The sequence below is a fragment of the Musa acuminata genome, chromosome BXJ3-2 (genome assembly GCF_036884655.1).
Source record: "Musa acuminata AAA Group cultivar baxijiao chromosome BXJ3-2, Cavendish_Baxijiao_AAA, whole genome shotgun sequence".
Lineage (NCBI taxonomy): Eukaryota > Viridiplantae > Streptophyta > Magnoliopsida > Zingiberales > Musaceae > Musa > Musa acuminata.
Window position 1 is genome coordinate 22,078,021 of NC_088350.1, and position 144,179 is coordinate 22,222,199.

At 37.5% G+C, this 144,179-nt stretch overlaps 8 protein-coding genes across 10 annotated transcripts; 3 read left to right on the plus strand and 5 right to left on the minus strand.

Annotated features, from left to right (window-relative positions):
• The first annotated feature begins 27,195 nt into the window (after positions 1–27,195).
• On the plus strand, positions 27,196–30,444 carry LOC135631090 (aquaporin SIP1-2-like). The gene is made up of 3 exons (XM_065138493.1): positions 27,196–27,700; positions 27,784–28,056; positions 30,188–30,444. Exons 1-3 carry the CDS (start codon positions 27,407–27,409, stop codon positions 30,335–30,337), a joined length of 717 nt encoding a protein of 238 aa, XP_064994565.1. The 5' UTR covers positions 27,196–27,406; the 3' UTR covers positions 30,338–30,444.
• A 2,361-nt stretch (positions 30,445–32,805) lies between these two features.
• LOC103969546 (DEAD-box ATP-dependent RNA helicase 3, chloroplastic) lies at positions 32,806–41,236 on the plus strand. Its single transcript, XM_009383111.3, has 10 exons — positions 32,806–33,366; positions 34,254–34,390; positions 34,478–34,892; positions 35,853–35,951; positions 36,571–36,795; positions 37,025–37,402; positions 37,720–37,863; positions 38,949–39,044; positions 39,517–39,794; positions 40,588–41,236. Exons 1-10 carry the CDS (start codon positions 32,944–32,946, stop codon positions 40,655–40,657), a joined length of 2,265 nt encoding a protein of 754 aa, XP_009381386.2. The 5' UTR covers positions 32,806–32,943; the 3' UTR covers positions 40,658–41,236.
• Positions 41,237–42,145: 909 nt separating this feature from the next.
• On the minus strand, positions 42,146–58,125 carry LOC135631818 (protein translocase subunit SECA1, chloroplastic-like). Its single transcript, XM_065139775.1, has 20 exons — positions 57,597–58,125; positions 56,807–56,879; positions 55,205–55,411; positions 54,476–54,579; positions 54,135–54,314; positions 53,770–53,988; positions 52,837–52,950; positions 52,575–52,688; positions 48,951–49,118; positions 48,024–48,199; positions 47,465–47,531; positions 47,244–47,390; positions 46,507–46,602; positions 46,353–46,421; positions 45,598–45,699; positions 43,677–43,928; positions 43,427–43,494; positions 43,220–43,337; positions 42,600–42,839; positions 42,146–42,511 (listed from the first exon to the last, which is right to left on the minus strand). The coding sequence occupies exons 1-20, from the start codon at positions 57,972–57,974 to the stop codon at positions 42,392–42,394; spliced, it is 3,012 nt and encodes a 1,003-aa protein (XP_064995847.1). The 5' UTR covers positions 57,975–58,125; the 3' UTR covers positions 42,146–42,391.
• A 1,014-nt stretch (positions 58,126–59,139) lies between these two features.
• Positions 59,140–62,225, minus strand: LOC135631192 (uncharacterized). Of its 3 annotated transcripts, XM_065138662.1 has the most exons (5): positions 61,944–62,224; positions 61,513–61,628; positions 59,968–61,419; positions 59,674–59,704; positions 59,140–59,559 (listed from the first exon to the last, which is right to left on the minus strand). In XM_065138662.1, exons 3-5 carry the CDS (start codon positions 61,340–61,342, stop codon positions 59,346–59,348), a joined length of 1,620 nt encoding a protein of 539 aa, XP_064994734.1. In that variant the 5' UTR covers positions 61,343–61,419; positions 61,513–61,628; positions 61,944–62,224; the 3' UTR covers positions 59,140–59,345. The 3 variants fall into 3 exon arrangements, with proteins under 3 accessions (XP_064994734.1, XP_064994733.1, XP_064994732.1); XM_065138661.1 differs by lacking the exon at positions 61,513–61,628 and having other exon boundaries at positions 59,140–59,541; positions 61,944–62,225; XM_065138660.1 differs by lacking the exon at positions 61,513–61,628 and having other exon boundaries at positions 61,944–62,223.
• Positions 62,226–67,895: 5,670 nt separating this feature from the next.
• On the plus strand, positions 67,896–74,954 carry LOC103969582 (CRS2-associated factor 2, chloroplastic). The gene is made up of 6 exons (XM_009383164.3): positions 67,896–68,678; positions 69,199–69,326; positions 72,025–72,250; positions 73,029–73,156; positions 73,311–73,464; positions 74,220–74,954. Exons 1-6 carry the CDS (start codon positions 67,994–67,996, stop codon positions 74,657–74,659), a joined length of 1,761 nt encoding a protein of 586 aa, XP_009381439.2. The 5' UTR covers positions 67,896–67,993; the 3' UTR covers positions 74,660–74,954.
• Positions 74,955–76,371: 1,417 nt separating this feature from the next.
• Positions 76,372–80,462, minus strand: LOC135631316 (uncharacterized). Its single transcript, XM_065138875.1, has 8 exons — positions 80,118–80,462; positions 78,945–78,978; positions 78,466–78,693; positions 78,122–78,211; positions 77,302–77,367; positions 77,122–77,213; positions 76,839–76,886; positions 76,372–76,767 (listed from the first exon to the last, which is right to left on the minus strand). The coding sequence occupies exons 1-8, from the start codon at positions 80,399–80,401 to the stop codon at positions 76,653–76,655; spliced, it is 957 nt and encodes a 318-aa protein (XP_064994947.1). The 5' UTR covers positions 80,402–80,462; the 3' UTR covers positions 76,372–76,652.
• An 851-nt stretch (positions 80,463–81,313) lies between these two features.
• Positions 81,314–86,314, minus strand: LOC135631993 (dihydrolipoyl dehydrogenase, mitochondrial-like). The gene is made up of 2 exons (XM_065140212.1): positions 85,953–86,314; positions 81,314–82,832 (listed from the first exon to the last, which is right to left on the minus strand). The coding sequence occupies exons 1-2, from the start codon at positions 86,205–86,207 to the stop codon at positions 81,582–81,584; spliced, it is 1,506 nt and encodes a 501-aa protein (XP_064996284.1). The 5' UTR covers positions 86,208–86,314; the 3' UTR covers positions 81,314–81,581.
• A 36,124-nt stretch (positions 86,315–122,438) lies between these two features.
• LOC135630986 (uncharacterized) lies at positions 122,439–127,871 on the minus strand. The gene is made up of 5 exons (XM_065138336.1): positions 127,542–127,871; positions 126,319–126,498; positions 124,281–124,407; positions 123,993–124,106; positions 122,439–122,709 (listed from the first exon to the last, which is right to left on the minus strand). Exons 1-5 carry the CDS (start codon positions 127,689–127,691, stop codon positions 122,594–122,596), a joined length of 687 nt encoding a protein of 228 aa, XP_064994408.1. The 5' UTR covers positions 127,692–127,871; the 3' UTR covers positions 122,439–122,593.
• Positions 127,872–144,179: the final 16,308 nt, after the last annotated feature.

Below are 144,179 nucleotides of genomic sequence, written 5' to 3' on the forward strand. Positions count from 1 at the left end.
TGGATTCCCCTGTATCGTCTGGGGACTACGGCGTAGTGGCCTAGTACGTCCGTAGTCGATGAGTCGAGTGAATTATTACAGAGATAATAATTCACTGAGTTAGAAGGAGTTCTGACAGGTATGACTCACGACCAGCTCGATATTGGGCCTAGAGGGTCACACACATATGGTAGGCATTGCGATGAGTAGAGGTTCGGATATGAGATATCCGACGGAGCCCTTGTCTTATTGGATGCAGATCCAATACCCACTAGGGAAGGACCCATTAGGGTTTGACACGAGATCTCTATAAATAGGAGGGATTCACAGCCTCATAGGCTAGAGTCTTTGCTTGCCTTTCCTATTCTCCTCTCCCTCTCCACCTCAGAGTAGGCCTGGAGTTTTGAGGAGCGTCGTCGCAACCCTACTGTGTGGATCACCACTAGAGAGGAGGACGCTTGACCTCCTTCACCCTCTCCTAAGGATCTGCAAGGAAACAGGGATATACGATCTCCCTAGGTAACACAATCTCTATACGCAGTTTTATGTTTCGCGGATTTTTCGCACCAATCTTCGCACGACGACGAACATCTTTTTGGGAATCGGGGATTTTGTTTTCTTGTTCTTCCGCTGCGCATGTGATGTCGCCCCCATTGATTTCCCAACAGTGGTATCAGAGCCAGGTTGTTCGTGCGAATGATTGGTTTTGAACTGCGTGTGTTGTGTTTAGGAAGAATTTTGACGTCAAAATCGTTGACGCAAAAGCGAGGAAGGGCAGCAACTGTTGCTGCCCTCGATCTGCATGCCTGCAGCCACCTGCAGCGGCAGCCGCAGCCATAGCAGCAGCCAGGCAGCACAGCGCCGGCGCATGCGCAAGTGCTGTGCCTGCAGCAGCCGGCCGGCGGTCTGCTTGCAGCAGGCGCCTGCGGCCACTAAGCCCGCGGGCAGAGGCGCCGCGGGGTAGCAGCGCGGGCTGAGGCACCGCAGGGCAGCGGTGCTTGTGGCCGTTGCTCCCACGGGCAAAAACGCCTGCGGGGGCGCCCACCTGCAGGGGCAACGCCGCCAGTGGGCGTGCCGCCCGCAGGCGAGGGCAGCGCCCCGCCCCTCGCCGCACAGGCCGCCGCCGGCAGGGTGGCGGCGGCGACAGCAACGAAAGGGAGAGAGGACATTAGGGTTTTCTGGGCAAAAGATAGTTTTGCCCCTCGGAATTTGAGAAATTCCAGTTTTTGTCTTTTGTCCAAATTATGAAAATACCCTTAGGAATTGAGAAATTCCCTACATGTCCCTGATTTCAGAAAAATATTAATTAATTAAAAGGTTTAGTTGATTATTATTTTTATTATTATCTAGTAGTCTTACATGATGATGATTATTTATACATGTGATGTATGATGTGTGGACGGATGATCATGGACCGTGTGATGTGTGTACTTGTGATTATTATTATTGAGGTCTGCGAACCTCCATTATATTTCTCGTTGGTTGTCGGGCCTGAGTGCCTATGATTAAGTTGTAATCACATGAGGAGGCGCAGCGGGAGTGTGGATGCGATAGTGGGACCCACGAGACGGACGATCGTGATGCATGGAGATGCATCAAGATGTCGACGGAACCGACGAGGACGAGATGGACGATCACAGGGCATGGAGATGCACCGTTACACACATAGATCTTGATGTGAGTGATTAGGCCTACTGGCTCGGGCCTAATCATATTAGGTTGTGGTCCATGATCATCTGATGTGATTGCTTATACACATATGTATATATATTTGCATGCGATGTCGATATATATTAAATATGTATATGTGTGACATGTCATATTAGGAGACCAAATTATAGAAACATCTCTCGATAATATTAAGTCGGTAAACGTGAGGCAATTAGATTGACTCACGTGGCCTTCCATCGTTATGAGTAGGAACTGATTCCCGGTGTAGGTTGAGTTGGTCGAGTCCCTCGAGACTCACCTATATCGCGATTCGCTATCTTGCTTACGACATAGAGATGTCACCGGTGACCTGAGGGCATGGTATGCTTGGTCGAGTCCCTCGAGGGTATATCATCAAATCAGACTCATCTTGTAACGAAGGTGTTGACTTAACTGAGCATCATGGTTGGTCGAGTCCCTCGAGGCCATGGTGATTCGGAGGCCGAACAGGACGGGAATCACAAGGAGTTGTGATTGGCAAGAGTTGCCTACCTTTTAGGCTTAGTGTGATTGGTCGAGTCCCTCGAGGTTACACTAAGACGCTGATTGGATCCTGATCCCTACTAGAAGTCTGTCGGAGACTTCCGTTTTACGTGCTGAGGGTGTCGCGTGACTCGATAGTAAAATAGTGGGAGCATATTAAGATAGAAGTCCATATCTTGATAGTTTATTTCTTGCAAAATCTGCATGTTATTCATTTCTGCTACATCTTTATTTTCAGAAAATGTCGCTTTCAAATCCCTTACGTGGCATACTTGATGTCAACCGCCTCACTTGTAACACCCCTCATTTCCGAATGTTCGTATAAATTTCTGGTGATAACGTAAGCATCTATTTTAATTGACAAAAGAAATAGAGTATGAATCAGAGGTAACTTATTTGTAAGATTTGGGAGATCTGTTCAAAAAAAAAAGAGAAAAGAAAGAATATGAGGACCTATATGTAAACCCTAAGGACCTAATCGTGAATATGATAAAAACAAGGACTAAACTGCAAAATGCACCAAATGACAAATTCCACCGCTTAAGCCTCTCTGCCTTCGTTCTTAAGGAAGCAGAGGAGGCAGCTCGTGGGTGATCAGGAAAAGAAAGAAAGAAAGAAGAAGAAGAAGAAGAAGAAGAAGAAGAAGAAGAAGAAGAGAAAGAAAATTGGGGCTTTTAGGGTTCTTGCTTTAATCTTGTCATTTCGGGTCAAAATTTCCAAAGGCAAGTGTTCTAACCCCATCCTACAGCAGTATTAGACTCTGTTTTTATGTTGATTCAAAATAAATTGGAAGATTTCTATTTAGAAACTGATATGTCTCTCCTTGGACATAAAACCATGGATTCTGAAAGTTTGTTTTTTCGGTAAACTGACCCCTAAGCACTGTTTCAGCTATAAGTTTTAGTACAGAATGAGGATTCAGGCAGGAACTATTTTTGTTTGAAATTAGACTCGTATATATTTCTTTTGACACCGATTTTGTAGATTTTGGACACCGAATACTTACCCAAAAATTTGTTTCAAAAGAGCCTATAGACGCTGTAAAACAGAGTTCAAGATTTCTGACCTTTCGATACTAAAACGCCTATAACTCCCTGTTGAAAATTCTGGTTTGTACCAAACTGATTTTATTTGAAACTAGACTTGAAATTCTCTCTTTTGACATATAGTTTGAAAATTTTGGAGCTCAATTGCCCACCCTATCGTCTGTTGAATCTGACCTTATAAATTCTGCAAAACAGTGATTGTGATTTTGACCTTGTGTTACCAAATCAGAGGTAACTCTGTGTTGGGAGCCCTGTTTCATATGAAATCTGTTCCATCCGAATATAGATTGATATATGGTTCGACCATAGCCTTCTTATGGGTATTGGAGCATAATTGTTATTCTGAAATATTTGTTTGATGTGCACTTGGAATTCTGTCCGAAATCGAGCTTTGGTCGATTTCGCTTATTCTGTTCCATTTCCTTTGGATACTTAAATTCGCCTAATCTTCTTATTGGAATTGAGCTGATTATGATTGTTTGGAATCCCTGTACACTCTTGCTTTTATTTCTTTCCTAAAATGAATACTTTTGTGAGAGATTTGTTCCTTGCATCACATTGCTTTTGAAAAGGCACATGTACGTTTGGTTGTTCCGCGTGTGCTTCCGTTATATGCTACTTATTGTTGAAACTGCCTTCTTGTACTCTGGTGTGTGGGATTGTCTGGACCTTTGCCAGAAATGGTAAAGGGTATGCGCTGATTTGCCCGCTTTGTGGGGTCCCGCTTTGTGGGATATTCTGGTATGCGCCTATTTGCCCACTTTGTGGGGTCCCGCTTTGTGGGATATTGCTTAGAGCCTGCAATGCTCTGCCGGCCCCCTTTGACTTCACCTAGACATGGGTGGATGGAGCTCCCAGACGTGGGAGACTTTTGTCAGGTGGTCATTCAGAAATGGATGAATCACATTCTGACTGAGATCCCACTACACCCTCTATATGTTTGATATGACATCCAGAGTTTTGGTGAGTTATTTCTATTCGTGCTCTGGATAGTTATGATATGATTGCAACGTCAAGGACGACGTTTGAGCTTCTGTACGACATATGAGTTTGATATGCTCTGAAATGCTTCATTCACTGCTGATTTTGCTTCGTAATGTTCCCTATGTCGTTGATGTGATTTGGAACATTTTATATGCCATTGATAAGCTCCGATATGTTTCCTTTGTTTCTGATATGCTCCAATTACTCTATGCCCCATCTGTCAGGAACCAAATATGTATGATTAAAAAGGACAATTATGATTCTGCTCCTAATGATATTATGTATACGAAATCGTATATTCTGCTTTATGTTTGAAACTGCATCTCTTTGGAAATTGTATTATTTTGATATGGATATGTTAGTCACTTGCTGAGCTCTTTATGCTCACCCCATTTGTTGATAAATTTTTCAGGATAGCGTATCGCTTGCTTAAATGTTAAGAATGGGCTGAGGCAGTGGAAAGTTTAGAAGACGTTGGGCAGAACTTTTGTTAGCATATATGTAGTTGTGTATAAGCTACGTTGCATCTAATGAAATGTGACTATGAATCTAAACCTGTGGATTTTGTGTAAGTTAAAGGATCCCTCATGTATAGGGTTTTGGAATGTTAAATTAAATTCGTATAATGATATGAACTTATGGTAAATCGATGATTGTGGTGACTGCATAGATTTCCCCACTTGTGGATTTATATTGTGGTTTTTATTTTGATAAGTTGAGTTCAGATTGTATAAATTATCGAGTGATGTGTGCTATGTTTATGAATTGCACAGGGTTATGAATTGATAGATTATAGAAGTGAAATTTTTGATCTGAATGTTTTCTTAGTGACCTCAAATGTGTGTTTGGATCCTGGGTTAGTTGTGGCGAAAAAAAAAAATTTAAATATCATGGATATTTTTAGGGGCGTGACAGATGTGGTATCAGAGCATGATTTGAGAATCACTAAGAATATTATCTTTATTTGAGGTTTATTGACTACCATTTAGAGATTGATCAAAGAAAATGTTCTTTTGATGTTTTAGGAAGCGAGGATGACGAGATCATCTGGTTCTCCTGTTGCATCTACTGCTGATCAATTGAGCGGTATTATGCGGACTTTGGAGACTATGGCACAAGTGATGCAACAACAACAACAACCTGTCCAACAAGGAAATAATGATGGGACAGAGACATCAAACCAGACGGGGTTGGGAATTGGACAGTTTAAGAAGCTTAGTCCTCCCAGTTTCAGTGGTGAGTCTGATCCAATGGTGGCGGAACGGTGGATGATGCAGATAGAGAAAATATTTGATGCCTTAAATTACTCTGATGAACGAAAGGTTTTTCTTGCCACCTTTATGCTGGAGGGAGAAGCTGAACACTGGTGGAGAATGATTAAGAGGATGTCTGAAATCAAACATGAGCCAATGACATGGAAGTTATTCCAAGAAAAGTTTAACGATAAATATTTTTCAGAATGTATGAGAGAGCAAAAAGAATTGGAGTTCTTGAATCTTATCCAGGGAAGTATGACGGTTACAAAGTATGAATCTAAATTTACTGAGCTCTCCAGGTTTGCCACACATATGACTGATGATGAATCTAGAAAGGCAAGAAGGTTCGAAAGGGGATTACGGCCGGCAATAAGAAGCCGAATGTCAGCTTTAAAATTACAAACATATGCTGATACGGTAGAAAGAGCTTTGAAAATTGAAAGAGACATGGAGGAAATTCAAGAAATCATTGGCAAGAACCAAAGGGACAAATTTACTAGCAAAAGCAGGAGAGTAAATGAATACGAAGATAGTAACAAGAGGTTTAAGACATCTGGATTTGAGAAAAGGAAACCATGGGGGAGGACTCAGTTATGTGAGAAATGCGGGTTAAATCATGAGACAAGTCGGTGTTTTCGGGTGACTGGAGCATGTTTCAATTGTGGAAAGCTAGGTCATCAAATAAAAGATTGCCTACTGAACAGGAAAAGAGAGCCATTGTCTCCTAGACCCTCAGCCCATGCTAGAGTATACGCTATCACTGAACAAGATTCTAGAGCTTCTAAATCAGTGGTGGAAGGTATTCTTCATGTTTCTAAAAGAAATGCAAAAGTTTTGTTTGATCCCGGCTCCATCTTATCGTTTGTTTCAAAATACTTTGCTTGTCACTTGGATATTCTACCTAAACCCCTAGATTATATGTTATATGTAACAACTGCTGTTGGAGATTCATTGGCAACAAAATTGGTCTACCCATCTTGTTTGATCTCTATTGGAGACCACGAACTCCTTGCTGATTTGATTCTCCTAGAGATCCAGGGTTTTGATATTATACTTGGCATGGATTGTTTATCTTCTCATCACGCCAGTATTGATTGTTACAAGAAAATAATTACTTTCTGCATACCAGATCAGCCTATATTTTTCTTTAAGGGCATTAAGCATGATTTGCCTCCTTGCTTGATATCAGCACTTCAAGCTTATCGTCTTATGCAGAAAGGTTGTTTTTGTTATATGGTGTGTGTAAAGGAGCATTCAAACCAGGAAACCCACCTAGATGAAATTTCAGTGGTCAAAGAATTCCCTGATGTATTTCCAAACGACTTGCCTGGTTTACCTCTAGATAGAGAGGGTGAATTTGCTATTGATCTAGTCCCCAGTACCACCCCAATATCTAAGCCTCCCTACAGAATGGCACCACTTGAGCTAGAAGAATTAAAGAAGCAAATACAAGAATTATTAGATAAGGGTTTCATACGACCCAGTGTGTCCCCATGGGGTGCTCCGGTACTATTAGTGAAGAAGAAGGATGGAACATTGAGGCTTTGTATTGATTATAGACAGTTGAATCAGGTGACCATCAAAAACAAATATCCCATACCTAGAATTGATGATTTGTTTGATCAACTGCAGGGTGCACAAGTATTCTCTAAGATTGACCTGAGGTCAGGTTACTATCAGCTAAAGATCAAGGAGGAGGATATTTCAAAAACAGCTTTCAGAACTCGATATGGTCATTATGAATTCTTGGTGATGCCGTTTGGTTTGACAAATGCCCCTGCAGCTTTTATGGAACTAATGAATAGGATATTTCAACCGCTCTTGGATATCTGTGTAATTGTATTTATTGATGACATATTGGTGTATTCAAAGAGTAACCAGGAGCATGAGGAACACTTGAGTGATGTGTTGTCCATACTAAGAGAAAAGAAGTTGTATGCGAAGTTCAGCAAATGTGAATTTTGGTTGAATGAAGTTGCTTTCTTAGGCCATGTGATTTTAGGGAAGGGTATATCTGTTGATCCAAGGAAAATAGAAGCTGTAGTTGAATGGGAAGTACCAACAAATGTAACAGAGGTTAGAAGTTTCTTGGGCATGGCAGGTTATTATAGGAGATTTGTGGAGGGATTTTCTCGAATTGCTCAACCTCTCACCAAACTCACTAAGAAGAATATGAAATTTGTATGGGGCGATGATTGTGAGCAAAGCTTTCAAGAGTTAAAAAGAAGATTGACTAGTGCCCCTATTCTCACTATTCCAAGTGGTAGTGAGGGATTTGTAGTTTATACTGATGCTTCAAGAAAGGGCTTGGGATGTGTTTTGATGCAGGAAGGGAGAGTAATTGCTTATGCTTCTAGGCAACTTAAGGGTTATGAATTGAATTATCCAACTCATGATTTGGAATTAGCAGCAATCATTTTTGCTCTAAAGATTTGGAGACATTATTTGTATGGTCGACAGTTTGAAATCTTCACTGATCACAAGAGTTTAAAATATATTTTCACTCAGAAAGAGTTAAACATGAGGCAGCGAAGATGGATAGAACTTCTGAAGGATTATGATTGTGCCATCCGTTATCACCCGGGCAAGGCCAATGTTGTAGCTGATGCACTTAGTAGGAAATCTACAAGTTTTATGGCTAGTCTGGTCGTGAAGCAATGGAAGCTAATAGAAGAAAATTTTGATTTGAGAGCTTTGAGGAAAGAGCAAGACTCGATGATTTTGATGGCCTCCATTCAAGTGCAGTCTGATCTTATGCAACAAATTAAGGAGGGACAATTACGAGATCCACACTTAATCTACTTGAGGAGTGAAGTATAAAAGGAATTGAAGCCACAATTTCAAGTTTCAAAGGATGGCCTATTGAGATTTGGGGAGAGAGTATGTGTACCAAATGAACTAGATATCAAGAATCAAATCCTAAATGAAAGTCATACTTCAAAGTACGCCCTACACCCTGGGAGCACTAAGATGTATAGAGATCTTCAAAGTCATTATTGGTGGGAAGGTATGAAGAAGGAAATTGCAATGTATGTTTCAAAATGTTTGACTTGTCAGCAAATCAAAGTAGAACACCAAAGACCTGGAGGGTTGCTGCAACCTTTAGTTATACCTGAATGGAAATGGGAATGTATTACTATGGATTTTGTTTCAGGACTACCCAGAACCTCGAGGAAGCATGATGCTATTTGGGTTATCATTGATAGGTTAACAAAATCTGCACATTTCCTTCCGATTAATATGACTTATTCGCTTGATAGACTTGCAGATTTATATGTTAATGAAATAGTAAGACTTCATGGTATTCCAAAGGAGATCATCTCTGATAGAGACTCCAGATTTCTCTCTAGATTCTGGAGAAGATTACAGGAATCTATGGGCACTAAAGTTAAGTTTAGCACTGCATATCATCCTCAGACCGATGGTCAGTCAGAAAGAACAATTCAAACACTTGAGGATTTGCTTAGAGCCTATGTTATGGATTGGAAAGGTGAATGGGATAAGAATATTTCACTTATTGAGTTCACGTATAACAATAGTTATCATTCAAGTATTCAGATGGCTATTTATGAAGCTTTATATGGGCGAAAGTGCATAACACCTATATGTTGGGAGGAAGTTGGGGACAGAAAGTTGTTAGCACCGGACCAGGTACAAGAAACTACCGAGAAAATTCAAGTTATAAGGAAAAGGTTAAAAGCTGCTCAAAGTCGTCAAAAGAGTTGTGCCGATAATAGGAGACAAGATATTGAGTTTGAAATCGGAGATTTTGTATTCTTAAAAGTCTCCCCTTCCAAAGGCATTATAAGGTTTGGGAAGAAAGGAAAGTTAAGCCCAAGATTTATTAGACCTTTTGAGGTTCTTGAGAGGGTTGGTTCTGTCGCTTACAGGATTGCCTTACCACCAGCATTGAGCCATGTCCATGATATATTTCATGTCTCGATGATTAGAAAGTATATGTATGACCCTTCTCACATCATTAAGTATGAGCTGGTGGAGTTCGATAAAGATTTATCCTATGTGGAAGAGCCTATTCAGATTATTGATAAGAAAGAAAAAGTCCTAAGGAATCGGGTCATCCCACTGGTTCAAGTAAATTGGAGACATCATTCTGGAGAAGAGACAACTTGGGAGCTAGAAGAGGAAATGAAAAAGGTGTATCCTCGTCTTTTCATCGAATAGAGGTACGATAAATTTAGAGGACTAAAATTTTCTTTTAAGGGGGGGAGAGTGTAACACCCCTCATTTCCGAATGTTCGTATAAATTTCTGGTGATAACGTAAGCATCTATTTTAATTGACAAAAGAAATAGAGTATGAATCAGAGGTAACTTATTTGTAAGATTTGGGAGATCTGTTCAAAAAAAAAAGAGAAAAGAAAGAATCTGAGGACCTATATGTAAACCCTAAGGACCTAATCGTGAATATGATAAAAACAAGGACTAAACTGCAAAATGCACCAAATGACAAATTCCACCGCTTAAGCCTCTCTGCCTTCGTTCTTAAGGAAGCAGAGGAGGCAGCTCGTGGGTGATCAGGGAAAGAAAGAAAGAAAGAAGAAGAAGAAGAAGAAGAAGAAGAAGAGAAAGAAAATTGGGGCTTTTAGGGTTCTTGCTTTAATCTTGTCATTTCGGGTCAAAATTTCCAAAGGCAAGTGTTCTAACCCCATCCTACAGCAGTATTAGACTCTGTTTTTATGTTGATTCAAAATAAATTGGAAGATTTCTATTTAGAAACTGATATGTCTCTCCTTGGACATAAAACCATGGATTCTGAAAGTTTTTTTTTTCGGTAAACTGACCCCTAAGCACTTTTTCAGCTATAAGTTTTAGTACAGAATGAGGATTCAGGCAGGAACTATTTTTGTTTGAAATTAGACTCGTATATATTTCTTTTGACACTGATTTTGTAGATTTTGGACACCGAATACTTACCCAAAAATTTGTTTCAAAAGAGCCTATAGACGCTGTAAAACAGAGTTCAAGATTTCTGACCTTTCGATACTAAAACGCCTATAACTCCCTGTTGAAAATTCTGGTTTGTACCAAACTGATTTTATTTGAAACTAGACTTGAAATTCTCTCTTTTGACATATAGTTTGAAAATTTTGGAGTTCAATTGCCCACCCTATCGTCTGTTGAATCCGACCTTATAAATTCTGCAAAACAGTGATTGTGATTTTGACCTTGTGTTACCAAATCAGAGGTAACTCTGTGTTGGGAGCCCTGTTTCATATGAAATCTGTTCCATCCGAATATAGATTGATATATGGTTCGACCATAGCCTTCTTATGGGTATTGGAGCATAATTGTTATTCTAAAATATTTGTTTGATGTGCCATTGGAATTCTGTCCGAAATCGAGCTTTGGTCGATTTCGCGTATTCTGTTCCATTTCCTTTGGATACTTAAATTCGCCTAATCTTCTTATTGGAATTGAGCTGATTATGATTGTTTGGAATCCCTGTACACTCTTGCTTTCATTTCTTTCCTAAAATGAATACTTTTGTGAGAGATTTGTTCCTTGCATCACATTGCTTTTGAAAAGGCACATGTACGTTTGGTTGTTCCGCGTGTGCTTCCGTTATATGCTACTTATTGTTGAAACTGCCTTCTTGTACTCTGGTGTGTGGGATTGTCTGGACCTTTGCCAGAAATGGTAAAGGGTATGCGCTGATTTGCCCGCTTTGTGGGGTCCCGCTTTGTGGGAAATTCTGGTATGCGCCTATTTGCCCGCTTTGTGGGGTCCCGCTTTGTGGGATATTCTGGTATGCGCCTATTTGCCCGCTTTGTGGGGTCCCGCTTTGTGGGATATTGCTTAGAGCCTGCGATGCTCTGCCGGCCCCCTTTGACTTCACCTAGACGTGGGTGGATGGAGCTCCCAGACGTGGGAGACTTTTGTCAGGTGGTCATTCAGAAATGGATGAATCACATTCTGACTGAGATCCCACTACACCCTCTATATGTTTGATATGACATCCAGAGTTTTGGTGAGTTATTTCTGTTCGTGCTCTGGATAGTTATGATATGATTGCAACGTCAAGGACGACGTTTGAGCTTCTGTACGACATATGAGTTTGATATGCTCTGAAATGCTTCATTCACTGCTGATTTTGCTTCGTAATGTTCCCTATGTCGTTGATGTAATTTGGAATATTTTATATGCCATTGATAAGCTCCGATATGTTTCCTTTGTTTCTGATATGCTCCAATTACTCTATGCCCCATCTGTCAGGAACCAAATATGTATGATTAAAAAGGACAATTATGATTCTGCTCCTAATGATATTATCTATACGAAATCGTATATTCTGCTTTGTGTTTGAAACTGCATCTCTTTGGAAATTGTATTATTTTGATATGGATATGTTAGTCACTTGCTGAGCTCTTTATGCTCACCCCATTTGTTGATAAATTTTTCAGGATAGCGTATCGCTTGCTTAAATGTTAAGAATGGGCTGAGGCAGTGGAAAGTTTAGAAGACGTTGGGCAGAACTTTTGTTAGCATATATGTAGTTGTGTATAAGCTACGTTGCATCTAATGAAATGTGACTATGAATCTAAACCTGTGGATTTTGTGTAAGTTAAAGGATCCCTCATGTATAGGGTTTTGGAATGTTAAATTAAATTCGTGTAATGATATGAACTTATGGTAAATCGATGATTGTGGTGACTGCATAGATTTCCCCACTTGTGGATTTATATTGTGGTTTTTATTTTGATGAGTTGAGTTCAGATTGTATAAATTATCGAGTGATGTGTGCTATGTTTATGAATTGCACAGGGTTATGAATTGATAGATTATAGAAGTGAAATTTTTGATCTGAATGTTTTCTTAGTGACCTCAAATGTGTGTTTGGATCCTGGGTTAGTTGTGGCGAAAAAAAAAAATTTAAATATCATGGATATTTTTAGGGGCGTGACATCACTGGTCCAAATTATACGGATTGGCTCCGTAACTTGAGAATTGTTCTCACAGCGGAGAAAATCGTGTACGTCCTTGATACAGTGATGCCTACGCCCGAAGAAGAGGCAAACGAGGATGAGATCGCTCGCTACATGAAGTACATTGATGACTCCACTCTTGCTCAGTGCTATATGTTGGGCTCTATGACTCCTGAGTTACAGAGACAACATAAAAAGATGGATGCCAGATCCATTCTCCTACATGTTCGCAAATTGTTTGAGGAACAGGGAAGGACTCAACGATATGAGATATCCAAGAGCTTTTTCCGCGCTAGGATGACTGAGGGGACACCGGTTCAGAACCATGTCCTAAAGATGATTGAGTGGATAGAGAAACTCACAGGTCTAGGAATGGTCCTAGAGGATAACTTGTGTGTGGACATTGTGCTTCAGTCCCTACCAGATTCCTTTTCACAGTTCATAATGAATTTTAATATGAACAAGCTTGAGGTGACTCTCCCAGAGCTCCTCAATATGTTGAGGGAGGCAGAGAGTACTATTAAGAAAGAGAAGCCAGTTCTCTATACTGGTGAGACCAGAAAGAAAAGGAAAGCAGAAAGGTCCCTTAAGAAGGGAAAGGGCAAGGGCAGACCAGGTAAAGCAAAAGTTGCTGAGAAAGACCCAGTAAAGGACAAAGGCCAATGCTTCCACTGTGGTAAAGATGGGCACTAGAAGAGGAACTGCAAAGAGTACCTTGCAGAAAGGGCGAAACAAGAAGCTTGGTGAAGCTTCAGGTACATTCATGATCAATCTCCAATTGTTAGATTTTTGTGATAGTGCATTGGTATTGGATACCAATATTGCTTATCACATCTACAATTTATTGTAAATTCTAGCAAAGTTAAGGGGAGATTGACGAGAGGAATATTGCATAAAGGTTTGTTTATGCAAGACACTACTCCACATATCATGAATGTAAATGTGTCTAAGAGGAAACGAGATGAAGTGAACAGTGCATACCTGTGGCATTATAGACTAGGTCACATCCATGAAAGAAGGATTCAAAAGTTACTAAATGATGGATATCTAGATCCATTCGACTACGTGTCATATGCAACTTGTGAACCTTACATTCGTGAAAAATTGACCAACTCTCCATTTAGTGGAATTGGAGAGAGAGCCACTAAGTTGTTGGAACTCATATATAGTGATGTATGTGGACCCATGTCAACTCATGTCATTGGAGGTTACTCCTACTTCATTACATTTACTAATGATTTCTCAAAGTATGGATATATGTACTTAATGAAGTACAAGTCCGAGGCCTTTGAGAAATTCAGAGAGTATAAGAATGAGGTGAAGAACCAGACTGGAAAGAGTATCAAAACTCTTCGATCAGATCGAGGAGGTGAGTACTTAAGTACAGAGTTTACTCAGTTCCTCAAGGACCATGGGATATTATCCCAATGGACACCTCCTTATACACCTCAGCTCAATGGTGTCTCTGAAAGGAGAAATCGTACATTATTAGATATGGTACGGTCCATGATGAGTTTCGCTGACCTACCCATCTCATTCTGGGGATATGCCCTAGAAATCGTAGCTTACCTTCTGAACAGAGTTCCAACTAAGTCGGTAGTGTCTACACCATATGAGATATGGAAAGGGAAGAAGCCTGATCTTAAGGTTGTTAAGATTTGGGGCTGCCCAGCCCACGTTAAAAGACACAACCCCGATAAGTTAGAATCAAGGACAGAGCGATGCAAATTTGTGGGATACCCCAAGGAAACTTGTGGGTATTATTTCTATCATCTCGAGGACCAAAAGGTCTTTGTAGCTAAGAGAGCAGTGTTCCTTGAGAAGGAACACATTCTTGGCGGAGACAGTGGGAGAATGATAGAGTTGAGCGAGGTTGGAGAACCAAGCTCAAGCACCACTCTACAGCCCGAGTCTGTTCAGGTACCTAATACACAAGTATCAACTTTACGCAGGTCTGATAGAGTATCCCATCCTCCTGAGAGATATGTGGGACATATTAGAGGAGAGGATGTAGAGGATATTGATCCTCAGACCTACGAGGAGGCTATTATGAGTATAGACTCCGGGAAGTGGCAAGAAGCCATGAATTCTGAGATGGATTCTATGTACTCCAATAAGGTTTGGAACCTAGTTCATGCGCCCGAAGGTATTGTACCCATCGGTTGCAAGTGGATCTTTAAGAAAAAGATCGGAGTAGCTGGAAAGGTAGAGACCTATAAAGCAAGGCTAGTGGCTAAGGGGTATCGTCAAAGGCAAGGTGTTGACTACGACGAAACCTTCTCACCCGTAGCAATGCTAAAATCCATCAGAATTCTATTGGCTATTGCAGCACACTATGATTATGAGATCTGGCAGATGGATGTGAAAACCACATTCCTCAATGGGAACCTCGAGGAGGAGGTGTATATGATGCAACCTGAGGGATTCGTGTCCAAGAACTGCCCAGATAAGGTGTGTAGGTTGCTTAGATCTATTTATGGACTAAAGCAAGCTTCCCGAAGTTAGAACATAAGATTTGATGAGGCAATCAGATCTTATGACTTCGTTAAGAACGAAGATGAGCATTGTGTATACAGAAAGGTAAGTGGGAGCGCTATCACCTTTTTGGTGTTATATGTGGATGACATCCTCATCATTGGGAATGATGTAAGAATGCTATCCACAGTAAATGCTTGGTTATCTAGACACTTCTCCATGAAGGACTTAGGGGAATCATCCTATATCTTGGGGATTAGAATCTATAGAGATAGATCCAAAAGGATGCTTGGCTTGTCTCAGTCCCGGTACATAAAAACCATTGTCAAAAGGTTTGGCATGGAAAATTCCAAGAGAGGTCTCATACCGATGAGACATGGGATATCGTTTTCTACGAGTATGTCCCCAAAGACTCCAGAAGAAAGGGCAAACATGAATATGATACCTTATGCATCAACAATAGGGTATATCATGTATGCCATGCTATGTACTAGGCCTGATATAGCGCATGCTCTGAGTGTCACGAGCAGGTATCAGGCGGATCCAGGCTTGGAGCACTGGAAAGCAGTAAAGTGTATCCTTAAGTACTTGAGAAGGACTAAGGATCTTTTACTAGTATATGGAGGTAATAGCCTTAAGATTGAAGGCTACACTAACTCAAGTTTTCAGTCTGATGTCGATGATAGCAAGTCAAATTCAGGGTATGTGTACACCTTGAATGGAGGAGCAGTGTGCTAGAAGAGTTCCAAGCAAGATACCACTGCTGACTCGACCATAGAGGCGGAGTACATTGCTGCATCAGATGCAGCAAAGGAGGGAGTCTGGTTGAAGAAGTTCATTACAGATTTGGGAGTCGTGCCGGGTAGCGAGGAGCCGATCTCCCTATATTGCGACAACAACGGGGCGATCGCTCAAGCAAAGGAACCTAGGTCTCATCAGAAATCTAAGCATGTTCTGAGGAGGTTCCACCTTATCAGAGAGATCATAGCCCGAGGAGATGTAGCAGTGGAAAGAGTTCCATCCGAAGATAACATTGCAGATCCATTGACAAAGCCGTTGTCTCAGATTGTCTTTGAGCGTCACAGGGGTCTGATGGGGATCAGACACATAGGTGATTGACTTTAGGTCAAGTGGGAGATTGCTAGTCATAGGTGCCCAGCAAGCCAATCACGTGAGTGATGGCACGTGTGACTTGATACAGAATCTTTTTGCTTATTATATTTTGGCATATATCACTTTATGACTATTGCATAAATGCATACATATATTGTGATGTCCTTGGATTTGTGTAATGGGAATCGGATCGTGATGAGATCACGATAATGAGATCGATTCACCTTTAAACACATATCCTAAATAATCCCGGTCATAGGTTACTCGAGAGGGACATCGTGATAACCGGATAGATTGGTGTGTTGTATACCCGTTCATATGATCGATGCAGCTGCTCTCATAGCTGCTCGTGTAGGGACACTAGGGATACAGTACAGGTGCTCATTGGAGAATGAGTTCACTGATTGATCCGCTTACGGAATGCTGGATGGTTGATGATGCCTTATTGTCAGACAGTGATTCCGTAGTCCTAGTGGTGTATCTGGTCCTTAGACTTGAGACACCAAGGATGTCCTGTATGAGTGCTCCACTCTTTGATACCAGACTTATAGGTTTGGCTGTCCCTAGATCTAGTACAGCTGGTCATTGGGAGTGGTAGTCGACCTTACGAGGGCTATTGAGTATCGATAGAGGATCATCCACTCTCGGCGTCATGAGAGGAATATCCTATGTGTTCTTGCTCAGACAAATCTCTGGCCAGGGTCATTCGGGTTGAGAGAGAAAGAGTTCTCCGGGAGAATCCAATTAGAGCGAGACTCGAGTAGAAACCGTATGGGTCTGACAGCACCATGCTCGATATACGGTCTCTGGGATATTAGATGGATGAGGGACTATAGGTACATGGTAACTGAGGACAGACAGATCCAATGGATTGGATTCCCCTGTATCGTTTGGGGACTACGGCGTAGTGGCCTAGTACGTCCGTAGTCGATGAGTCAAGTGAATTATTACAGAGATAATAATTCACTGAGTTAGAAGGAGTTCTAACAGGTATGACTCACGACCAGCTCGATATTGGGCCTAGAGGGTCACACACATATGGTAGGCATTGCGATGAGTAGAGGTTCGGATATGAGATATCCGACGGAGCCCTTGTCTTATTGGATGCAGATCCAATACCCACTAGGGAAGGACCCATTAGGGTTTGACACGGGATCTCTATAAATAGGAGGGATTCACAGCCTCATAGGCTAGAGTCTTTGCTTGCCTTTCCTATTCTCCTCTCCCTCTCCACCTCAGAGTAGGCCTGGAGTTTTGGGGAGCGTCGTCGCAACCCTACTGTGTGGATCACCGCTAGAGAGGAGGACGCTTGACCTCCTTCACCCTCTCCTAAGGATCTGTAAGGAAACAAGGATATATGATCTCCCTAGGTAACACAATCTCTATACGCAGTTTTATGTTTCGCAGATTTTTCGCACCAATCTTCGCACGACGACGAACATCTTTTTGGGAATCGGGGATTTTGTTTTCTTGTTCTTCCGCTGCGCATGTGATGTCGCCCCCATTGATTTCCCAACATAGATAACCAAGCTTTTACTATGGATAATATCCCTACATCATTCCCAATAATTAGGATGTCATACACATATAACACTAAGAAGGTGATAGCGCTCTCACTTACCTTCATGTACATACAAGATTCATCTTCGTTCTTAACAAAGTCATAATATTTGATTGCCTCATCAAATCTTATGTTCCAACTTTAAGAAACTTGCTTCTGTCCATAAATGGATCTAAGCAAACTACACATCCTATATGGGTAGTCCTTAAACACGAATCCCTCAGGTTGTATCATATACACCTTTTCCTTGATGTTGTCATTGAGGAACGTGGTTTTCATATCCATATGTCAGATCTCATAATTATAGTGTGCTACAATAGCCAATAGAATTCAGATAAATTTTAGCATGACTACAAGTAAGAAGGTTTCGTTATAGTCAACACCTTGCCTTTGATGATACCCTTAGCCACTAGCCTTACTTTATAAGTCAATACCTTTCCATCTACTTCGATCTTTTTCTTGAAGATCCACCTACAACTGATGGTTACAATACCCTCGGATGTATCAACTAGGTTCTAAACCTTGTTAGAGTACATGAAATATATCTAAGAATTCATGACTTCTTTCCACTTCCTAGAGTCTATACTCGTAATTGCCTCATTGTAGGTTTGAGGATCAATATCTCTTAGGAGGATGAGATACTCTGTCGGACCTACGTAAAGTCGAAACTTGTGTGTTATGTACTTGAACAGACTCGGGCTATGGAGTGATGCTTAAGCTATGTTTTCTAACCTTGCTCAATTATATCATGCTCCCACTGTCTCCCGCAAGAATTGTAGGGGATTCTAGGGTGACATCACATGCGTAGCGGAAGAATAAAAAATAAAAATCCCTAAATATTTTAATATTATGTTCGTCGTTGTGTGAAGATTGATGTGCAAAATCCGCAAAACCAAAAACTACATATATGAAATAGATTGTGTTTTACCTAAGGAGATCGTATATCCCTGAATCTCTATAGATCTGTAGGAGAGGATGAAGGAAGTCAAGCACCCTCCTCTCAAGCGGTGATTCACACAGTATGACTACGATGATGCTTCTTATATCTCCAAGCCTGCTATCTGAGGAGGAGAAGGGAAGAGGAGAATAGGAGGTGACAACTAAAAACCTATAGCTTATAAGCCTTTGGTTCCCTCATTTATAGAAGTCTCATATTAACTTAACCATAATAGATCCTGCCCTATTGGGTATTGGATCTCCATCCAACTACCCAAGTTTCTTAGATTAATGGATCTCTATCTAATAATATCTTATTGGCTCTTATTAAATCTCATTCATAGGATCCAATAATTTAAGGGCTTATTGGATATCTAATAAGATATGGGCTCCGACGGATATCTCATATTCGAACCTCTACTCGTCGCAATGCCTACCATATGTGAGTGACCCTCTAGACCCAATATCAAGCTGGCCGTGAGTCATACTTGTCAGAACTTATTTTGGCTCAATAAATTATTATCTCTATAATAATTCACTCGACTCATCAATTGCGGACGTACTTGGCTACTACGCCATAGTCCTTAGAAGATATAAGAGAATCCAATCCATTGGATATGTTTGTTCTTAATTATCGTATATCTATAATATCTCATCCATCTAATATTCCGGAGACTATATATGGGGTATGGTGCTGTCAGACCCATACGGTTTCTACTCAAGTCTCGCTTTAATCGGATTCTCCTAGAGAACTCTTTCTCTCTTAATCCGAATGACTTTGGCTAGGGATTTGTCTAAGTAAGAACACATGAGATATTCCTCTCATAACACTAAGAGCGGATGATCCTCTATTGATACTCAATAGCATTCGTAAGGTTGACTATCACTCTTAATGATTGACTATTCTAGATCTAAAACTTTTAGGCCTATAAGTCTGGTATCAAAGAATGAAGCACTCATACAAGACATCCTCGGTGTCTTAAGTCTAAAAACCAAGTACACTACTAGGATAATGGAATTGTTATCTGATAATGAGATATCATTAATCATCCAGCATTCCGCGAGCAAATCAATTAGTGAACTCATTCTCCAATGAGCACCTGCACAGTAGCCCTAGTGTCCCTACATGAGTAGCTATGAGATCAACCACCTCCATCATATGTATGAGTATATAGTACACCAGTTTATCCGGTTATCTCAATAATCCTCTCAAGTAACCAATGATCGGGATTATTTATGATTTATGTTTAAAGGTGAATCAGTTTCGTTATCGTGATCTCATCACGATCCAATTCTCATTACACAAATCCATGAACATCATAATATATTCATGCAACATGCAATATAAAGTGATAAAATATAACATATAATAAGTAAAAAAATTATGTATCATGTCACACATGCCATCACTCATGTGATTTGCTTGCAGGACACCTATGACTAGCAAGAATGTGTTCCTTCTCAAGGAACACTGCTCTCTTAGCTACAAAGACCTTTTGGTCCTGGAGATGATAGAAATAATACCCACAAGTTTTCTTGGGGTATCCCACGAACTTGCACCGCTTCGTCCTCGATTCCAACTTATCGAGATTGTCTTTAACATGGGCAGGGCAACCCCAAATCTTAACAACCTTAAGATCGGACTTCTTCCCTTTCCATTTCTCATATAGTGTAGATATACCAACTTAGTTGGAACTCTGTTCCGAAGGTAAGTTGCAGTCTCTAGGACGTATCTCCAGAATGAGATAGGTAGGTCGGTGAAGCTCATCATAGACCGTACCATGTCTAATAGTGTATGTTTCCTTCTTTTAGATATACCATTAAGTTGAGGTGTATAAGGAGGTATCCATTGGGATAGAATCTCATGATCTTTAAGGAACTGAGTGAACTCTGTGCTCAAGTACTCACCTCCTCGATTTGATTGAAGAGTCTTGATACTCTTTCAAGTTTAGTTCTCCACTTTATTCTTATACTCTTAAAATTTCTTAAAGGCCTTGGACTTGTACTTCATCAAGTACATATATCCATATCTTGAGAAATCATCAGTAAAGTAATAAAGTAGGAGCAACCACTTATGACATGAGTTGACAAGGGTCCACATACATTATCATGTATGAGTTCCAACAACTCAGTGACTCTTTCTCCGGTTCCACTAAAAGGAGAGTTAATCAATTTTCACTAAAGTAAGACTCGCAAGTTGCATATGACTCAAATGAATCTAGATATATATCCTTTAATGACTTTTGAATCATTCCCTCATGAATTTGACCTAGCCTACAATGTCACAGGTATGCATTGTTCACCACATCTTGTTTCCTCTTGGACACACATACATTCATGATATGTGAAGTAGTGTCTAGCATAAATAAATCATTATGCAATGTTCCTCTCATGATGATCTCATCATATAATAATATTAATAATTATTATTCTAAAAAACTAATTTATATCTACTAACTATCAAACATGAAATGAAAATAATATTTTTAATAATAGAAGGAACAAAATAGCATGCATCTAATGCAATAATAGCTCTACTAAGTAGATGTAGGGTGACCTCGCTAATAGTTATTATGGTAACTTTTGCCCCATTACTCATCTTGAGGTCTATCTCGCCTCTCGCCAATCTCTTAGGTCTTGCCAGAACCTACAATGAATTACAAATATGATAAGCACTACCGATATCTAATACCCATGTGTTATCATAAGAGTCTAGCAAATAAATAGGGACTGATCATGAATGTGCCTAAAGTTTCTCCAAGTTTTTTTTTCGCCCTCTCTGCAAGGTACCCTTTGTAGTTCCTCTTCCAGTGCTCATCTTTGTTATAATGGAAGCATTGACCTTTATCTTTTGTCTGGTCCCTTTTAGCAACCTTTGCTTTACCCGATCTGCCCTTGCCCTTGCCCTTGCTCTTCTTAAGGGACTTGTCTGCCTTCGTTTTCTTTCTAGTCTCACCAATATAGAGAATTAGCTTCTCTTTTTTTATAGTGCTCTCTACCTCCCTCAGCATATTGAGGAGCTCGGGGAGAGTTACCTCAAGCTTATTTATATTAAAATTTATTATGAACTATAAAAAGGAATCTGGTAGAGACTGAAGCATAAGATCCACACACAGGTTATCCTCTAAGACTATTCCTAGACCTGTGATTTTCTTTATCTACTTAATCATCTTTAGGATATGGTTCTAAACCGATGTCCCTTAGTTATCCTAATATGGAAGAGGCTCTTGGATATCTCATATCACTAAGTCCTTTTCTATTCCTCAAATAGTTTGTGGACATGTAGGAGAATGAATATAACATCATCTTTTCATGTTGTCTCTATAACTCTTGAGTCATGGAGCCAACATATAACATTGAGCAAGTGTGGAGTCATTTTTGTACTACACATAGTTAGCGATTTTATCCGTGCTTATCCCTTACTCGGGCGTAAGCATCACTATATCAATGACATACATGATTTTCTCCGTTATGAGAATAATTCTCAGGTTGCGGACCCAATCCATATAATTCAAACCAATGAGGCGGTTGACATAAGTATGCCATGTAAAGGATTTGAAAATAATATTTTCTGAAAATAAAGATGTGATAAAAAAAATTAAAATGCAGATTTCGTAAAAAAATAAACAAATAAGATATGGACTTTTATCTTAATCTACTCAGACTATTTTTCTAGCGAGTCATGTGACACTCTCAACATGTGAAACGGAAGTCTCTAACTGACATTCGATTAATATCTTAGTATAACCTCAAGTGACTCGACCAATCAAACTAAGCCCAAAAAGTATGCAACTGTTGCCGATCATAACTCATTGTGATTCTTGTCCTATTCGACCTCCGAACCACCATGGTCTCAAGAGACTCGACTAATCATGATGTTCGGTTAAGTCAATATCATTGTTATAAGATGAATATGATTTGATGATATACCCTCGAGGGACTCGACCAAGCATATCATGTCCTTAGGTCATCGATGATATCTCTATGTCGTAAGCAAGATAACAAATCGTGATATCGGTTTGCCTCGAGAGACTCGACCAACTTAGCCTATGTCAAAAATCAGTCCCTACCTATAACGATGGAAGGCCACGTGGGTCAATCTAATTGTCTTATATTTACCGACTTAATATTATCGAGAAAGGAGATTTTCATTTGATCTTCTAATATGACATGTCACACACATACATATTTAATATATATCTACATTATATATATATATATATATATATATATATATATATATATATATATATATATATATATATATATATATATATATATAAGCAATCACATGAGTAATCACACCAGATGATCATGAATCACAACCTAATATGATCAGGCTCAAGCTAGTGGGTCTAATCACTCACATTAAGATATATATGTGCAACGGTACATCTCCATACCATGTGATTGTTTATCTCATCCTTGTCGGTTCCGTCGGTATCTCAATGCATCTTCATGTATTGTGATCGTCCATCTCGACCTCGTGGGTCCTACCAAAGCTTTCATGCTCCCGCTACACCTCCTCATATGATTATAACTTAATTATAGGTACACAGGCCCAACAATAAATGAGAATAAAATTAAAAACTCATAGGCCCCAATAATAATAATAATAATCACATGTACACATATATTACATAATCCATGATCATTCGACCACATCATATATCATATATAAATATCATTATATAGGACTACTAGATAATAATAATAGTTAATTAAATATTTTAATTAACTAATATTTTTTTGAAATTATGGCCATGAGAATTTTTTCAATTATGAAGGGTATTTTGATAATTTGAATAAAAAGATAAAATCTAAAATTTCTCAAAATTTGAGGGACAAAACTATCATGTTGCCCAAAAAAACACTAACCCTCCCCTTTGCTATGTTGCAACCGCCTCCACCCTGTTGACAACAACCATTACGGGGGAGCGGGGATGTCGCCCCTACGGTCGGGAGCCGCTATAGGCGGGCGCCCCTATAGGCAAGTCACCCGCATACAAGCATTAACCCCCGACAAGCGGCTCACCCACAAGCGGCGCCCCTTTTTCGGGCGAGCGCCATTGCAAGCGCGCCCATTGGAGCCACTCGCCCTTGTGGGCAAGTCGCCCACAAGTGCTGCTTGCCCTCGTGGGCATCACTGTAGGTCGTTGGCAGCCAACTGCTTATACACAATTCAAAATCAATCTTTCACACAAACAACCTAGATCTGATAACACTGTAGGGAAGTCTAGAGGCAACATCACATACACAGTGGAAGAATAGAAAATAAAGTTCCTAGATTTTCCAGAAAGGTATTTGTCATCGTACGAAGATTGATACGCAAAATTTGTGAAACTAAAAACCACACGTGAGTTAGTTGTGTTACCTAAGTAGATCATATATTTTTGAATCCTTGCACATCTGTAGGAAAGGATGAAGGAGGTCAAACGTCCTCCTCTTTAGTGGTGATTCACATGGTAGGGCTGTAATGACGCTCCTCCAATCGTTACCCAAAACCCCACACCTACTATTTGAGGAGAAGAATGAGAGGTGGCAACCAAGAAACCTCTTAGCCTATGAGCCTTTGGTTCTCTCCTATTTATAGAGATCTCATATCAACTTAACCCTAATGGATCCTACCATATTGGGTATTGAATCTCCATCCAACTATCCAAGCCTTTGGATCTCTATCCAATAATCTCTCATTAGCTCGTATTAGATCTCATCCATAGGATCTAATAATTCATGGGTTTATTGGATATCCAATAAGATAGAGGCTTCGACGGATATCTCATATTCGAATCTCTACTCGTCATAATACCTGCCATATTTAAATGACCCTTGAGGCCTAATATCGAGCTAGCTATGAGTCATACATATCAGAACTCCTTCTAGCATAGTGAATTATTATCTTCATAATAATTCACTCGACTCATCGACTATGGACGTACTATATCACAATACCGTAGCTCCCAAACGATACAAGGGAATCCAATCCTTTAGACCTATTTATTATTAGTTACCATATACCTATAGTCTCTCATCCATCTAATATTCTAGAGATCGTATACCGATCATGGTACTATCAAACCCATATAGTTTCTCCATGAGTCTCGCTCTAATCAGATTCTCCTAAAGAACTCTTTCTCTCTCAATCCAAATGACCTTGGCTAGGGGTTTGTCTAAGCAAGAACACGAGATATTCCTCTCATGACACTAAGAGTGGATGATTCTTTATCGACACTCAATAACTCTTGTAAGGTTGGCTATTACTCTCGATGACTAATTGTGCTAGATTTGAAACTTTCAAACCTGTAAGTCTGGTATCAAAGAGTTGAGTACTTATATAAGATATCCTTGGTGTCTTAAGTCTACGGACTAAGTACATCACTAGGACAACTAAATCACTGTTTAATTAATTATTCAACATTCTGTGAGTGGATCAATCAGTGAACTCATTCTCCAATGAGCACTTGCACTGTAGTCATAGTGTCCTCACACGAGTACCTATGAGACTAGTTGTCTCAATCATATGGACGGATATACAACACACTAGCCTATCCGGTTATCTCGATATCCCTTTCGAGTAACCAATGACCAAGATTATTTAGGATCTATGTTTAAAGGTAAATCAGTCTCATTATCGTGATCTCATTAGGATCCGATTCCCATTACATAGATCCATGAACATCAATATATATATGTATATATATATACATATATATATATATATATGTATATATGTATATATATATATATATGTATATATGTATATATATGTATATACATATATACATATATATATGTATATATATATATATATATGTATATATATATACATATATATATATATATATTTATTTATTTAAAATATACATCGAGAGGATCCAAAGCATATCTTAAATGTGAATTGATATTTGATAAATTTTTTAATAATTACATTTGACCTAAATGTTACATTAATATTAGGATAGTATTAATATTTTAATATTTATGAGATGCTAATATATTTTTTAAAAATTTTCATAGTACCATATGATATTATCTAAAATGATAAGGTTGTCATTATATATATAAAAACTCTAACCCTCATTTTCTCGTCCCTTCTCTCACAAGTCTTATTTTTTTATTTATTAAAATATATATATATATATATTTATAGAAATATATTTTTATTTATTATATATTTGGGCCATACAATTTTTTTTGTAAGATTACATATTGATTAAATAAAAAATATATATTTATTTTTAAAATAAATATTAAAAATATTATAAGGATAAGTTTATCTTCTAATATTCAATGAACTTTTGAAATATAATTTTATATATTATTTATAAAATACTCGAGACATTTCATGAGGATTCATTCATTCAAACTCCTTTCCTAAAATACATATTACAATACAAATATATTTATATCCGTAGCAGATTAGAAATACAAATGTAGTTTCACGCATATCCTTACAGGAGGTTCATATACCACATATTCTACTATCAAATCAATTTCGATTATTTGATTATGAATGAAAATTACATATATATGAAATATAAGAGCAGTTGAGTGAGTTTAAAATAAATATTAAAATAAAAAATCTCCTTTTGGATGATTTGAATAATACACCATATCTTCTTAAATGTACTTAATGACTAGTTGTCAAATAAACATTCCTAAATTTCAGGTTAATTATAGATTATTTATATAATTAGTTATATTTATCATCTCGATTTTTATATTTTCATAATATTTTCGTCAATACGAGAAGAAACCAGATTAAATATTTAAATATTTCACTTTTATAAATACAAGGATCTTAATATAACTTTTAAAAAGTATAAGGATCAAAATGATAAAGATAGTTAATTACAAGAATAATCTATAATTAAGCTCCAAATTTTTAACTTTTTATCTAAAACAAAAATTAATAAAAAAAGAGAGAGTATTGTAATATTAGCTCAACATATTTAAGTTGGATCGGTGAGTAAGAACTACTTTAACGCTTTTCTAATCTCCAATTTGCTGAACTAATCCAATCAACAGAAAAACTATTATTATTTTATTAGAATTTAATATTTTATGAAATAGTTAGACTATGAAGACTAGTATCCAACTCTTCAAAGGAACTAAGAAGCTCAAATAAAAAAGTTTGATATTATATGATTATTTTTTATTATCAATATGATATTATAAGGAAAATGAATAAAAGTGAAAAAATAACTTTGATTGATATCTTAACAAATAGGTTAACCATGAATGTGTTTGTTAAAGATTGGCCCATCCACATTATCTTCTTAAATATGTTTAATGATATTAGTTGCCAAACAAACATTTTGGAATTCCCAACTTTTTGTTAAAAAATAAAAATATTAAAAATGATTTCTTTGTCACAAATTCGGAGTTAATCCCTATGCTTTGTTATTCCAAATGTTAGTATGATTTGGGTGACCCCCACACCCTTTATATATATAAATATAATGCAATTTTATTTTGATTAAAGAAAAAGTATGCAAGTTTTCTTCATGAGAGAAAGGCTAAGATTGCATCAAATCAGCAAGTGCTTCCAGCGCTAATCTCAAAGCGGCGTGGAAAGAGATAAGGAGAATAGTAAAAGATCTTTTGCTGTTAAATTAGGGACGTCGGATGCGGCGTGATCGTTTCATCTCATCGTCTACCCATTTAAATGGCCGGTCGGTGGAAACAGATGGCTCCCCGACCTTCCCCCTTCTCAGCCAACCCGATTCACCAAACCCTATAAACTCTCCTCCTATTCTTCCTCTTCCCGGAGGATCGGAGCAGGAGAAGGAGACGGTAAGACGTCGACCGAAGCCTCGTTGTGTACGGTCTCGGTCTTCGTTGCACCGCGGAAGAAGAAGGAGAAGACGAAGAAGAAGAAGAAGAAGAAGAACAAGAAGAAGAGGGAGTGGGAGGAGGCGATGGGCGCGATAAAGGCCGCCGCCGGGGACGCCCTGATCACGTTCCTGTGGATGTTCTGCGTCTCCACCGTGGGAGTCGCCACCTCGCTCATTACTTCCGCTCTTCAGATCCAGGGCGTCGCCTTCTCGGTCTTCGTCACCACCACCCTCATCTTCGCCCTCGTGTTCGTCTTCGACATCGCCTGCAACGCCATTGGCGGCGCAAGCTTCAACGCCGCTGGAACCGCCGGGTTCTACGCCGCAGGATTGGGCTCCGACAACCTCATCTCCCTGGCCGTCCGCTTCCCCGCCCAGGTAACGTTGATCTGTGGATCCGATCTTTCTTAGAAAACGATCGATCGGTCGTGGATTGTTGGCTGTATTGTTCCTCGTCGCAGGCGGCTGGGGCGGTGGGTGGTGTCTTGGCCATCATGGAAGTGATGCCTCTACAGTACAAGCACATGCTGGCTGGGCCTTCGTTGAAGGTGGATCTGCACACGGGGGCCATCGCGGAGGGGGTTCTGACCTTCGTCATCAACGTGGCCGTGCTCTGGATCATCGTCCGGGGTCCTCGCAGCCCGATCGTGAAGACATGGCTGGTCGCCTTCTGCACTGTCTCCTTAATTATGGTAGGCACTGCTTACACCGGACCGTCCATGAATCCTGCAAATGTGAGTTATCCCCGTCTTCCTTTCTTTTACAATTCTATTTCCTCTCGACGTCCTCATTACCAAATGCTGCCTTCTCTTCTCTCATCGAACCCGCTCTAGATTATTGCTTGGGGATAGTGAAATCTACTTGAAACACAAGTTTTGATGGTATTGGAAGAATATCCTTTTCCAAGTAGTTTGGATATACATCACCATGATTTGAACATCAAGCCGCCTCAAGAAGAAGAGGGATCTCCTACAGAATCTCTTGTAGATTTCCCAAATTTTATTGAGAATGCGTTGAAGTAGTTTTGATAATGAAAATTTAGTTGCTCGAAAATACCCTACCACAGTACAAAGGAGAGAGCCTCTCTTTTGTAAAGTAGCCTCTTTGGATCATTTTGGTAAAGTCAACCTTTTCTGGCGAAGAATGATTCCTATACTTAAAAAGTTAGGTAAACATACAATTAATGCGATATTTATTTATACGTTTTAAATTTAAGCTTCTATTCTATTTCTTCGCACCTTATAATTGACTTTTTATTTTATACCCGATATGTCTCATTAATCTTCTTGTCCCTTGTGTCTTGTTACCTTGGGTAATTAAATCATGATGATTTTGATTGACTACATGTCTGAGGTCAAAGAGTTGTTTGGTGCTTGCGAACCTGTATTTGTCACCAAATCGTAATGATTTTATTTATAATTTAGAAGTTCCAACCAAAATAATCATGGCCACATAATTGGTTGCAACAAAAGGAAGTGGATGCATCTTTGGTTCAGCTTAGGCCTATGGTTTATTTCTTTTTTATCATTATTATCTTGAAATTCTGAGAAATAGATCTAGAGTCCTAGTTTGAGTAATATAGATTGGATATGGAGTCATATATGAATATATATTTGTGATCTTATGAAATAAAAAGTTTTCATGTCATTTTTTATCTGCATAGTCTGAGTCCAGTCTCGGTTAGGATTAAAGTCTTGATAAGGTCCATTAATTAATGGAGTATCAGTTGAAGATGAGAGAAATGAATGAAGTTTTTTGTAAAGTCCTTTTTCCTCTTTTTAAGTCTTTTTCATGAAATGTTGTTCCTTGTCTTTTCCCTTTCTTCTTTATGCTTTCTTTCATCTTTAGACTTCTTTTTCTTCTTCACCTCTTTTCCAACCTCCTATATATCACACCACTCCAAAACAAGAGCCCTCAGGCTGAAACCATTGTCGGACACTTCCTACAGTCTTTGCAAACAGAGAGATTTTAACCTTAGCACTGATAACAGAAAGGAAGCCACCTTAAGATGCCACCAAAACTTACCTTTAACATTATGTATACGTCACACTTGTGTTCTTGTTAGTTTTATATTTAAGTTCTTGCTACTTTATTGTTTTGTGTTTATAATAAACAACCTGCTGCTTACAGATCAGTAGGAAAACTGATCTAAATATGGAGCCAAGTCTTGTTACATCCTCCCAGATCATCTTTGGGGATGATAAGAATATAGGAGAGAGAACCAATCCACATTCAAGCTTATGCAATCTCACACCCTTAGAGTTCAACACATGTTGTTTCTATTGATACTAGGCAAAGGTTATTGATGAATAAGTGGAGAGCAAAGAAAATGGGCTTAGATGCTAAATGAAATGTCAGCCAAGACGGTCAACAGCTGTTGCTGCTGGATGTCGTATTGATGTTACAAACTTTTATGAGTATCATTTAACCACATTAGCTTCGCTATTATGATTTCAGTAAATGACATTTTTGTTCCATGATGTTCTTCACTTGCTGATGTAGGCAATCATGCATATAATAGATACTGGGTTCACAGGTTTTTCTCTAATGTCAAACTATCTATGATTCTTTCTTCCTCTCTGTTGTGGTTATAAATATAGTCTATTTCATGTTAAATTTAAGGTGGTTAACACTTTTGTGTAAACATTTTGAAACTTTATAGAATTTTGGTTAGCATACTGACTCAAAAACCATAAACTAGTAGTCGGGTGTTTGGTGTCATGTATGAGAATTATTGTGTCATAAAAAGTTTACTTAATACTGCTTCGTGGCTTACCATTTATCAGCTGTCTATCCATCATCTGTTTTGACATTACATTATTATAATTGAGGAGGTTTGGTGACTCATGAACTCCTAATTTACAGGCATTTGGCTGGGCATATATCAGCAATCGCCATAATACATGGGAGCAATTTTATGTCTACTGGATAGCCCCTTTCATTGGTGCTATTTTTGCTGGTTGGTTTTTCAAGATTATCTTCCCTCGACGTGCAGAAAAGCCTAAAAAAGCATGAGGTTATCAGGTTCAGTTTGAAAATTTTTATCTTGAGATGCTTCAGAATGTAATAAGTTTGTAAAACAATACATTTGCTGGCAAAACTCAAGTAACCATTTGTCTCTATCCAGTATCTCTGCCTTGCTGCTTTAGAAGGATACATAGGCTGGTAAAACTGTAGGCATGCAAGTTTTATTTTCTCTTTTGCTTCTGGGCCTTATTTGCAGCGAAGAAGTATTTACTAGTTATGACTGCTTGATGGTGGGGTTGAAACTTGGAGCATGCTACTTGGGTAATAGGTATTGCAGCTGCTGAGAACCAGTTTCTGTTGGCCAAGCATGCCTTAAGCTAACTTAACTACTTGCTAAATTCTAATTTTTCATCAGGAAATTGTATGCATCATTTGGCATGGGATGTCTTCTGTATTGAATTATAGGTGATGCCACAGTACAAGCTTAATTTATTGCTTGCCAAATTATGTTAGGCATATGAAAAGTATTTCTTGGCTACATATTTAGATCATCTACTAAAGTTTCTGTACCAATTATTGAAATATGGAGATTCTACTGTTGACAAATAGGAAAACTTATCCTACTTACCTTAACTTGAGAGCTTAAAAGTTAGAGCTGGAAAGTACTTTGTTTTGATGGCATATGGATTGGATTAGTGTTACCTAATTCACGCTGTTGTTGCTAGTTAGTGCAAATGAATTCATCCATAGTTATTAGAAACAAATCAGAAAGCATGTTTAATGAAAAAGTATTTTAAATTATATGATAATTTTAAATTATGTGTAGTAAAAAAATTAAAATATTAAAATTAATAACCATATGCAAATGAAAATAAACCATTGTTAGCATAGAATATGATAAAAATATTAACACAGCAATAACAAAATTGTAACATCTCAATTATTTGAGGGTAACTATCTGAATTTTTTATAGTAATAAGTTAATATAATAAACACAACTTTTATTCATATTGAATAATACATGACAATATCTAAAAAATAATTATATTAATTCAATCCAAAATGAATTGTTCATCGATATAAAAAAAAAGTTTATTATGTTATAATAGGAGATGCATATGAATATTTGGGAGACAAAAATGGATACATTTTAAGTCATTAAAATGCTAGTCTTCTACCTTAAGGAATAATTTCTGCATCGCATTTTGAATTTACAAAATTGCGTTTATTTTGGTGACCATATGGAGAGAATGATTTACTTCAAATTGGGAAAACTCTTAGGACCTCAGTCCAATGATTTAGCTTCCTGCAGGACTGGAAGAGTCAATTGAAACCAAAAAAAAGAAAGAAAACAGGCAGGCATTTAATTGATATGAAGGTTTTCTCTTACATTATTACTAATTTTAAGATTGACATAAATATTATCTTAAGCAAATAATAAAAAGATTTCAATTAAAGGTGTTTAAGTAATCGGACAAAATTGATTCATTCTAGTTTCTTTTTTTACATAATCAATATCATAAGTGAATCTAATCAATCAATAGTCTGATTTATTTTTTTGATTCGATCACTCGGTTAAATTTGGTTTTGATAATTATTTATCACACATGCAATGTGGTTATGTTAGAGAAGCAATAACACTAAATTTCTCTACCTGTGACAACTACTCATACTCTCATTATAGATTTGATTGAATCAATATACAGTCTTATTCTTGCAAGAGAGAGATTAATTATGTGATCACTCAGATATCAAAGAATCAATCTTATCCTTGTATAAAGATTTACACTCTATAATTCTCTCTCACATATCTTCGGTGCTTAAGTTTAATCAATGTTTAAGGTGTAAAATATATCACAGAAATATATTATGATGTTTCACTTTAAAGATTTGTTATAAATTCTCTTCAAAGTTGTTAACTTTTTATCATGAAATACAAAAAAAAAGGATCATAAGTTGTAATAATCATACTGCAAATGCATGCTAAAGATTATTTTCTCTATTACTTAGCTAGTCCAATTTAGCTATTGAATTGAAAATATTAGAATTTTAAATCGATCTAACTTTACCATTAATCAAAATTTACTCTTTGATCCATTTGCAATAATCATTGGCCCAGATTATTTTTGTCTAAAGATTGACATAAAAAAGCACCTCTAAATCTTAGCCGTTTCAAGTTTCAAGTAGCTATCTAAAATATCAACAAGTCCTTTAAAGACTAACAAAAAAAAAAGCTACTCCTTACGTTCAATTTTTTTCTATACTATTATACATTATTATTATTGTTTACATCTTACAAGTTCTCTAATTATTAACAAAAATCTAAAATCAAGTTTTTCTAAATCATTATAATAATTTTTATATTCTTATATATATATTATATTTATTTATTTATTGAAAAATCTGATTCGGCTCAACGCTGGGCCGAGGCACCGACCGGTCCGGTCTGACTCCGGTCTAATTCCAATCCGCTCTTCTCTCTATAAATGGAAGGAGGAGGAACGCGAGGTGGAGGTCGATGAGGCCATACGTTGTGTGAGGCGGCCTTATCGACTCACTCTCCCCTTCCCTTCTTATCTCCTCTCCCTCCTCCTTGCGGAGCCGCGCTTCGCTTCTCACCCTAAGCGACTTCGAGGCGAACGAAGCCGTCGACCATGGCCGCCGCCGCTACCACCACCATCGGCGTGTCTTCTCTGGTCCGGACTCCCTCCTTGGATATCTCCACCAGGAGGGTCCTCCTCTACGGCTTCGACAAGCCCCGCTCCTCCAGCAGCCTGCTCAAGGTCTGCGGTGCCGCTCGCAGGCTGTTCGTCCCCTCCGCTGTCGCGTCCCCCAATTCCGTCCTGAGTGAGGAGGCGTTCAAGGGGTTCCGTGGCCTCTCCAAGTCGCCTCTCGAGGAAGGCGAAGAAGAGGAGTACGGCTCGGATGCGTATAACTCCGAGGAGGAGGAAGAGGGGTCCTCCTCCGCCGCTGCCGGCCAGGACAAGGATGAGCTCGCCATCACCAACTTGGACTTGCCGCAGCAGCTCGTCAGTTCCCTCGAGAAGCGAGGGATTACTCACCTTTTCCCGATTCAGGTGCGGCCAAAGTTGACGTCTTGCTTTCTTCCATAAGCTCTTAACTCATTATCTCTAGACGGGTGGTTTTGATTGCATAATGTTATAGCTCTTTGTCATCCTTAAGCTCCTACTTGATGGGCTAATCTTCCTCTTCTCTTGATGGATAATTTCGGTAGCTTAATAATTGCGAGCAGTGTTTCCCGGTGAGTCAGGCATTGCCTGACTTTGTGCTCTCTCAAAACAGCTTGGCTACGGTCATATCTTGGCAGCTCATAGCTGTATATTGTTCGTTTGTCCACCTTTCGACCCTTTCAACCTTCAAGTTTCTGCAAGTAGTAGTTCAAGTTTTGGTTTTAGATCTAATTTTCCATCTCGCTTTCTCATTGTCAGTTGCCTTCGTTGATGCTTCAGAGTTTCATTCATAAATAAAATTAGGTTGATAGGTTCTCGGTCGCCCAACTGTTCAATAGAAGACAAATGATTCCACTTGACAATGTTCTTATATTCCTAATCAAATAGCTTAAACTCCTGCTAAGTTTGATTGCTTTTGTTTTCGTAGAACTGTATGTTTGTCTCTCAACTTTCCAGTAGATGACAAATGATTCTACTCGACAATCTTGGTGTATTCCTAATGCAATACCTTAACCTCCTGCTAAGTTCAATTGCTTTTGCTTTCATAAAGTTGTATGCTTTACAACTGAGAAATGGCACACAGTTTTGCTTTTTTGATGCCTGCTTCTTTTAGCTGCAGCAATTGTTTTTTTTTTGGCAGTTCTCTAATCAAGTTAACTGCTTTTTTGTCTTCCTCTCTTTGCGTTAACTGCTTTCATAGCTTGGTTAGTCGATCCTGCATTATTTGTAAATCAGACAGTTTTTTGACATGCATAATTGTTGTCTTTCGCCAGAGGGCCGTGTTACTTCCTGCTCTTGAAGGCCGAGACATTATTGCACGGGCTAAGACGGGTACTGGAAAGACATTGGCATTTGGAATTCCCATTATCAAACGGCTTAGCGAGGGTGATGAGGGGCGGAGGAAGTCAAGGTTCTCAAAATTTTACTATCATCTGTCTTTGTATGTTTGAGTCACTTTCACTATGTATTTACTGTTCCTTTGCACTGCTTCGTGTAGGCAGTTAGGCCGTCTTCCTCGGGCCCTGGTTCTTGCACCTACCAGGGAGTTGGCAAGGCAAGTGGAGAAGGAAATTAAAGAGTCTGCACCTTATCTTAGCACGGTCTGTGTCTACGGAGGAGTTTCTTATAACATTCAAAAAAATGCACTTTCTCGTGGTGTTGATGTGGTTGTGGGAACTCCTGGTCGAATAATTGACCTCGTTAATGATAATAGCCTTCGGCTTGGAGAGGTTCAGTTTTTGATTCTTGACGAAGCTGATCAGATGCTTGCTGTTGGATTTGAAGAAGATGTGGAAGTAATACTGGAAAAGCTACCGTCAGAACGCCAAAATATGTTGTTTTCTGCAACAATGCCTGGTTGGGTTAAGAAATTGGCCAGGAGAAACTTAAATGACCCTCTGACAATTGACTTGGTATGTCAATTGCTAATTTTTATTCAACTTGGTTCCTTTATGAATGAAATTGGTAATTTCTGATTTTCTTGAATCCTCACATGCATAAAGAAAAAGATGGACATAATCAAATTAAATATACTTGAGAATATTTATAATTAATTTTGAATTGTTTCATAAATTTGATAGATTTCCTTTTCATTTCAAAGGCCAACATGAAGTTGATGACAATGACCATGGTATTTGTGCGATAATAGTTAATTGAAGATGATTGTAATACTTTTCTTACTTGGCAATTGATTTGGATACAAGAAACTACATCAATTCTGAAAAGAGATTGACCTTGGTGGCTTTGTTTGTACTTAACTATTCTTGACCCTTCGCATTGTTGTTCGAAACATCATTTGGCCGAGTTATTCATTCAACTATATGCTTCTAAAAGCAAGCTTGCAAATTATGTTAGTGGCCTACTTGGCGATAAGTGAAATCAGGGATTTGGTGTCACTGGCATGTCTTGTGCTGGCATTGTTGGCATGTTTCAGCATGGGCTTAGCGCTGATCGATGCAAGCCATGTGGTTGTATGTGCCATGTATCATGGAATGGAATGGCCAATATGTGAATTCCTTGAGTGAAATTGTGCTTTGACATAGTCTAGACATAATTGTAATTATCTGCTGATAGCATAAGATTAGACTACTGAAGCTTTTTAAAGGTTGTTTGTTTCACATTTATTGATGTTAAACCATCAATCAATGAAGAATTAATAGCCATAAATCAATGTAAAATTAATTATCCCATCATCTTTATCATTGCCATATGTGCACTGCTTTTATCTTTACGTTCCCTTCAATGCACTGCTGTAGTTAGATTGAAGTTCTTGATTTATGCATGCGCAGACTAGTTATGTATGTTTCTGATGTGATGTTGCACTATGATTATGCTTCATGCTATTGATGTTATAATGTTTGTTTTTGATCTAGGTTGGTGACCAAGATGAGAAGCTAGCCGAAGGAATTAAACTATATGCAATACCAACTACTGCAACTTCAAAGCGAACAATCCTTAGTGACCTAGTTACGGTATGGCTGAAATCTTTGCTTTGGAGAGATTGGTTATTTGCCACTCAGTTCTTCCATTCTTCTTCTTGGTTCCAAAGGTGCTTGTTTTGTACATCGCTGGTTGCTACCTTGATACTCAAAATGTTTACCACAGTACAAACTTTGGGGACATCTTCAGTATATTCTTTGATACATAGTTCACTCTGATGCTGATTGCCTACATTGTATTCATTTGCATTATATGCTGATTGTGGAATAATATTTTCATTAACACATCTCCTTCTATCTGAAAATGAGCTAAGTGATGCTCGTTCTGCATGTGTATTCATCAAAAACATAAATTGCAAATTACGATTGAAGTCCCTTTCACAAATGCAATATATAAATAGTGGAATTAATTACCAATACTATATCCTACAAGTACCTGTATACTGCTGATGTGGGGATGTACACATGTGACTTAAGTTGACTCCGGTCTAGTCTGTTTATTTTTTGATAAATTGTTCAAAATTTGGTCTACTTCTGCCAGCTATTTTGGCTGAAGTCTTGTTTTGATATTTATCTGCCAAAAAAATGCACTTCCTTTTTGTTCTGATACCCTTGTGTTTGTTTTAAGTGTATGAACATTTTTTTCCCACAGGTATATGCAAAGGGTGGGAAGGCCATTGTTTTCACTCAGACAAAGCGGGATGCTGATGAAGTATCAATGGCCTTAACTAACAGTATAGCATCTGAGGCACTACATGGGGATATATCTCAACATCAGCGAGAAAGAACTTTAAATGGCTTTCGTCAAGGGAAATTCACTGTGCTTGTTGCAACTGACGTTGCTGCTCGTGGACTTGACATACCAAATGTTGATCTGGTAGAGTTGTTATAATTTCTCCTAATTTAGATCACTTTTGGCTATTATTAACGTATGATGATAATGTTGTCTTTCAAAGCTAATCTCCTTATTTATGTTCTTGCAAAATCCATGATGTCAGCTTAGCTCTTTTAGAATGTCCTTAGCATTCTTCAGCAAGTTTTGTCAGCTTAGCTCTTTTAGAATGTCGTCACATGCTTTACATATTTTTGGCTCCCTTTTTTGGTAGATTATCCATTATGAACTGCCAAATGATCCAGAGACATTTGTTCATCGTTCTGGTCGTACTGGGCGTGCTGGAAAAGAAGGCACTGCTATCTTGATGTTTACTAGCAGCCAGAGGAGAACAGTTAAATCCCTTGAACGGGACGTAGGATGCAGGTTTGAGTTTATAAGCCCGCCGCAGATGCAAGAGATACTGGAATCATCAGCGGAGCAAGTTGTTGCGACTCTGCAGGGTGTTCATCCAGAGTCCATAGAGTACTTCCTTCCAACTGCTCAAAGATTGACTGATGAACAAGGAACACAAGCTCTTGCTGCTGCTTTGGCACATTTAAGTGGATTTTCTCGACCGCCTTCATCTCGTTCTCTCATCAATCATGAACAGGTCAAAAATGTGGATTCTCATTTTATACATTCAGATTGCAGTTTCTGTATGTTAATCAAATGTTACAGAATATATGACTCTTAGTCATAGTCAAAGAGAGCCATATCAAACTTCTAGCTTTTTTTTCTGTTTTTGAACTCCTAAATATAATTAAGATTTAAGCCTTATGACTGCTCTACTTTCATTTTCCAGTTGATTAAACAATTCTGGGCAAATGTTGTCTTATATAAGTTGAACTGGCCAGCGTAATTGCATATAAGTTTCTGTTAGCATGCTTCTTGAACATATTTTGATTTTCAGTTTTCTGCCATGTGTAGGGATGGGTGACATTGCAATTGACACGTGAACCAGGATACTCAAGAGGGTTCTTTTCTGCTAGATCTGTTACTGGGTTTCTTTCCGATGTTGTTCCTGCTGCTGCTGATGAAGTGGGCAAAATATATTTGATCGCAGATGAAAGGGTTCGTATTCTATGAGGCCATTTGCATGGCTTAATATTTCTAATCTATTTCTGATTGTTGCCGGTCCTTTGTCTTTAGTGTTTCTGACTCAAAATTGCTCAAGCAGTAATTGAAACCTCGACAGAATTCATTCTATCATTTGAGATTTCTTTTCCACATGGACTTTGTGTTATGCATTCTGTTTGCTCTTTAAACCATTTGTATGTTGTTTCTTGGTCATATATAATATATTTCGTGTTAAAAACAAGTTTTTGGTCAAAGTTTCTTCCTAACAGTAGGCTCTTATCTCTCTGTTACACTTTTTGAGTGTTGATGAGGTTTAAGACGTTGAAATTCAATCTTGAACTATATTTTAGTGCCACTTCTTTTTTTTCCTTTTCAAGCTACATGGGTTTCAAACTATTGGTGCGAATGACTTCTTTCTTGTATAATTTCAAATGGAATCATGTGCTGCAGAAGGGATAATTGGGAGTACAGAACTTCCTGGACTGTATGTATATTAGAGATATTTTTTTCATAAATTTGGTTATAACGTGCCCTTTAGGTTCTGCTTGCAATTAATTTAAAATTGACACCTGGAACTTAATGGCATCAGATTATGTTTCAATAAGAATGACAAAAGCTGGGATTGTTAAATACATCAATTATATCATTGAAGGGACTCATTGGGAATGGTTGTGTTAAATATAGGTAATTGCTTGACATCAAATTGAATAAAAATACGTGTTTAGAAGATAACCACATTAGAGAATGAGAAAATATATGTGAAGAAGTGAAGGGAATTGTTGTGTTAAAGATAGGTAATTGCTTGACATCAAATTAAATAAAAATACATGTTTAGAAGATAACCACATTAGAGAATGAGAAAATATATGTGAAGAAGTGAACTTTCAATTAGTGTATGACAATCTTGAAACTAATTTATGTCTCTTTTTACTCAAGGTCTGTAATTCATTGGTTGTACTAGTATGCATTAAGATTCTTTGAGATTGTATACTGTTAAACAGACCAGTTCTAAGATGTTTCAGGTACTATATTTTTTATTCCAACATCTGCATAATCACTGATATTGCTGATGATTTCAGATTCAAGGTGCTGTCTTTGATTTGCCTGAAGACATTGCAAAAGAATTACTAAATAAGCAATTACCACCAGGAAATTCTATATCCAAGATCACCAAGGTGGTTCTCTAGCTCATTCTTTCAATTGCTTTTCTATACTTCATATTCAACTTCTAGTTATCCATGTAGATAAAACATTTTAGTCAGTATAGAATCTGCTTTTACATGCATGCCAAGTTTTCAGAATTTTAATGTTCTAAAACAACTAAATGGCCTATGAATATTTGGATATTGGATTACCCTTGGTTTCATATGGATTATATATCTGCTTGATGGCTTGGTTTCATATGGATTCTGGTTACTGTATTTATGAATATTGAGAAATGTGATATGTTCCTAATTTTTTGCCAATACGAACTGGTAAATATTTGATTTTTATATTCTTTTTATTTCAAGGGTAAAAAACCTAGTCAGTGATATATCTAATATGCTCTTGGCATTTCAGGTTGTAGAGATTAATGATTTAATTAACACATTTTATTAAGATGAACATGTAACTATTTTGCCTGTTTTTGCTGTTGTACTTTTTTAGCTTCCTACGCTACAAGATGATGGTCCTTCTACCGATAATTATGGCCGGTTTTCAAACCGAGAGCGGGGATACAGAGGTGGTTCTTCTCGGGATCGAAATCAGAGGGGTTTTAGAAGTTGGGGTGCACGGGACTCTAACAGTGATGATGGCTTCCGACGTGGAGGCCGGGTCTCTAGAACTGACAACAGCTGGTCTAGATCACCAAGAGGGAGTGAGGATGACTGGCTAATCGGTGGTAGAAGATCAAGTCGTTCATCCTCGTATGGCAATCGGGACAGGTACTGTTGATGCATTGTAGAGAACTGCAAAATTTGTTAACAGAGTGTGATGTTCTTTTTTGACAATATTGTTCATAATTTGGTCTGAGCCAGTTCATTCAGTTTTCTGACATATACACTGTAGATTGCTTTGCCTAACTGTTTTCTTCAAATTTAATTCTTCTCATGTCAGTGCCTTCAAGTTAAACATTTGTACATGCTAAATTTCCTTGACTGATATATACTAACTTCTTGTTACAAATGTTGGTAAACATTCACTAGACATGTACTTTCAGTGTCATACCAAACTAGGTGGATTATTCTTCTTCATAGGATTTCTGCAATTGTTATGAATTCTCCTTTCAATTGTTATGAAATCTCACCCTTGTTGAACCTGTAGAACTATTATAACTGGTTTTCAACAAGCAACAATAATTGAGTATCATGTTAAGTTACTGGAACTATATTTTTATTTATTTTTACCAGTGAACTGTTTTCTACAATTTTTCATAAAGTTTCTCTGGAAAAATCATCGAGCAACCATATACAAGTCACATAATATTCACTTTGGACTTGGCAAATATCAACCTAGAATTGTATCATTGAACCACCAGAATAGTGTTTGCTTAGTACACTTGGACTCATAAACTGAAACATGTAGATCTGGTAAGACGACGCAAGATGGTTCATGCTTTCGGAGTTGCCTCTGCCTTTTGGATGCCAAAAGCATATAGAGACATTCTATGAATTTACTCCCTTTCATGGTCACTGTTATTTGTGTAATCTTCTAAAGTTCATTTTATGATGTCGACAGAGGCTTTGGAGGCATGTGCTTTAATTGTGGCAGGTCTGGCCATCGTGCATCAGAATGCCCAAACAAATAATCACTTGGACGACAGACATTCCTGCTTGGATTCATGGATATGCTCCAATTCTGATGTGATAAAGAGTGAATGATGACAGCATGGAAGTGAATCAGCTTGCACCATTGCTCCATCACATTTGCAGTCTGCACCATGCAAAGATGTGGGGATGATGGTGAACCAGTGATTTATAGGAGGTTTCACTGGGTTACTACTAATGTGAAGTTCCTGAAGAGGATTTATCCAGGGAGCTTTGCAAGCTTAGATCAGTTTCATAGTCTTTTTCCTCCCCAAAGCATGATTTGAGGAGCTTCAAGATATGATTTCCTTGTGTTCTCAGCTGAAGGTATTAATCACTTGAAACAATTGTGTTAGCGCCAAGGAGTGTGCGCACCGTGATACATGCTCTGGTTAATGAATCTATATATTTCGTAACTACATTATTGTAAGAGATGAATAGGTCTTCCTAGCTTTGTTTGCACTCATAGCTTAATCACTTGTTGAGATGCACTTGGATTGAAACAAGTTTTCACAGGTTTGTTCCCAAATCTGAGTGTTTATTATTGCTGATTCATATTGGATTATAGCTGATTTTAACGATATTCGATTCCATGACTTTCTATCAACAGTTATTATTGCTGATTAATATTCAACAGTTATGATGTTTACAGTTAAGATTCCTAATCTGTGTCATTCATATTGGATTATATCTGATTGCATCATAAATGGTGAAAAGGAGATTCCATTCCATGATATCTATCAATAGTTTACTGGTTGATTTCCTCGTATTATGCTGTTGTAAATGGAGGTCGATAGATGATGTGGAACTAATTAGATTAAAATATTAGACATATTATAACAATAGGTTTAATGATTCCCTGTGATATATATCGGATTTAATGATGATCGCTTGTGCCAATGAAGCATAAATATTTAAATCTTAATTGTTAATAATAAAAGTTTTAATAATATTTTTATCTATTTTTATATGAAATAAAATTGGTATTTTACCTAAAACAGTTCTTATTATTATTTTTCATTACTTTGAAAAAAATATTCTTTTGCCACCACCTTCATCGTCAATGTCGCATGCCCTTCCGATCCCTTCGAGAAAGAGAGGAGGGGAGGGAGACGATAGGCAAGGACGAAAGTGACAATGAGGCACCATCGAGTACAAGCCATATAATAATTTTTTTTTTAGGTAAAATATCTAAATAAATTTTAAAGTTCAAACTAACAAGTGGTATGTGATGGTCAGTGTAAATTAGAGTTACACACTCTCTCTCTCTGATTCTGATTTGAGTACTGCATTTGGTTGTTTTGTTTGCCAACAGCAGCAGCAAAATGATAGATAGCCACATCAAATGTAGTGTAGGATAAGTTTAGGGATGACAACTAAAGAAGTAAAAAGTTCTCACACGATAGAAGAAACGAATTCAAATATTGAATACCCTTTGAACCAAAAAATATGTCAAGGAGCAAAGATTTTGAAACTTTGACATAGACATCTTTCATCCAATCTCAATATTGACTGTAAATTCCCCAAGCGGTCAAAACCGAGACAATATATTCAAGTATGGATTTTACATAATACACCTTTTTTTTTTTCTAACATCCTTACAGTAAATACTTTCCCCTAATTTGGACAATTTATGATACAACAAAGAGAATCCCCCCACCCCTCCTACTGGATTTAAGGTCACAGCTTTTATTGTCGCTTCGAAGAACAGTGTACCTTCTGAATCACCAACCAATCTATGATGCTGCCTGTGCTGCACCGATGGGGTTGGCATCATTATCGGCCCCCTTCCTTCTTGAATCCATCCTCGTTGAACCATCACCTTGTTGTTGACTCTTCGACAACACCGGTTGAAACTGCAACAGCATAGCATTAAGCATAAATCAACAACCGCAAAGTAACAACAAGAAAAAAATCATCACAGAGCTTGTCGTCAAAGAGAACCTGGTAAATAGAATAGATCACATTTCTGCGGATTTGGGCCATCATTTCTAGGAAGAGATTGTATCCTTCTAGTTTGTACTCGATGAGAGGATCTCGCTGTGCGTATCCCCTCAAGCCAACAGCTTGTTGGACAAATTTGATTGCTTGAAGATGCTCTTTCCATAGTCTGTCGATATTGGTTAAGATCAGGAACCTCTCGGCTTCTTTCATCAACCCTGGTGCCTGTTTCTCCACTATTTCCTGAAAGTAGGATTAATTGAAACATTATGAGCATTTGAAGCAGCAAAAATATACAATCAGGTAAATAATAGATCTGCTACACAATAGTCAAATAGGCCAAAATAACAACACAAGCCATTTCAAACAGAGTTCTTATGTTTCTTTTAATCTTTTTTGAAGAAAAGTTTGACAGCTCGGCATTTAGGCCTCATAAACAAAAAATGAAAAATAAAAACATGTTCCAACAAGGCTTAAATCAATCCATGTTGGGCAAGTTCTTTTCTTGGTGCACATATTTGAACTTAACTAATGTATGACGTATCATAATATCTTAGACTGCTCTAGATAAAGATGCATGACTTCCCATATATGAAATTTTGGGATGCAACTAAGATACCAACCATCTTTTGGAAGTATGCTTCACGCCCTCGATACCGAAGATACTCCCGCAAATCCTCGTAGCTTGGACATTTACTTCCTACCAACTCCGGTGTAAAATCATTCAAAAGGTAGCAGTATCTGCCAATTGGATATTTTGTACGTCAGGTGTAGGTAAAGAAAAATTCACATAAACATAAAAGACACCATGTCCATATATAGGAACGTACTGTTGAACTTTTGCAATCAGCTTCTCAAGATCCCAGTTCTCCTTGGGGGTGTCAGGACTGATATTTGCCTAAGCATTTAAGAAAAGATAAAAATTAGAATAACTATAAAAAATAAAAAAGATATAATTGAACAACTATAATGAAAGCAATACATTCATGTATCCTATTGGAATGACATTAAAAGTTTCACATCTTCAACCACCATTAATATAGAATGGGTCAAAATTATGTCTTGATTCAAAATTATTACCTCCAAGATGTCATCCATCGTCAATTCAGCATATTCTATAATAAGTGACTGTAGGTTATCAGATATAAGGGCCCTTCTTCTTTCTGCATAAACACGATCTCTCTGACTATTTAGCACCTCATCATACTCGAATAACTGCTTTCTGATATCAAAGAAGTAATTCTCAACCTTCCTTTGAGCCTCATCGAGTGCCTTTGTTAGCATTGTTGATTCAATTGGCAGATCCTCAACCCTGAAAGCTCGCATCAAACCCTACATTGTCCATGTAACCAAAGTTTAAACCCTTAACATGCATTCTAAATGAAACCATTATTTACATGGAGTGCAAAGTTATATTAGCTTGGAAAAAGAGAAAAAAACATAAAATATATTAAAAAGGAGAAGTAAGAATGACCTATATAACGACATACGTTTAGTTGTCAAATTGTCTTCTCCATTAGGTTGACAATCAAAACTCAGCACTGACTTTATCATGAAACAATAAGTTTACAGTAGTATACTATAATAATTCTATCAGAAACACAGGAAAAATGCATACTAGGTCCATTCAAATATACATAGACAGCTTATCGAAGACACGGCTGACTTGCTTGATGTGCATTATGCATTTATATGATTCAAAAGTCAGAAAAACAAATAAGTGAATTATGTATAGGGTGTTACGTTTGCCATGCTCTTCTATACAGATTAACTTCCAGAGTTCCCCTTAGCTTCTGTAATTCACTCTTTATGTGCACATCAGCTAAGTCCAATCATATACAGGGTGTGAGAAGTGACAGAAGACATTGTTGTCGCGGCCCTAATCATGGACTTTATCTAGAGCCTAAACGAGTAGGCTAGGATCATGCATGATATTTGGAATTTCATGAGTTTGAAATGTGGTTCTGCTATATACTGCTACAACGAATCAACTGAATGATAATGCAACAATAGACAATGACAGTATGAGTACCTAATGCTTATTAGCAGCTTTTGAAAGAACCTTCCTCTATGAAGCCTTAATCAATTTCTTCTCTTGGTATACTCTATAAAAGATATGCAAAAAGATATTACAGACTGCAAGACCTCAAACTGTGACCAACAGAACCTCAACGGTGATTCTCTCTCTTCCCCCAGAGTTGTGCTTGTTTGGAACTTCAGGGGAGAGGATTTGGCCGAAACCGAGAAACTGTTTTTAACATTGGTTGAATCTGCCATGAACCTTATCAACTCAAAGGCTTCTGATTTATGCTGACCAATTTTTATGGAAAACTAAAGCATGATTAGATATTATGGTAAATATGCTAATGACTCCAAGAGATTACCCAACTAGGATGACAAGTACAAGACACCCTGCTAGAATATAATAAAGGGAGATTCTAGTGCTCTTCAGTGGATGATAGATAATGGGAAAATTTTAATGATAATATATGATAAGAATGACAACAACTCCAAGGATTCGGCATCAGCAATGTACCAAACCACGATCAGACAAGAAGAAATACTACAACATATTCTATTTTTGAGGAAAATCTAATGGTTTTAGCTTTACGAAGAACAGCACCGAAGTATTATTTCATTGTGATTACGGTAATTAACCATCACTAAATAGTAAAAGCAATCTGTATTTAGCTTATTTGCAGAATGATGAGGAGAATTCTGGAAAGGTTAGTAAAGAAGTCATCAAGTACATAGCTCAGTAATAAATCTATTCTCCTCTACCATTGGTGTCTCATAACTAACAGCCACCACTAGTTATCTGTTAACCAAAGTTACCTGTAGCAAAGCATATTAACTGAAAATTATGTTCAAGTACAATTGCAGCGTAGAAGTTCTGGTCATTCACATGTCAGTTAAAACACCATGTTTTCTAAAGCTAGGGATAACCATTCAAGTATATAAGGTCTAGGACATTAGACAGTAAACAAGAAGAAGATGGTACCTGTATCCTGTCTCCACCAAAGACCCGGAATAAATTATCTTCAAGGCTAAGAAAAAACCGAGAGCCGCCAGGATCACCTTGTCGTCCACTTCGACCACGAAGCTATGGAAATGCAGTGAGTGAATCAGAAAGGATTAATAGCACCAGAAATGCAACATTTGTGATGTGTCTTATACATTACATGGACTAGACAACAGACAAAGGAATCTTCTATGCTTTTATTCAGCTGATACTGAACTAGTATGTGAATAGCTACAACTAAACAACAGATATAACCTCCCAAGTTCCATATTTGGCTCATGTCTCATGCCATAACATCACAGGTACAATTCCTGAAGATGTTCATGGATTTTAAAATAGTTCAATAAAAAACCATAGAATTGAAGACTAAAGCATGTTTACTAAATCCACTCTGGATTCATAGCACAAGACTAAGACATGAAAGCTTAGGCTGAACATGGAAAAAATAATATGTAACTGCACTGCAAGTGTATTATTACCATTACATAATAACAGCATTATATGAAGTTCAATTATTGATGGAAGCCTGAATGTGTGTCCATAAACATCAATATCATTTTACACTCTGTAACCAATCATACATGTCAACCCCACCACGACTCTGGACAATATACTCCAGGCAACATGCAAGAGAAAAGCAAGTTGTATATGAAATAGTAGAAAATAATACAATAGAAAATTTATACCAATGCCATGTCTATTCTTTGTTTTACATATATCTTCTTTAGCTTTACCTGATTGTCAATTCTCCGTGATTCATGGCGCTCTGTCCCTACCACATGAAGCCCACCAGCAGCCACAGCCTGATGATTTGTTGGTAACATCTATTAGCCAGTAAAATTTATGTAAATTTAAAATTTCATCATCAGTAAATTATAACAACTATACCTTTTTTCTTTCCTCATCTGTATAAACCTTGTATTCTTGAACAATCTTAATAAACGCATCCCTTAACCTTGCAACAACTTCATCTCTTGTGGGTCCCTGCAATGGTTGCAAGAACATTATATGTCTCTTTCCAAAAGCATTGTATCTAATAGATGTTACCAACAAATCATCAGGTTATTCTATAATATTGTAAACAGCAATTAATGGTTAAAGAAAAAAGAAAAGTTATCTAGTACTGTAAACAGCAACCTCATTTAGTACTGTAAACAGCAACCTCATTTAGTTAGGAATATTCATGTGACAGCAAACAAGTGGATTCAATTTATTGTATCTACTATCTAGTACTGTAAACAGCAACCTCATTTAGTTAGGGATATTCATATGACAGCAAACAAGTGGGTTCAATTTATTCTATAATATTAATTAATGGTTAAAGAAAAAAGAAAAGTTATAATAAATCTTGCTAGATGTAATTTTACTCAGAAAGTTACAATAAAGAATTCTGTTGGACTAACAAATCCTCAGATATCTTTTTGCTCAAAAACTGCATATTGCTAGGATTTACAAATGGACTGCAGTAATATTCTGTGTTGTAAACCTAGATCAGCTTTTACTTATTACTGTTAAAATCAAGGTTTGACACATATTTCTAAATTAAATTCAACTGAAGTTTAAATCAGCACTCAAAATCATTTCAAATTCAATGTCATTAGTGCCATTGTTCACATGAAATACACCTTTTCACATGAGTAAGAGAGCCTCTCTTCTGCTTCAAGCTCAGTTAATGATCTCTGCCCCCAGGATTTGACAGCTAATTCCACTGCATCATTGGCCAATGATATTGTCTCTTTAGAGAGATCACAAGGGAACAATTTCTCGTTCACCTAAGAACATCACTGAGATGAGATTCAGAAATTTCATCAGATCCCAACACTAATGGTTCAATTCATAAATGTACCTTCCAAGTCTTTCTTGGTGGAAGTTTCTTCACAGATACAAAGACACCCTCAATTGGCTTGACAACACTGTCAAATTGCATTAGATTAAAAGCAATGTCAATGACATTAGAGTTACTTAAAAATGTATAGTAGCACCTAAATCTCTTTGCAGTTTGAATGAAAGAGAGTTGAAAAAAACTACAGCCTTACAAACTAATAAAAACTAAGTTACTAAGATGTGAATATGCATACAAGAGAACCCAGCAAGTTAACAAGTTATATACTAGTATAACAAAGATGTTACCTGGCTAATGCACAGGACAAATATAAAAATAGAATACACTTTTTCATTCTCGAGTATCAAAACAATGTTTACAAGAACCAGAACCATAGATACATGAAAAGAAAAAAACATAATTATCTGCTGACATAAAGAAAAAAAAGCATATTATAAAATATTTAGAGGAAATTACAATCCTCTGATATAAGATGGACTACTATAACAAGCATGCTTTATCTCAAAGTTTTTTATTAAGTTGGCAACTACACTAAACAAACCAGAAATATATTTATAAGTACCTTGGCATAAGTATCTCACGAAGCTTTAACCTTGCCATGAATTCAGCATTACCTCCAAGTATAATATCTGTTCCACGACCTGCCATATTAGTGGCAATTGTCACTGCACCAAGACGTCCACTCTGTGCTACTATTTCTGCTTCCCTCTCAACATTTTCTGGCTTTGCGTTGAGGACCTTCAAATGAATAGCAGTTCAGAAGAAGAATTGAAATGCTGAGACAAGCATAAAGTTGATTCATTTTTATTAATAGAATAAAAGTAGTAAACTTTTTTTCGTTTCCGTTTTGTAGCAATCAAATTAAAAAAAAAAGATCAAGTAAATGATAAAACACTAAAGAGCGAATGAGTCATAACAAAAAGTAATCAAGTTTCGGATATCATGTTACTCAAAATTTATAATATGGAAAGAGAAGCACACTCCAGGAACATGTTTTGACTTTCAAGATACATTCAAGAATTCATCAATTTATAAATCTGCATGTAAATTATTTTGTACACAATCTTTCTGATATTTCATCCAGCCAATAGGATATACTGCTTATGCCATGTCTCAAACTAATTTTTCTCATACCAAAGAGTTCTAATTGATGTTATTGACAAGACATTCTAACTATATCAGAAACATTAAGCAGGATAAACAATGAATGTTTAGTCTTCTATATTTAGATTAAATTTAAATGCATCTTCTCCTTAGATATTGTATCCTTCTGCATTGACAAATGCGTACATTGTCATAGACCATCCAAAAGCCAACCAAGGTATGCTACCACTGTCCTTAATGTCATGTTACTTTGTAAGCAATCTTTCAAGGAAGACATTTTTTTTTCAAATCTTGATAAATTGAGCCTTAAATGCACAAGTGTTATATAAATCTAAACAATAAAAGTAAAAAAAAAAAAAACTTGACAGTGCAATGAGTACCTCACCTCATGAGGAATTCCATCTTCATGCAATTGTTCTGATAGCGCATCACTTTGCTCCACGCTCGTTGTACCAACAAGCACAGGCCGACCAGTCTTGTGCATTCGGGATATCTCAACCACAACAGCACGCCATTTTCCTGTAGTTGCCCTAAAGACAACATCTGACTCATCCTGAAAAGATCAAGAAAAAGTTTTCAGGTCAGGAAAGAAAAGCGTCAGTACCTGTAGAGATGCAAATGTGTTGGGCCTAACTATTGGACCAACAAGCCAAACAATACATGGATCATTATCTGTGACACATTGGATTGGGTTGGGTCATAATAAAATTATGGAATGTTATTTATTATACGCGTATTAAAACGCAAGAAAACAGGACATATCAAAATGAATATACTTTATGTCCTATCAAATCTCATAAATTTTGTGGTAAAGATTATACTTAATTTGTTTCCTAATGTAAAACTTAATCACCTGCCAGTCTCTCTACCTGTGACATTAAGCAACCTCATCATCTACCCAAAAGCCACATGCATGTTTCATTTGCTCTCAATTTTTGGTGAGAAAATGCTGTTGTCCAACTCTACTTCTCCTACTTAGTCCAACTCTAAATTTTGGACTTGAAACTTTGGCATTTGACAAAGTTCGGGGTTCTCTCCAAGGATTGTAATTTTAGTCTGTATTGATGTACCGAGCCCTGCTTAGTACGATACATACCAAGGCATATTGATAGTATACCAAGGCATCCCGACGATACACCTCATCAAAAAACAACCTCCAAAAATACTTGAAAAATAAAAATAAATATATTATAATTTTTAAATTAGAAATTAATATAAATTTAGTATAATTTTAGCAAAAATAATGTAAATTGACATAATATCGATCAAATTTCCATTAAATCATCATTAAAACCACTAATCACAATACTAAAAAATTTAATTAAAACCTAATAAACCTATTATACCATCACAAGCATATGTTCCAATCTTTAATATGTATGAAACATAAATATTTGACTTATTAAGTGTCTAATTTTAAAAAAAATCAATATTAAACATACTAATCACAACATTAAAGATCTTAATTACTTCTTAATTAATACTATTCTACCATAAAAATCATATCAAACAACATATTAGACATTAAGTCATACACCACATAGAATAGGCTTAATCATCTCATAAATCAATAAATATCTAGAAAGATAATACATACCTCTTGATTAGAGTGTTCTTCCTTTTAATCCTCCTAAATTAGTCTCCTAAAATTTATCCAATCCATAAATTGTATCTTTGTTGAGTTTAGAAAAGTGAAAATGTGAGAATAAGAAAGAGTTGTAAGTGAAAAAGAGTTTGGGAAAGTTTAATAGACTAAAAGAGTGAAATGAATTGAAAGAGGGGAGAGAAAAGGATTTAAAAACTTTTTTCTAAGTTTTAAACGGTCAAAAAAGAGTTTGAGAGAGTTTAAGAGACTGAGAGAGTGAAATGAGTTGAAAGAGGGGAGAGACAAGGATTTAAAAACATTTTTCTAAGCCTCAAACAGTCAATTTGACCGTTTGAAATAGGACAATCTCAGCCCTTAATCGATAACGATCGAAAATCCGACTGTTACAGCCCGATACAAACCCTGTATCGCTCGATACGGGGTCAAGTGACCGGTACCGCCCGATAGAGGGCGGTTCACATATTGGAATCCTGTCAGACTGGTACATACTGCCTATATCGGGCGATACGCATCGGTACAACAAACCTTGGTTCTCTCTCTCTCTCTCTCTCTCTCTCTCTCTCTCTCCTCGCTTTAATGTGCATATTTGAGATCCACATCAACTAAGGAAGGATGCAAGCATCTACAATTCATCTAGTGTCTTCCAACATGTCATCTAATGTTAGGTCAGGTCTGGTCTACCCTATATTAAGATTTAAGGGTTGGGCTCAGGTCAAAATATTATAATAAACTATGAAGCATTGGATTGGGTAGGGTCTGGGCTTCCTCATATGATTCTTTGGTTGGATCCAGAGTGACCTGGGACTCCTCTAGATCTCGGTCCATTGACATCATTAAATACCTGAGAGCTGAGTCAGCAAATATAAAGATCATATTTTTCTTGAAAAGAATTAGAAAAAGGTGACTTCCACATTAATCAGCATTCAGCAATAAGAATGAGTTTTTTGTCCTAAGTTGCTCTAATGATACAAGGTGTTGCTTTAAAAATCTATATGACATTTTACAAACCTTTCCTGATTTGCAGCTTATATATTTCTTGAGGTTACAGAGAGACATAAAGATACAACAAGCAAGCTAAACAACATAAGTACAAAACTGTACCATTATATCTCAGGAACTTCTATCCAGGGTGCTGCGTGTGCGACATAGAATTATAATTTTTTTCTATTTTTACACTCCTCGCTACCAAATTTGGAAAATTAATCTATATGTCCTAGTTATGGGGAGCATCTCAATGTGAACATAACTGCAATGTTTAACTTGTGAAGATAATTCTACATGACCTTTTTTCCTAGTGAAATTGCCACTCAGGACAATTCTACAAATCAATAGAATGTTGTGCTCAACTGCTCATTCTGAAAATGGATCACCATTCCTGTCTCTTGCACACTTTATAATGATTTTGAGAAGGCTTATACTTGTGAATCTTTAGAAATCAAGCATACTGATGCAATTTAAACATGTTTTACATGCATCAGATGTCAAATAATTTACATAATGCAAACAATTAATTTATAAAGCTCAACTTTCAAAGTCAAACAGAGATGTTCTTGTAGTTACAAGTTGACTTGATTTAACGAAACAACCAACATGCCTAATACTTGCATGTTGCATAGAGCTAGAAAAGCTCAAGAAAGCAAAGAACAGTGATGCTAGCCAAGGTTTAAAATTTTGGCCCAGTGCTGATACCAGTCCCTGACCGGACCAGTGAGAAGCTGATATAGATTGATGTAGTAATGCCTAGTACGGGTAGTTATTGCCCAAACCATAGATTGAGGGAGTAGAGAAGATGAGGAGGAGGAGAAGAAGAGAGAAGGCAGATGAGGAGAGCCAGCGGAGGAGGCAGAGTATGAGAAGGAGGTGGAGGAAGAGGAAGATGCAGCGGATGCAGTGGCAGTACAGCAGTGCAAAGGAGATGACAATTATAGGCGGGGAGGAGGAGGCGAAAGTGACGAGGAGAGTGAGCATACATGAAAGAAAGAAAGAAAAGAAAAAAAAAGGACAGCTGTGGCAACAGTTAAAAAATCATATGGTATAACCACCAGTCTGCTTCCTACCCATTAAACCCAGTATGATGAGCTTATCAGGTGGTACAGGCTATGCTGGACAAACCAAGCAAATATTGCCTAGTCCATATAAACCTTGGTGCTAGCTACTCATTGCTGGACTTGTCAATTGTCATAATGAAAGAAGTAAGAAACCAACACAACCTGTATACCAACTCATACATACATATTGAATACTGTTGCCAGTAGCCCAACTTCTACACAATCAGGTTTCTGACTAAAATGGTGGACTAACATATTTGCAGCTTCAAGCAATAGACAACTACTTTGAAGAGGAGAAAGTAACAATTACAGTATGATGGTTACATGCAAAAACAAAGTGCAAGTGAATCAGTACCTTTCTTATCATTGGCTTGTTTGTTGGAACAATTGAAACCTTCAGCTTGTATATGCTCTCAAACTCTGCACTCTCAGTTGCTGCAGTGCCAGTCATGCCACAGAGTTTGGGAAACTAAAAATTATATAAAACCAATGTTAGCCCATTTGATGCAGTAACTAAAACCAACATTCTTGACTACATAAGAGCTTCTCCAGTTAGCATGTCTTATCAGAAAATTTTCTTCATAAGAAATGACCTAGAGCACGAATATCAGTTTCACCTGAAGAAAGAAGTTCTGATAGCTAATTGATGCGAGTGTAATGGTCTCATTCTGGATTGGTAAACCTTCTTTTGCTTCAACTGCCTGATGAAGACCATCACTCCACCGTCTGCCCTGCCAAAAACACGAGAGGAATTAAATCTAAAGACTATGCATCCATGAATGCATTTAAAAATGAGTGTTTCTAGAATAAGTAGAAGATACGAAAAATAAAGAAAGAGAACTATATTTCAGAAGTGAACTGAAATCAGTGTTTGAGAACAAGTAAATCAGAAGGAAAGAACCATATTCAGAAGTGATACAACTGAATTACATTAAACATTCTATATTTACAAAGAACCCCATCAGTTCAGAATATAATGTTCATGGTGAAAGATCCATTTTGTTAACTGCATCATATATTGAATAACAAACTGCAATAATATTGCAGTTTGACCACATTAATTTAAGAAGCCAACAGAAATAACGATACAACAGGCTTGCTTGATTACATACACCATGCAACAAAAGAAAGATAGTTATGATTAATCAAATAACTTATTAGTATGATACTTGTAACATTAAATCACAAATTTCCTCTAGTCTATATCAGACGTGATCATGAAACTCAGGACCAGTTATTTACCTGGTTGAACAATCAACAGCTGTGCTTCCAACTTAGTTCTGTTGCATCATATGCTCCTATACTCGAATAACTTGTACATAGAATTCTTATAAACATTGATAAACAAAGAAAAGAGATGGGGTTGACATAGTATCTATGCTGTCTAAACTTGAAAACCATCTAAAGAACTCAAAAATGTTCTGGTCACCTGTTTCAGTTCCTTCAATCTCGCCTAAAATTATAACACATTTCATACAAGACATAATCATTTATGGTTACATTAGAATTCACTATCCACTCAGCAACAACAACAAGAACAGTATACTCACTTGCATTACTCGGCCTGTGAACTCATCCACAATAAGAACTTCCTTCCCACGTACAATATAATTGACATCTCTAAGGAAGAGTTCCTTAGCTTTAATTGCATTTAGAACATATGAAGCCCATTGTTCACGGGGATCATAAAGATCCTTTATATCCAATATTTCTTCAGCATCCTCATAACCTTGTTCTGTTAGTAAAATGGTTTTCTGTTTTTCATCAACCTAAAAGGGAACAAGCAATATAAGAAATAAAAAATTATAAAAAATTTGGTTCAAAAATTATCCAGGAGCATGAGTTAAAAAGATAAAACTATATCAGGATATTAAAGAAACGAAATTTCATAGGCAATCAAGATCATTTTCCATACTGTATAATGAATATCTCGCTCAAAAGCAGCTGCAATTTTTGCTGCTTTATAGTACCGATCACTTGGCTTTTCAGCAAGGCCTGAGATGATCAGTGGTGTTCTTGCTTCATCAATAAGAATAGAATCAACCTCATCAATCACACAAAAGTTGAAATCCCTTAAGACAAGCTCATCAACAGTCTGTGAATATGAAGTGAAAACATCATCAAGAAAAAGGTATTAAACAAATGCAAAGCATGATAACCCAAATTATTAAGTCAATAAATATACTTTCTTTGGAATTGAAATTAATAGAACAGCAGTTTAAGACTAAAATTATGCATAAGAAATGATAATCTAACCATTGCAAGGTTGTCCCTTAGATAATCAAATCCAAGCTCACTGTTTGTGACATATGTAATGTCACATAAGTAGTTTTCTCTTCTTTGCTCACTTGTCATATTTTCTGCCAACACAAGACAAAAATGTTCACAATAAGAAGAAAAGAATTACAGAACTTTATCATAGAAGATTTTCATTTTAAGATTTATTAAAAAATTTCTCAACATACGAAGAGAAAATGAAAATAGGTTAGAGCTTAGTGTAGGCTTTGCAAGTTAATCCATGACCATCAATAAAACAAATAATTAAAAAAATCCAATAAGATTAGCCTATGGTAAGGAGTTTTAGAAGCAAATCAAATTCAGAAATGTGAAAGAGTGTCTCTCTAAGAATGCATACCTAGTTTGCACGATTTATTATTCTTCACTGAGATCTTATGGGTCCTGGATAATGAACTCCTCTTATTTAAGTTTAAACAAAAATTGGAGTACAGTGTAAAGACAAATATAAACATATCTTTAGAGAAGTCTAACCATTTGCATTGAAAGGAAAACCACAGAACATGTAAAAATTCAACTGACTTAAGTTTCAGATATCAACCATTCACCACGATTCAGATGACAAGTTGAACCAAGATGGATACAAGACAATTAGATCAGATCATGAGAATGAACAGACAATGAGAAGATGGATGCAAGACAATTAGATCAGATCATGAAAATGAACTGACAAATGAGAACACAACGTACGTTGGATCAGGCCAACCTGCAGTCCAAGAAATCGTGGAACTTGACCGACCCATTCACAATCCCGTCTTGCAAGGTAATCATTCACGGTAACAACATGCACTCCTTTCCCACTTAACGCATTCAGATAAGCTGGCAAAACAGCCACAAGCGTTTTTCCTTCTCCAGTCCGCATTTCTGCGATTTCTCCCTTGTGTAGAACCATGCCACCTACATGTGCAAAAACATATGAAAAATAAGCCACACCTAAATAGAAGTTATTCTCATTCTCAAATCAAAGAAGCTTAATTTCATTTTAAGATTGCAATAGGTCCAGTCAATCAATGCAGCTTTTCAAAGAACAATTCTCCCCAGCCTAATTGCCCAGCACCAGTGTAGAATTACATATAATTGACTATAAGCACCAACATTTATCAAGTAGATTACTCACAACATATATCAAATAGAGTATATAAATTAAAGGAGGAACTAAAAAGTTAGTATAAGTATAGTCAATGGATTTAGACCTATAGATGTTATAGTTAGAAAAGGTGAGACAATTAGTATTAAGTTTGCTAAGAGAGACAGAGGGAGGCACGAAAAGGCTTGTTTTAGAAATTACAAATAAAGATTAGCTAATGATATAACTTTGTACAAATCTTGATAGTAGTAGAAGACCCATGTGATTAAACCCAAATAGTTGGGATGTCAGTTTGTTGTTGTTGTTGTTATTGTTTTATAGCCAACAAGTTGATGCCTAAAACTTCCATACAAAAAATGTAAGAAGCCAATCTGCTATCGTCAACAGGTGAAATATCTTCTTAAAGTTCCAAGAAAAGAGCCTTCCAGATGAGTGCACATTCCACATTACAAAGTTTAATTGTATTTATTTTAGATAAAATTATGGTGGGAAGCTTCATCGTTAAATATTCCCAATTCATACTACATACCTTCGACACAAATAGGCAGACGAGTAAGATGCCTTCCACAGACATATTCAGAATTACAAAATCTCCAAATTATCACTGCCTAATAATATTGGTGCTGGAACAAAAGTAATCTAACAGTTACAAATAACTCAACAATTTAAGGAAATTTTTCACGAGAAAAATGGTGAAAGCATCACCTATCAGTTCTCAGAAATGTGGCAATCAAATGTCAAACCAACAGGAAGTCTCTGATTCAAAAGGGTTGCCAGGAGCCTTTCTATTGACCTATAAGCACTTAAACATATACAAAGATGTGAAGCTCTACAAACATGTAAAATCTACATTTTCCTTGAAGTGGTGACATTTAATACTCACTAAGACACGAATCCATTTTATTTGATTTCATTTTGGAAGAACATAGATACATTAGTTTTGGACATGATATTTAGTTGTCCAATAAAAGAGTCTAATTTGATAAATAGGAGTGGATCTCATAGCATATAATCCAACTCTTTAATGCTGAAAAAATATGCATCAAACCACAGCAATTCATTTTGCATAAAGAAGTCTCTTATTGAACCCACTAGCACATCAAAGGACATGCATACGAAAGAAGTCTGTTAAACCACATTACACCATCAAATATGGTTATAGGTAGAACCAAAAAACAATATTATAGCAAAACATGAAAACATACCTATCAATTGCACATCAAAAGGACGCAAACCCAAAACTCTCTTCGAAGCCTCTCTTACAACAGCAAATGCTTCCTGTCAATAACTATCAAGTTAACGAATAATAAAATAAATGGTGCTCCAAGAAGGATTGAGAAAGAAATATATGAAAATTAGATCCTTGGTTGGAGATGATGTGATTCAAAACCATAAAAGTGATAAAGCGAGAAAAATAAACCCCAAAGAAAAACATGGTCTTTATAATAAACAGAACAACTATCTAATAGATCTAAAAGGAAATTGTACATTTGACTTCTCAAAGAATCATCTAATACATCCAAAGGACAAGTAAAGATAGGTATTAGAAATAGGCAACTATATTTGAACTAGCAAGGTTACAGAACTTATACACACAGTCTTTTTTAATATATGTCTTTTTCCTTATAGAAAATGAAATATGTGCACTTTTTTCTGGTAGACAAAACTGTAACTAAGAAGACTCAAGTGCCACTTTGACTTGTGATGCAGATAAAACACACTAGACATCATTTTCCTTCTTCTGCATATCTCATTTCATGAGCAACCATTTCTTTGTGAACCCAATATTTTGAGGAAATTCTTCATGGACCCAATTAAAATAGAACTCTCTTGTGTTCTCAATTTCTAATCTAAATTTCTGAATGCCATACATCAAATAACAAGAAGACTGCGAAGAAGAAAACCCCAATGCGTTTTATAGTGAATAAAATCATGAACGATGACTTCAGCAAGATTCAAACTCTACAAGTTGGTGGATGTAAAGAAGGAGCTTACAGGCAGAAGAGAATCGAGCGGTTCATCGTTCCGCGCCCGCTCCTTCAAGAGCGACGTCCTCTCCCTCAGCTCCGAGTCCGAAAGGCGTGACATTTCGGGCTCCAACCTGTTGATTAGAGCGACAGCTTCCGAAAACCGCTGCCTGGTGCCCTCGCCGGAATCGGTGCCCTTAAAGATCCCGCCAAGCAGGCCTCCCAAGGACGCCACGGCGGCGGGAGGGCGACGACGAGCGGGGCGGCACTTGGCCGCTCGGCGGTGGATGCCTCGCCGAAATAACGCGGCTACCCGGTCCGGCCCGGGTAAGAGGTTACTTCCGGAGAGTAGCGTCCCTTCGGTCTTGGCCACGGGGACAGAAAGAAGCAGGGAAGCGGCAGCCATCTGTTCCCGGTGGAATCCAATTGGATCAAAATCCCACTTCTCTTTTCTTCTTTTCGCCTTCTTCTCTTTGCTCCGGAGAAACGACGGGGGGGTGGCTGCTGCTCTAGGTTGTTGCTCTCTCGCAGCCACAGCAAAGCGTGCGAGGAGGATAAGATGACGCAGAGAGGGGTCTTTGTGGCGCAGAAGAGGTTTACGATAAAACCACTACAAAAGGAAGATCTCGTAAAAGATCCTTTCTTACCCCTCCGGAAAAATTTTGCGTATATACCCCTGTAAGTTCTCTTTTTGCCTAATTAATCCTATAATTATAAGTTTAATATATATATATATATATATTTATTTATTTATTTATTTGTGTATATATATATATACATACTTTGATCTTTAATATTCTAATAGTATAAATTAGGTTAATTATATATTATATCTTAATTAATTACCTTTAGTAGCTTGGTCCCTATACTTTTAAAAATTATATTGAAATTTTTATTTTATGAAAATAAAATATTCAATCCCATTGTTCTAATATTTAACCTTTTTTATTTTAATATTTTACTTTTTTATAAGTATAAGGATCAAAATATAGTTTTAAAAATATAAATATTAAAATATTAAAGATATCTAAGAATAGGAGAGTATATAATTAGCTCGTATAAAATTGTGGCTGTTCAATTGAGTTCTTGCAGAGCTTGCCTAGATTCTCCAGGTGAGAAATTTGTCATATAAGCCACGCCCAACAACAGCTGCTGTCATAATAATGAAATGGATGTGGGATGAAGAATCTTTCCATAAAGGTACCATCAACTGTGGATTAAAACAGGAGATCAATATTTTTATGTAATCGGATCAGCTCCTCAGTATGTTCCGTTTCCAGTGAGTACCTGAGCATCGGATTTAGATGCTATTTGGCTACGTGGAGAAGCATCTTGAAGCACTTTTTGCTGATTCTTGATATGTTGTGCTTGTGAAGAAGTGTCAATGGGAACTCAGAACTAAATCAATACAACACATTGTTTCTCCCAATCTATTACTGAAGAGATCGTATACTTTGTTGTTTAGATTCATTCAAAGGTGAAAAGTTAAGAGAAGACAGTCCATTTGGAACTGAATCAATTCTCTCTTTTGTAGGTTCCATGTACTCCATCCACTACTGCATTCCTAATCATTTTCACACTGGACATGTTCTTCAGCTTTGCTTGAAGTAAAATACATCTTGATAATATACAGAAAGCCAACAAATTCTCATGTAGTCAATTCTAAGATACATAATCAACTACTCAGTTTCTATACACAATAAACTTCTGAATGATCTCTACACGTCGATCAGATGTATACTGCTGCAGCTACTAAAGGGCTGATACTAGAGGGCTACTAGATGTTGCAGCTGATACAGGCTATTGTAAGCACAAAAAGTAAGAAGGTCCAACCGACGGAAAGAGAGATCGCATTGCTGACAGTGCCTGTTGGGTTGTCTGAACCAAATACCGAGTTGGAACCAGTTGGGTTGTACGTGTTCAACACTGATGAACCTGAACTGGGAGTAGAGCCAGCTCCGGTGGATGTAGGACTGTAACCGGGAACAGAACTGTGTATCAAATGAAGAAAATTTATGTGTGGTGAACTGCTGGTCAACAACATGTAATTCTAAAGATGTAAATCAGAAAGAAAAAAAAAAAAAAAAAAGAGGTTGAGGTTATACCTTGATGATGGAAAAATGCAAGTTGCTGTACCTGCCAAAATATTCATAGCTTTGCATTAGTGTGACTTTCCAAGCTCATTGTCGGTTACATAAGGCAAATGGCTACCTGGATTGTCATCATTTTTAGCTACTTTGAAAATAAACAAAGGTTGGTTGATCTTTCTATCAATGTTGTAGTCCTTTAAATACCTTAAACTAGTTACTTCCATAAAGAAATGAAGGTTGGCTGATCTAATATGTTATGGTCCTTCAATTACATCTCAATGATAGTATACAAAAATAAATAAGTCTTACTTGGATTAGCATTGACAAGCATGGCTGTTCCTGCAAAATCACAACTTGATGCCACTGGATTCTTCTGGTAGTAGCTGTTAAAGGCATATGAAGCATGAGCCTGAAGCGTATCAGGATTGTAGCAGCTTCCTGTTGGCTGAATTGCTGAGCAGTCTGCACTGCCAATTCCACAAGCATAATCCAGTGCAAGCTGCAGCGCTGCATCCGGGGTTCCTGCCTTGGCCACGCACCATGTCTGCCCTGAAGTTGCTGGTGTGATGGGAACTGTGCTTGGCACGGTTACCGGTGGTAATATAGAAGGTGTGCTTACTGGTGGCGTAAATGGATAGCTTGTCACGGGGTTGGTCACAGGAGGGTTTGTAGGGTATGTTGTTGGTGTTGTAGCAGGATTTGTCACAGGCACTACAGGTGTTGTCACTGGTGTTGAGAAAGGATCTGTTGCAGGAACTGTGATCGGAGTGCTCACTGGATTCATAGGTGGGATGTTTACTGGTGACATGGTTGGAATTGTGGGGAGAACTGTGACTGGATTGGTCGAAGGTACAGTTACTATTGCGGGTGCTGGGTTCGTGGAAGGGATTGTAATTGGAGTTGTGACAGGATTTGTTATCGGAATGAACGTATCATACAGTGTGGTTTTGGTTACAGCAGTAAGTTTTCGGCCATGGTTGAGAAGCTCTTTTTGCAAGGAAGGGACCATCAATTTTTCTTGCCAACCAAATGTCTTCTTTCCATACTGCCTAAGATGGGAGATGTCGATGAACAGCCCTGCAATCCTTCTTCTAAGCAAAGCATCACTCCTTAAGAACTTCATCATTCTATCCGAAAACTTAGCTATTTCGACTCCAGTAGGGATCAGAGAGCTTTTCACAATAAGAATGATAGGGATATCAAGGTAAGGTAGATAAGTGCAAGCAGAGGAAGCCAACTCGATAGTAGAACGAAGAAAGTCATCATCTAAGTTCATATCCTCATCCACAACAGTTTCTACCACTACATGAGACTCCCAATCCTTTAAAACATGCATCATCCTTTGAATGCTCTTAGGATGAGTCCTGTGCAGAGTTTTGAGGTCTACGAGGGAGAACATGACTGTGATCCTCAGAGTCCTATCAAGGTTGGAAGTCTTGAGAGATGCTCTGACTGAGGTCAAGGTGGAAAGGAGCAAGGGGAGCCTCTCTCCATTGCTACTTACTATAATTCTATCGATGTTTAACTTGATGAGAGTGTCCATAAGGTGAGTTCTAGGCCATGAAGTTGCTGAGGTTTTCGATTCAAGTAGTTTCTTCACTTCGAATTGGCTCACACAGAGATTGACAGAGATGCTGGTGATGGGTACTGAATCTAAATAGGCACCTTGGTTTGCCACGAGCATCTTAAGCAGTGCCACACCGGGCAACAAAGGGGCAGTATTCTCTTCCCTTGCATCATAGGAGAACCCCACCAAGGTTCCTGAAGAAAACACAGGGACAATTTGTTCCTCATCGGGACTAGAAATTTCTTCATAAACATTTAAAGCAAACCCAACAAGAACCAATCACTCACCAGGACAGTAATCGAAATAATGCACAGTCTTGAAGACTGATTTCTAAAGGAGATATGCATGCAATCCTACAAATGGCACCTTTCTTCCCCTTCCTAAGTATAGTCCACACATATTCCTGGACCCAAAAAGGGAAGAATCTGCTCAACAAATGTTATTTTTTAGTGTTCATCTACACTTGAAACTCCTAGAGACTGTCAGCCAATCTTACAAATGCTACTTAACTTCCCTTTCTAACTAGAACATACATACTCTTGGACCCAATAGAGAGAAGAATCTGTCTTTTCTCAGTATGCATCTACACTTGAAATCGTTAAAGACTGTGAGCTATGGCTAATGAGCAGCTTAACTTGCAGTTTGTGTCTTGCACAAAAGAACTGGATATTGAAGATACTGAAAGAGAGAAAGGGAGGAGACTGAGAGGGGTACTCACCTGAAGAGCAAACAGTGTGAAGTCCTAGGATGCTGGTGAAGAGGAAGCTCCAAGCTAGAAAACCACTAGCCATTAGGGAATTTGGAGGAGGAGAATGATTCCTTTCCCCTTTTTCTAGCTGATCTCTGCATGAAATGGGGTTGAATAGTGCATCATGAGAAGGGAGCTGAGGGAGGGCCAAACTGAGGTGGGGAGAGTGTGTTGTGGGGAAGGAAAAAGCTGAAGACGGGAAGAAAAGGTGAAGGGTGTGTGTGATAAAGCCAAAAGCAGGCAGCAGAGAGTGAGTCAGAGAGAGAGAGCTAGAAACACTGGCAAAGGTGAAAAACCACTGGGAAACCATGGCACATATACTATGACAACAGTGGGGCAGGAAAAGATTGATGTCACTGTGTCCACCTCTCCCAAGGAATGATTCTTTTAGTTCCTCTTCCCTATTCATTTATTCACACAAAACTCTTTCCAGTTCTTCCACCACAGTGGTCAAAGTTTTGCTTGTTTATATGTCCAAGCATCCCATTACATAATCCATATACCCATTTGATACGAACAAACGTTTACTTTTTCGTTCTATTTAGTAAAATTTAGTTTCCTTTGCTTTTGGAGGAAAAAATAAAATCTGTCAAAGTGGCTCCAATCTTCCGTGGGATGGATGATCCAAATCTGAGTCATCAAAAACTATTGACACTGTTGATGGGAAATAAAAAGTTGCTAAAATACTTGGGTGGATGATGATTTGTCGGACCAGATGACCAAGGAATGGATTCTGCATGTGCCTGCCTGCAGTTTTGGAGGAGGACAAGTTGGCCCTGTGGACTAGCAAAATGTGTGCATTTTGGATCATGTATCCTACTCCATTTCTATCCCTTTCGCTTTAAGATGGAGCTCATGAGATCTGCATGGGTGGAAATCCAACAAGAGCATGATCGGTGAAGTGGAAAGGTCTCTTAGGAGCGTGCCACTGACGCATGCCTTTTGTGTTCCACAGGAAGACAACACTGGATATGATCAGCACCATCTGTTAGATTCCGATGAACATAGAATGTTGGCGAAAAGCTTTTGTTCATGGTGATGCATTAGAAGCTCCAGGGACAATTATGCATGAATCTAATCTTGTGGTTGTTGAGGGGAGGAGGGTGGATGGAGATTAGAGAAGGCAAAACAATGGGAGAAAAAAAAAGGTAGGGAGGATGGTTGAGGTGGTGATAAGAACGAGGAGTCGAAAGCAGGGTCTCGTTGGCCTGCTTTCCGCTGGAGATGACGGTGGATTGACCTCTTTACATAAAGGATGAGATATAAAGGGAGTGAAAAGAAAAGACAAATCAGTCAGCTTGGGGGAAGAAAAGGAAATGGCCATGTTGCAGCAATACAATACATTCCTTAGCTCAACTATGGAATGGAGTGTGCTCATGGACATTGATAAATGCACTTCCCTTTCCTCGCTCTCTCTCTCTCTCTCTCTCTCTCTCTCAAATCACCAGGTTGGGAGGAGAAAAAGGCAATGACCATGTTACACTACAACAAATTGTATTTGTAGCTATGGTTTTTATTTATATATTTTTATATTTTAACAATAGTAAATTATATTTCTATAGTTACAAACCATAATGTTACGTGAAAGTGACTTGAGGTGGCTCCGAGATGTCGAGTCTTGAGGTGTTAAGTTCGAAGATGTCATCTGTATAAAGATCAGGGTTGAGTGAGATTTTTCAACTAGATCCCTCTGATGTTTAAATTAGTAAATTGATATCCCTAAACGTGGGTTAGAGTAGTTCTCAAGAAATTATATGTTTTCATGTTTAATATATATTTTTATACCTTCGAAAGAGAAAAAAAAAATTATGATCATCTTCTTTTATCATAAAGGATGAGAAGATGATGTAGAATTGTCCTCGTTATCAGAAAAGGTGGCAATCGCACGTTAACTATTGATAAATTTTCTATCACGTGACAATGGAACAATGAATGCCATAAAAAAATACATATAATTATAATTTTTACAATCATAGATAAAAAGATGAACATATTCTTGTGATGATTCAACCATAGTAATAGATGTTTTTTCCTAATAAATAAAAATCATATTAATAGTAGATTATCTGAGTACATAATAGATACTTTTATCCTACAAATAAAAATTATAATATTAATTTAATTATTATTGTGATTATTAAACTACAGTTAGATATTTTTACCCTGCAAATGAAAACCAGAATAATAGTTTAGCTATTACTGTGATTATCTGAGTACAGTAATAGATACTTTTCCCCTACAAATGACAACCACAGCAATAGTTTAATTATTACAATGATTATTCAATTGTAATAATTCACATATTTTTATCATTATTTAATTACATAAATAGATACATTTATCACAATAGTATACAAATTACTATGATATACTTACCACAATAGTAGCTCATAATTCACAAAAAGAAAGATAAAATAGATACATTTAATTACATAATTATCACATATTCTTTCTAACAAAATATAAAAAATAATATAATTAATAAATATAAAAAAATACATCAAATATTTATGAAAATTTTACTTACCTTATCATCAATCAACCTGGCATAATAACTCTTCTTCTCTAAAGTATGTAGTAATTTTTACTTTGACCTATTGACTTTATTTCTATTGCTAAGATTCTGAAAATATATTTTAAAAACCATACAAATTGGCATAAAAATGAAAATGCAAAAGTCAACATTTACTACTTCATAGTTTTCTTCTTCTGCATAAAAATGAAAATGCAAAAGTCAACATTTACTACTTCATAGTTTTCTTCTTCTTCTTCTTCTTCTTCTCTTCTACTCCCAACTAGCCAGAATTGAGTCATGGCAGCCCTAACCTTCATGCATCTGCTCTTTTACTCCCAACTGACCAGAATTGAGCCATGCCAGCCCTAACCTTCATGCATCTGCATGAAAAGGAATGCAGATTTGGATGGTGGTGGGTCAGTTGCTTCAGCTGCTCAACATCAACATGAAAAGGAATGCAGATTTGGAGTGGGTCAGTTGCTTCAGCTGCTCAACATCACCATAAATCATAATAGGAATGCATGTTTATCCTATTTGATAATACTCTTAGAACAAGCAAAAAGATGGCAATTTAAACCTTACAACTCCTCTTGAGAATCCACTGCTTTTCCTGCACAGCGCAATAAATACTTGCCTTGTTAATCTGAATTACTGTATGTGTTTCATCTATTAATTCTTCAAGCAAGAGATACTGATTTCCACATAATTTTCCAATAATTATTCAAGAATTGTAGTATTTGTTTCATCTATTATTGCGGTTTTAAGGAACTATAATCTTTGATTCATTTATAATTATAGTTTTAAAGAACTGCAGTTAAAAATATAAATTAAAATAAAAAGGCATAAAAATCATTGCTATTAGATATTTATAACTGTGTTAAAGCAGTAAAAGACATTAATCAGCTCAACCTTGCTTGTCATGGAGGGTGCTTTTACCTGCATGAATCAATGCATAAAAGGTGCTCATGAGAATTGATAAATGCACTTTCCTTTCCCTTTGATATGGTCCTCTCTCTCTCTCCCTCTCTCTCTCTCTCTCTCTCTCTCTCTCTCTCTCAAAGATCAACCAGGTTGGGAGAAGAATAAAGAAATGGCCGTGTTAAAGCAGGACAAAACATTCCTCAGCTCAGCAATGTCATGGAGTGTGCTTTCACCATGAATCAGTGCATAAAAGGTGCTCGTGAGAACTGATAAGTGCACTCTTCTTTCCTTTTGATGTGGTCCTCTTTCTCTCTCTCTTGAAAGAAGAGAAAGAAATGACCATGCTACAGAAAGCACTCTTCTTTCCTTTCGATGTGGTCCTCTCTCTCTCTCTCTCTCTCTGGTTGAAAGAAGAGAAAGAATTGACCATTCTACAGAAACACAAGACATTCCTCAACTCAACCATGGCATGGAATGTGCTTTCAGTACTATGATACAATGCACAAAAGTTGCTCATGGGAATTGATACATGCAATTTCCTTTCCCTCTCTCTCTCTCTCTCTCTCTCTCTCACACACACACACACACACACACACACTCATGGGAAAGATCTATTTTTAATTATGTGTAGAACCTCTTTGAACAATAACTAATCATTTCCAATAGAAAGTATGTAATTATCACAATATGATATAATTAGAATAGCAGAATTATTTTTTCTTCTCTTAAAACAGTAAAAAATAAAGAAAGATGTAAATAAATAAAAAAACTAATTTTATTTTTTCTTTTTGTAATATCTATAATTCAGGTAAGAGCTGGTTTATCAAAACAGAATATTTAGGAATACTTTGGTTGAAATTTTTTTTCTATCATGGGTAGATTTGGGTTTCTTTATATATAATTTGATAATTAGGATTTTATTTTTTATTTAGATAGATATCAGAAACTAGAGTTCTTCTTAGGAGTGTTTTTTTTTCTTCAGATTTTAGAAGGATTTTCCTGAATTTTTTTATAGATCATATAATATCCATTCAGTGATACATTACACATAGACATGATTAATTTACAAGGAAGCCTGGCTAGTTATGCTTATTTTCTTATTCACCTGAATTCACTGTCAACTTTGTTGTTCCTTTTTTCTGAAAAGAAATGGCTGTTAAATCTGGCTCAGCTCTTCACTGTAGGTCAGTTTGCAATCCAAACTTCACTGTCACTGAAATGCAACTCAGGTCTGCTTCCTCAAATCAAACAAACCTCTGCATCATTATTTTCTGATTTCTAGTAATTTTTAGGAACTCTGGAGGACAAGATTTCAGAAAATTTATGATTGGAAGCATCACCTTAAACTCTCCATAATAAGATTGAGATGATATCTAAAAAGAGTATGATTTGGGGCCCCAAATTACTTTTAAGGTTGGAATTGCTGCAAACAATGGCCATTTCAGCCTTGTGCAGATACAGACACTGCTACTGCTCTCTCTCTCTCTCTCTCTCTCTCTCTATCTCTCTCTCTTATACAAACAAAAACTATTAACACTAAGACTTTCTCTTCATAATATCAATTTTGAGATTTCTCTTTCAAAAAAGAGTATAATTCTGTTTTGTATAGTGAGGGAAAAAGACTTGGATACCAAGAAAACAATCCAAAAAAATAATAATAAAACATAAAAGTAGAAAATAACAAACATAAAAATTTATGTCTCAACAATTTTTATATTTAATTTTATGAAAAAAGCTCATCTTCTTCACCATATGATAACAATAAAAATGTAAGAAATAAATATCTATCTCAAGTTAATTCGAATATAAGTTCAAAGTCCCTTATACATACTCTAACATAAATCTTGAAACTTCTTTTTTTCTTACAACATTTTTAGATTTCTTAGAAAAATACTTTATGAGTACTTCAAATATTTTTTCTTATCAAAACATTAAGATACATTAGCCATTAATGTGGTTGTATAGTTGATTCTATTATCTCAGTTCAAGAGTTAGAAATCTCATTGTATATATTTTTGTTAAAATGTCACTTGCTATTAATAGCATATGAGATTAAACTTATAATATATATATATATATACACACATATATATATATACACACACGTGCGTACGCGTGCGCGCGCGCGCACACACACACACACACACATATATATATATATATATATATATATATATATATATATATAATTAAAGTTGAAATTTTATTGAATATGTGTTTTTTGTGAATCTTATGATAATTTTTTAAAATTTTTACTGAGTTAGTTAATCAATAGAGTTAGTATCTGTAAAATAATTTTTTGTAAAGATAAGTGGTAAATGTGAGATTCGAAGTTAGCATCTTTTAATTACATTAAGATTAAATTTTGATTTCACTGTATATCTCTCTAATTAATTAATTAAAAGGGATGAACGAGAAAATTATTTGACTTGGAGGGATATATGTGTAATTTCAGGGAAGGAAAAAATCCCTCGTAATGCATTCCCTCCTCCTCCTCTCTCTCTCTCTCTCTCTCTCTCGCACCGTCTCGATCGATATCGTCCGTTCGTTCGTTCTATCGGCACCTTCCTCTGTGAACAGGAAGATGCCGATCCTGGCCGTCCTTCCCGCCGGCCCCAACCTCTTCTCCTCCCCGCCACCCAATCCCCGCATCAACGAGCCCCTCCCCGCCAATTCCCCTCCTCCTCTCCCCATCCCTTGCCGGAACAAGAAGAAACCACAGCCGCCGCCGCCTCCCGACCCTTCGTCCCACGGTGCCCTCAAGGCCACCCACTTCCGCTCCCGATACTACAAGCCCGTCTCCGATGGAGTCGTCACCGGCGACGATAGTGGCCGCTCCGTCGTCGTCGGCCCATCCGGCGTATCCTACCGCCTCCCCGGCGCCCCCTTCGACTTCCAGTTCAGCTACTCCGAGACCCCCAAGGCTAAGCCCCTCGCCCTCCGGGAGCCCGCCTTCCTTCCCTTCACCCCGCCCACCATGAACCGCCCGTGGACGGGAAAGGCGCCGCTTTTGTCTAAGAAGGACAAGGAGAGGAAGAAAAAGATCCGCCTTTTCGAGCCTTTGGGCCATCCAGACGATGGGGAGGATGATGAGGTGGCGGACGAGGAGGAGGGGAAGGTGATGGAGATGGCCGGGAGGGCCGTCCAATTGGGTTGGTACCCCAAGGATGGTCGGAGCAGGGAGGAAATATTGGGCCCGCCGCTGAAGAGGTGGGAGGTTCGTGCCCTCGTCAAACCCTGCTTGTCGCATAACCGACAGGTGAATCTTGGTAAGGAAGGATTCCCGTTGCAGAATATAACAAGATATGCTTTAGATGTTTACATATTATTGAAATTAGACGAATAGTTGATGGCCTCCATCCGAGTCACATTATTCCAACGAATCTGCCACCAAACTTCGTACATAGCAGTCTCTGATTAATAATGCAAAATGGTGGTTTACACCCAAAGGTTTGGGAGGTTAACATCGTGTCTTCAAGAGGTAGAAAATGCTGTTCATTGCTCTCAATGTGATAACAAGTGGCCTTCACACTATTGCAAATATACCTCTTAGCAAACGAAAAAGAAGTTTTACGATTGCGATATCAATTAGATTTGAAGGTGATCATTTTTGTTCTAAAAAATATTCATTGGCCATCTGATGGACTTTCATTATATATCCTTTTCATTTCCTTACCACAAGCGAAACCAACCCCTCTTTCTGGAAGTGAATATATTCATCAATAAACCAGCATGCTAAATTTTGTCTAATTTTGGCTAATTCTGTTTATCTGTTTTTGATTTACTCAGGTAGGGATGGTTTAACACATAACATGTTGGAGTTGATCCATTCACATTGGAGGCGGCAGCCAGTTTGTAAGGTTCGGTGTAGAGGCGTTCCTACTGTTGATATGGACAACATCTGCCATCATCTTGAGGTTCACATGTTTATATGAAATTTGATTCTTATTTGTAGAAGATTTTACGCACTTGTGAACAAAACAATTGATATAATCAATTTTTATTATTCTGCTATCTGATATATTGCTTGAACATACAATGGTGTTTATTATCCGGTGCAAAAACTATACATCATCTTTTCATAACCATGCATGAAAGTCTTGGCAAGGCCATGATCATGCTGCTTATTTTTAATTATCAAATTCCATTTTTTTTTTCCAGTTATACCTACTCCACCATCTATAGACATTATAATGTGTTTTACAGGCTTCTATATGTTCTAAAAGTTACCACAATAATTTTGTCTAATTACAGGTCTGTATATGTCTTGATATATGCTTTTCCTTGATAAGAAATGAATTTTATCCACATTAAGATATATCATTGCGAAAGCCTTGTATTGTATTTCACCAATTTTTGATTCTGTAATCAATCCTTAAACTACTTAACCAAATAGATTAATTTGTAATGAAATTTTAGGCAATTGTTTTTTGCTCATTAGTTTATGGATCTTTCATCAGAGTAGCTGAAATTGAATTATGAAGTATTCTAAACTTTCTTTAAGGACAGAGGCATTAGGACTTTTTAACAGTATTTCTGATGCTGTTTTCTATCTGAATGACCTCACTTTAATTTTATCAATAATATTTTCTTTGACCACACTTCTTAGTGAACAATATATTTATGAAATACCAGAAACATTTACTTTACAATTTTAGAATTCCAATTCATCTTATTTTATTTCTTTTCTTTGTCTAAACAAAATTGCTCATGGTCTTTTTATGTCTCATCCTCATTGCTAATCAGAAGTTTATAGAACCTTTACCCATAATTCGAGTTTATTGTTTCCTCAACTTTACTCATCTCTCAAATCATTAGCAACAAAACACAACATGGGACCTCATCTTATTCGTCTATTAACTTCATATAGTCTGATAGAAAAATATATGATGATTCAGTGCATCAAATGTTGTAATTCTGTACTTGTATTGACTTTCTTTCCTTTGTTAATAACTGCTCCGTAGTAAAGACCTGTAATCGTATTAGTGTTTTTTTTTGGGTAAAACCTTTTCTTATTTGTTGGAAGCTCCATTTTTTTTTCTAACACATCTCACCTGCCATGCTGTCTCTATTGGTAAGTATAAAGTATTTTTTAAGTTAACGAAGTGCACAAGTATATTTAATCTATTCTCCATCTTCGATATGCTGTATTGATCAGTAAACAACTTCTGTTTTTGATGCTTTAACATAAAACCAATTGATTTTCTGAAAGATTTCTTGGATATTTTTAGTCTCTGTACATACACTCTTCTTATATTCCACATTGTGGCTCATTGGTTTAGCTCCTCAGTTGCTGCAGCTTTTGACACTTATTTATTTATATACTTCAACCAAAATTGTTTTCCTTCTTTCATTAAATACTTTATATTTACTAAGAACCTAAATGACATATCATGAAAAGGTAGAATAGCTCATATGCCATGCTTATGTTTTCAAGTAACAATTATCTCTTTGAAAATTTTGAAGCAAACATGCAGTGTATCCTTATTTCTTATAACTACCTGGATTCATTTAATAGGTTCTTTATATTTTTATTATCTTGTAGATAATGGATAATTTCACTAAATGTCTAATGAACGAGTCCAAAACCTCTTGGTTGCCACAACTTTCTGTAAATCTAAAATGAATCACAGTGGACCTGAAAATGACTATTAGTCTTGAGTGTCTTGACAAACAGAAGAAAAGATCATTTTCTTTTTCAGTACAAGATGTCTTCGACCATGGATGCTGACACAATATTCTCCAATAACAGTCTTCATAAAGGGTGGTACTCCTGAAATCATAGATGATAATCATTTGCACATTATCTAGAGCGACAAGTGTGGTTGAGACACAGTCTTAGAGATAACTTATCAGCTTTCTGGAGTGAGATGAAATGAAATGCATCACCAATATTCATTGGGATCTTAAGGTTTGTGGAAGAAATTTGTACAGATATAGATATAGCTTGAGCTTTCCACGAGATTAGAAAATTGGTTTTGCTAGAATATGACAAGTTTTCTAATGGGGAATCACGAAGGCATAAGTAGATATGTATTTATAAGATTGAAATAGAATTATTGCTCTAAGGCAATTTTAAGAGGAAGTCTTTGGAGTTTGGACTTCTGAGATGTATTTTCATATGTTTCTCATAGAATTTGACAATCATTAAACTTCAGGGTACTTTTGGTGTTCCACAAGTTTATGGCTCACTTCAGGAGTTCAGGGTCATTTCATTGTGTCCAGAACTTGTAGATTTGGTACCTCTATCTACCAATCAGCCATCTAAGTTCTTAGCGTGGCTACTTGTTTTCCCATTTGTTGTAGGCTTATTGCCATAACTTCAACCAGAATGGGTGGTCTATCTGTACAGAGTGGTCCCTGATAAAAACATTTATATATGATGGTCATCTGCTGATCCATAATTAGATCCATTGTGAGCTGCACTGTTTTTTTCCCATTGGTTTGATCTACCTGTATATCTATCTCTGTGTCCTTATTTCGAGCCACCTATTCTATAATCAATTCACAAACTTATATGCTCTCATTTCATTTTTCTTCAGCATTATTATATTGTGGGTTAATGAATGACTGCATCCAGCTGGTCAATTTTCTTTTGAACTTCTGTGATGCCAGGAAAAGACTGGGGGGAAGATCATCTATCGAGTTGGTGGTATCGTGTATTTATTTCGTGGCAGAAACTATGATTCCCGAACACGTCCAAAATATCCTGTAATGCTGTGGAAGCCAGCGACTCCAGTTTATCCAAAACTTATTCAGGAAGCTCCAGAAGGACTTACAAAGACAGAAGCTGATGAAATGAGAAAGAAAGGGGAAAACCTAATGCCAATCTGTAAATTAGGTAAGCTGAAACTACATCTTTATAAATATTAGGTTTCTTTTCTAATTTCCATAAATATATGTTTCTCTACTAATTTCCTTTTTCAGGTTGGTTTTCATTCATGTAGTTGAAAGAGACAATCTCTCTATTTGTGGGGGTAAGGCTGTACACATGAATCATCATCAAACCCATTTTGGTGGGAGTCTCATGCATTGGACCATTTTTCCATATAATGAAAGTAGCTAATTACGTCTAACTTTTTGATGAGGCTGCTAGCTGGAGATAAAGGGAAGGCACAGAAGAAAGTTTAAAGAATGAAATCATGTACCAACTGGCATGTGATATGCATATAACTTATATATTTGCGGAAATAATAGGTTCAGGTGGAATGCTAGGAATATTATCTAAAAGCGAATCTGCATCTACCCATTATGTAGACCCAGATGGTCAAGATGGTTATGCATGTTCCACAGAAATAGCATAATATGTGTCTAACTGGTCCATACAAACTTATGATACTGGGCAGTTTGCTTATTTTTTCTGCCGAATGTGGCACATATGCTATATATAACTACGCATCTGATGTGTGTGCTACTACTATTTTGAATTCGTCAACATATATGGATGTTGCCTAGTTTGTACAAAGAGATTATCACTTAGTTGTCTTTATTTTTCTAAAGGCGATTCATATTTATGATTCCCTTTTTGGAAGTTCTGTGGCTTGTCTTCTTTTGCTCTGGTTATTGTTTAACTTATCATATGTTGATAAGTTCATGAACTTTTACTTCTCTTCTTGCAGCCAAAAATGGAATATACATAAATCTTGTCAAGGATGTGAGGGATGCCTTTGAAGAAAGTGAGTTGGTTAAAGTTAATTGCCAGGGAATGCATGCAAGTGATTACAAGAAATTAGGTGCAAAGCTGAAGGTTGAACTAATTTGAAGATTTCTTATCTTGTAACTGTTATCAGAAGTAGCTTAAATTTTGTAGAAACTAATTTGAAGATTTCTTATACTTTCCTGAAATAAGCATGAAAGTGATGGTATTCTGTAGTGAATTTGGCCCTATTGCTATGTTACAGGAACTGGTTCCTTGTGTTTTGCTGTCTTTTGATGAAGAAAAAATATTGATGTGGAGAGGTAAAGATTGGAAATCAAGATATCAAGTTCCTTTGTCTTTTGATATGCGGCATCACCACACAGAAAGTGGCAACTCATCTGATTTGAATGATTCAGGTGTGTCTATTTTTCTTTGTGGTTAAATTAACCACTTTTGAATATGCTTTTAGTGTTTTTTTGTAGTGAATTGCATATAATAAGCAGCTATAGGTTATAAACATGATAGGAATTTGAATCTCACAATGGTCCTTGCTTTTGACTTGCATTAGCTGATGATGGAATTGAAATAGAAATGAACATCTCGAAGCTTAAAGTGCATTTTCACTATGTCAAACCAATATTCAGTATTTGCCATCTTAAAATCGTTGCTTATTTGCGGTTTGTTTGATTTATTTCCTTCACAGGAATGCTGTTAGGTTGGTTCGGTCTTGTTACTACTCCTTTTGGGCACATTTTGTAGGATAAACTGTAAGGGATTGGTCCTATACCACTAAGGCCCTGGACATTTGTTCCAGACATCTATGATATTTCATGTCTTCACTTAACTAGCTGGAAACAGATGCATATAAGGACTCAGGTGCAGGTGCGGATTTGATTAAGCAACAAGCTTTAGAGGATAAGGGTAGGAAATGGCTAGAAAGCTTTTAAGTCCCTGGTGGTTCTTATTTTGCACGATATACCTAACACATGATGTGTTGGTTTAGTTTTGGGCCCCATTTGAGAGTGTGTCATACCCTAGTGAAGTTATACACCTCCATCATTTGCCTATATTGTTGTCGTGTTTTTCTTAGGGCCACATAAAATAAGAATCCTTCTTTCTTTTGGGTTCAGTCTGATTTGTCTTTTAAATCTGAGTTTTTATGTGAATGCAGATGAATCCAGTGTTTCCAGTGTTGAGTCCATTTCCAGCAGTGAGATCCTGAGCACAAAAATGCTTTCTTTGTGGAAGCGTGCAGTTGAGTCAGGGAAAGCTTTCTTGCTGGATGATACCAAGCTTAGTCCAGATTCTCTTCTCAAGAGGGTTGAGGATTTTGAAGGCTTGTCCCAGATCGTGGAACATTCTTACCAGGCCTTAATCCTGCCTGGTGGTAAAGATCCTGATGATTCAGAAGATTCTTTAGAACAAAGGCTTGCAACTGAGACAAATGATGATCACAATGACAATGATGGTAATAGGGAAATGGACACATCCAATAGAGATTATGAGTATGATAATTACAGCGATGACATCTATGGTTCATTTGATGAGATTGAGCCGACAGTTCCTTTTGGTTGTTTACCTGTTGACTCAATAGCAGAGGAGGCTAAGTAGGGACTGAAAAATATCTTCTGCCAGCATATACCTGCTTTCTCTCCTGGAATTGTGGTAGAGTTTGGATCTGTACTTCTCAATTTTTTAGTCTTGCTGGTTCTTGTATGTTAAAATGGGTCAGTCTTAACATGTCTCTTTCATGCAATACAAATACGAGTGATACAGAAAACCAAGCAGAGATGTGACAGATGGAAGTGTAAATCTTCTCTGTAAGTACATTCACTACATATTTTATTATTGTAAAAAATGTATAAATCTTTTTGATCATTATGGAAGTTCATTTGATCTTTGCTTATATTCTTCCAACGGTAAATTTTGCATTTGCTATATGCATAATTTTGTCCTTATTAAGATATCTGATTTCAAAGTGTCACCAACTTGGACATGAAGCTGAACTATGAGAACTTCACCATGAGTTACCATATCGGCATGTTGAGCTTTTGGGAAGGTGTTTTAAGATCATCTTTTGCAGATTTTTTTGTATTGTTCTATTTTGGTTTGTCCTTCTGTTGTGTTTCTTATAGGCTTGTTTGTGTTAATTTATATGTGGAAACTAAGATGGCAACATGATAAAGATTAGCTCTAACACAGATGAATTTATGTATTTGAAATATTATCCACCATGGTTTGTCTTATCGGTGTACCGATCAACTGTCGATATAGTATGTATCGAGTTGTACCGAGTCGTATTGAGTGTATTGACATATAGTATATAGGAATATATCATAGTATATTGACATATAGTATATATCATATCGGTCTCCTGTTGGATTGATATGTTGCACTCGTATTGAATGATACATAACAAACGTTGTTATCCATTATAATTACTAAAGTTGAAAGCCAAAATTTTTGTAGTTGGATCATTTGCAAGCTGTTGTGATCATTGTTCTAAAAGTTTCATTGAATGTTGTATACTGATATTGTCCATCTCTTATACTAGATTAGAATTTAGATGGTAATTCACTGAATGTCTTTATGCAAAAGGATCATATACATGTCATTTAGTGGTTGAAAGAATGTCATGCTAAATTCTCTTTGATCTGATTGATGTTATTCATTGTATGAATTTACACTGGTTTTGTAGAATATATAAATAATAACAGCATTTTATAATTCTTGCAAACTGACCACTAAATGAGTTCTCTTCTTTTTCTAAAGATAAAAGACAATGTCTCCTGCTTTAACTTTCCCAATAGTAAACACAAAATTGGGCAAATCTTGTGACACTGCAACTACAGGCCTGTGGGATGTTTTTGTTACAGCAGCTACATTGATAATTGGGTTCTTAATGCACTTGTACATCAAGAACAAATACAGAATTCAAATGTTACATCATTGAATTCAAATGTTATATCAATATCCATGGCTTTCTCTATGGTTCAAGCATTATGCAACATTTCTGAGTTAAGCTGGCCTAGTTTGAGCTGAACTCTTTACATCATTGATATGAAGACCAACTTAGGTGAAAAACACATTCTCATAGTTAGTCATCCAACAATTCTGATGCTTTTTCAATTCAATATCAAGAACATAAAACATAGTTCTCATAACCACAATCAGAAAATTAAGAATGCAAAATGGGACAAGCCTTCGTCTTCCTCTTTACCAAAATATCATACTGGTTAACATAGGACATCAACAAGTTAATAGCAGCTTGAAGCATCCATTTTGACTGGTAAAACCATCATCCAAAAATCTACTAAATTCAGTTAAACAATCATGGAGGTTCCATAACTAAGAAGTTTTTTTTGTTTTTATCACATGATACTTCCACATGTCTTATCTCAGAGTGAAAATTCAGCTACACAACCATTCTTGACAAAAGTTTGATGCAAAAAATAGATACTGCTGTAGTACTGCTTCTCAAGACTCAACAACAAAGAAGCTGAGTGATCAGTAACAAATGGCATCTACCTGCAAAGATGTCCGATACTTCTTTCAATTGATTACACTCAGAATAATTGGAATTAACAATGTATAACCATAAATCCTAAGGCCTTATATAGATACGGTGAAAAATTTTCGGAATCAATGAGATCTTGGCTTTCACAATTAAGCTGTAGAGACAATAACAAGGGATGTGGACCAATGCCAGGCATAAGTACCTGCAAGTTTTACTGTAGCTGTTAGTATCTTGTGTTAACAGATGGAAGATTAATAAAGATCTAATACTAACCAAAAAGGAGCCCAAGGAGTTGAGAGCTCAAGAAAAGAGTAGGGCCACCTAAAGAAAATCTATCAGTGAGTTACATATAAAAGCAACATATGCCACAATAGTAGAATTGTTGGTTACAACCTTGAAGATGCACATAATGTTTACTGGAAATCACACATTAGTGTAGTGGAGATGACAATGATCTTCAGCTGGTGATATTTTTGTTATATTGATGTTTATTTTTGTAGATTATTCAGATTCAATATTTATGTAACAAGACGGATGCAGAAAGTAAAAGCCGTACCATGAAAAACCACAGATGTGCAGTATCCACTGAAAAATCACATAGACACAGCTCCAAAGAACAAAGTATGCCATCCTGAACCATGGAAAAGGCTGGAAAGAAATATAAATCATTTCATCAACTCTTTATATACGGAAAATTGGATTTAAGTGATCAACATCCTGTAAGTACATAATCTACCAGACTGTTTAGGGCAGTATCAAGGAGAAGAAACACAAGGTTCAATGTGTGCATGCACCCCATGAGCTGCCAAGAAAAACACAAAAAATAATCTGGGTATCAAATAAAATTCTTTCTATATACTGAAGAAAACATAAATATGGAAGAAAATTATCATTACAGTTTATCAGTATGATTGAAGTGACCATTGAGGCTTTAACAGCTGGTTCTTCATATAACTCTTGTTTTATTTGCATTTTGTGCAGTCCAATGATAATAGACATATATACGACAGTGTGCTTTGCAGCAACTTTTGGAGAGTCTCAGTGGTTCTTAGGGTTTCAGGCCTTCACATTTCCTTCTCCAATTTGCTTCTAGCTAAAAAGCAACAACCAACTCCTATACTGAACTTAGATATGACCTCTGGTAATGACATACACTGATAACAAATGCATACATTTTTTTAATTATGCTATAATCATCAGCAAAGAAGTTTTTTATATTTTTTTATTGTGAACACTAGGTATTATGCTCTTCTATACATGTCAATAGATGAAATCTAGCAAGCCATTATATTATTATCTATGAGAACATGAAAAATCATAATCAAAGTTGGTGAATTGCTATGGCTGAATAAATAGCAGGCATGCACTTAGGTGAAAAAATAGTACAAACACTAAACATACAAGTAGTAGTTTTGCATCTTTCAGAAGATACAGTAACACTGATGTGTGTGTGTGTGTGTATATAGTGCAAACAAAGAAACTAACAGTAGTTACATTGAAGATTGATCTGGAGGAAAACTTTCATTAAAAACATTACACAGGTAGGGAGCACCCACCATGTCCAGTTTGAAATGTTCAGCAGAAAGAAATGGTACTAGAAGCCCCCAAAAGACGATGTCTGTCAATGTAACAGCACCTGCACTAGTCTGTTCAAGTGAATACAAGGGTTTTACTCACAAAATTTAATAAGATGAACTGATGAAAATATGAAATTGCAATAAAATGTGTCATATGATTGGCAAGACAAAGAAGCAAACAAGTTTCTTAAAATGAACACAATAATATAGTTTGTAGTAGAACTGGAAGCCTCCTTAATAGTACTAACATGCTGATGGATGGTAAAATTATAAGATCTGCTCAAGAAATATTTATGATAGTTTGAAGCTGTCAAAAGACATACCTGATAAACAATTTGCATGAGGTAACCCCAAAACCCAGCTTTTTGTTCATTGTCAACCCACTCATAGACATTATGGAATTTGCTAGATTTTGTGTTTCGATTTGATCCAGTTGAAGTTGCAGGTAATTCTTCTCCAAAGTCCCTATTAAAGAATGTATCCGCCTCATCATTTTCAGTGGCACGCTTTGCATAAATCCAGCAACCATGAGCAGATATAAACGTCCCAATCTGTAAGCATGCAAAATTGGTAGTAAATGAGTGACCCATAAGGTGATGCAGAAGATGTGCCTAACTGAATGCATGCTTGGAAGTAACTAGGTGACTTAAAATTGCATCCATTAGAGACATCTAATTATGATGGGTCGAAGGCATTACGGTATTAAGCAAGTGATTAATATGAAGAAGGGTTTCCATCAAGGGTCTTGCAAAAACCTGAAAAATGCTACAAAAAATCACAAAAGTGGAGAACTGGAACATACCAGAAAGTAGATGATTACCAACAAAAGGGTCCACCTGCAGATCATCCAAAGGATATTTACAGTCAGTAACTGGTTTAGAAGCCACCACACAAAGTAGATTTATTCTGCTTCTCCTTCACAGCACACAAATTTAGTTGCCAAGCGAAATGTAAACTCAAGGAGGAACCAAATTTCCCCTTCTGCACATCTCATGGTTTCTCACCTTACGTTTTACAAAGATAATCATAATGTAATCTTACTGGTTTAGAAGCCACCCACAAAGTAGCTTTATTCTGCTTCTCTTTTACAACACACAAATTCAGTTACCAAGTGAAATGTAAACTCAAGGAGGAACTAAAATGCTCCTTTGCACATCTCATGTTTTCTCTCCTGACATTTTATAAAGATAAGCATAATGTGGTCTAATTGAGTTAGAAGCCACCCACAAAGTAGCTTTATTCTGCTTCTCTTTCACAACACACAAGTTTAGTTACCAAGTGAAATGTAAACTCAAGGAGGAACTAAATTGCTCCTTTGCACATCTCATGTTTTCTCTCCTTACATTTTATCAGGATAAGCATAATGTGGTCTAATTGATTTAGAAGCCACACACAAAGTAGCTTTATTCTGCTTCTCTTTTACTAACACATAAATTTAGTTGCCAAGTGAAATGTAAACTCAAGAAGGAACTAAATTGCTCCTTTGCACATCTCATGTTTTGTCTCCTTGCATTCTTTAAAGATAGCATAATGCAATTGATAAAAAGATGACAGAATTCATGGAAGCAGAAGCTCAGGTCAACTAAAAACAACAGAAATAAGAACAAAGTGACATCAGAAAGATGCATTGATAGGTTCATCGAACCGAAAGAACAACGGAACCATTAGACCTATACACCCAATTAGCTCATTACTGGCAACCTGAACCCTAAACCGTAAACAAGAAACCAATGACCTGATTGATGTGCACAACATCTGCTGCTATGAGTGTCCCCTATCTCGATCCATATCCTCCGCATGTGTATGAAGTGACCAGATTTGCTGAAATAGCAGCTTTCAAAGTTCACTCTACTTCAAATCCAGCAAGAAAGAAGGGAAAAAGAAAGAATCTTTGGCGATTTTATAGCCAATACAAGCCAAAATAGCGGGAGAAGCCGACCATTTCCATGTCAAGAAGGCGACTTGAGGGGCTTACTGAGTGTAGAAGTAGAAGGCGAAGGCGCCGTCGAGGAGAACCGCCCGGCATAGTAGCCAGAATAGGATCGAGAGGGCGACAGCACGAAGGCCGAGGAGCCAGAGCGGGCTGAGCTTCTTCCAGCAGGGGGACCACAGATCCGAGGATCTGGGGGGATCCACGGCCCTGGATCTCGAGATCACAGCCACCGACACGGCGGCGGGGACGGCGAGGATAGCAGCGCAGGCCGGCACTTGCCACCGCAGCCAGTACTCCGGTCCTACGTCTTCCTCACCGCCCGCCATGGCCCAGGGGAAGGGCGAGCAGCATACAGGGCCCCATGTCGCGCCATCGCCTTCTATTGGAGGGGAAGACAAGAGGAGCAAAAGACGAAGAAATTATGTGAAATCTAGCGAGGCCCCAATGGAGGAAACCCGAGAACTTGACCACTGCAAACGTCGACAAGGGCCCCACACGAAATCCTTCTCTCCGATCGCCTTCGGCCTCACGTGTTTCGTGGGTAACCGCAGGCGTGTACCTCTTTCGATCACCAACCTGTGTTTGACCCATCATCGGTCCATTCCTCCAACTCATGGATTCCAGAAGTCAAACTGTGTGATGGAGTAGACTTAGTGGTAAGAAACGATACCGGTAATCTCATTTTGGTCGGATGTAGGTTTATGGACGAGGCAATTCCTCTCAAAGATGGACTCCAGATTGTGTTTAGGGGAAGAATCTGATTCATATACTTCTAAAAAGAATGTAATTTCATGAAATATATTGAACGTAATCAAGGACATTTTTACCTTGTTATAAAGTTTTGATGTCTCTTCCGTTGGGTATGTGTCTAGAGAAGATATCATGCTAGATTTACTCTCTCTCTCTCTCTCTCTCTCTCTCTCTCTCTCTCTTCTATATATATATATATATATATATATATATATATATATATATATATATATATATATATATATATATATATATATATATATATATATATATATATATATATAATGAAAGGCTTTCCTTCATCAAGAGAATATATATTTGATCGTCTTCTAAACCTGATTACTGATGCTTCTTCAGTGCAAAACTAGCAATGATTACATAATTCAGATCAGATGCATCTGGATATTCCCAGTATTGATGAAGGCCCAAAGCAGAATGCATCGACGAGAGAGCAATATCAAAGACAAGCATAATGCTCCAATCACAAGTACACAACATAAAATGGAATTGAATCTAAGATCAACTATTACAAAAGATCACAATTCGTACTGCCGATTCGCTTTGACTGTTAAATTTCTTCAAGGTACATGTTATTCCAAATACAGAAAGAGAACATACAAAAGCAGATAACTTATGATGTGTACTTTGAGAGCAACAATGGACGACTGGTAAAATCGAAAAAGTTCCTCTTGTTGACTGTTCCAAAAATTATTTTGAAAGCTCGCAAAGATTATATATGGTCTCAGCAAAAGGCCACTACATGTGAATCGGCTTGTCGTATGTAGCCATGGCAGCTTCCTTCACAGCCTCACTCATCGTAGGGTGCGCATGGCATGTGCGAGCTATGTCTTCGCTTGACGCTCCATACTGGAGGGCTAGCACAGCTTCGTGGATGAGTTCCCCTGCATTAGGTGCCATTATGTGGACACCAAGAATCTTGTCGGTCTCCTTCTCAGCCAGTATCTTCACCAATCCTTCAGCATCATCGATGGCCTTTGCACGGCTGTTAGCCATGAACGGGAACTTGCCAACCTGGTACGCCACCCCCAAGGCCTTCACCTGCTCCTCTGTCTTGCCAACCGAAGCCACCTCAGGATGTGTGTATACAACTCCAGGGACCATATCGTAGTCTACATGGCCTACCTTACCTGCGATAAACTCTACGCATGCAACTCCATCTTCTTCAGCCTTGTGAGCAAGCATGGGCCCTGGTATCACATCACCGATAGCATATACTCCTGACACGTTGGTCATGAAATGTTTATCGACTGGGATCCTTCCTGCCTTATCAGTCTGTACACCGATGGTATCCAGACCAAGCCCTGCTGTGTATGGGATTCTACCAGCTGAGACAAGAACAACATCAGCTTCAAGTGTGCTCTGTTCCCCACCAGCTGCAGGTTCGACTGTCAGTTTCACCACATCCCCTGACGCATCAATCCCAACAACCTTTGTCTTGAGCATAAACTTCATCTTCTGCTTCTCAAGCATGCGCTGGAATTGCTTCCTTACCTCACCATCCATTGAGGGAACAATATCCGGTGCAAACTCAACAACAGTCACCTCGGAACCAAGCCTTCCCCAAACTGATCCCATCTCCAAACCAATATATCCTGCACCAATCACCACCAATTTCTTTGGGACTTCAGACAAAGACAGAGCCCCAGTGGATGAAACAATCTTCTTTTCATCAATAGTAATTCCAGGGAGTGATTTGACGTCAGAGCCAGTGGCAATTATGATATTTTTGGCTTTAACAACAGTGTTGCCTCCTTCAACGGTGTCAACAGAGACTTCAGAAGGTGAAACAAATTTGCCAAAACCTTTGACATAGTTTACTTTGTTCTTCTTGAACAAGCCTTCAATACCACGTGTGAGACCAGAGACAGCTTTATCTTTCTGTGCCATCATGGCAGGTAGGTCAATTTCAAGCTGAGAGAACTTTACACCATGACTCGGGAATGCATGTTTGGCTTCATGGTACATGTGAGAGGAGTGAAGAAGAGCCTGCAAACAGGAAAACAAAAGAGTTAGTTAACAATCTTAAGAATGATCATTCAGCAACTTAGTTATTTTATATTTCACATGGCTGGTCCTGTTTAGTAGTATATTCATTTCGTTCTATTCATGTTCCCCAGAACTCTGAACCAAACTAATCGCTCAATTTTTTTGACCAAAACAGAAACTGAACCCAGCTAGAACAAAAATAGATTTTGAACAAAAACAAAATTTTCAGTTTGGTTTATCTTGTTGGGTTTCAATCAAAGTTGGACAACAACAGAAACAAGAGATAAACTGGAAGAGAGGTGCAGAAGAAGGTATGTCACTAGAAACACTCCAGCACACAGTTTTTAAAAATACCAGAATATTAAACAACATCAAGAAATTCAACTGGCAACCTTGTTGTATGCTTATCTCGTAGGTCTATTAAGAGAAGTATTTAAATTTTAGAGTACTAAATGAGTCCATCAAACAGTTACTTGACATATCTATATATTCAACATTCACACTTCACATTTAAGAGGTATTATACCTCTACATATCCATCTTCAGTCAAAATATATTTACAACAATGTCTTTTGCAAAATAGCTCTTCATATGTTAGAAGTAACACCTCTAACAAGTAATTCACTGATTCAAGGTTAAGAATAAGCCTCACAAGCTAAGAACAAAGCAATCTATTAAATAAAATAACTTTTATTGCAAAGAGAAATGGTGAATGCATCCAAGAACTGCCATAAACCTTAAAATAGATCCTATATAGGGTTAATTACTAATGATCACAAATCCTAAAATAAACCTACCACTGGTTATTTCTAACATAATCTTGAACTATTAACTTGAAACAAATATTAAAGACACCTAAAATAGGTTCTTTTTTTTTTCAATGTCCCCGTTGTTAATAACTTCAGATACTTTATGTGGGAGAAAAAAAAAGGAAGGAGGGAGAGATGTATGAGGAATCAATTCAAACTCACTTCAGATGAACCACACCAGGAGGAAAAATATGACAAAGAGCCACTCCTTCATTAAACAATAATATCTTGACCCATGAGTTTATAAGTTTATGATCTTCAAGTTGTATAACCATCCCAATTACAAGCACAAAAGAAAAAAAAATATAGAAAAAAACACAAAATGAAAATATCTAATTGTTCCGTTTCCTCTTATGCTAAAATGACTGAAGCACTTCCAATTCTTTGATATTTTGTGAAAGATTTTGTTCCATTCCCAAAAAATATTTAACTGTGGAGATTAATCTACCAACAGATCCAATCAAAACTGACAGCTCATTCCAAACTGACATCACCACAGGTCCAACATCGGGTAGACTTGTTCCGAAACTAAATCAGCCAATCCCAAAACACGTTTTCTTCTACTATATGTTCCATGCCCTTGAACTCCCACCTGCATTCATTGGTCTCCCCTCAACTTTTGCCATGATGAAGAGGGATCACTGTGTTGTGACCCTCTTCATAATCTCAAGGTATATTACAATAAAAACTCCACTAGAAGAGTGTTGGAACGATGGAACACAATCAGAAATTACTCAAAGAAGCAAATTGGAGGATGGTGAAAGGCTTGTGTGGCAGTCAGAACAGATGAATGGTCATTTGAAAATAATATTTATCGATAGGGATAGAAAACAAGCACCACCAATCATAAAAGCAACACGTGAACTTTATAACCATGGTGGACACCATGCAGTAAATTCCATGACACCCCAGTCAACTCATCCATCACATCATCATCAGATCGATATGGGAAAAATTCTCCACATGGTAAATCTTTCGCTGCTGATGAGGCATTAGGGATTTCAACACTATAAGAGGGACCTTCTCCGATGGTAAAAGGGGCGAGCATTCTGTTTGCTAACTCTTCTACTTCATCTTCTCTCGACGTCCGAGTGACCGAGTGACCTTTGACTTGAGCATTTAAGGATCCAGATAGATGCAATTCCAGTGTCCATCTATTTTTGCAGGTTTTTCATTCTTTGTTTTGGCAAAAGCTCACCTTGGCCTGCCTGGCAGTATCCATCTTGACACCAGGTCGACTTGTGTCTTCCATCTCAGACCAATTACCAAAACTTGACATTTATCAGTTATGAGAAGAATAAACCACTATAAAAAATTATTTTATTCAATTGAAGACCAATGAATCCAACTATGCAGAACCAAAAATTTCAGTCCGAAGTGGGGTTTATCCTAAAAGCTGATTCTGGTTCCTCGGTGTATAAATTTGAACCCTCCTGTCCAGTTTCAAATTCACCATTTAACCAAACTGAACTGAACAAAACCTAAAATAGACCAAGAAAAATTAAGACCCACCCTTGCATTGACAGTGAATCTGGGCTGCCACTTTTTGCATCTGCCAAGAGTACTAAAATCAAGCACCAAGCCAAACGTTACATATAGTCAAACTTCATGGATATGAAATCACACTTGCTAAGCCAAATTTACTAACAAATTCCAAGGCTGTTTGTCTTTTGTTGGAAGTCAAAACTGAGTAGAGCTTGATTTTTGATCTTGAGCTTTAATAAAAATTTTTACTTCGCCAGAAGTTATCTCAACAATTTTCCAAAACTATGGGAGAATTCCAGTTTTTACTTTGCAAAGACTTTTGGTTCCTTGGATAATGGTTCTAATTTCCAAGAAATGACTTTGGGACCTTCCTAGCTTTAGACAAAAACCAAATATCAATGATCAATTCAGGCAATGACCTTGAAGCCCAAATCGATCAAACGACTCCACTTAACGAGAACATCACCACAAAGAACACAGATTAACTGGGAAAAAAGTTGAATCTTTCCTACAAGTTCATTTTTTCTCCAACAGCTTCCAAATCTCAGATCCACCTGTTTGAGATTTACAAAGTCAAGTAACAGAACCAAGAAACACCAACTGCTATGAAAAGCCACAAACAAACAGAACGTGAATCCAATTCGTTTGCCCGTAAACAACAGATCGGGTCTAATTGGTGCACCGAATACATAAACATCAGCAAAATTCACTGCAATCAAGCAACACGAGTATGAATCAAGAAAAGACCAAGAGGAGAAGATCAAGGACGACATGTGAATGGGGGAAAAGAAGGGGCAGAAGATAGAGCCATGAGGCGATCTTTTACCTTGGAAGGGATGCAACCAACGTTGAGGCATGTGCCGCCGAGCGTGCCCCGCTTCTCGATGCACGTGGTTTTGAGCCCCATCTGCGCGGCCTTGATCGCCGCCACGTACCCGCCGGGCCCGCCGCCGATCACCACCACGTCGTTCTCATCCGCCGCCGCCGCGAATCCGCGGCAAAACACGGCGGCATGCCGCATCGTCTCCGGTCGGAGGAGTCCCCCAGCCCTCCGTCTGGCCAAGCTCATCATAGACGCCATAACCTTCGTCTTCTTCTTCCTCTTCTCCTCTTCCTCTTTTCTCGTACTCAGCAGGGAAGCCAGACGAATAAGGGAAAAGAATTAAACACACACAAACAACTCTGTTGAAGACGACGGCGGCCGTTCGAAGTACAATGAGACGCAACTCGGAAGCAAGGAAGAAGCAGGGCCGTTGGATCGATTAGTCTCAATCAGGGATCATTCCCGGTGACGACCTCGGCCCGTCCGATGAATAATGTAGGGCCCAACAGATAAAAGACGCCGCCGGTACATCGCATATATGTACGTCCTAATTTAGCGTATCATTGGACAGTAAATAAATCTCATTATAATCTATATAAGAATGTACGTTATTTAATATATAAAAATATTTATAAAATAATAAGTACAAAATCTGAAGTTTGATCAATACTCATGATCTTTAATAATTAAACTAACTAAATAAACTTTACAAAATTAATCTTCCATTGTACGTTAAATCAGATTTTGATTATATGAGTCGGATGCAATCGAGACTAATTCTAAGATTGTTTAAGGTTCCAATAATGATTTTTTGTCATATCGATTCTACAAGATTGAGTCGAGGGTATTTCTGATAATAGCCTCTCTAATTATCAAGTTAATTTCTGAAATTAATAATCTACGTATCGAATGGGTTGAAGTAGTTAATAAAATCGAATAGTTGAATCCCTCAAATGCATACCTTGGGATCATTTTTATAGATAGCCTGGGAACAATTATATCCGAGATCGTCAAGCGAGAAGACATGCGACATATTGGGTGAGGGAATGGTGTAACATTTGTTGCTCCTACAACCCACGTCGCCTGATCATGCCTTTCATGCGATTAGGTGGTCAAGTGTTCGACCATGTGCAATCAGTTGAGTCCACTTGCCCTTGGATTCGACAACAACTTGTTGGTAGGACATGATTGACAAGTTGCTAGGATGATTGACTTGTCAACCATGTTTAAGCATGTGTATGTCATATCAACTTCTCCATATCACTAGCCCATGTTGAATCTCGAATTTTGATGATGATATCAATTGGTGAATTAATGATCTAATCCATATGTTGAGATAAGTGATACATGACTAACTACAATCGCAAGAAAGTCAAAACGATTAAAGAAGAATCGAAGTTGGGCCGGAGTCAATGATCGAGCATCGAGTCGGATGAATCGGGGGATACGTCGAAGGATTAGACGATGCAATGAATGCTAACTGAAAGTTCACCGGGAGTTCGCCGAAAGCTTGCTAGAGGTTCGCCATGAGTTCCTCGAAAGCTCACCGAAGGTTCGTCGAGAGTTCGCTGAAAGATTGTCGGGAGTTCGTCGGAAGGTCATCAAGAGTTTGGTTGAACCATTGACGTGCAAGACAACTTAGATTGCAAGTAGAGTAAGTGTTTTAGCCTTGACTATCGTAGTTAGGAATTTGATTTTAAGTTAGTTTTGGGAGAAATCCTACTAACTCAATTAGAGGCCAACTAGGTCTTTAACAAGGCTGAATTGGGGCGGCTAGATGGCCCATTCAGCCACTTGCAGTCACGTTAGGCGGTGGCATTGCCCAGACTAGGCGGTGGCACCGTCCAGACTAGGCGGTGGCACCGTCCAGACTAGGCGGTGGAACTGCTTGGGGTTCAGCTTCTCAAGTGGTCTGGGCGGTGGTACCGCTGATAGTTAATGCTGCCAAGCAGTGGTACTGCCCTATCAGGCAGTGGTACCACCAAATCCTAGTCTCCTAGGCTCTGTTAGGCAGTTGTATCACTCAGACTAGGCAGTGGTGCCACCCAGTGTTAGTCTACAAGCGGTGGTACCGTCCAATAATGGCGATGGTACCGCTAGTACCCCAAAAACCCAGGATGAGATACTTTTTAGCTCTATTTTTGAAGTCATTGGGCTCTATAAATACCTCACTCTTTCTTACATGAAAGAGCAATGAAAGTGTGAATAAAAATCTTGAGATTTCAGGTTGTAAAATTGCTAAGTGTCCTCCTCCTCCCTTTATAGTTTTAAGATCATTCAAGAGAGGTGTGAGGCTTATAAGGGTTATCTCCTAAACCCGTAAAAATGAGAAAGTGTTGTAAGAGGGTGGTTAGTCTTCGCTCATTGAAGAAAGACCGTTAGTGGACACCAGTGGCCTCAACGGAGGAGGACTCATGAGTGGATGTAGGTCCCGACGACCGAACCACTATAAATCCGGTGTGCTTTCTTTCTGTGTCATTTCTTTCGTTCTTTTTATTCTTATCACTCACTGATTTACTTGCTCACTGCCCTCAATCACTTACAAATGTTTTCAAGTTTAAATGTCTTCTCGGATATAAACTTTATCGAACAAAATTTTGAATCAACGTTATTTATTTTTTTTCGAAAGCACTAAGCGTTATCTTACTCTTTAGATTTGCCTATCTCAAGAAGCAAAGAATTGCTAAACTTGCTACATCTCTAAAACTTACTAGCTTGCATATTCTAAAATGAGGTAAAACTTGCTATTTACTGTCTTGCATTCTTTTTCAAAAACTTGCTAGCTTGAACATTGCAAAAAAAAAGCAAACATGCTATCTGGTACATCTCAAAAGAAGCAAAATTTTGCTAACTTTCATATGTGAAAAACTTACTGACTTGTATGTTCAAAACATACTATCTTACTAGCTTGTTAGCTTGCATATTTCAAAATTTTGCTAGTTGCACTTCTCATTTTTGTTGATGACAAAAGGGAAGAAGGTATGATGATGATCATGCATGATATGATGTAATTTTATTACGAATGATGATTTGGAATCATGTATGTAATGATAATTTTATAATTTAAAAATATACATAATGATTTGGTATTATGCATGCAATACTTCAACTTATGATAATTATACATGCAATGATGAAATATTCATGATTAAATTTTCTTTGACTTGAATTTAATTTGAATTCAAGGTTCATCTCAATTATATCATATTGATAGGGGGAGTTTAGTTTAAACTCCATCATCAATTAGTTATCATTATAAAAAAGGGAAAGATTGTTGAATCTCAGATTTTGATAATAAAATCAATTAATGAGTTTATGATATAATTTACGTTTTAAGTGACGCAGGACTAACCTCGATCAAGAAAAGAAAAATTGATTAAAGCAAAAGGAATCAGACATTTGGCCAGAGTGAGCATGTCAAAAGATTGGACGTCGACCGGAGGATCAATCGACGTGTCAGCAGGACTTCGTGCTATGAGTTCGGGCATCGGGCTAAATGATCAAACATTGCAATAAGGAGATAGGAAGTTGCGGGAGTCAACATGTAAATTAAGCAATACGCTAAAGGAGAGGATAATGTATTGAAGGATCGGACGAAGCGTCGGATAAACTAATGACATACCGAACAACATAAGATTCATGCTTGTAATCATGCATGTTTAGATCGAGTTAGTTTAGGTCTAATAGAGTTGGTATTATGGTGAAACAATGCCAACTCAATTAGGGGCTAATTGGGCCTGAGTTTAGGCTGATTTGGGCCAAGTGAGGCCCATGCAACAACCCATAGCATGCCCAAGTAGTGGCATCGCTTGGGACTTGGCCTCCCAGGTTGTTTGGGTGGTGGAACCGCCCATATCGATATTGGTACCACCCAGACACAATCTTCAAGATTGTGTCAGGCAGTGGTACCGCCCAGTGTTAGTGTCAGACTGAGCAGTGATACCGCCCAATGTCAGACTAACAAGCAGTGGTACCGTCAATCATAAATCTGGTAGACAGTGGTATCGCCCAGTAATAGTGGTGTACCGCCAGGACTCGGGAAACTCGGGATGAGATATTTTCTGGCTCCATTTTTGAAGTCATTTAGGGTCTATAAATACCCCAGCTATTCCTGCATGAATAAGCATGAAATAGAGTTGAAAAGGGGAAAAGAATTCTTGAGTAAAAGTTGTAATCTCTTTAGATGAGTGAGTCTCTTCATCCTAGAGTTAAAAGATTTCTAATGGAGGAGTGAGGTCTAAAAGAGAGGTGTAAAGGTTCTCTCCCAAGCTTGTGAAAAGAAGAAATGAGTTGGAAAGATAGTTGATCTTCGTCCGTTGAAAGAATATTGGTAGTGGAAGCCGGTGGCCTCGAGTAAAAAGGAATCGGTAGTGGATGTAGGTCACGACAGACCGAACTACTATAAATATAGCTTACATTTAATTTATATTTTTTATTTACATTGCACACTGATTTCTTACTCTCACTACGCTTATGAACGTATTTTAAGTTTAAATATCTTTCCGATACGATTTCATCGAACGAAGTTTTCAAACCGATATGATTTTATGGAAGCATTAATTCACCACCCCCCCCCTCTTAGTGTCGATTTCAATCCTAACAGGTATACAATATTTCAAAAACTTGAAATTATGTTTATAATATAATGATTTAAAATTATATCTGAAAAACTTACTAGTTGCACTTCTCCTTTTTGTTGATGACAATGAAGCAGAAGGTATGATAATGATCATACATGGTAGGATGCAATGTACTTTGATATTTTAATACCATGATGATTTGAAATATTTATGATTTGGAATGATATAATAATAAATAGTTATAATTTTCTGAATTCAAAGTTTCTATTAATATGACATATTGATAGGGGGAGTTTAGTTTAAACTCCATCGTTATCATTAAAAAGAGGGAGATTGTTGAATCTCGAATTTTGATGATAAAATCAATTGATGAGTTAACGATCTAATCTATGTTTTGAGTGGCACAAGACTAGCTTCAATTAGGAAATGATAAATCAATTAAAGTAATGAAATTATATATTGGGCCAGAACATGTCAGGAGATTGGACGTCGAGCCAAAGGATCGGTCGACGTGTCGGCAAAAGGATTTATGTCATGAGTTCAGGCATCGGGCTAAAAGGATTAGATATTACGTTAAGGAGATCAGATATTACGGAGGTTAACATGTCGATTAGGTAATACGCTGCAAGACAGGACGATGCGCCGAAAGGATCGAACGAAGCACCAGATGAACCAATGACATGCCGGACAATATAGTATTATGTTTGTAATCGATTGTGTCTAGATTGAAGTAGTCATGATTGTAATTGAGTTGGTTTTAGGAGTAACCCTACTAACTCAATTAGGGGCTCATTGGCCTGAGTTAAGACTGTTTTGGGCCAAGTGAAAGGCTCATTCGGTCCCCTAAGATTAAGTGGAACCACCTATGAGCTGAAAAAGTCAAGAGCACACTTTTACAGGCTGTCAGGCGATGGTACCAGCCAGTATCAGTGTGTTAGGCAGTGGTACCACCCAGTGGCAGTGCTGCAGGTGGTGGTACCGCCCAGCACAGGCAGTGGTATCGCTAGGACCCGGGAAACCCTGGATGAGATCGTTTTAACTTCAAATTTGAATCCATTTGGGGCCTATAAATACCCCACTCATCCTAGCTCGGTTTACACATCAATTGAGAATAAAAATAGAGGAAAACACTATTGTTATCTTGTGGAGAATTCCCCTCCTCTAGCTCTAAGTATTGATTTCAATTTAAGAGAGGGGTGAGTGCCTTGTAAATGTTATCTCCTAAACCTGTGAAAATAAGAAAGAGTTGTAAGAGGGTAGTTGGTCTTCACCCATTGAAGGAAGACCGTTAGTGGATGTCGATGGCCTCAACGGAGGAGGAATCAGGAGTGGACATAGGTCATGTCGATCGAACCACTATAAATCTGGTTTGCACTTTCTTTCTGCATTTCATTTCTATTACATTCTGAGTTAATTGCTTAGTTGACTTACTCTAAGTCAATCACGCTTTCATTATCGTTTTCATCGAATGAAGATTTTCTAAAATTGATATTTTTATCGTAAGCACTAATTCACCCCTCTCTTAGTGTCGATTTCGGTCCTAATAGTATTTTCTCACTTTATATTGATTGATGCATAAATATATTATGATATCCATGGATTTGTGTAATAGGAATCAGATCGTGATGAGATCATGATTATGAGACTGATTCACCTTTAAACACATACCCTAAATAATCCTAGTCATAGGTTACTCGAGAGGGACATCGAGATAACTGGACAGACTGGTATGTTGTATACACATCCATATAATGGAGGCGGTTGGTCTCATAGTTGCTCATGTGAGAACACTAGGGCTACAATGTAGGTGCTCATTGGAGAATGAGTTCACTGATTGATCCGCTCATGGAATACTATATGGTTGATAATACATCATTGTCAAACAACGATTTTGTCATCCCAGTGGTGTACTTAGTTCTTAGACTTGAGACATTAAGGATGTCTTATTTGAGTACTCTACTCTTTGATATCAGACTTATAGGTTTGGAAGTTTCAGATCTAGCATAATCGGCATCGGGAGTGGCAGTCAACCTTACAAGGGCTATTGAATATCGATAGAGGATCATCTACTCTTGGTATCACGAGAGGAATATCTCGTATGTTCTTGCTCAGACAAATCCTTGGCCAAGGTTATTCGGATTGAGAGAGAAAGTTCTCTGGGAGAATCCGATTAGAGCGAGACTCAAGGAGAAACCGTATGGGCCTGACAACATCATGCCTGGTATACAGTCTCTAGGATATTAGATGGATGAGAGACTATAGGTACATAGTAATTGAGGATAGATAGGTCAAAAAGATTTGATTCCCATGTATCATCTAGGGACTACGGCGTAGTGGCCTAGTATGTCCGTAGTCGATAAGTCAAGTGAATTATTATAGAGAAAATAATTCACTGAGCCAGAAGGAGTTCTAGCAGGTATGACTCACGGCCATCTTGATAGTGGGCCTAGAGGGTCATACACATATGATAGGTGTTGCGACAAGTAGATGTTCGAATTTTAGATATCCACCGGAGCCCTATCTTATTGGATACCCATTAATCCCCTGAATTATTGGATCCCATAGATGAGATCCAATAAGAGCTACTAAGAGATTATTAGGTAGAGACCTACTAATATAAGAGGCTTGACAATTGGATGAAGATCTAATACCCAACAGGACAAGATCCATTATGGTTAAGTTCACAAGGGACCTCTATAAATAGAAAGGAACCAAAGGGTCATAAGCTATGTTTCTTGGTTGCCACCTCTTATTCTCCTCTTCCCTTCTCCTACTCAACCAATAGGTATAAAGATTTGGGCAATGATTCAAGGAGTATTTTCACAGCCCTTATCGTGTGGATCACCGCTAGAGATGAGGACACTTGACGTCCTTCATCCTCTTCCACAGATCTACAAGATTTCAAGGATATACGATCTCCCTAGGTAACACAACTATCTCACACGTGGTTTTTCATTTCACGGGTTTTTACATACTAATCTTTACACGATGATAAACACCTTTTTGGGAAATATGTTATTTTTGTTTTATGTTCTTTCGCTATGTATGTGATGTCGCCCTAGATTTCCTTACACTTGAGGCCTTCAAGAATAGCCTGATTAGTGACTTTGTCCTTTCCATTGGTTTGGGAGTGTGTGACAGAATTAAAATAAAGATGAATCCTAAATGATTCATAAAACTCCTTAAACTTAGCATTGTTGAATTGTGTTCTATTATCGGTGATGATAATCGGAAGTAAACTGAATCTAGAGATGATATTTTTTCAAATGAATCCCTCAACTTGCTTCTCAGCAATCAAGGATAATGGCTCAACCTCAGCCCATCTATTGAAGTAGTCTATACCGACCAATAGGAATTTATGTTAGCGTGATGCCAGTGGGAAAGGACATAGAATATCCAAGCCTCACTAAGCGAATAGCTAAGCTCAATCTAGAGGTGTTGTGCTCGGTCACACCATTGGATTAACTCTCTTTAATCCTAGCAAAGTATGGGCTAGTAGTAGCCCTATTATAGAATATTGAAGGCTAATGAGTGGCCTCCAATATGTTCCTTCATGAACTTCATGGAGCACCTGTGTTGCCTCCTCATGGTAGAGGCAATGGAGAAGGGGTTGAGCTAAGGATTGATAAAAGAGTTCCCCGTTGATTAAGCAATACCAAGGGTGTATATCCCCTATCAAAGTAGACTCAGGAGAGAGGGCATATATTGTATTTGAATTCTCAAAGCTAAGCCTTGGGCTCCTAAAGCCAATTTTTAGGCATCTACTATGGCATTTTGTTCTCGTGCGATTTGCTCAATGTTGGTAGGGATATCAGCGATTATTCTTTAGACCTCCAAGAGATATAATGTCATGATGAGATTACGAGCCTCATAAGTCCCCTTTGTTGAATCTTGAATTTTGATGATAAAATCAATTGATGAATTCATGGATTAATAAGCGTTTGAGATAAGTGACGCAAGAGAAACTTCGATCATGAACTTAAACAATCGAAAGACAGATTGTTGAAGCAGGAGAATTAGATGTTGGGCCGGAGAGCATCATGTCAGATATTGAACGTTAGGCCGGAGGATTGGTCGACATGTCGAAGGATGGACTTCGTGCTATGAGTTCAGGTATCGGGCCGAAAGGATCGGGTATTGCGCCAAGAAGATCAGATGTTGAGGGAGGTTAACATGCCGATAGAATCAGGCAATATGCCGAAGGAAAGGACAATACACCAGAGGCTCAGATGAAGTGTCGGATGAACAGATGACATGTCGGACAATGTGCTGAAGGCTTCATGATTGTAATTAGAGTTGTTAAATGTTGATCAAAGTCGTTTAGAGTCTAATTGAGTTAGTTTTGGGGCGTAACCATGCCAACTTGATTAGGAACCCATTGGGCCTCAACCAGGGTCAAACTGGGATTGTTGGAAGGCCAATTTAGTGACATGGGGTTGGGTTGGGTGGTGGCATCGCTAAGACCGCCTGAAAGAACTATTTGTGCTTTTCCCGGAATACCGATGGTAGTATCGCCTAGTGTCAGTGGTGGTACCACCCAGGCCGATGATGGTACTACTAGAGCCCAAATTCCCAGGCTCTGTTTGGCGGTAGTACCACCTAGTGCTAACGATAGTATTGCTAGTACTTTGAAAACCTGAGAATTTAAATTTTTGACTCCATTGTTGAAGTCATTTGGGGTCTATAAATACCCCACTCATGCTTGCTTGGTGCAAGCATGAAAACTTATGATTTGAAGTGTATAAACTCTCTTGAAAAGTATTGAGTCTTTTCCTCGAGTTTAAAGGTCATACTAAGGAGGTGTGTGATTTTTTTATAAAAGAGATGTGTGAAGGTTCTCTCCTAAGCTCGTGAAAAGGAGAAAGAGTTGTAACAAGGATAGTTGATCTTCGCCCATTGAAAAGAAGATCGGTAGTAAAAACCGATGGCCTCGAGGCAAGAGGAATCAGGAGTGGATATAGATCGAGATGACCGAACCACTATAAATATGGTTTGTATTTCTCTTTACACTATAAATTGATTTAGTTGCTTAATACCCTTACATTCGAAGTTAAACACATTTTCGATACTTAATTTTCAGTCAAAATTTTTTAAATTAAAATTTTATTTCAAAAATACTAATTCACACCCTCCACCCCCCTTCCATTTATTTCAAAAGTACTAATTCATACCCTCCCCCACACCCCCCTTGTCGTTATATATTTTTAGCTTCTTTATTAGTATATGCTTGCTAATAATGTAAAGTCCCATTAGAAGAGCCTCCTACACGGTCTCGTTGTTGGCCACTTTGTATCCGAAGTGAAGAGAGTGTTCAAATGTGTCCCCATCGGGGCTCTACAAAATAAGCCTTGCACCTCCTTCCTTGATGGTTATAGATCCATTAATACGAAGGGTTCATGGTTGAAAATTGAGAGACAATTCTTCTAGAGTCAACACTATGATGAAATCGCCAAAGCCCAAACTTTTATAGTAGTGCATTAGCGGTAATAGATCAAATTTACTAAGCTCCACTGACTTCCTGACCTTCTCTTGTTCTCATACTACAAAAGAGATGACCATCGTGGGAGCAACTAAAAGGTATAGGTACAGGTCCTCCTTGAGGTCAAGACTGGAAAGTTGGAATGGCACTGCCGAATACTCTTTGAGTTGTTCGAGGACCATTTGGCATTGTTCGGTCCATTAGAAGCCCTTCAACCACTTTAGTTTTACTGAAGAATAACAAACAACAAGTCAACTACTATTCTTCCTTATTGGACATTGGAGACCTTATGTTTAGGAAGACCTACACGTCTCTGAATTAATGTCGATTCTAGTATGATGGATTGAGCTACATTTGATAAGTCTAGGAACTTATCAAATCCAACCCCGAAGACACTTTATCGGATTGAACATTTGAAATTGACGAAGCATGTGGAAGATTTCTACTAGGTCCGTCAGGTGCTTGCCTGACGTTCAACTTATGACCCACATATCATCAACATAGACTTCTATGTTCCTTTTGAATTGGGGTTGAAATATTTTATTCATTGTTCTTTGGTACGTGACTTTGACATTTTTCAATCCGAAGGGTATGATCTTGTGACGATAAAAACCTCGATGGGTATGTGGCTCATCGTCTTCTTGTGTCATCTTAATTTGATTATACATAATGGTGAGCAATTCGTGGCCTAAGATTGTATTGATCATTGATTCGATGTAAGAGATAGTTGTCATTTAGACAAGCCTTGTTGAGAACTGCGTAGCCAACACACATACGTCATTTTTCATTACTTTTATTTATGAAAATTATATTGGTGAGCTACTTTGCATAGTGAACCTTTTTAATAAAACTATCATACATGAGTTTACGACTTCTTGTCCTATTGCCACCTACCGATCCAACGAAAATCTCTAAGGCTTTTGTTGAATGAATAGTGCTCCAGGTCAACATTGAGGTGATGCTAGGCTATTGCCTAATCTATTCTTGGCATGTCACTAGGAGTTCAAGCGAAGACCTCTACGTTATGATGGAGGAAGTTGATGAGATTGGTCTTTTTTTTTTTTTTTTTTCTTTTGGTAGATCAAAACCAATCTTTTTAGTTCTACCTGGCCTTATTAGATCAAGGGATTTTCCAATAAGGTCTCTCTAGTCTCAGGATGGGTGATCAGAGGAGTTGGTTCTCTTGGATCCAGTTGATGGATTGAGAGGGTTGTTTTTCTTGAAAGTGTTACAAATGTATGGTAACACTGACCAGATTTTCACAAGTCGCTCTTTACTATTTCAACCCCAAAGCTGGTGGGGAACTTTAAGGCGATATAATAGGTTGAGACGATCACATGAAAGCGATTGAGAGTTAGGTGACCAATGATTGCATTATAGGCGGATGGGATGTCGACCATCGAGAATGTTGTCTTCATGGTTCTGGAGCAATCATCAGATCTAAAAGTAACATACAAATCTGTCATTCCCATAGGAGTATGGAGGAGATCGATGGAAGTCTTTGACATTCAACCCAATTTTTAGGAAATCATTATAGTATAATGTCAGTAAAACTTCCCATGTCCACCAAAATTCTTTTTACCAATATGTTTACAATCTTGAGGGAGACCACTAAGGCATCATCGTGATTAGGATCATGGTGCTCAGTGTCTTTCTTTTTAAACATGATCGAAGAATCTTCCAAGGGGTGAAATCTCTTATATGGAGGGTCCATCACATAATTTTTTCTAGATGTGAAACTGATTCCTCCAAACGCGAGTCCTCTCATAATGACATCCACTTGATGCTCAATAAGGCCTCACAATCTTGGGGAAGGCTCTTGAACCTTGTGTAGGTAATGATTGAGCTTTCTCCCTTTGGACGAATTCCTCAATCTATAGCTTCATATCGTAGTAATCTTTTGTGTCATGCCCATGGTCTTAATGGAAGCGACAATATTTTGAATGGCTCCAATGGGTTGGAGGAGACTATAAAGGATGGGGGTGAAAAGTAGGCCATTCTCTCTTATCTACATGAATACTTTGGTATGCGATGTGTTCAATGGAGAAAGTCCGAGTGCTCGATCACCCTTGGTTTATCAATGCAAGATCACTCATAGTTGCCTCGTCTCGAACTCCTCTCTTCCCTTGGAGCTTTTTTAGGTTCAGAGTTTTTTTTCCATAATTATAAATTATTCAATGATATAATGATTAGCTTCCTAAATAACTTTGAAAAAATTGTCAACCATCGTGTGACAATTGAATAAAGGAAATTTAAGGGATGGAGGCTGCCTATGTAAGCATTAATGAGAACAAAGGAGCTTGGGTCAGCCACTATAATGATTTCATCATTAAATATCTTTGCTTAACTTGAAAGGTACTATTTGTCCATTTGTCAAATTGCCAAGAGTGAGGTAATTGATTTCATTGACAACTTTTAGTTGATGAAGTTTAACTCAAACTTCTTTTTTTTTTACCAACTATCCAAAGGACGAGATGGATTTGAGTAAAGTTTCAAAAACTACTCCCTCACGACTATTCTAAGAGTGGTTAGAAAAGTTTGACACATAACAGAGTCGATAGTCTCAAATAATATCATTTGAAAAGTGAAAGTAGTAATGTGCTTGGGGAGTCGAAGCTTCCCTTATACAACTCCAAGGTCGGCATACGAAAGCCGGAAGGAATAGACTCTTGCATTATGCTCTTGGCAAATGGAAACTTAAGGTAAGTGTCGGTTTCAAATTATTGTCACTGCATTATCTCCCTTTTTATATCCTCTAAGCACTAATTCATCTCGAATAGCTGGTCTCGCACATTTGGATGGGGGCCGATTGATGAAGCCATCAACCTTGGTGTCCTAGTTTTGTGAAGAGGGTGAGGGAGTGGAACCTATGGGGGTCGGATTGGAGAATGGATTTTTGGTTACTGCTCGGCCATAGGTGGATGTGACTCTACCACCATGCTAGGGGCAAGGCTTGGTGAAGGCACTGGAGCAAGGAAAAGAGAGGTATGAAGGGTTTGGTGTGCTCTTTCTTGCATCAATTGAGTTAGTTGGGAGAGATATAGGGCCACATATGAGAATAACCTCATCAAGAATTGGACTTGGTGGGTTAGGTCATGAAGGGTTACAGGGAATGGTGATAGTTTGGGCAGGTGGAGTTGCAGGCTGAGCAGGAGGTGGGTTAATTGTCGAATCATGGTGGGATCAACCCTTGAAGAACCAAAATCGAGGGGTTTGGCAGAGGAGCATTCTATGCCATCAGGCTTGCACCCCTGGGTCGTTCGGTGCAATTAGATGATCAACTTTATCCAGGTTTGGCCTTGATAGTCCTATAAAATTTTCTTAAGACATGCATCATGGTCCTTCTTCTAACGTCAATTTGTTAAGTTATATTTTGATTATCCTAGTTGAGAAGGTGGGTCAGATCCAATCGAGACTCGTTCCAAGATTGTTTGAGGTTCCACTTATGATTTCCTAACATATCGATCTTATAAGATTGAATCCAGGATGTTTTCGACAATGACATCTCTGACAATCAAGTCAATTCCCAAAGTTAATAATCCAAGACTAGTCAGATCGATTGGATGAGTCGGACTAGTCAATGTGACCGAGTAGATGAATCCCTCGAATGCATATCTTGAAGTCATTTTAATGGGTAGTTTGGGAACGATTACATTCGAAATCACCAAGCATTAAGAGGAGATGTGCAATCTGTCAGGTAAACGCATGGCATAACTCTTGAGGCCCACGTCACCTCACCATGCCTTTTATAGGGTTGGATGGTTGAGTGTTTGATCATGTATGACCGGTTAAATTCACGTATCTTTAGATCCGACTATCACTTGTTGGTAAGATATGGCTGACAAGTTGCTAGGATGACCTACTTGTCAACCTATTTCGAGCTTATATGTTTGCCATGTCAACTTCTCATTATCATTATTGAATCTTAGATTTTGATGATAAAATCAATTGATAAAGTTATGATCTAATCAACATTTAAGTGATGCAAGACTAACTTTGATTATGGAAAGACAAATCGATTGAAGTAGGAAAATCAGACACATTGAGTCAGAGTAGAACATGTCAGAAGATTGGACGTCGGGCTGAAGGACTGGCCGACATGCCGGAAGGACTTCGTGCCATGAGTTTGAGCATCGGGCCAGAAGGATCGGACATTGCGTCAAGAAGATCAGATGTTGCGAGAGGTTAATATGCTGATGGATCAGACAATATGTTGAAGAAGATGACGATGTGCCGAAGGATCAGACAAAACGTCGGATGAACCAATGACATGTCGAAAAATATAGGATTCATGCTTGTAATTGTGTGTGCAATGGAACCGCCTATGAGCTGGAACATATGAAGTGTACATTTTCCGAAAGACCCGACGATGGTACCGCTAATGTCAGGCGGTGGTACCGCCTAGACTAACGGTGGTACTACCTAGACTAGAGGTAGTACCACCAGTACACAGTCTTTCATGTGTCAGGCGGTGGTACCACCTAAACTAGGCGGTGGTACCGCTAGTTGGCAGTGCTGTAGGCGATGGTACCACTCAGAACAAGCGATGGTACCACCAGGACCGCGAAAACCTGGGATGAGATCTTTTTTGGCTTCATTTTTGAAGTCATTTGGGGTCTATAAATACTCTAGTTATTCCTGCTTGGTAAGCAAGAAAAAAAAGTAGAAAAAGGGAAAGTATACTTGAGAAAAAAAAGTGTGTAAACTCTCTTGAAGCATAGAGTCTTTTCCTCCTAGGTTTAGAAGTTCTTCTAAGGGAGGAGTGAGGTTTATCTTAATATAAAAGAGAGGTGTAAAAGTTCTCTCTTGAGCCTTCGAAAAGGAGAAAGAATTGTAAAGATGGTAGTTGATCTTCGCCCATTGAAAAGAAGATTGGTAGTGAAAGTCGATGGCCTCGACGGAAGATGAATTGGGAGTGGACATAGGTCGCAACAACTGAACCACTATAAATTTGGTATGCATTTCTTTCATGCTTTTCATTACCATTACTTATTGATTTAATTATCTACTACTCTCACTTGCTCTCTAAGTTTAAATGCATTTATGCTACGGTTTCATCATTCAAAATTTTCAAACTGAGGTTTTTACAAAAGCACTAATTCATCCTTCCCCCCCGCCTCCTAGTGCCAATATGGTCTTATCAGTTGGTATTAGAGCCAAGTTTCTTTCGGTTGGTTCAACACCCAAAAAGGATTAAATGGCTTTTGCCGACAATCAAAAGGGTTACTCTATCACTCATCCTCCTATGTTCGATGGGGCAGACTACACGTATTGTAAAACACGAATGAGAGTTTTCTTATTTTCTATGGATTTCAATTTATGGAATGTCGTTGAATTTGGTTTTAAAAAACCCTCAAAACTATGAGTGAATGTAATGATTTTGAGAAAAAAATATTTTCATTAAATGCTAAAGCTATGAATACTTTGTTTTATTCTTTGGATAAAAATGAGTTTAATCATATTTCAACTTGTGAAACTGCACATGATATTTGACACTGAAGTTATACATGAAGGTACAAGTAGAGTTAAAGAATCTAAGATCAATCTTTTGATACATAGTTTTGAATTGTTTTGAATGAAACTAAGTAAAACCATTGGTGACATGTGTTAGGATCGAGAGCACTAAGAGGGGGGGGGGGGGGGGGGGGGGGTGAATTAGTGCAGCGGAAATCTTTTTGCGATTAAAACCAAAAGCTGCGTTCGTTCGATAAAAATCAGTTTTGAAGCAAAAGCCGACTCTAAGATAACTTATGATTAAGTGCAGTTTACGTCTAAACGTAGTTTATGTCTAAACATAATTTACGTTTAAATGCAGTTTGCGTCTAAACTCAGTTTTACGTCTAAACGCAGATTTACGTCTAAACGCAGATTTACGTCTAAACGCAGATTTACGTCCAAACTCAGTTTACGTCTAAAACGCAGTTTTACGTCTAAACGCAGATTTACGTCTAAACGCAGATTTACGTCTAAACTCAGATTTACGTCTAAACTCAGTTTACGTCTAAAACGTCTAAACACAGTTTGGACAGTTTTACGTCTAAATGCAATTTTACGTCTAGACGCAGTTTCAAAGGGATCTGAACTTAGAAACTCGTTCGTAAATGCGCAGAAGACAGTTTTGCAGAATCAAGGCATAAACGTAAACTGCAATGTAAATATCGCACGAAAACACTGGTTTACGTCTGAAAACAGATTTGGAAAGATCAGCACTTAGAAACTTGTTCGTGAAGACGCAGAAGACAGTTTTGCAGAATCAAAACGTAAACGTAAACTGTAATGTACGAAAACACCGATTTACGTCTGAATGCAGATTCTGAAAGAACAGCACTTAGAACTTGTTCGTAAAAGTGCAGAAGGCAGTAGTTATGAAGGAGGTTTGCAGTAATGATAAAGTGCTCAAAATAAACGCAAACCAGAGATTTAGAGTGGTTCGGTCAGTCTTGACCTACTCCACTTTTGGCTTCCTCCACCGACGAGGTCACCGACGTCAACTAGAGGCCTTCCTTCAATAGGCGAAGGCCAACTGCCCTTTTACAGTTTCTCTCCTTTTGACAGGCTCAGGAGACAACCTTTACAGACCTTTCTCTCCTCACTTTACAACTCAAGAACTTGAAGAACAGAAGGAGGAGACTTAAAGGCTTTACAACACTTTTGAGCTCTTAGAATCACAGAAAAGATCAAGATTTCGGTGTAGGTCTGTATCTTTTCAGTGCTGAATGGGTGGGGTATTTATAGGCCCCAACCCAATTCAAATTTCGAGCTCAAAACGATCAAATCCCGGAATTCCGGGATCAGGCGGTTGCACCTCTTGACTGGAGAGGTTGCACCGCCTGGCAGAGCTCGAAGACCGAGCTCAGGCGGTGCCACCTCTCTATCAGGGAGGTTGCACCGCCCAGTCTTGCTCGAAGACTGAGCTCAGGCGGTGCCACCTCTCTGTCAGGGAGGTTGCACCGCCCAGTCTTGCTCGAAGACTGAGCTCAGGCGGTGCCACCTCCCGGCTGGGGAGGTTGCACCGCCCAGTCTCACTGGGAGGCTTAGCCCAGGCGGTGCCACCTCCTGGCCTAGGCGGTTGCACCTCCTGGTGCAATCAGGGTCCGAATGGTTAGTTCCATTCGGCCCAATTTCAGTCTTTCAGGGGCCCAATTGCCCCAAGATTAAGCCAAAGGGATCACCTCCCATTTTCCAACTTAATCAATGTGCTAACTACGATTAAATCTAAGACAATTTCTGCAGCTTTGCTTCGGTGCGTCAATCGCTTCTTCCGGCGAGTTTCCGGCGAACTTCCGTAGATCATCTGATGAACCCTCGGTGATGCTCCTGCGGACTTCCGGCAAACTCCTGGACTTTGCGACGATCCACTTGGCAAGTTCCGACGAGCTTCGCTTGGCAAGCTTCTGGACTTCTCGGATCTGTTCTCGCAGAACCTCCGACGACCGTCCGAACTTCCGTCGAACTCTCGAACTTCCAATGTGATCATGAACTTGACTCCGGCGCAACTCCTGCTGCTTGTCTAACTTTCATCGTAGATAATCCTGTACACTTATCTCAACACATAGATTAGACAACAAATGACAATTGACTTCATCATCAAAATCCGAGATTCAACAATCTTGTTAGGATCGGAGCGGCACTAAGAGGGGGGGGTGAATTAGTGCAGCGGATTAAAACTTCGATTTTATCAAAATCTTTCGTACGATAAGAACGGAACTTGAAAAGTTTAACTTGAAAGCGTATTCTTAAAGTTGCGCAGCAAGGGTAATAAGAAACTAAAGCAGTAAGAAGATTTGCAGTAATGTAAATGACAATAATAAAATGCAAACCAGAGATTACGCCGATTTTTAGAGTGGTTCGGTCAAATGACCTACTCCACTTGCGAGGCCCCTCTTCGATGAGGCTCCCACCTTCCACTAGCAAGTCTCTTGAAATGGAAGGGTAAACACCCCTCTTACAACCTTTTACAAGCAGCTCAACCTCTTACAAATTTTCAATAAGAAAGAAGGAGGAGAACTCTCTAGCAAATTGAAAACAAGGCTTGCTAAGACTTTCTAAGACTTTTCTCTCAATCAAAATGCTTCTCAAAAGTTGTAACCTCAGCTGAGATTTGAGGGGTATTTATAGGCCTCAAGAGGATTCAAATTTTGGGCTCCAAAATTTGAATTCTCTTAGGGTTCCCGGTGCTGGAGGTTCCACCGCCCAGCCAGGCGGTGCCACCGCCCAGCGCTCGGGTGCTGGACGGTGCAACCGCCCAGCCAAGGAGGTGTCACCGCCCAGCTAGGCGGTGCCACCGCCTACAGTGTTTTCAGCCCGACTACAGTGTTTTCAGCCACTAGTTGGGCTTCAATCTTGGCTCTCTAGTTCGCTGGTTTAGCTTAATTTTTAGCCTAAACCAACTCTGACTTTGGGCCCAGTTGGCCCCTAACCAGGATATAGGATTATCTCTTAATCCTAATCCTAATTACAAGTGGACTACATAACCAAAACACATCCTAAGCAAATTTTCAACCGCGAACGTCGAGTCTTGTTCTGGCGAGCTTTCCGACGAACTTTCTGCCGACGAGCTTCTAGCAAGCTCCCGAACTTGTGATGACTTTAATGAGTAGCCGAGCCTTCTCGGTGATCTCCGTGAACCTCCGACGATCTCTTCGGCGAACTTCCGAAAATTCCGACAGGTTCCCGATTTCTTCTCGGTTGGTTCTGGCAGCATCTCCGACGATTCTTCGGACTCTTAAACGTCCATCGAACTTGACTCCGGTATTCTCGCTTTGTGTTTTTTGGTTATCGTAGTTAATCCTGCACACTTAACTCAATAATATGGATTAGATCAAATAACCCATCAATTGATTTTATCATCAAAATCCGAGATTCAACAATCTCCCCCTTTTTGATGATGACAATCAATTGATGATGGAGTTAAACGTAACTCCCCCTATCTATATGCCATATTATGAGAAGATAAAACACTTGAATTTCATCATTGAATTCAAGTATAAACCGATAAGCTCTAACCGTAGAACTTATCGTTATTCTCATTAAGCATAATGTAAATGCGAAACTTTGATGAAAATCTTTTTCAAGTCGAAAGATAAGAGACAAATTTTACTATGACAAGAGATAAAGATTTTCAACTTGAATTGCATGATTATACATTTTAGACATGCATTCAATATGATCAATCAATCTTACGATATTTTCAAGGATTTTGCAAGGCATATAAGATAATCATCGATCGATCACTTTTCTCAAGGATTTTGCAATTCATATTTTGTCATGCTATTAAGAATGATATAAGTCATCACTTTTCTCCCCCTTTGTCATCAACAAAAAGGAAAATGAGACTTGAAGCACATATTTTGTCATACAACGATTTTATCATTGAAAATTAAGTATGCAAAAAATATTTACGCAGAGTTCATTTTAGAGGAAAATTCAGCATGCATTCATATTATCTAATCTCTTCTTTCTATGAATAACAGAAATTGTAGATGTATAAGAGAGAGATTGGGATAAAAAAAAAATTCAAGTAGTAATTTCACGAAGTCAAGATCATAATTCGAATATAAACTCATTCAAATCGTCAAATTAATAAAAATCTCAACATTACTTTTTAATCATCACATAAGGCATTTAAAGAATTTTTGAAACATAGGAGAATGATTAATTTAAGCATATAATGTTTCAATCAAATTCAAGTCATGAATGCCAATACTTTCATATTTGTAAGTATCAGTTCATGAATGCCAAAAGATATTATTTGTGATTCCAATTTTGCAAGATCAAGATTATGATTTAGATAAAACTTATTTAAATCAAATCGCTAACTTGAAATTCATAATCAAGTCATCAAAGTCGATTTCGAGATTTCACAACATGTCATATGGAATTTGAAGGAGAATGAGAGATGGAAAGAAGATGAAAAACTTTACGGAAAATCCAATCAAACAAGTTTATTGTTTAGGGACAATTTAACATACCTAATTCCCTTCTAATGAATTCAAATTGGTCTTCATTCAAGGCTTTTGTGAATATATATGCTAATTGATGCTTTGTGTCAATGAATTCTAGAACAACATTATTGTTAAGGACATGATCGCGTATGAAATGATGCTTAACATCGATGTGCTTAGTTCTAGAATGCTGAATTGGATTTTTAGTAAGACATATGGCACTAGTATTATCACATTTTATGGGAATATTTTTAAAGTGAATTCCATAGTCTTCTAATGTATTTTTCATCCAAATGACTTGTGGACAACATGCACTTGCAGCTATGTATTCGGCTTCTGCCGTAGATAGTGCAACTGAATTTTGTTTCTTGGAAGTCCAAGAAACAAGTGCATGTCCTAAAAATTGGCATGTTCCGGATGTACTTTTTCTATCTATTCTGCATCCGCCAAAATCGACATCCGCATAGGCTATTAAATCAAATTTTTCAGATTTTGGATACCATAATCCTAAATTTGGAGTTCCTTTAAGATACCTAAATATTCTTTTAACACTTTTGAGATGAGATAATTTAGGATTTGATTGAAACCTAGCATAAAGTCCTACACTAAACATAATATCCGGTCTAGTCGCGGTAAGGTAGAGTAGACTACCTATCATTCCCCTATATATTTTTTGATCGAAATTTTCACTATTTTCATCTATATCTAACTTAGTCGCAGTACTCATAGGGGTGTTTATTGCTTTTGAATTATCCATGTTAAATCGTTTTAACAATTCTAATGTGTATTTAGATTGGTTAATAAATATACCATCCTTAAGTTGTTTGATTTGTAATCCTAAAAAGAAAGTTAATTCCCCCATTAAACTCATTTCGAATTCATGACTCATAGATTTGGCAAATGATTCACATAGTGATTCATCCGAAGAGCCAAAAATAATATCGTCAACATAAATTTGCACAATAAGAAAATTATTTTCAAAATGTTTAATAAACAATGTAGTATCAACCTTGCCTTTGGTAAAATTATTTAAAATAAGAAAGGAACTAAGCCTTTCATACCAAGCTCTAGGAGCTTGTTTCAAGCCATAGAGAGCCTTAGTCAATTTGAATACATGATTAGGAAAAAGAGTATTTTCAAATCCGGGAGGTTGTTCGACATATACTTCTTCGGAAATAAAACCATTTAAGAAGGCACTTTTAACATCCATTTGAAATAGTTTAAAATTATTACTACTAGCATAGGCAAGGAGCATCCTTATGGCTTCTAATCGAGCCACGGGAGCGAAGGTTTCTTCGTAATCGATACCTTCTTCTTGGTTGAAACCTTTGGCCACTAATCTAGCCTTGTTTCTAACCACGATACCATTTTCGTCTTGCTTGTTTCTAAAGACCCACTTAGTACCTATGACTAAGTGGTTACTTGGTCTAGGAACAAGCTTCCATACCTCATTCATCTCAAATTGGTTCAATTCTTCTTGCATTGCAATGATCCAAAAATCATCTTTTAAGGCTTCGTCAATGCATTTAGTTCAATTTGAGAAAGGAAAGCGACGTTAGCACAGAAATTTTTGAAAGAAGAACGAGTTTGAACCCCTTTTGATGTATCTCCTATAATTTGCACTTTTGGATGAGCATCTACATACTTCCATTCTTTTGGTAAAGAAATTTCGGAAGAAGATGCATTCAAAAGGCTATTTTGAGGAGAGGGTTCATTTAAATTCAAATTATCAAAACCAAGATCATCATCAAAATCATTTTTCTTTAAATCGGAAATTTCATTAAAAACTACATGAATAGACTCTTCAATTACTAAAGTTCTTTTATTAAAAACCCGAAAAGCTTTAGAAACGGAAGAGTAACCAAGAAAGATGCCTTCATCGGATTTAGCATCAAATTTTCCTAAAGCATCCCTTTCATTTAAAATAAAGCATTTACAACCAAAAACTTTAAAATAGGAGATGTTTGGTTTTTTGTTATTCCATAATTCATAGGGAGTTTTGGATAAGGATGGTCTTATTAGGACTCTATTCATGATGTAGCAAGCCGTATTTACGGCTTCGGCCCAAAAGTACTTAGGTAAACTATGTTCATTCAACATAGTTCTTGCCATTTCTTGTAGGTTTCTATTTTTCCTTTCAACTACTCCATTTTGTTGAGGATTTCTTAGAGTTGAGAAGTTGTGATTGTACCCATTACTTTCGCAAAAATTTTGAAAGTCACGGTTTTGGAATTCACCACCGTGATCACTCCGAATTGATGAAATCATGAAGCCTTTTTCGTTTTGAGTGAGTTTACAAAATTTAGAGAAACACTTGAAGCAATCACTTTTGTGAGCTAAGAAATAGGTCCAAGTGTATCTAGAGTAGTCATCCACAATCACAAAGGCATATTTGCTTCCACCTAGACTTGTTGTATCAATTGGTCCAAATAAGTCCAAATGGATCAATTGTAATGGTCTAGTGCTAATTTGATTTTTTGGTTTGAAGCTTGTTTTTATTTGTTTGCCTAGTTGACATACATCGCATACTTTGTCCTTAATAAACTTTATATTTGGAATTCCTCGTACTAATTCTTGAGATGAGATCTTAGATATTGTTTTCATGCTTGCATGGCCTAATCTCCTATGCCAAAGCCAAACATCATCATTTACGGCAGAGAAGCACATTTCATTACTTAGTTCATCAAGATTGATGGTATAGACATTATTTTGTTTTAAAGCAATCATAGTCATGTTATGATTTGGTTTTTCAATAATGCACATATTTGATTCAAATCTAACGATGTAACCTTTATCGCATAGTTGACTAATACTCAAGAGATTATGTTTCAATCCATCAACTAGTAAGACATCATCAATGGAAAAATTAAATTTGTTACCAATAGTTCCCTTGCCAATGATTTTGCCCTTGTTGTTGTCTCCGAAGGTAACGTACCCTTCTTCTTTGCTAGTGAGCATAGAGAAATGAGATGGATCTCCAGTCATATGTCTTGAGCATCCACTATCGAGATACCATCTCTTGCTCCTAGCTTGTGGGTTTGTCTACAAAAGAGCATGATTTTTAGGTACCCATTTGATTTTGGGTGCCTCAAAAATTGACCCACTAACTTTGTTATTTATTATTGAATTCTTTATAGTTCCTTTAGGAACCCATATTAATTTTTGTGAACTAATTTTCCTAAATGGGCATTTGTAGGCAATATATCCGGATTTGCAACAAAAGTTGCATTTCATATAAGAGGAAACATGTAATGTAGGTCCTTTTATGAAAGTGGTAGGATTTTGATGTAATCCTTTTACAAATCCAATTCCATTTCTATTTGCGATGTGACCCTTGTGTGCAAGGATCATATCTAATCCTTTGCTACCAACCTTAAACTTGTTTAAGGTTTCCTTAAGAAGCAAGTTTTCATTTTTTATTGCTTCTAAGTGCTCACACTTAGAGCATGGAGGAGTTTGAAGACTATCAAACTTATCTTGTAGCAAAGCATGCTCTTTCTTTAAGATACTTAACTTCTTGCTAACAGTTCTACATTCATCAAATAATTCATGAAAAGCGATAGATAGTTCTTCAAAAGATAAATCTTCATTAAATAAATCACATACCTCTTCTCCTAACGCCATTAGCGCGTAATGAGCAACTTGCTCGGTGTTGGACTCCTCTTCTTCGGATGCGCTTGAATCATCCCACGTTGCCTTGAACGCCTTCTTCTTTGATGTCCTCTTTTTGGCTTGAGGACAATCGTTCTTGTAGTGTCCCGGTTTTTTGCATTCATAGCAAATCACTTGGTCCTTCTTTTGTTCAAATTTATTTTTTATATTATTTTTAAGTTTGTTCTTTCTTAAATATTTTTTAAATTTTTGAGTCAAAAGTGCAATGTCATTGTCACTGTCCTCATCACTTGATGTTCCTTTCAAATGGTCTTCTTATGATTTGATTGCAATATCCTTCCTTTTCTTTGGAAGGGGGTTCTCGAGCTCGTCATGAGCTTGACATGTCATTTCGTAGGTCATTAGAGACCCAATGAGTTCTTCAAGAGGGAATGCTTTAAGGTCTTTGGCCTCTTGAATGGCCGTAACTTTTGGATCCCAACTTTTAGGGAGGGATCTTAAGATTTTAGTTACTAGTTCAAAGTTAGTAAAATCTTTACCAAGAGCTTTGAGTCCATTGATGACATCCGTAAACCGGGTGTACATGTCTCCGATGGACTCACTTGGTTTCATTCGGAAAAGTTCGTAAGAGTGCACAAGGATGTTGATTTTGGACTCTTTCACTCGGCTAGTGCCTTCATGAGTGACCTCAAGAGTTCTCCAAATATCAAAAGCCGAATCACACATTGAAACACGATTAAATTCGTTTTTGTCTAATGCACAAAACAAGGCATTCATAGCCTTTGCATTTAAAGCAAAAACCTTCTTCTCCGATTCATTCCATTCGCTCATCGGAAGAGAAGATTTTTGAAATCCATTCTCGACAATAGACCAAAGCTCAAAGTCCATAGAAATGAGGAAGATTCTAATGCGAGTCTTCCAATATGTGTAATCCGACCCATTAAACAAAGGTGGTCGTGCAATAGAATGGCCCTCTTGCATGCCGGAGTAAGCCATCTCTCTTGGGTATTAAACCAAATATGAGAGATAACCTTACTCTGATACCACTTGTTAGGATCGGAGCGGCACTAAGAGGGGGGGGTGAATTAGTGCAGCGGATTAAAACTTCGATTTTATCAAAATCTTTCGTACGATAAGAACGGAACTTGAAAAGTTTAACTTGAAAGCGTATTCTTAAAGTTGCGCAGCAAGGGTAATAAGGAACTAAAGCAGTAAGAAGATTTGCAGTAATGTAAATGACAATAATAAAATGCAAACCAGAGATTACGCCGATTTTTAGAGTGGTTCGGTCAAATGACCTACTCCACTTGCGAGGCCCCTCTTCGATGAGGCTCCCACCTTCCACTAGCAAGTCTCTTGAAATGGAAGGGTAAACACCCCTCTTACAACCTTTTACAAGCAGCTCAACCTCTTACAAATTTTCAATAAGAAAGAAGGAGGAGAACTCTCTAGCAAATTGAAAACAAGACTTGCTAAGACTTTCTAAGACTTTTCTCTCAATCAAAATGCTTCTCAAAAGTTGTAACCTCAGCTGAGATTTGAGGGGTATTTATAGGCCTCAAGAGGATTCAAATTTTGGGCTCCAAATTTTGAATTCTCTTAGGGTTCCCGGTGCTGGAGGTTCCACCGCCCAGCCAGGCGGTGCCACCGCCCAGCGCTCGGGTGCTGGACGGTGCAACCGCCCAGCCAAGGAGGTGTCACCGCCCAGCACTCGGGTGCTGGGCGGTGCCACCGCCTACAGTGTTTTCAGCCTGACTACAGTGTTTTCAGCCACTAGTTGGGCTTCAATCTTGGCTCTCTAGTTCGCTGGTTTAGCTTAATTTTTAGCCTAAACCAACTCTGACTTTGGGCCCAGTTGGCCCCTAACCAGGATATAGGATTATCTCTTAATCCTAATCCTAATTACAAGTGGACTACATAACCAAAACACATCCTAAGCAAATTTTCAACCGCGAACGTTGAGTCTTGTTGTGGCGAGCTTTCCGACGAACTTTCTGTCGATGGGCTTCTAGCAAGCTCCCGAACTTGTGATGACTTTAATGAGTAGCCGAGCCTTCTCGGTGATCTCCGTGAACCTCCGACGATCTCTTCGGCGAACTTCCAAAAATTCCGACAGGTTCCCGATTTCTTCTCGGTTGGTTTTGGCAGCATCTCCGACGATTCTTCGGACTCTTAAACGTCCATCGAACTTGACTCCGGTATTCTCGCTTTGTGTTTTCTGGTTATCGTAGTTAATCCTGCACACTTAACTCAATAATATGGATTAGATCAAATAACCCATCAATTGATTTTATCATCAAAATCCGAGATTCAACAAATCTCCCCCTTTTTGATGATGACAATCAATTGATAATTGAGTTATCCTTAACTCCCCCTGTCTATATGCCGTAGTTGAGATAAGTCAATCTTGAATTCAAGACCTAAGAATTCAAATGACGTATTGATAAGTTAGATCAGTTAAACTTATCAATACTCCCATCATGATACTCATCATGATGTATCTCTTCAAAGATGATGTCAAGGCTTGACATACATCAACAAGTTTGTATGATTGTGTTTGTAACTATTCATCATGTAGTTTAAACATTATCATATAAAGCTGTGAAACACTATTACATGATGCACACATTTGAAGTATTCTAGCAAGTTTTGCATTTTCTTCACATGATCAATTTAGGGCATAATGCAAACTTCAACACATGTTCATATGTTCATATATTTCTTGATGATGCAAGGATGGCATAATCATAGCAGTGTTTATCAATTCATATATTTCTCCCCCTTTGTCATCAACAAAAAGCATAGTAATTATGATACCAGAAAAATAAATATTAGCAAGCTTATAGAGGAATTTTACGTAGATTGCTTTAAAAACTTCTTCCCCCTTTATAAAGATTTTGCAGGATGGAGTACATACATATCACTTCATCAAATTTATTCATGAAAGTGTACGAGAAAATCTGTTTTATAGCATTCGAATAAATAAGATGCATTCGAACAAGATTTTGTTGCAGATTTTCACATAGAAACATGGCAATCAAGTGATGCAATATAGTCCGAAAAATAATTTTAGCAAGTTTATCTATTCGGACATATCAACATTCCTAATTCTCTTCTTATGAAATCAAAGCACAAGGTTTTCAAAACTTTTTAGTTTCAAAGCACAACATTCTTAATTTGGACACATCACATACCAAACAGTAATGATACCATAAAAATCTGAGATAACTTTTACCACAAGGCGCAAGATATAAGTTTATCACGATAGATGTTTACATCAGAAGTAACATAAGAAGTTTACAACAACAACAGGTGTTCAACAAGTTCATTGATGAGGTGGAAAATTAAAGTGCCTAAACAAGGAGTCAAATTGACTATGAATTTGCTGCAGCTCAGATAGGATTTGATCTTGTCGTTGTTCCATCCGTTCTTGTCTCTGTTCAAATCGATCCATACGAATCCCAATTTCTTCGATGGATGTATGAGTTTGCTCAACTGGATGTGTTTCCTCAAAGGGAAGGATCGGAGGAGATTGGGTACCCCTAAATACTGGTGTTTCCGGTTCTGGTTCAGGTTGAGGGTGATCAGTCCTTCTAGGGATTCTAACCCAGTTACCGTTTCTATAGTAACATCTTAGTCGGTGAAGTAGATTTTTGTTTATTATGCTGAATCGATCTACTTTCATTACTTCTTCTTCTGGTGGTATTAGAATGTCGTAAGTTTTTATTATTCTAGTGATTATACCACCATATGGGAGCATCATATCTTTCTTAGATAATTCTAACATGTTTTGTTGAATAAGATAACCAAGACAGATGTCATGTCCCTTCATGATTAAGTACATAGTTCCTAATTCTAATTGACTTATTTCATCATGATGGTATTGTTTAGGAAGAGTTATACTAGTCATGATATGATGGAGTATCTTAGTGTTCAAATTGGTAACCCTTTCAAGTTCATGACGTGCTCAGTTTCTTCATAATACAAGGATGGATCCGAAGATGATGAATGAATGAAATCGATAGGTTCGAAGATCAAGGGGATATGTGAATTTGGGAATTATACGTTTCTAATTCTGAAAAGTTAAATAAGGTTGTAACCAAATCGCATTTGTGATTTCATGATTTCCACTTATTATTTAAACATAGCAAGTTCCTTTATGAATTAAGGAGCAGAATATTATTTCTTGCTCCAGTCTAAAATTTTAATGTTTTTACAGGAAGGGATGATTTTTAGGTACCCATTTGTTTTTGGGTGCCTCACAAATAGATCTATATTTTCTATCATGTTGCATAGAATTTGTCATGGTTCCTTTAGGAACCCAAATCAATTTATTTGGACTTATTTTCTTGAATGGACAACAATGTGTCTTGTGTCCAAATTTGCAACAAAAGTTGCATTTGTTTTGATGTTGAACATGTAAGATGGAGCCTTTTATGAAGGTGGTTGGATTTTAGTGAGAACTTCTCACGAATCCAATTCCACTTCTTTTGGGAACGTGACCCTTATTTGTAAGGATCATGTTCAATGACTTGCTACCAACCTCGAATTTTTTCAAGGTATCCTTGAGTAGCAGGTTTTCTTTTTGGAAAGTTTCTAAATCATGACATTTGGTACATGAATTTAAACTATCATGACTTTCAACTTTTAACTTGTCAAACTCACAAGTAAGACTATCATGCACCTTTTTCAGCAATTTATATTTTCTACTGATACTCTTGCATTCGTCAAATAAGTCATTGAAAGCATTTAATAATTCATCAAAAGATAAATCAGCATTTAATGAATTCGTTACCTCCTTTCCGATAGCCATTAAGGCGTAATGAGCAACTTGCTCGGTGTTGGACCCCTCTTCCTCAGATGCGCTCGAATCATCCCATGTTGCTTTGAGTGCTTTCTTCTTTGTTGTTCTCTTTTTGGCTTGGGGACAATCACTCTTGTAGTGTCCTGGCTTTTTGCACTCATAGCAAATAACTTGATCCTTCTTGGGTTCAAGTTTATTTTTAGTATCATTCTTAAACTTGTTTCTTTTAATGAATTTTTTAAATTTTCTAGTTAGAAGTGCCAAGTCGTCGTCACAGTCCTCATCACTTGAGTTTTCTCTCAAGTGATCTTCAGAAGTTTTGAGTGCCATATCCTTTCTGTTCTTTGGAAGGATGTCTTCTTGCTCTTCATGAGCTTTACAAGTCATTTCGTAGGTCATTAATGACCCGATTAATTCTTCAAGAGGGAAATTTCGCAGATCTTTTGCCTCTTGAATAGCCGTGACTTTAGGATCCCAACTCTTAGGAAGGGATCTTAGTATCTTATTAACAAGCTCAAAATCCGAAAAGCTCTTTCCGAGTCCTTTTAGACCGTTAACGACATCCGTGAAACGGGTAAACATGTCGCCAATGGTTTCACTCGGTTTCATCCGAAAAAGTTCGAAAGAATGTAATAGCAAATTGATTTTTGACTCTTTTACTCTACTTGTGCCCTCATGGGTCACTTCGAGTGTGTGCCAAATATCAAATGCAGTTTCATAAGTTGAAACACGGTTGAACTCGTTTTTGTCAAGTGCACAAAATAAGGCATTCATAGCCTTTGCATTAAGAGCGAAAGCCTTCTTCTCCAATTCATTCCAATCGATCATTGGAAGAGAAGACTTTGAAAAACCGTTTTCGACAAGGTTCCACAGTTCAAAATCCATAGAAATAAGAAAGATCCTCATTCGGGTCTTCCAGTAGGTGTAGTCCGTCCCACTGAACATGGGTGGACGAGTAATAGAATGCCCCTCTTGGTTTCCGGCATATGCCATTTCTCTTTGGGTTTTAATCCGTTAGAGAGTTAACCTTGCTCTGATACCAATTGTTAGGATCGAGAGCACTAAGAGGGGGGGGGGGGTGAATTAGTGCAGCGGAAATCTTTTTGTGATTAAAAACAAAAGCTGCGTTCATTCGATAAAAATCAGTTTTGAAGCAAAAGCCGACTCTAAGATAACTTATGATTAAGTGCAGTTTACGTCTAAACGTAGTTTACGTCTAAACACAATTTACGTTTAAATGCAGTTTGCGTCTAAACGCAGTTTTACGTCTAAACGCAGATTTACGTCTAAACGCAGATTTACGTCCAAACTCAGTTTACGTCTAAAACGCAGTTTTACGTCTAAACGCAGATTTACGTCTAAACGCAGATTTACGTCTAAACGCAGATTTACGTCTAAACTCAGATTTACGTCTAAACTCAGTTTACGTCTAAAACGTCTAAACACAGTTTGGACAATTTTACGTCTAAACGCAATTTTACGTCTAGACGCAGTTTCAAAGGGATCTGAACTTAGAAACTCGTTCGTAAAAGCGCAGAAGACAGTTTTGCATAATCAAGGCGTAAACGTAAACTGCAATGTAAATATCGCACGAAAACATTGGTTTATGTCTGAAAACAGATTTGGAAAGATCAGCACTTAGAAACTTGTTCGTGAAGACGCAGAAGACAGTTTTGCAGAATCAAAACGTAAATGTAAACTGTAATGTACAAAAACACCGATTTACGTCTGAATGCAGATTCTGAAAGAACAGCACTTAGAACTTGTTCGTAAAAGCGCAGAAGGCAGTAGTTATGAAGGAGGTTTGCAGTAATGATAAAGTGCTCAAAATAAACGCAAACCAGAGATTTAGAGTGGTTCGGTCAGTCTTGACCTACTCCACTTTTGGCTTCCTCCACCGACGAGGTCACCGACGTCAACTAGAGGCCTTCCTTCAATAGGCGAAGGCCAACTGCCCTTTTACAGTTTCTCTCCTTTTGACAGGCTCAGGAGACAACCTTTACAGACCTTTCTCTCCTCACTTTACAACTCAAGAACTTGAAGAACAGAAGAAGGAGACTTAAAGGCTTTACAACACTTTTGAGCTCTTAGAATCACAGAAAAGATCAAGATTTCGGTGTAGGTCTGTATCTTTTTAGTGTTGAATGGGTGGGGTATTTATAGGCCCCAACCCAATTCAAATTTCGAGCTCAAAACGATCAAATCCCGGAATTCCGGGATCAGGCGGTTGCACCTCTTGACTGGAGAGGTTGCACCGCCTGGCAGAGCTCGAAGACCGAGCTCAAGCGGTGCCACCTCTCTGTCAGGGAGGTTGCACCGCCCAGTCTTGCTCGAAGACTGAGCTCAGGCGGTGCCACCTCCCGGCTGGGGAGGTTGCACCGCCCAGTCTCGCTGGGAGGCTTAGCCCAGGCGGTGCCACCTCCTGGCCTAGGCAGTTGCACCTCCTGGTGCAATCAGGGTCCGAATGGTTAGTTCCATTCGGCCCAATTTCAGTCTTTCAGGGGCCCAATTGCCCCAAGATTAAGCCAAAGGGATCACCTCCCATTTTCCAACTTAATCAACGTGCTAACTACGATTAAATCTAAGACAATTTCTACAGCTTTGCTTCGGTGCGTCAATCGCTTCTTCCGGCGAGTTTCCGGCGAACTTCCGTCGATCATCCGATGAACCCTCGGTGATGCTCCTACGGACTTCCGGCAAACTCCTGGACTTTGCGACGATCCACTTGGCAAGTTCCGACGAGCTTCGCTTGGCAAGCTTCTGGACTTCTCGGATCTGTTCTCGTAGAACCTCCGACGACCGTCCGAACTTCCGTCGAACTCTCGAACTTCCAATGTGATCATGAACTTGACTCCGGCGCAACTCCTGCTGCTTGTCTAACTTTCATCGTAGATAATCCTGCACACTTATCTCAACACATAGATTAGACAACAAATGACAATTGACTTCATCATCAAAATCCGAGATTCAACAACATGTACACCCGTTTTACGAATGTCATCAATGATTTAAAAGCTCTTGGTAAAAGTTTTACTAATCTTGAACTTGTTAATAAAATTCTAAGATCTCTTTCAAAAAATTGGAATCCAAAAGTAATTGATATTAAAGAATCAAAGGACTTGAATTGTTTTCCTTTTAAAGAACAACCTTCCAAAGAATATGAAGGATATTGCACTTAGAATATGAACGAAAGCTCAAGTGATGATGATGACTTTGAACTTCTCACAAAAAAAATTTAAAAAGTTCATAAAATAAGAATCTAAGAATAAAAATGAACTTAAAAATGACACAATAACTTGCTATAAATGCAAAATGTCAAGGCACTTCAAAAGTAAATGTCCGTAATTGAAGAAGAAAAAAGCACTCAAGGTGATTTAGGATGAATCAAGTGCATTAGAAGATGAGGAGCAAACCAATGAAGATAAGGTGACAAACTATATTTTAATGGCTCTCAACAATGAGGTATGTGATTCAAACGAATCTTTTTTACCTTATAATGAATTACTTGATAAATTTAAATTAGTTGGTAAAAAAAAAGGACTATACTTATCTCTCTAGTAAATTTGAAACTTAAAAAAATGAGCATGACAATTGCATGTTAACACCTTACACTAAATGTGAAGAGTTAAATTCATACAAAAAAAGAAAATACATTATTATAAAAAACTTTAGAAAAAATTAAGATCGATAACAAATCATTAAACATGATCATTGCTAATAAAGGTCATGTACATAGAAAAGAAGGAATCGGTTTTATGAATAGTAACCCTCAATAAAAGTCCACTATATTTGTTAAAGGACCCACATTGCATGTTACCCTTAAAATTAAGTATAATTTTTGTGGTAGATGTGGTCATTATGCTTATGAATGCTTATTTAAAAAGTATAGCTCTCATAAATTAGTTTGGGTTCCTTTAATTAGTTTGGGTTCCTAAATGAACCATAAATGACTTAATGTCAAAAATCAAGATAGGTAGATCTAAATGGGTACCTAGAATAAACCCACCTTTCTTGTAGACATCTTTACAATCGAAAGCTAGGAGCAAAAATAAAATCTTGATAGTGGATGCTCAAGGCATATGATTGGAGATCCAAAACAGTTCATAAAGCTCACTAACCGAAACACGAATAATAAAGGAAAAATCATTAGAGTTAGAATTATTGATAATAAATCTTTTGATTGAAAATATTTTATTGTTAATATATTATACTATTGATCTTGATGATTTTTGTGATGATACTTATTTTTCGGTTTTAAACTACTTTTTAGTTTTAAACGATGATGTGTGGCTTTTGTATAAAAGACAACGGCATGCTTGTATGAAATCAATCACATTAATAGAAACAAAAGAAAAGGGGGAATGCATTTTTTTTCTTGAAAATGTCTTTATCAAGTTTTTTAATAAGAGATTGATGAATCTATTTATATTTTTTATGAATCTCTTGGACTATGAAAGTTATTTTGATGATTGACAAATTGAATTTGAATGAGTTTTATTCAAATCTTTCACTTGATACTTAAGATTTTTTGTGAATCAAGATCTCTTATTTGATCTCCTGTATTTCTTTTTTGCTATTTACTAAAGAAGAGAATTATCCAAATGAATCATAATTTTTCTTTTGATTTTTTAGAATTATAACTTGAGATTTTTTATGAATCAAGATCACTTACTATTTATTTTTATAAAATTCTTTCATTTTATTAAAGAGAATTATCCAAATAAATCATGATTTTTTCCTAATTTATCATAATTATATCTTGATATTTTTTATGAATAAAAATATTTTACTATTTATTCTCATAACTTGAGATGTACTTTGATGTTTTGAAACATTGAATATATAAATTGATTTTTCTCTTATGTTTCGATACTCCATTGTATTCATGAATTATATACCTTATCATCAAATTAATTTTTCTTGATATCTTTCATGTAATAATTTGAATATTGATGTAAAGGGAAAAAAATTATACCATTGTATTATTCCCTTCTTTTTAATAATGACAAAGAGGGAGAAAGAATTGCTAAACTTGCACATCTCAAGAGAAGCAAAGAATTACTAGCTTGTACATCTCAAAATATAAATAAGAATTGTCAGCTTGCACATCTCAAGAGAAATAAAAATTGCTAAACTTGCACATATCAAGAGAAGCAAAGAATTGCTAGCTTGCACATCTAAAAAAAGAAGCAAGAATTGCTAGCTTGCACATCTTAAGAGAAGCAAAAATTGCTAAACTTGTATATTTCAAGAGAAGCAAAAATGACTAAACTTGCATATCTCAAGAGAAACAAAAATTACTAACTTGCACATCTCAAGAATTGCTAGCTTGCATGTTTCAAAAACTTACTAGTTATACTTTTTTCTTTTTTGTTAATAACAAAGGGGGGAAGTTACGATGATGATTTGAAATTTGAATCATACATGATATGATGTACTTTAATGTTTCGAAATTATGATGATTTGAAATTATGCATGAAATACTCATGATTTCATGATGCATGCAATGATGAACTACTCATGATTTTCTGAATTTAAAGTTTCTTTCAACATGGCATATAGATAGGGAGAGTTTAATTAAACTCCATCATCAATTGGTTGTCATCATCAAAAAAGGGGAGATTGTTGAATCTCGAATTTTGATGATGAAATCAATTGATGAAGTTATAATCTAATCAGCATTTGAGTGACATAAGACTAACTTCGATCATGGAAAGACAAATTGATTGAAGTAGAAAAATCAGATGTTGGGCCCAAGTAGAACATGTCGAAAGATTGGATGTCGAGCCGAAAGACTGGTCAACGTGTTGGAAGGACTTCGTGTCATAAGTTCGGGCATTTGGCCAGAAAGATTGGACATTGTGCCAAGAAGATCGGATGTTGCAAGAGCTCAACATGCCGATGAATTGAGCAATACGTTGAAGGAGAGGATGATGCGCCGAAGGATCAAATGAATTGCCAGATAAACCATTGACATGTCGGACAACATAAGATTCATGCATGTAATCGTGTGTATCTAGATCGAAGTAGTTTAGGTCTTAGTTGAGTTAGTTTCGGGTATAACCATGCTAACTCAATTAGGGGCCCATTGGGCTTGAGTTGGGGAAGATTTGAGCCCATTTGAAGTCTCATTCAATGACCTAGAGTTAGGTCAGGCGGTGGCACTGCCAAACCAGGCAGTGGAATGGCTTATGAGTGGAAACATACGAAGTGTACATTTTTCGGAAGACTCGACGGTGGTACCGCTAGTGTCAAGCGATGGTATCACTAGTGTCAAGTAGTGGTACCGCCCAGACTGCCAGTAGTACCACCTAGACTGAGCAATGGTACCACCTAACACAAGCGATGGTACTACTAAGACCCCGGAAACTCGGGATAATACATTTTTCAACTATATTTTTGAAGTCATTTTGGGCCTATAAATACCCCAATTATTTCTACTTGGGTAAGCAATAAAAAAAGTAGAAAAGGGGAAAGTATACTTGAGAAAAAAAGTATGTAAACTCTCTTGAAGTATAGAGTCTCTTTCTCCTAGGTTTAGAAGTTCTTCTTAGGAAAAAATGAGGTCTGTTTTAGTATAAAAGAGAGGTATAAAAGTTCTCTCCTGAGTCTATGAAAAGGAGAAAGAGTTGTAAAGGGAGAAGTTAATCTTCGCTCGTTAAAAAGAAAATCGATAGTGAAAGCCAATGGTCTCAGCGTAAGAGGAATCGGGAATAGACGTAGGTTACGACGACCGAACCATTATAAATTTGATATTCATTTCTTTAATGCTTTTCATACTATTACTTATTGATTTAATTATCTACTACTATCTGCTCTCAGAGTTTAAATGCATTTCCCTAACAATCACAACAACTAATCTTTGTTGAACTTGTTTAGTATACATTTATATTACAAATATATACATAGATAATTGTCGGACATTCATGCTAACTTTAGTCTTAGACTATCCGAAATTCCAATAGAGTTTTTGTAAATATGCTAGGGCAAATTTCTTTATAAAATCTTAATTTTTTACTTTTTTTTCCCACTTAGCATTCTTTTTTATTTTATTTTCACATGCTACTCTTTCTAGAAGATAATATTACTGATGTCTCCGTCTCATCAATCATCGTCTTCACCCTATCGTGATCATGCCCTCACCTCTATCGTGACCCAAAGCACTTGTCTATTGTGCCCATGCCCTCACCTCCCTCGTGATCAATGCCCTCGTCCACCACCTCCAATCTCGCCCTCATCCATCACATCTGCTCGTGCTCTCAGTGCTAAAGTCATGCCACCCTTGCCCTCAATTTCGTTAACCTCCATCCAATCCATCGTGATCGATGATCATGATAGAGACAAGGGCCTGAGGACCATGAGTGCAATCAACGAGAGTTCAAAGTGAGGTCTCTCAACAAAATGATACAACGTGAAATAACAACACCTAAGCCCTCGCAACATGAGAGTGCAAAACGAGATGACAGAAACAATGAGACGAAGGGTATGACGATACCGTTGATTGACATGATGAAGGCAAGAAAATAATACAAGAATAAAATAAAAAGAAGACACTAAAAAATATAAAAGCTCGAGATTTCTTTTATAAAAAATTCGTCCGATGTCCTATCCTGTATCACTTCAATAAACGAATCCAATCCTTTTGGATCACTACTTTGCACACAACCTCTAATTTCTGACGTCCAAAGAAAAGGCGATGTGTGTTTGTAGTCGAACAAACATACTTTGTAAAGAAATAGAAAGAAGGATCAGATCCATAATTCCTGACTACCTGCACTACACCATCCGACGATATATAAAAATGCAAATGAGGCAGATATAACGCAAAGCTGAACAAGTGAACCGAGTAAATAGAGAGAGAAGAATAGTTATGATCACACTGACAGGCAGCACAAAAATGCAGCTCACCAACTTTGTATCAGTCCACCAAGAAAACCACGTCAAATGGTTTGCCATGTAATGTTCCTTGACGAAGATACATACTTTGCAAGGAAATAGAAAGAAGAAACACATCCGTGACTTACATCTGCACTGCACTAACAATTTCCAGACCAATATTTCTTAACGGTATATAGAAATGCAAATGAGATAGGCATAAATCAAACCTGAACAAGTGAACTGATTAAACAGAGATGGAATAATAGGTTATGTCCATGTTTTTACAGAGAGCACCAAAATGCAGTTCACAACTTTGTTTTGGTCTACCAAATGTACCATTGCATCATCTATTGCTGAAAAGAGATGGAATATGAGCCCGTGTTTGGATCTTTTACAGCTTTGAAGTTGTCGAGGTTCATGCCAAATCGTCCCAACAAAGAATTCCCCATCTCCTTCAACTTACCTGCAATGATTTCAAAAAACTTGAATGCAACATTCAAGATATCCAAAATAATCCATGTGCAACTTCATCCCAAAACCAAATGTCAATCTTTTGTCAAAAAAGGAAGAATGGAGCTGGTTCAAACTACCATTGAAAACCTACCTACATGTAAGTCCCTCCATTTGGCTTACAATTTATACCTGCCTTATCAATATTTATATCACAACAAAATCACTCTCTTTAGTATTGCATTCCAGCCCCTTCTTGTTCATGACTATTAGCCACTCTAATAGCATTTAGCACATCCCATTGCTTACATTTATTTTTTCTTTTTTCATTTCTTAAATAAAAAATTCTTGTTTCAATGCTCTTTTTTATTTCTCATGGAGTGACAGAAAAGTTCCATCCATACATTATTATGATACAAAGATTATTAAGTTCCTCAAATATTCGTATTCTGTTGGAACTCCATTATTGTAAAGGTTAGAATGCAAAAATAAAGAACTAATTTAGGATGTAAATATTGATGACACAGGGTTGAATCAAACAACAAGTATGCTAAAAAAAAATATATATGTAAACAACCCTAAAATGGAACTACCAAGACGAAAAACGGCAGTCATTTCTTGCACTAGAACTAACTGTACCAACTTCAAAAAAGCAATATGCAATCTAGTAAGTGAATATCTAATGCAATGTACTAAATTGAACAAGATGGTTCAAACGTAGTGGAATAATGACCAGAGACAAACTAGAGACCTCACAAACAATAGGAATACGAATCTAAAATATTTTTGCATTACCAGCATTCAAACGCAAACAAACATCCATGAAATCAGCTTGAGAATGTTGGGGGATTATAGCTTATGGCAGCTGCTTCTGTTATATTTTTTGCAAGCACGTTGAAACTTATTCATGTTACAGATATACTATGGGGCTGAAAAACCAGACTTGCTGATCATACACCAGTTAGCACTTTTGTTTCTACAAGAAAATTTAAGCATATTGCATGCATAATGATTCTCATTTTGGATTTATCTTAATATTTTGTTAAAAAAAAGCAGCATAATAATTTATTAGAGCAAACATGCGAATGATAAAGAAAGCAAATAGTAATCAAGTCGAACGTTCCACATATTTGCTTGTTTTGTCAGCAACTAATTCAGAACAAACCTCAAATCATAGCTTCAAAATTAAATAATCAAATGGTAATGGAAAATATAATACTAAATACTCAAACCTTCAACTGCATCAATTTAGTATATATACATATATGGACATAGAAAAAAATGCACCATTCTTACCAATCATTTCTTCTTTCATCTTCTCCCTTTTTTCAGCTGCAATTGGTTCTAACCGTCTTATGTTCTTTCTAGCTTGGTCATTTGCAGGATCCAACTCAAGAACCTTTTTCATGTCTGCAGGGATATTAAGCAAAAGAATAAAAAATAAAGACATTCAGAAATCATCAGGAAGCCATGTTTCACTGACCCACAATGACAATTGGCAATTAAAAGAACAGAAAAATTATATAGCAAATTTTTGTAGCAGAATAATTCCCCAAGACCCACGCTTCATGCGTTCTAACTTACCAGCAATAGCCTCGTCATAGTTTTCAAGCTTTTCATGTGCCTCAGCTCTTCTAAATAGTGCTTTTATATAGGATGGATTCAATTCCAATGCTTTTGTACATTCTTGTACTGTCTCCTTGTACCTATCCTGAGAAGGGAAAATACAAACAAAAAAGGAAAACATTAGTGAACAAGATATATTAACCTACAGAATGTGCAGCATCTGCTTCAAATAATCCCCGGTGGCTTGCTAATGCATCCGATAGCAGAAAAGCAGTCTCCCTGCTGTAGACTCTGTTGCCCTTGCTTAACAGTACCACTTATCGACCAAACAGTCAAATAAGATTTTTTTTAAGCAGGTTATGTGTCAGTCATCATATGGACTGCCTAAAATATGAAAATAGGGCTCAAGTAGAACAACAAAGTCAATGGATATGGCAAAACAAAAGGCAGTTGTAAAAATCTCACTTACAGGACCAATTAAAGAAACACAAATCCATAAGAACATCATGGAGTACCAGTTCAAGATGGGCAATCACACAGTGATGCATAGCTTATCTTAGCTATACAAGGCCCACCATCATAAATTTAAGGGACATAAGAAGCTGGTAGTATGTATTTAACAACCTCAAAATCATGAACCTTATTGAAAACAGATCAACATAATGTGAGATATGTATGAGGTATCATCTCAATATTCAGTTCATCGGTTGCCAATTTGACCACCCCTTAGTTTCCATTTGCAAAGGTTGTGATTAACCATAAATCTTAACTCTTAGGGCCTGGCTACATGAATTCTTTTGAACACCATGGAGAAAATTTGAATACAAAGAGACATGACATTTTATAGTTTCAAATATCACCTTAGGTCTTCCTGTTGCATCATTGGTTTGAAAAGACTCACATCACCTAACTAGTATATTTAAATATATTTTAACATGTGCAAGCCTTGAGGGATTCCTTGTTTCATCCTCAATTGAGATTCTTCCAAATCATTCATGAATATAAATATTTTTTATCCTTGATCTCTGGTAATCCATAGTCCACAGTACATCCGTTTCGACTTCTCATATAATTAACATTGATCAACAAGGATTCCGATCCATAAAGTAAAGAACCATGTAAAATTGCCTTAAACAAGTCTTTAATCCAAGGAACACACAGTGATCACATAACAAATAATCATAACATCCAAATACATCCTTCTCCACTCTCATCATTTGAACTCTAAATCTATGAGCAATATCTTTAGTCTCCCCTTCTGTTGAATAATAACAAATGAAATTGAATCTTTAGAGTTCTGGGATTATTGATTTCATCAACACAACATTTATGCCAACTCTGATAGTGTGTTATTTGTTAAAATGCAAGTAAATTTGAGTTTTCAGTAAACTGGCTCCCTAAAGATAAAACAAGATGACTTTAGTACACTGTGTATTAAATTAGACCATGAAAATCATCAAATAATCATAAAAGAGTAAGAGTACTTCAACGAACAATATTAGAAGGAAAAAGATCCACTCTAAAAACCATTAGACTATCATTATACAATAATTCTCCAAAACCAAGGAAAAACAAGAACTCTTGCAGCAGTTGTCTTCAGTGTACTTTAAAATATACTGTAACCAGGGCAAAAGTGCATGCTGATCCATCAACTGAAGTATATTACTAACTTCAGCAGCAAATAAGGCATTAAAATCTGATGATGATTTAAGGTTATTGTTAGCCACATAAAGACATCAAAATGACCTCATAATCTAAAAATAAAAAAGCTATCAGTGGTCACATACACAAAATAATATCCAACATAAACATACCCCTTGTTGCTTGTTCAGGTAATTTGAAAAATTAAGGTGAATTTTCAATAAATAAAGTTTTTCAACAACAAAAAATAGTTGGCGCGTATAGTGCTTGTCGCACTGCCTTGCACTATTATAACACTCCTAACTGTCTTTATTGAGACCTCACATAAGTGACTTAACAATGGCAAAATAAAAGACGAATTATTTGTACCAATATCATTAACATCATCATCATTTACACCGAAAGAATGACTTACCAATTTCAAGAAACAAGCAGCCCGATTCCCATGACACATAGAGCATACATCTACAGATGAAGTCACCTCTGAAGCAATTTGCAAAGCAAGTTCATATTTCAGGAGTGCATCCTCGTATTGACCAGTCCTAAAAAGCTTGTTCCCTTCCTCCTTTGCATCATTTGCTTGCTTAAGAGCTTTCTGCATCAACAAAGAAAAGAAGAACGGTGACATGTTTTAATAACTAGGATCTGATTTTATACTACAAAAAGATATTCAATCCATCAAACATAAAACTAGCAACGAATTACATCCAATGTGAACACAAAATTTTTCCAAAGTATCTAGAACTGAACAAAGAATAAAATTATGAAATGCTTTTCTCAGGAACCCTGCTGAAAACAACTTATTTTTTTACATTTTAGTGCTTCTATTAAGAAAGGACCCTATAAGATGAAGAACTAAAATCATTCCATAAATTGATGTGGGCTAATGCAAATCCAAGTAATTAATGAAGCCAACCATATATCCATTAAAGATGATATAGTATCATGTGGATCAGAAGTATCAACAAATTTACATGGTCTAAGAAAGCCCTAACTCCTCTCCATCCTCATTCATCTGAGTGTACAACAGGATTATTCAAGAAATAAGGTCTAAGAAAGCCCTTACTCCTCTCCATCATCATTCATCTAAGTGTACAACAAGAATATATCAAGAAGGAAACAAAAATTTCACACTAGCAGAAGAATTGGTATCAAGTGAAATAAATGATCAAACAGCTATTTGAACACTGATCATATCTCAAGTTTCTTCCTTGCCAATATTCCGTACAGCTCAACCTAGTTTCAAGTTTCAACAGAAATTCTGGTAGTTCAATAATTGGGCAACCGATTTAACATGGGAAATTATCTATATCCTCCTCTAGATGTCATCCGACAGAAGCCACAATCAATCCATAACCATCCAAGTCCGTACCAGACATTTCTCTAACGAAATTATCAGATACAAACCGAGGCAAGATCCAGGTTACCTCATTTGCAGCATGGCCTAATTAACAACGTAAAAACACCCAACTAAAAGAGGATGGGATAACAGACTAAATGAAGATCGATGATTTTATGAGCATTTTGTATTCAAGAAAGCAATCAGAAGAAGCGAATCTCAACGACGATACAGAAGAATTCAAACAAACGTGAAAGACTAAACGAATCAGTAAGAAAGAAGAGATCATGAGACAGGACCTCCCTCAACTGCTCCTCGGTGAGAGCGTCCTCGAAGGACTCCTCATCGCTGCGACTTCCCCCTTGAGGAGCGTCCACGGATCTCGAGTGGGAGGCATCGGTGGCTTCTCCGGTCTCCGTGGCGTCCGGTTCCGGCTCGATGACGACCATGTTTCTTATCCCGAATGAAGAATCAAGGAGGAGATGGATCGTGGAGGAATTCTGCTGCGATGGGAGTTTGGGAATCGACGATCGATCGGATTCCTCGTCTAGGGTTTTGTAGACGCTTCGAGAGAAGGCGATTCTCTCCGCGCCTCGCTCTCGGGGAGCTTTTGGTTTTTATTACCTAAATTGCCCTTCAGCTTCCGTTATTTACACCACATTGGAGTTTAATTAGTAGAAATATATATTAATTTTTATATATTTTATTAATGAAGAAAATTATATGTATGATTAAGTTTCCACGTTTACTCTTCTAAATTTATATATATAAAAACATATATATATATATATGTATGTATATATGTATATATGTATATATGTATATATATATATATGTATATTTATACACACATATATATATGTATATATATATGTATATATGTATGTATATATGTATATATGTATGTATATATGTATATATGTATGTATATATGTATATATGTATGTATATATGTATATATGTATGTATATATGTATATATGTATGTATATATGTATATATGTATGTATATATGTATATATGTATGTATATATGTATATATGTATGTATATATGTATATATGTATGTATATATGTATATATGTATGTATATATGTATATATGTATGTATATATGTATATATGTATGTATATATGTATATATGTATGTATATATGTATATATGTATGTATATATATATATATATATATATATATATATATATATATATATATATATATATATATGTCCCTAAACATTTCGACATTGAAATTTCAAGTAATATTAATATTCTTTCAAAAATATTATCATTAAATATTTGAACAAAATACATATATGTGTTAATTAGAAGGATATAAAATATGCTATTTCTAAACTTTGAAAGAATACGTAAAACCTTCTTATAATATGGGTTGGAATTGAATGGCACGTATACGCAATTCATATGCCATTATGCCACATCATCTTTGAATACATTTTATTCAAACGACAGAATTCGATCACAAGTAGGTCTAATTATTGTTAGATTTTATGTACGCAATTCTAATCATCATTAAATTATGATTTAATGGTTAAATTTTGAAAATTATTCAAAAATTCATGGACATCTTACCATACAACTTGTTATGGGAAAATGTCATTAATATCTTAATTAGTAGTCCGATATGGTCCAGACTCATGTGGTCAGGATTGTCCAGTGTGTCTCCGAGTTGAAAACGTCTAGCTCCTAAATTATCACTTATATAAATACTAAAGTCAAGAGAGGTTTTCCAATCCGACCCCTCCGACACTTAAATTAGTAACCCGAGGTATTGGTGCTGTGTGGATGTGAGTGATGAAAAGTGATCTTTACGACTATGTAAAAATAAGTTTTTTTATTTGGTTTTAAAGGGGTAGAATATTCTGTAAAATATTCTATGAGAAGATAATCTTTTCTATAAAATAATCAACTGTTTTTAACAACCTATTCTTGGTCTTTTCTGCAAATGGATGACAAAGAAGGGAGATTATCTATAATAGTCTATTTTGAACCCTTATTCACATGGACAGACCGATAGGAGGTAACCTCTGTCTCCTTCTTTCAATATGGACATCACATGGGGCGACGTGTTGAACAACAATTGGTCGATGATACTCTCTCGATCAATTATCCCTCTCGTATAAGTGTATTTTAGAAATTCTTTTGAAGAGGTCCTAAAGTGTATCTATCAGCTTATCAAACACATGCACCATGCAGAGATGAGATGAGAGGGGAGGAGCCATCAAGATGCCTATTTTGGGACACCAATCTCACTTGGGATTTAGCAATCGAAGAAATTTGCAAACAAAACTAGTTCCTCTCATCCTTTCCCAAGAGAAGGCATCTAGATCCATAGAGAGATTCAAGCTTTGCAATCTGTTGAGGCCACCTAACTAGGAATCGATTGCTCCACTGTAGTTATTGTAAGACAAGTCCAATGTCTCCGAGTCTAGTGTCTCTCTCTTCCCCCTTCCCTTTCACCTGGCCATGGCAACTATAGATATTGAAAGGAAGAGGAGGAGCTAGAAGGCATTCAAGAGCTTATATCAAGTGACACCAATATCTCTATCAGTGAATCTACTACTCATAGGTGCCCGGCAAGCCAATCACGTGAGTGATGACACGTGTGACTTGACATGTAGTCTTTTTGCTTATTATTATTATTTGATATTTTATTACTTTATATTGCTTGTTGCTTGAATATATTGTGATGTCCATGGATCTGTGTAATGGGAATCAAATCATGATGAGATTACGATTATGAGACCGATTCGCCTTTAAACATAAATCCTAAAAAATTTTGGTCATAGGTTACTCGAGATGGATATCAAGATAACTGGACAGATTGGTGTGTTGCATACCTGTCCATATGATGGATGCAGTTGGTCTCATAGCTGTTCGTGTGGGGACACTAGGGATACAGTGCAAGCACTCATTGGAGAATGAGTTCACTTATTGATTCGCTCACGGAATGCTAGATGGTTAATGATACCTTATTGTCAAGTAGTGATTCTATTATCCCAATGGTGTACCTAGCCCTTATACTTGAGAAACTAAGGATATCCTGTATGAGTACTCAACTCTTTGATACCAGACTTATAGGTCTGGAGGTTTCAGATCTAGCATAGCCGATCATCGGGAGTGGTAGTCAACCTTACAAGAACTATTGAGTGTCGATAGAAGATCATCCGCTCTCGGTGTCATGAGAGGAATATCCCATGTGTTCTTGCTAAAATAAATCTCTAGTCAAGGTCATTCGGATTGAGAGAGAAATAGTTCTCCGAGAGAATCCTGTTAGAGCAAGACTCGAGTAGAAACCATATGGGGTCTGATAGCACCATGCTTGGTATACGATCTCTAGGATATTAGATGGATGAGGGACTATAGGTATATAGTAAGTGAGGATAGACAGGTCCAATGGATTAGATTCCCTTGTATCGTTTGAGGATTACGGTGTAATGGCCTAGTACGTCCGTAGTCGATGAGTCGAGTGAATTATTATGGAGATAATAATTCACTGAGCCAGAAGGAGTTCTTATAGGTATGACTCATAGCCAGTTCGATATTGGGCCTAGAGGGTCACACACATATGGTAGGCGTTACGATGAGTAGAGGTTCAGATATGAGATATTCGTTGGAGCTCCTATCTTATTGGATATCCAATAAGCCCTTGAATTATTAGATCTTATGGATGAGATCTAATAAGAGCCAATAAGAGATTATTGGATAGAGATCCACTAATCTAAGAGACTTGAGTAGTTGGATGAAGATTCAATACTCAATAGGGCAGGATTATATTGACAAGGGACCTCTATAAATAGGAGGGAACCAATGGTTCATAGGCTAGAGCCTCTCTGGGTTGTCATATCCTATTCTCTCCTCCCCTTGTCCTCCTCAAATAGTAGGCCTAGAGTTTTGAGGAGCATCGTTGCAGCCCTACTGTGTAGATCACCGCTAGAGATGAGGACGCTTGACCTCCTTCACCCTCTCGTACAAATCTATAGGGATTCAAGGATATATGATCTCCCTATGTAACACAACCTTTAATATATGTAGTTTTAAGTTTCAAGAATTTTGCGCACCAATCTTCGCACGACGACGAACATATCGATCGGAAATTTAGGAATTTTGTTTTTATGTTCTTCTGTTGCGCTTGTGATGTCGCCCCCTAGATTTCCCTACAGAATCCTCGTCTCCACTTAAGGGAAGTTGACAAGGAAAGCTAAGATAGGCTCTCCTTGCTCCTTTGGCTGAAGAACTATAAGAAAGCCACTCGTAAGCCCAAAGCTTCTAAGATGGCAACAAATCCTTCACCAACGAGTTGTAAGGACCATAGGAAAAAATAGAGTGAGGGGAGTCGAGATGCCCGACCTTCATACCTCGGTAATGACAAGGGGTTAAGGTGCCCGACCTCCCCACCTTGGTAGCAAGAGGGTTGAGGCACTTGACCTTTGTGCCTTGGCAACAAATGGGGTCAGGTTTCTCGACCTTCGCACCTCTATAGCAGGGGGATCGAGTTTCCTAACCTCCACACCTCGACAATGAGAGAGTTGGGTTTCCTGACCTCCGCACCACGACAACAAGGGGAGTTGGGTGCTTGACCTCCATGCCTTGACAACGAGGGGGTTGAGACACCTGACCTCCATGGCTTGACAATGAGGTGGGATCGGGTTTCCCAAATTTTGCACCTTAGTAGCAAGGGAGGGGAGGGTCAAGCTTTCCAAACCTACGTCTTTGAACCATCAACCTCCATGTGTTGAGCGAACACTGATGGGGATTAGGGATGCCTAATCTCTATATGCTAGGTGAACATTGACAGGGGTTAGGGACACTTGGCAAACACCTTCGAACACTTGACCAATGGCTTTCAATGCCGACAAGGGTGGGGTTGGGGTCACCCAACCTCCCTGCATTAGGAAGAAAGCCAATGGGGGTTGGGGTGCCCAATCTCCATGAGTTGTACGAACACTAACAAGGGTCGATTTTTCTCAATTCATATGGCTTGGGCACATTTTATCATGTGCTTTCTGTTGTGATGGGTTTCTTCTCACATGAGTTGAATTTTTTTGACTCGCACACCTTGAGCAAATTTTGTATTGTGCCTCCCATAGTGGGTTTTTTCTCACACGGATCGAGTTTTTTCAACTCACGTGTCTCAAACATAGTTTGCCTTGTGCCTTCTACTATAGTAGGTTTTTTCTCATGCGAATCGAGTTTTCCCAACTCACGTGCTTTAGACACATTTTGCCTTGTGCCTCTTACCATTGTAGGTTTTTTTCATACGGGTTGGGTTTTTTCAACTCACAAACCTTAGGCATATTTTACTTTGTATCTCCCATCGTGACGAGTTTTTTCTCATATTGGTTGGATTTTTTGACTCACATGCCTCGGGCATATTTTGTCTTGTGTCTTCCGCCGTGATGATTTTTTTTTTCATGTGGGTTAGGTTTCCCTAACTTACACACCGAGAGCACATTTTGCCTTATATCTCCCATCATGGTAGGTTTTTTTTTTCATACGGTCAGGTTTTCCTAGCTCACATATCTAAAGCACATTTTGCCTTGCACCTCCCATTATGGTGGGTTTTTTCATGCTTTTTGACGTAGTTTCTGCACATTGACCTTTTTAAGGTATCCCTTTATTAATTTTTGTCTCTTTGAATTTGACCCAAGGGGACACTTGTCTTCAATATGGGTAGAGAAAGATTGATCATATGTGTGTCATGAATGTGACCGAGCATTTGACCGCCTTGAATGAGTAAATTCAAAGTATGAATAGTGAGATGGAGGCCTTGAAGAATGCGCTAGAGGCTAAGAGAACCATGATACCAAGGTATCGGAAGGAGATAGTCATAAATTATAAGGCCTACATAGGGTTCAAGAAGAGCCTAGAGAGGTCGGGGGTCACCTTATATCTATTAGTTACAAGTGCCATATAAGCCAATCACATGAGTGATGGCACGTGTGACACACTACACAATCTTTTTTGTTATTATTATTATGGTATTTTCTCACATTATACTATTTGATAAGTATATATTGTGATTTCTTTGGATTTGTGCAATGAGAATTAGATTATAATGAGATCATGATGGTGAGACCAATTCACCTATAAACACAGATTGCTAAATATTTTCGATCATTGGTTACTCGAGAGGGACATCGAGATAACTGAACAGACTGGTGTGCTACATACACATTCATATGATGGAGATAGTTGGTCTCAAAGCTGCTTGTGTGGGGATACTAAGAATATAGTGTAGGTGCTCATTGGAGAATGAGTTCACTAAATGATCTGCTTACGAAATGCTGATTTGTTAATGATACCTCATCGTCAGACAGCAATTTTGTAGTTCTAGTTGTGTGTATGGTCCTTAGACTTGGGACACCAAGGATGCCCTGTATGAGTACTCCACTCTTTGATACCAGACTTATAGGTCTGGAAGTCCTAGATCTTGCATAGTTGGTCATCGAGAGTGGTAGCTAACCTTACGATAGCAATTGGGTGACAACTACTAGTCATAAGTGTCTTGTAAACCAATTACGTGAGTAATGACATAAGTGACATTCTGTATAGTCTTTTTACTTATTATTATTATTACAATTTTCTCACTTTATGTTACATGTTGCATATTTTGTAATATCCATGGATCTATGCAATAGGAATCAGATCATGATGAGATCACGATAATGAGACTGATTCACCTTTAAACACATACCTTAAATAATCTCAATCATAGGTTACTCGAGAGGAACATTGAGATAATCGGATAAACTAGTGTGTTGTATACTCGTCCATATCATGTAGGCGGTTGATCTCATAGCTGCTCGTATGGGGACACTAGGGATATAGTGTAGGTGTTCATTGGAGAATGACTTTACTAATTGATCCGCTCACGGAATGTTGGATGGTTGATGATACCTCATTGTCAAACAATGATTCCATGGTCCCAGTTGTATGTTTGGTCCTTAAACTTGAGACACCAAGGATGTCCTATATGAGTACTCTGTTGAATCTCATATTTTGATGATGAAACCAATTGATAAGTGTTTATGAATTGATCTATGTTTTGAGCGACGTCAGAAGATTGGACGTCGAGCCGAAGGATCGGTCGACGTATTGACAGAAGGCTTCGGGCCATGAATTCGGGCATCGATCCAAGAAGAACGGATATTGCGCCAAGGATATCGGAGTTGTGAGGTCAACTGGCCAATTGGGCAAGAGGTGGCAAGAGAGGACGATGCGCCGAAGAATCGGACGCAGCATCGATAGACCAATAACATGCCGGACGACATGATTCGTGCTTAGTAATAATTGTCTAGATCAAAGTGTGTTTTTATGTGTGTAGGATTAACTATGATAGCAAGGCATAAAGCAAAATGAAGTCCCGGAGTCAAGAACATGATTTCGTTGGGAGTTCGAGAGTTCGTTGGAAGTCTGAACGTTCGTCGGAAGTTCTACCGAAACCAACCGAGAAGTCCAGGAGCTTGCCAAAGAAGCTCGTCAGAACTTACCAAGAAGATCGTCGTGAAGTCCAGGAGCTTGCTGGGAGTCCGCCGGAACATTACCAAGAGATCGTTAGAAGATCGCCGGAAGCTCGCCGAAAGAAACCAGACTTATCTTGTTTAGAATAAGTCTTAGGAATCGTAGTTAGCATATAATTAGAGTTGGGATTGGGAGGTAATCCCATCAACTCTATTAGGGGCCAATTGGGCTGGTTTGGGCCGAATTCAAGGCCCAACTAGGGAGGGTGCTGAAAGCCTGGTCGGCGGTGGCACCGCCTAGGAAATAACACCCTAGGAAATTTGGGCGATGGTACCACCAACAGCAATGCTGCTAGCGGTGGTACCGCCCAGTAGCAGATCCTCCGGCAGTAGAACCACCCAGGAACGACAATGGTACCGCCAGTACCCAGGAAACTTAGGATGAGACCTTTTTAGGCTCCAAGTTTGAATAAACTTGAAGCCTATAAATACCCCTCTCATCCCTAGTTAATATACACAAGTATTGAGAATGAAAAAGAAAGAAAACGCTACTGCAATCTTGTGTGAACTCCTCTCAAAGTTCTAAGTGTTAGAATAGTTTGACAGAGGAGCAAGTGAGGGTGTAAGGGTTATCTCCTAAACCCGATAAAAGGAGAATCGAGTTCTAAAAGGTGGTTGGTCTTCGCCTATTGAAGGAAGACCGATAGTGGATGCCGGTGGCCTCAACGGAAGAGGAATCGGCGGAGTGGATGTAGGTCACGACGACCGAACCACTATAAAATCTGGTTTGCATTTACTTCTTGCAATTTACGTAAACTGCAAATTGCCTTCAATACGCTCTTACTTTGCTTTCAAAGTTAAGCATTTCCAAGTTTGGTTTTATCGTACAAAAATGTTTTTCGAACCGACGTATTTTATCGCTGCACTAATTCACCCCCCCCCCCCCTCCTTCTTAGTGCCGACTTGTTCCTAACAGTTTGTATCAGAGTCTCGTAGTTCTCATTTGGTTTTAACACCTAAGAGAAATAGCTCTTTTCGACTTTTAAGAGGGACTTTCTCTCATTCGTCCTCCTTTTTTCAATAGGATGGTCTACACTTATTGAAAAACTCGAATGAGAGTTTTCTTGCTTTCGATTGATTTAAATTTATGGAATATGGTCGAAAACAGATTTCAAATGTCTTCTCTTCCAATGAATGATTTGGAGAAGAAGATGTTTTCTCTAAATGCTAGAGCTATGAATGCTCTATTTTGTACCTTAGACAAAAACGAATTCAATTGGGTTTCTTTGTGCGAAACGGCTTTCGATATTTGGCACATTCTTGAAACCACACATGAAGGCACTAGTAGATTAAAAGTTTCGAAGATTAATCTTTTAATATATTATTTTAAATTATTTCATATGAAACCAAGCGAAATCATTGTTGATATGTACACCCGTTTTACGGATGTCGTCAATGGTTTAAAAGCACTTGGTAGAAGTTTTTCGGATTTTGAATTTGTAAACAAGATTTTACGATCGCTTTCTAAAACTTGGGACTCTAAAGTAACGACCATACAAGAGGCCAAAGATTTGAATTGTTTTCCACTCGAAGAACTAATAGGGTCTTTGATGACCTATGAAATGATGTGCAATGCACGTAAAGAACTTGAGAACCACATTCCAAAGAATATGAAGGATTTTGAACTTAGAACTATTGAAGACCACTCAAGCATAAGCTCAAGTGACGGTGAACTTGAACTCCTAATTACGAAATTTAAAAAGGTCATGAAATAAAAATTAAAGAACAAAAAGAACCCAACTACTTGCTATGAACGCAAGAAGAGGGAAGCACTTTGGGATGAATCGAGCTCCTCCGAAGATGAGAAGAAAATCAACAAAGGCGAGGTGGCAAACTATGCCGTAACGGCTTTCGACGATGAGATAATCAAAATGTCTTTAATTTATTTCGAAATTACATAATACTTTTCATGAGTTATTTTTAATTTAGTTCAGAATTAATTTTCTTGAAAATTATATATTTAATAATAAAAATATAAAAAATTAGGAATCATACTTATCATTCTAGTAATTTTGAAACTAATCATGAAAATTATATGTTTATGATAAACAAAATGATTTTGATTAAAAATACCTTATGAAATTATGTTTGATGATATCATGCCTAATAAATTTATTTTTTGAAATTATGCATGATGATTCTTGCGATTTATATATTATCGATTTTTATGGTAATGAAAATGGCTTTTTCGGTTTTGAAAATGATGCATGTTTTGATTTGGCATAAATGAAAAATGTATGCTTATATTAAATAATGTAAGTATCATGCTTGATGATTTTATATTTAAATTATAAATGATAATTTGAAGTAATGATGATTTTTGGGTAATTCATGGTTTATTGATCTTGATGATTTCTATGATAAGATTTTCTCTTTCAATTTTAAACTATGATGTATGGTTTTCATACAAAAAACCTAAGCATACTTATATGAAATCAATCACTTAAAATAAAACACATAAAAATAAAAATATATCTTAATGAAAATGTAATGATGATTTGAAAGCATGCTTAACGAGTTTATATTTTGAACTTTTGCATGATAATTTTTGTGATCTTTAGAAAGTTCTTTTTTGGTGTTAATGAATGATGCATGGATTTAAAAGAAAATAACATGCATTATTGAAATCAATCGATAAGTTGAAACAAAAGGAGGAAAGTATTTTTCTTGAAAATTTTCTTTTTCTCTATCTTATCGATTTTTCACTGAGAGACCAATCAAATTATTTATGCCATTTTGAATCTCTCGAAAGAAATGTTAAGATTTTGATGATTTTAATGATTTAAATTTGAATGAGTTTTATCAAAATCATGATCTTGGTTTCTTGGAATTACTTGAGATTTTTTGAATCAAGATCTCTTCTTTATACACCTATAATTTTTTATTCTTGGTATTTTATTTAAAGAAGATGTTGAATCTCGTATTTTGATGATGAAACCAATTGATAATTATGTTTATGTTTAACTGCATTTTGAGTGATGCAGGTCTACTCGATCAGGATTAGACAGTTAACGCAGGAGGAATTAACGTTGCGCCGGAGGAAATCACATCAAGATATTGGACGGCAGAAGGCTTCGGACGTCGGGCATCGGGCCAAGGAGAGCGAAATTATGCCAAGGATATCGGGGTTGCGGAGGTCAACCGCTGATTGGGCAACAAGCTGCAAGAGAGGACGATGCACCGAAGAATCAGACGAAGCGTCAACCAATGACGTGCCGGGCAACAGAATGTCAATTCGCGTTGTAATAATTGTCTAGGTCGGAGTAGAGTTTTAGCTTGTGTGTGCAGGATTAACTACGATAACAACGAAGACATAAAGCAAAACAAAGTATCGGAGTCAAGCACGAAGGATTCATTGCGAGTTCAAGAGTTCGACAGAAGTCCGAAGGTTCGTCGGGAATGCTGCCGGAACTAGCCGAGAATGAGTAGGGAGCTTGCCGAAGGGTTTTTCGGAAGCTCGCCGGAAGGTTCGTTGGAAGTTCACGGAGCTCACTGAGAAAGATCGGAGCTTGCCGAAGAAGCTCGTTGGAACTCGTCAAGATCAAATCGTGAAGTCTAGGAGCTTGCCGGGAGTCCGCAGAATGGTTTCCGAGAGTTTATCGGAAAACCGTCGGAAGTTCGCCGGAAGCACGCCGAAAAAAGTCTTGACTTACGGACTTTGTAATAGCTTAGAAAATGTCTTTAAATTCGTAGTTAGCACGTTAATTAGGATTAGGATTAGGTGTTAATCTTATAACCCAAGTAGGGGCCAATTGGGCCCGAGTTCGGACTGGTTTGGGCCAAGTTTGGAGCCCAACTAGTGAGCTGAATTGGCCTAGGCGGTGGCACCGCCTAGGCTGGGCGGTGGCACCGCCCAGCACCTGAGAGCTGGGCGGTGACACCTCCTGGGCTGGGCGGTTGCACCGCCCAGCACCCAAGCGCTGGGCGGTGGCACCGCCAGCATTGGGAACATAAGAGAATTCAAATTTTTGGAGCCCAAATTTGAATCCTTTTGAGACCTATAAATACCCCTCAAGTCTCAGCTGAGAATACAACTTTTTGAGCAGCAAGTGATTGAGAGAAAAGTCTTAGAAGAGTCTTTGCCTTTCTTGTTTTCAATTTGCTAGTGTTCACCTCCTTCTTTCTTGCTGAAAATCTGTAAGAGAGTGAACCGCTTGTAAAAGTTGTAAGAGGGGTATTTACCCTTCCCTTTCAAGACATTTGCTAGTGGAAGGTGGGAGCCTCATCGAAGAGGGGCCTCGCAAGTGGATGTAGGTCATTTGACCGAACCACTATAAAATCGGCGTAATCTCTGGTTTGCATTTACTTATTGTCATTTATATTACTACAAACCATTTGCACTTTAATGCTATACTGCTTTGTCTCCGTCTTACTTATCTCTTCAAGTTAAAACGCAATCGAAACGGTTTTAAACGAAAACGTAGCTTTTATCGTACGAAGTTTCCGAAAAGTGTTTAAATCATGAAAAGTTTATCGCACTTCACCGCTGCACTAATTCACCCCCCCCTCTTAGTGCCGCTCCGATCCTAACAATTGGTATCAGAGCCACGTTTTTCTACCTTGGTTTGACACCCAAATAGAAATGGCTCTTTACGGCTTTCAAGAGGGTCACTCTCTCATTTGTCCTCCCTTTTTCAATGGGACGGACTACACTTATTGGAAAACTCGAATGAGAGTTTTCTTACTTTCTTTGGATTTGAATTTATGGCACATAGTCGAAAATGGATTTGAAATGTCTTCTCTTCCAATGAACCATTGGAATGATTTGGAGAAGAAGATGTTTTCTTTAAACGCAAAGGCTATGAATGCCTTATTTTGTGCTTTGGACAAAAATGAGTTCAATCGGATTTCAACGTGCGAAACGGCTTTTGATGTTTGGCGAACACTTGAAATCACGCACGAGGGAACTAGTAGAGTCAAAGACTCGAAAGTTAACATTTTAATACATGATTTCGAGCTTTTTCGAATGAAGCCGAGCGAAACCATTGTTGACATGTACACCCGTTTTACAGATGTCGTCAATGGTTTACAAGCTCTTGGCAAATGTTTCTCGAATTTTGAACTTGTTAGTAAAGTTTTACAATCACTTTCTAAAGCTTGGGAATTAAAAGTAACGGCAATACAAGAAATAAAAGATTTAAATATTTTTCCACTTGAAGAACTTATCGGCTCATTGATGACATATGAAATGGTGCGCAATGCACATGATGAACACAATGAACACTTGAACCACCTTCCAAAGAACAGGAAGGATTTGGAACTCCGAACAAATGAATATCACTTGAGCGATGACTCAAGTGATGAGGACAATGATGAATTTGAATTTCGGACACCAAATCTTAATAAGTTCATTAAACAAAAATCTAAAATAAACAATAAACTTAAACGGAGGAAGAGGCCAAAGAAGAGGAAGGCAACCAAGGATGAATCAAAAACTTCCAAAGGTGAAACGACGAATTGGGCTTTGACGGGCTTCGACTACAAGGTAAGTAACTCAACTCTCTTGAATTATTTTGAAATTACTTGATGTTTTCCATGATGCATTTTCTCTTTTCTTTTGAATAATTATTTTTCTTGAAAATTATATGTTTTATGTTAATAGAATAAAATGTTAGATTTAAATAATCATATATATGTGCTTGAGAAGCAAGAATGTGTATTATGATGATTTCCATATTAACCTTCAATGATGATGCATGGTTTTTATATGGAAGGCTTGATGATTTTTTTTAAACCTTATCTTTGGTTTTCAAACATGATGTATGTTTTTGACATAAGAACAAAACTTGAGCATGCTAATATAAAGTCAATCACATAAATTAAAACTAAAGAAGTCTTAGTTATCTATAAGAATCATTCAAAATTATGTTCAATGAAACCATTGCATAATGATGTAATGAAAATATTAAACATTTTGAAACCATGTTTTAGTGTCATGCATAATGATCATGCTTAATAAATTTCGAAATTATGCATATGAATCTTGTGATTTATGGATTATTGATTTTTACCATAATGAAAGTACCTTATTAATCTTTGTTGTAATAAATCTTACACTTTAGGTTTTAAACATTATACATGTTTTTATTTGGTATAAGTGAAATAAAATCATATGAATTGAAACAACTAAAAAGAGGAAAATATTTTTTCCTTGAAAAATTATTTTTCTCTATCCTATTGATCTTGATGTTTATTATGATAAATCTATGTATACCATTTTGAATCTCTTAAAAGTAATGTTGATATTTTGATGACTTTGATGATTTAAATTTGAAATGAGTTTTTATCAAAATCATGATATTGATTTCTTGGAATAACATGAGATTACCTTTGATGATCATTTTGATTCATGGAATTTTGGATTCATGACTTGGTCTTACATTTGTTTATGAGATGGTTGAAATCTTTGTACATTTGAATTCTTCCCTTCTCCTTTCAATTTATGCATGTTATATGTTAAAGATTTAAAACCATGTTTTGGTATCATGCATATCTAAGAAATATTGATGTGACAAATTGAATAAGTTGAAAATGAATGATGATTTTTCTCTTGAATATAACTTGTGATATTTTTTACATAAATCATCATTTTGATTTCTCGACATTCGATATATGAGATTTTATTATAAATAAAAAATTCTCATTAATTGATCTTCTACGATTTTACTTGCTATTCTCTTGAGAGGAGATTTTCTAAATGAATCATGATTTTTCCTTGTGAGTTCTTGGAGTTATTACTTGATTTTTCTTTTAAAACAAGATCTCTTCTTTGTACTCCTATAATTTTTCTTGATATTTTATTTAAAGAAGATATTTACTATATGAATCATGTCTTTTGGTATTCAAATGATTTTATCCTTCATGACATGATTTCTTTGTATTTATGGCTTGCATGGCTTGAAATGTTTTGATATAATGCATGCAATGATGAAATATTCATAAAGTTAAAATGATGTATGCAATACTTATGATAATAATGTACATGATGTATTTATTGCATATGATGTGTATCATGAATGCGTTAAATGATGAATGTTTGGTATCATGATCAACATGTTGATAAATGCTTAAAAAATTTAATGTTTGAGTATCATGTATGATATGCTTATTAATGATGATTGATTTATTTTTCGGTATCGTGCATGAAAAATAAGGTTATTGAAATTGTGTATGTTTTAATTTGAATATATAATGATGCATAAATAAGAATGATACTTACCTTTGTCATAATATGAAAATTGATATAAGGGTCTTCCCTGCTTTTTGACAATGACAAAGGGGGAGCAAGAATTTCTAGCGTGGACATCATGAAAAGAGGCAAACTAACTAGCTTGCACAATTTAAGATGAAAGCAAAAATTGCACTTCTCAAAAGAGAAGATGCAAATGTAACATTTGCCAAATTGTTTGCTTGCCTCATGTAAAACATTATCTCTTGCCAGTTTGGCATTTTTGCTAGCTTGTATGTTGCAAAACTTGATCACTTTCTCAAACATTTTGCTAGCTTACACTTTGCAAAGAAAGCAAAAATGGCACTTCTAGAAGAAAGAGCTTATTATTTTGAACATCACAAGCTTGCCTATCATAAGAAACAAAAATTACAAAAGTGCTATCTTGCCTATCTCAAGAAGCAAAACTTGCAAATTGCACATTGCAATAGGAAGCAAGAATTATGAGCTTACACAAGAAAGCTATCTTGCTTTTGCTTTCGAAATTTTTGCTAGCTTGTATATTGTGAAACTTACATATCGTAAAAATTGCTAGCTTGTAGTCTAAAGAGAAGCAAAAAGTTGCTATCTCAAAAGAAGCAAATGTGCTATCTTTCCTATCTTAAGAGGCAAAAATGCTAACTTGCACATCTAGCAAAACTTGACAAATTTGCATATTTCAAGAAGCAAGAGTTGCTTTCTTGAACATCTCAATATTGCTAGCTTGCATAATGTAGAACTTACTATCTTGAACATTACCAAAAGTGCTATCTTGTATGCTGTAAAACTTGCATATCTAAAACATGATAGCTTGAATGTCCTAAGCATGATGCATTACTTGCTAAATTTTCTAGCTTCAAAACTGCATGATGATAAAACTTAATATTATGTTTTTCATGCAATGAGTTGAACTTATATTACAAACACAAAGAATAGTTGTACTTCTCCTTTTTGTTGATGACAAAGGGGGAGAAGTATGTTGATGACATGATATGCATAAGTCTATGCATGAGTTCATAATGACGTGTTGCAAGTATTCATGATGAATATTGTAATGACTTGAATTCAGTTTGAATTCAAGGTTCTATCAATATGGCATATTGATAGGGGGAGTATGTTTAAACTCCGGGAGTCAAGTTTAATTCCGTCATCAATTGGTTGTCATCATCAAAAAGGGGGAGATTGTTGAATCTCGTATTTTGATGATGAAACCAATTGATAATTATGTTTATGTTTAACTGCATTTTGAGTGATGCAGGTCTACTCAATCAGGATTAGACAGTTAACGCAGGAGGAATTAACGTTGCGCCGAAGGAATTCACATCAAGATATTGGACGGCAGAAGGCTTCGGACGTCGGGCATCGAGCCAAGGAGAGCGAAATTACGCCAAGGATATCGGGGTTGCGGAGGTCAACCACCGATTGGGCAACAAGCTGCAAGAGAGGACGATGCACCGAAGAATCAGATGAAGCGCCAACCAATGACGTGCCGGGCAACAGAATGTCAATTCGCGTTGTAATAATTGTCTAGATCGGAGTAGAGTTTTAGCTTGTGTGTGCAGGATTAACTACGATAACGACGAAGACATAAAGCAAAACAAAGTATCAAAGTCAAGCACGAAGGATTCATTGCGAGTTCAAGAGTTCGACGGAAGTCCGAAGGTTCGTCGGGAATGCTGCCGGAACTAGCCGAGAATGAGTAGGGAGCTTGTCGAAGGGTTTTTCGGAAGGTCGCCGGAAGGTTCGTTGGAAGTTCGCGGAGCTCGCCGAGAAAGATCGGAGCTTGCCGAAGAAGCTCATTGGAACTCGTCAAGATCAAATCGTGAAGTCTAGGAGCTTGCCGGGAGTCCGCAGAATGGTTTCCGAGAGTTTATCGGAAAACCGTCGGAAGTTCGCCGGAAGCACGCCAGAAAAAGTCTTGACTTACGGACTTTGTAATAGCTTAGAAAATGTCTTTAAATTCGTAGTTAGCACGTTAATTAGGGTTAGGATTAGGTGTTAATCTTATAACCCAAGTAGGGGCCAATTGGGCCCGAGTTTGGACTGGTTTGGGCCAAGTTTGGAGCCCAACCAGTGAGCTGAATTGGCCTAGGCGGTGGCATTGCCCAGCACCCGAGAGCTGGGCGGTGACACCTCCTGGGATGGGTGGTTGCACCGCCCAGCACCCGAGCGCTGGGCGGTGGCACCGCCA

Coding starts and splice junctions, on each gene's coding strand:
- LOC135631090 (XM_065138493.1), top strand. CDS start 27,407: ATGGGCGCGATAAAGGCCGCCGCCGGGGACGCCCTGATCACGTTCCTG. Junction 27,701..27,783: donor CCGTCCGCTTCCCCGCCCAG/GTAACGTTGATC, acceptor TCCTCGTCGCAG/GCGGCTGGGGCGGTGGGTGG. Junction 28,057..30,187: donor CGTCCATGAATCCTGCAAAT/GTGAGTTATCCC, acceptor CCTAATTTACAG/GCATTTGGCTGGGCATATAT.
- LOC135631818 (XM_065139775.1), bottom strand. CDS start 57,974: ATGGCTGCCGCTTCCCTGCTTCTTTCTGTCCCCGTGGCCAAGACCGAA. Junction 54,580..55,204: donor GCAGGTTGGCCTGATCCAAC/GTACGTTGTGTT, acceptor TTGTGTTGGCAG/AAAATATGACAAGTGAGCAA. Junction 45,700..46,352: donor CACGGAGAATTGACAATCAG/GTAAAGCTAAAG, acceptor GCATTTCCATAG/CTTCGTGGTCGAAGTGGACG.
- LOC135631192 (XM_065138660.1), bottom strand. CDS start 62,016: ATGGCTAGTGGTTTTCTAGCTTGGAGCTTCCTCTTCACCAGCATCCTA. Junction 61,420..61,943: donor TCACACTGTTTGCTCTTCAG/GTGAGTACCCCT, acceptor TGTTTTCTTCAG/GAACCTTGGTGGGGTTCTCC. Junction 59,560..59,673: donor TGCATTTTTCCATCATCAAG/GTATAACCTCAA, acceptor TTTGATACACAG/TTCTGTTCCCGGTTACAGTC.
- LOC103969546 (XM_009383111.3), top strand. CDS start 32,944: ATGGCCGCCGCCGCTACCACCACCATCGGCGTGTCTTCTCTGGTCCGG. Junction 34,391..34,477: donor GAGGGGCGGAGGAAGTCAAG/GTTCTCAAAATT, acceptor TGCTTCGTGTAG/GCAGTTAGGCCGTCTTCCTC. Junction 37,864..38,948: donor ATTTGATCGCAGATGAAAGG/GTTCGTATTCTA, acceptor TGATGATTTCAG/ATTCAAGGTGCTGTCTTTGA.
- LOC135631316 (XM_065138875.1), bottom strand. CDS start 80,401: ATGGCGGGCGGTGAGGAAGACGTAGGACCGGAGTACTGGCTGCGGTGG. Junction 77,368..78,121: donor AACATTTCAAACTGGACATG/GTGGGTGCTCCC, acceptor TTTTCTTGGCAG/CTCATGGGGTGCATGCACAC. Junction 77,214..77,301: donor ATACTGCCCTAAACAGTCTG/GTAGATTATGTA, acceptor ATTTCTTTCCAG/CCTTTTCCATGGTTCAGGAT.
- LOC135630986 (XM_065138336.1), bottom strand. CDS start 127,691: ATGGTCGTCATCGAGCCGGAACCGGACGCCACGGAGACCGGAGAAGCC. Junction 124,408..126,318: donor CTGCTTGTTTCTTGAAATTG/GTAAGTCATTCT, acceptor TTCCCTTCTCAG/GATAGGTACAAGGAGACAGT. Junction 124,107..124,280: donor CTATGACGAGGCTATTGCTG/GTAAGTTAGAAC, acceptor ATATCCCTGCAG/ACATGAAAAAGGTTCTTGAG.
- LOC103969582 (XM_009383164.3), top strand. CDS start 67,994: ATGCCGATCCTGGCCGTCCTTCCCGCCGGCCCCAACCTCTTCTCCTCC. Junction 69,327..72,024: donor ACATCTGCCATCATCTTGAG/GTTCACATGTTT, acceptor CTGTGATGCCAG/GAAAAGACTGGGGGGAAGAT. Junction 72,251..73,028: donor AATGCCAATCTGTAAATTAG/GTAAGCTGAAAC, acceptor CTCTTCTTGCAG/CCAAAAATGGAATATACATA.
- LOC135631993 (XM_065140212.1), bottom strand. CDS start 86,207: ATGGCGTCTATGATGAGCTTGGCCAGACGGAGGGCTGGGGGACTCCTC. Junction 82,833..85,952: donor TTGGTTGCATCCCTTCCAAG/GTAAAAGATCGC, acceptor TCCTGTTTGCAG/GCTCTTCTTCACTCCTCTCA.